This window comes from Pogoniulus pusillus, chromosome 33 (assembly GCF_015220805.1).
Source record: "Pogoniulus pusillus isolate bPogPus1 chromosome 33, bPogPus1.pri, whole genome shotgun sequence".
NCBI classification, from domain to species: Eukaryota; Metazoa; Chordata; class Aves; order Piciformes; family Lybiidae; genus Pogoniulus; species Pogoniulus pusillus.
The window spans coordinates 9,733,706-9,877,884 of record NC_087296.1 but is presented as its reverse complement, the minus strand read 5'-3'; the positions used below and the strand labels follow the sequence as shown (position 1 = coordinate 9,877,884).

The 144,179-nt window shown below is 44.4% G+C and overlaps 1 protein-coding gene, 1 long non-coding RNA gene and 1 pseudogene across 2 annotated transcripts; 2 read left to right on the top strand and 1 right to left on the bottom strand.

Annotated features, from left to right (window-relative positions):
* Positions 1 to 25,494: 25,494 nt before the first annotated feature.
* On the bottom strand, positions 25,495 to 92,066 carry CLVS2 (clavesin 2). The gene is made up of 5 exons (XM_064170406.1): positions 90,721 to 92,066; positions 80,885 to 81,059; positions 40,969 to 41,079; positions 37,677 to 37,897; positions 25,495 to 32,630 (listed from the first exon to the last, which is right to left on the bottom strand). The coding sequence occupies exons 1-5, from the start codon at positions 91,107 to 91,109 to the stop codon at positions 32,543 to 32,545; spliced, it is 984 nt and encodes a 327-aa protein (XP_064026476.1). The 5' UTR covers positions 91,110 to 92,066; the 3' UTR covers positions 25,495 to 32,542.
* Positions 91,024 to 92,878, top strand: LOC135189731 (uncharacterized). Its single transcript, XR_010308245.1, has 2 exons — positions 91,024 to 91,100; positions 92,525 to 92,878. It is a non-coding gene; the product is annotated as an uncharacterized LOC135189731 (long non-coding RNA).
* Positions 92,879 to 127,442: 34,564 nt separating this feature from the next.
* LOC135189740 (U2 spliceosomal RNA) lies at positions 127,443 to 127,536 on the top strand (annotated as a pseudogene).
* Positions 127,537 to 144,179: the final 16,643 nt, after the last annotated feature.

Below are 144,179 nucleotides of genomic sequence, written 5' to 3'. Positions count from 1 at the left end.
AAGCACCACATTTTCACTCCTTAACACATCAGACCCAAGGCAAGGAACCAGTGGAGAGACAGAAACCCCTCTACTGTTGTGCCTACATCAAAGCACTTTCATACAAGCAGAAGGACAGGCTACTTAGTGCACCCCCTTCTCTGCACTGGTGGTTACATCTGGCTTTGTTTCACAAATAATCACAGGATAAAGAAATAGGTTTCACAATTTAAGCTCAGACCTTGCTCCACATTGCTAGCAAAAGGAAGAGTTCAGACAGTTTCCTTCAGGCATAGCAGTGATTTGGCAGTAGGAAACTAAGAGTGTCTGAACCTGGGCTGTTTGTAATGCTTCTGATGGTTTAATTGCCTTCTCATTGTCTTGTCTCTTCTGAGCTGAAATTCTGTAGGAAATTTCAGGGAAGGGGTTGTAAATCTTAAACTTGACTTCTGGCAGCTCTCTAGAAACCGTTTATGTTCTGTGTTCTTTGAAGGCTCTGCAGTTAGCCCAGTAGTGGGTGCTCTGTGTGCTGTAATGTCATCACGAAAGCTGCTGAGTGGCAAAATCTCAGCAGACTTCATTAACTCTGCTCAATGTTGTATCTTAAGCTGTGAGCTCAAAGTCACAGAATCACAGGGTTATTGAGGCTGGAATGGACTTCTGGACCATCAAGTACAGCCTATGACCTAACACCACCATATCAACTAGACCATGGCACTAAGTGCCACATCCAATCTTCCCTTAAACAGCTCCAGAGATGGAGACTCCATCAGCTCCCTGGGCAGCCCATTCCAGTGTCTAATTTCCTTTGTCATGAGGAATTGCTTCCTAACATTCAACCTAGACCTGCCCTGGCACAGCTTCAGGCCATGCCCTCTTATCATGCCAGAAGCTGCATGACCTCCACTTTACTACAACTTCCCTTCAGGTAGTTGTAGAGTATGTTAAGGTCCCCCCTAAGACTTCTCCAGGCTAACAAACCCCAGCTCTCTCAACCTCTCCTCATCAGCCTTTCCCTCCAGTCTCTTCCCCAGTCTCATCTCTCTCCTCTAGACCTTCTCTAGCACCTCAGTATGTTGATGTGAGTGGCCCAGAACTGCCTCACCGGTGAACCTCTAGATATTTTATAATCTCTGGGATCCAACATTACAACTTCTCATGGAAATTCCATCCCAAGCAACTCAGTTAGGAATCTTTAGCTAAGCAAAAATAGACTGGTTGGATCCAAACCATCATTTGTGCTGAAATGGATGTTTTCTCAATGAAGAGGATAGGACAGTAAAAGGGATGAGGCTGTAAAAGCTGTGATGAAGCAGTCAGGTGAAAAAGAAATACATTTCAGTGTTCAACTTCTGGAAACACTGAAATCTTGATACAGGCAACTGCTTCACACCTGTCCATGGGTAACTGAAAGGTGGCACTGCCCGTAACCTTAAACACAACTAGAACAAGGATCCAAGAGCCTTTCCAGGGGTCCTATTGTATGAGAGGAAAAAAAACCTCAGTTAGTTTTAAGACTGAATTGGATGTTTGTGGAAGGGGTTTTATGCTGCAGTTCTCCCTGTGTTATCAAAAGTCATTACCATGACATTCCTGCCCCACTGTTACAAAACTTCTGACACTCTTTATGCTTGGGTAAGGTCTATTTGAGCAAACACTTTGTCCTGACACTATGCTGAACCTTCTGAGGCTCTACTCATCCTCCAGGAGTTCTGAGAGGTGAGTGAATGTGCACCCCACATCTTCAGCATGGAAGAGTGGTTGTGCTTCATCTAACCTGTCCTTCACCCCACCCATGTCTGGAGGGCAGGGCTCTTGTCAAGCAGGCTGTGGACCACAGTGTCCTCTCTGGGCCACTGGGCTGTTTTGGAGCCAAGAATTGGAATGTGTCTCCTTCCAACCATGCAATGACAGAATGGCCCAAGGAGAGAGGAGATGCTTTAGCAAAGCTGGTCCCAGGCCAGCAAATCAAATAAACTCCTATTTAGTTCCTGCTGTGTAGAGGGTACAGATATAGAAGCATTAGTGTGTGCGCTACAGACAGATATGCTCTTAATGAGCAGAGACTCAAATTGTAACACTTTCAATCTCCAGATGGTTGTAAAATATAGCCTTTAGTTCCATTCATTGCAACGTTTGAGCTGGAAGTAAATAGCTACTAAATGCAGGACTTAAATGGGGCCAGCTTCATAGCTAAACAAGAGTGAAGGGCAAGGAAGGAAGCTAGATCCCCTCTTCTGCAGTAACTGGGATTTTTTAATGCAAATAGTGAGCTAACCTCCTTCCCACTTGCCTCTTCTCAGTCACAAGTGGCAATATTATCTTTGCCATCTGTTCCTGCTGTTTCCCATATCCAACACTTCAGTCCCTTTCAAATCAGACGTTAGCCAGTCAGCCTTATCTTGAGAACAGATGCAGTTGCTGTGGCTGGACTGGCTGCTTTTGGATGGATATAGATGAAGGTCAGAGGCTGGACCATTCACACCAGACTCATGGCCAGAGCAGACAAAGGAAAGCCTGTGTTATTGTTTTTAAAGAGAGCTGACAGAAATGAAGCTCTCAAATTGGAGAAAACCCATGGAATTATGTTTGGAGAGATACAGACAAGAAATTACAGAAGCAGATACAACAGCCACGGTGAACCCCCTTGGACAAGGGGACACAGGCTCAAGCTGTGCTGGGGGAGGTCTACACTGGATGTTAGGAGGAAGTTCTTGCCAGGGAGAGTGATTGGCACTGGAATGGGCTGCCCAGGGAGGTGATGGAGTTGCCATCCCTGGAGATGTTCAAGCAAATCCTGGATATGAGGCACTTAGTGCCATGGTCTGGTTGATTGGCTAGGGCTGGGTGCTAGGTTGGACTGGATGATCTTGGAGGTCTCTTCCAACCTGGTTGATTCTATGGCTCTATGAATTTTTCCCCAGCCCAAAACTAAGTCTCTAACCCCCAGTGCTCCAATCCTCCTCCCCCCATGCCTCTGCCATCCATAGGCCTAAACACAAGCCTCTGCAGACCCCAAAAGAAGCCTACTCCTTACATGTTTGTCCCAGTAAAGTGGCTCCCACTCAACACAGGGCAGGAGGAGGAGGAAAGGAGAGCAAGCTGGCCTTGCCATGAGTTTATAAAGAGGTAGTAGAATTAATGGGATTGAGTAACAGTCTTCTAGTGTTCAGAGGATTTTTGACCCTATAGTTCTTCACCTGGGACACCCAGCCATTGGAATGGGTTGGCCAGGGAGATTGTGCAGTCACCATCCCTGGAGGTGTCCAAGAAAAGCCTGGATGGGGCACTTAGTGCCATGGTCTGGTTGATTGGCTAGGGCTGGGTGCTAGGTTGGACTGTATGAGCTTGGAGGTCTCTTCCAACCTGCTTGATTCTAGAATACACCTCAGTCACAGAACTGGAAAGTGCATCCTGTCCCTGCAGCTCTCCTCAAGCTAAATACAAGGGAGATACATAAAGATGGCAGCTTTGAGAATAAGAAGCACTTCCCACAGTTGCTACAAAATATGTATTTGATAGAGAATTTTTCAGTTACATATCTGTAGAACAGGCTAAAATATTAGAAGAACAATACCTGGCTTTTACCAAACTAGTCAAAACTAACAGAGGAGATGCATTCTAACAAAAGCCTTCTGGTTTTTCTGCTTTGAAACCCCTTTGCATTTCAATTGAGCTAAATGCAGTCAAAGTAAGCACAGTCAATTTAAACACAATCAAGTTTTTTAGGTGCCAGTGGGAAAAACCCAAATCTTTACAGAACTAATGTCCAATTGATTTTATTTGAATTAAAGCCATTTTGAACTTTCATTTTGCAAAGCTTTAGATTTCTTTTATTTATTTATGATTATTATCTCTTAGAAATGTTTAGGAAGAAGATTGGTTAGGGCTGGGTGCTAGGTTGGACTGGATGAGCTTGGAGGTCTCTTCCAACCTGGTTGATTCTATGATTCCATGACTCTAAGGAGTTCTACATGGAAAGAGTGATTGCCCATTGGAATGGGCTGCCCAGGAAGGTGGTGGAGTCACCATCCCTGGAGGTGTTTAAGGGGAGGCTGGATGAGGCACTTAGTGCCATGGTTTAGTTAATTAGAAGGGTTAGGTGATAGGTTGGACTTGATGATCCTAGAGGTCTTTTCCAACTTGGCTGATCTGTGATTCTGTGATTATCTTTCATTTAAAATAGATTGTATTTAATTATTACTTTATTATTTCTTATTACTTTTATTCTTATTTAGGAAATGCATTTTCAAGCAAAACAAGAGAAGCTTTCTTCCTCATTTCTTCCCCAGGTTGTCCTTGCAGCTGCAATTTGGCAGTTGGGTATAAAACAGCATCTCCATTTGTGTATTATTCAGTTTATGGCTGCTGGGACAACCTCGTTTCAGTTTCCCAGTTACTGAAAGATGTATTCTTTTATTACCCAGTCAGGGACCTTTACTGAGATGCAGACTTCAGTTTCTTTTCAGTCTTTCAGAGAAGCTTCTGCACTGTGTACAAAGCTGGCAGAAAACAAACAGCACAGCATCAAAATAAATCCCACTCAGCTGAAAAAAGGCCAACTAAAGGTTAATCCAATTACTTAATGGTTGTCTCCTTTTGCCTCTTCCTTCAGGCAGCTGTGCTTTTAGATCCTCTGCTTCCCTCTCCTAACATGACTTTTTGAGTTCTTGCCTTCACAAAGGGAAAATTCTTCATCATGCTCCCTAAATAAAACCTTTCTCCATTATGGAAGGATAGAAATGTTGTGTGGAAAATGCTTACAGCAAATACTTAGTTTTCATTTACAGTGAACAGGTCATTGCTCTTAAATTTGTTTGACTTATTCTGGAGGTCAAATTGAATATATAGTGGGCATGGCAGTGAGAAATTGATCAATAACATCAATTGATTGGATCGATAACATTAATTCTTGGCTCAAGTAAATACATGGAGAAAAAAAGGGATAAATGGAAGTAGGAGACAAATAAATATGCTTAATAGAACTCTAATGAGAGCAACACTTAATGAACTTCATATATATGTTTTCAATATTCCTGCTTCAGGGAAATTGAATGTGTTAATTCCTGCTGGCATTCTCCCTCTGGCACTCCAATGCAGCAGCAGTAAGCTGCATGAAATGGTGTCTGACCTACAAGGAGGGAGTGCAGCAAGGGAACAGTGAAGGAGATGGCTGGGGCAATTTATCTCTACATCCACTTGCATTTAGAACATGCCAAAATGTTCATATCTACAGTCAGTTCATAGAATCAACCAGGTTAGAAGAGACCTCCAAGATCATCCAGTCCAACCTAGCACCCAGCCCTAGCCAATCAACCAGATCATGGCACTAAGTGCCTCATCCAGGCTTTGTTTGAACACCACCAGGGACTACGACTCCATCACCTCCATGGGCAGCCCATTCCAATGCCAATCACTCTCTCTGCCAACCCCTCCCTCCTCTCAACTAGAGCCATACAGTATATGAACTGTGTGCAGGAGTGTATTTTATTTGACCCATTTCCTTGCAAAAGGGATGAATAATATACCAGAAATCTTTCTGCAAACTCTTCCTGAGAGAAAATTCCTTAATCTGCACAGACTTTGCTGCCAAGGAGAAAATCTTTGCTGGCAGGGCATGTTTCAAAGAACAGATCTGTAACCTGCCATAACAGGGTTTAAAGATAACTCATGGGCTGTGCAGGTGAGTTTGGAGAGCCAGCAGGAGGCTGGAAGAAGAGATTAGCCTGGCTAAATGGATATCTTTACTGCAAGTCAGCGCAGGATCCCTTCCCATGGATGGAGAACCTGTCTGCATTGCCAAAGAATGGCTGTCATGTCCAAAGGAAGAAAAGACCTGAACTGTGGTTTGCCTCACTGCATGCTTTGCACTGAGTAGCTCAGGCACAGCCTTACCCTCTCTCTGTGGCCTCACTTCCAGCATATCTCAGAAGTGATTCTGGTAAATAGTGCAATTGAAGTTTTCTCTCTGATTGCTCTCTTATTTGCCTGTGTCTTTTTTTCACACATCCTCACACTGCAGATCAGTGGCTGAGGAAACTACAGCTCACGTAGAGTTGCTAAAATCTAGCTGAGGTGGAACTAAGCAGTTGGCAGCTATCTAATGCCCTTTCTCTCTGATGTTGCCCTCTGCTGCTGTCAGTTTGCAGCTGAGCTTTTCTCTTGCTCTCTGTCTCTCCCAAGAGACAAGCCAGCTTTCTTGAAATGGAAGGCAAAGACATTGCCAGGCAAGATTGAGCAGGTGGTTGCATCAGTAGTAATCCAAAGTGAAAAAGAGAAGTCATGGAAAGGTCTAACCTTTTAAGGCAAGAAAGTGTCTCAACATACAAACACCTCCATGACCTTTTCACAATCAGCTTCTTTAGAGACTGTTGAAAATGTCTTTCTGCTGCTGTCTACACAGACATCCTCACAAAGGTGTACCTACCTGGGTGAAACACTCAACAGTTATTTTATCAGCAGATAAATAGAGAGAGATTCTTCATTTCTCAGATCTGAAATTAAGAACTCTGGAGAGAGTTTTTCTTCCTATCAGTGACTTCCACTTTTGATGCACAGAAACAGATTCCATCTGTCCTTTGATAGCAAAACTGTCATTTGAGCATTTCAGATGGGACAGATATTGTAGTGTTCACATGGAAAGGACCATTGAAGGAAGTTTCAGTCACAGAACTCTTAGATTTGTTGGGTTTAGATGCTTCAGACAGATTTTTGTTTTCCTTCCTAGTATAGACAATTCTCCCAAGTAACAGGTGATGAGAGAAAATGGCCTCAAGTTGCACCAGGGGAGGTTTAGGGTGGATATTAGGATTTTTTTTTCCTGCAAGAGTGGTCAGGCATTAGAACAGGCTCCTGAGAGGGGTGGTGGGGTCACCATCCCTGGAGGTATTCAGAGAACATGTAGACAGGGCACTTCAGGACATGCTTTAACTATAGAGAAAGCACAACACTGAACAAATGTCATTTTTGCTAAGATCAATCTTCAAATGTAGTTTGCTGTCCAGCCTTTGATGGCAGCTGTGTTTCACACCCATTTCCTACCTTAAACCAGAAGCCAGAAAAGAACCCCAGATCACCAATAAACATCCAAAAATCCTCTCACTTTAAATCTTAGCATTATGTTTTCTAGTCCTGGCCTTCTAACAGGATTACATTAGATGACCAGAGCAAAGTCTCACAAATTCCTGCTGCTAGAGAGACTTTGGGGTTTATTCTGTCACATGAAATCACAACAGGGAAATCAAAGAGATATTTGAATGAGTGTCCTTCAGCAATATTAACTTTGAGTAATTTTCTGAGTTATTACTGGGTCTTTAAAGTTACCATTTCTAAATATTTATTTAGCTCATGTTGGAAATGAATATTTCATGTATGTGCTTCAGATTAATGCAGTATTTTGTCTGATTAGTTTCCAAAAGCAGAATTCTACACATAAAATATTTTAGAAGTTATTTACATTGACTAACCTGCAGTTAGGTTATTGGATTCCAATGACCAAAGCATTGTCTCCTACCAGAAGCTTATTATAGAATCACAGAAGATGTAGCTGATGCAATAATGTTATGCAGCTGAAAATCTGTTTGTGCATGCTTAACAAAAAGTAGAAATCATAGAATCAGCTAGGTTGGAAGAGTCTTCCAAGATCATCCAGTTCAACCTAGCACCCAGCCCTAGCCAGTCATCTAGACCATGGCACTAAGTGCCTCTGCCAGGCTTTGCTTCAGCACCTCCAGGGATGGCAACTCCACCACCTCCCTGGGCAGCCCATTCCAATGCCAATCACTCTCTCTGCCAACAACTTCCTCCTAACATCCAGCCTAGACCTGCCCTGGCACAACTTGAGACTGTGTCCCCTTGTTCTGTTGCTGGTTGCCTGGCAGAAGAGCCCAACCCCAACTACCCTTCAGGTAGTTGCAGACAGCAATGAGGTCACCCCTGAGCCTCCTCTTCTCCAGACTAAACATCCTCAGCTTCCCCAGCCTCTTCTCATAGGATTTCTGTTCCAGGTCTCTCACCAGCTTTGTCACCCTTCTCTGGAATGATGGAAGATTCTACATATCTAAATATAGATTTTAAGGAATTATCAGTTGAAAATGAAGGCATTCTACCAAGAACCAGTATCAGCTTATTTTGTCTTCTCCTGAGAGCAGGTGGCATAAACACATAGAAGCATATTTCCAAACCACCTCCTGATATCAACACATCCATCCAAGCAGTGATTAAATTCTTAATCAGACCTGCAGGACATCTGTTATCAGCTCTGCAATAATTTATTTTATGTGCCTTGGAAAAAAAACAGATGTTGTTTTATCAAGTCCAAAGAGAGATATGTTGGTTTACCAGAACAGCTTCACATCGTTGAGATTAAAGTGAAAGAGTGGAGTCACGTTCCTGGCAGAGCCACTTGTTCAAGGCACCTGGTGACAACGTTTGCATGATGCTAGATGACAGAGTTATTTGTTAGAAAACACAGGTTTTAGGACCTGACAACTTCAGCAGCTCAAAAACAATGAGGCAGGCTGCAATGCCACTTGTGTTCCTTTCCCATTACATGCTCCCAGCTTTCAGGTCTCTGGCTCAGAGAGCCAAAAGGAGTTCCCCTCAGCAGTGCTGCCTACGAGTCTAAGGGGTTTGTGCCATTTCTGCAGTTACCTCCCAGAAATACCCAGTGTGAAGTCAGGGTAAGAAGTGACAAGAAATAGACTAAAAATCAAACTCATTTTGTTCCTGGGAAACTTGTGGATTATCCAGCAGTGACAGCCATGACTGCTTGGGTTAGCTAAGCTTTCAGAGGCATAAAGCTTCTGTGACTGTTGCTTTCTTGAGCACAGTCTCTCCTCAAGGGTCTTTCCAAAGAGACAGGCTGTGCTGCTTTGGAGCTAATTGGAATAATCTAATGAAAGAAATTAGATCATTGATTGGAAAAAGAAAATAATGATAAAGTCTGTATCGCTCACTGGTTTGCTAAAAGGCATAAAAAGTCAAAGTATAAACAATTTGTTCTTTGCCTCAGAAAGCTGGCTCCCTTCAGACCTTTTCTATCACTTCCACTAACCCTGGCTAACATTTGCAGATAACATGAGCTTTGTTGATTGTTTTTTGCCTTCCCTTCCCTTCTCTTCCCTTCCCTTCCCTTCCCTTCCCTTCCCTTCCCTTCCCTTCCCTTCCCTTCCCTTCCCTTCCCTTCCCTTCCCTTCCCTTCCCTTCCCTTCCCTTCCCTTCCCTTCCCTTCCCTTCCCTTCCCTTCCCTTCCCTTCCCTTCCCTTCCCTTCCCTTCCCTTCCCTTCCCTTCCCTTCCCTTCCCTTCCCTTCCCTTCCCTTCCCTTCCCTTCCCTTCCCTTCCCTTCCCTTCCCTTCCCTTCCCTTCCCTTCCCTTCCCTTCCCTTCCCTTCCCTTCCCTTCCTATCCCTTCCCTCTCCTCTCCTCCCCTCCCTTCCCTTTCCCTTTCCCTTTCCCTTTCCCTTTCCCTTTCCCTTTCCCTTTCCCTTTCCCTTTCCCTTTCCCTTTCCCATCTGGGACAGACCCAGGGTGACTCTGAGCCCCTTCTGGGCAGTTTCTTTGTCCAGAAGGGAAGTTTGGATTTCTGTATTACTTCTAAATTGTATCTAATAGTAAATGTGGTGTACATATACACCTGTAAACTTACCTTTGCTGCAAATATAGCTTTATCTTACCTCCAAGCCCTCTGAGCTAGTCTAGTAAATTCCAGTAGTGGGTGGGGGAAGTTCCTTAACACACAAGCACACAATGGCATGAAGGCATTATTTGCCTGGAAACACGCCCTAAGTCCTAGTATCATAGAATCATGTAATCAGCCAGGTTGGAAGAGACCTCCAAGCTCATCCAGTCCAACCTAGCACCCAGCCCTGTCCAGTCAACTAGACCATGGCACTCAGTGCCTCATCCAGTCTTTTCTTGAAGACCCCCAGGGACGGTGCCTCCACCACCTCCCTGGGCAGCCCATTCATAGTATCACAGAATTGGAAAAGGCCTCTAAGATCATCAAGTCCAACCATCAACCTGACACCATGATGCCCACTAAATCATGTCCTGAGAGAGATATAGAAAGAGGTCAGAGGAAGAGCAGGACCCATAGGTAGCTGTGAACCCCTGCACTGCTGGGTTATCACAGATCCTCAATTCTAGTTTTGTGAAAGCCTAAGCAATTACTAAACCCACATCATTTAAAATCCAGCCATAAAAGATCAGAATTACATAAAGAACAGTTGGGAGCAACCCTGGGAACATCAGTTAGCCTGTCTCTAGCGGGAGCAATTCTCCCCTGTGTCGTTCAGGAAAGACATATGGCCAAACTGCTTTTAATATCTCCAGCAATTAAGATTTTACAACCACTGCAGATGTCTGCTCATGCAGTGCAAAGCTGCATTTTTGACTAGAGCTGTCACTTCTCCTGATAAGTAGGAAGTGTTTCCTAATCTCTAACTTGATCTTTTCTTGCTGAAAACGAAGCCTGTAACTGTTTCTTTATCTACCACAGGCTTGGGAAATAGTTTATCCTCTAAGTTTCTTTGGAGCAGAATTGTGTACACCTAAAGTCTGTTACCTTGTCCCAACAATTTCCTGTTCTGTGTCTTATTCAGATCCATATTTTTTGCAGTGTCTCCCCAAAGGCTCTTTTCTAGACATTCTCTCAGACTCTCTCTCGTATCTTTCTCAAAGTGTGATGACCACAGCAATCCAGCTTGACCACACAGGTCTGAGAGGAACAGCAATGCTGTGGGCTGCATTTCTGAGTATACACTTCAGACATGATGGCCATGGCTGTACAACCTTATTAATTCCTGTTCAGCTTGGAGTCCACCCTAAGTCCCACATCCCAGCTCAAAGACCTGATATTTCATCCTCTTTCTGTTTCACCAGTTATTCCTATCTCTGCTAGCCTTAAGCTTCACTTGGGTTTTTTAGACCAAAATGCCAAGATCTGTCTGAATGCTTCCACTCTTTCCTCCTTGTTCTTTTTGACTATAAACCAGGAACTTTGGGCACACACTTGACACTTCCAGCCAGCAAGTGATTGCATTATCTTGTGTATACAAGGTAATCGTTTTGGCTGTCTTCCTTGTTTGTCCTGCTTGGGCACTCCATATCAATGTATGTTCCTCTTCTAGACACAGGAGTATCCCATCTCTGCTGTGCTAATTACTTCACAACAAATGAATTTTCCTGTGCTAATACATAGAATCATAAAATCATAGGACTGTCAGGGTTGGAAGAGACCTTTTTATGACACTCCTCTGCTCTAGCAGCCGAGTGTGGTCATAGATGCCTATGGTATGTAGCATAGAAACTCTTGGTGGGCTGACAAGCTATTCCCACTTTTATTCCTTCTAAAAACCATCTTTTTATTCCTTCTAAAAACCATCTTTGTGGCTTAGTGGCTACTAAGACCAATTTTCTTGTATCTATATCCTTATTGCTTATGTTTAGCTAGGAGTTTGTGACCTGTTACAGCTGATCCAGGCTGGTAGCACAGAATTACAGGATAACTGGGGTTGGAAGGGATCTCTGGAGATTATCTAGCCCAGCTCTGTTGCCAGAGCAGATTCACCTAAAGCAGTATCTGTCCTTCCTAGGTCAGCAAGAGAACATTTTAACATAATCTAAGTTGGCAAGGTAATGGTTCATTTTTGTGAGGTGAACTCTGTTTTGTCAGCAGATCATAGAACTTCTTTTCCTGGGAAAGGACCGAAGTTCATGCCCTTGATGAACCTTAAGGTAGTTGAAACTCGAGTTTCAGTTACAAAGAAAGCAATTACACATGCAAAACCACCACTGATTTCTGGAAATTATAGGTTACATGACTACTTGCTCACTTGCATGCACAATTACCTAACTGAGTAAGAAACCACGACAAATGTAATGTGCCAACTGGGGGTGCAGTCAGGCATTCAGCTAACTCACACCTAATTGGGCACACCTCATTTTGAAACTGAGTTTCCTGGTTGTCTCCTTGCTTTTAACATTTTGGGTGAAGGCTCTATAATAGTTCTTTCATTGCTCTAAAACTGAGCAAGAGCAAATGACATTGTTCCCAAGCAACATGCAGAGTAGCACTGCCTGGGAGTCTTATTCTATTTTCACAGCTCAGCCTTGTCTGAAAACTGCTCAGGGCAGTTGTGGAGTCTCCCTCTCTGGAGATATTCAAGACCTGCCTGGACGCGTTTCTGTGTGATCTGCTCTAGGTGATCCTGCTCTGGTAGGGGAGGGTTGGACTGGATGAGCTTTCAAGGTCCCTTCCAGCCCCTGACATTCTGTGGCTTTCCTAAGCATGCCAGAAACAGACATGAGTCTAGGTGAATCTTTGACCTTACTCCATAAGACTATACATCTATTTCTGTTTCTATTTCTAATTCCAATACAACTCTTAATCCTTTCCTTGGGCCCCATCCTCTTTAACATCTTCATAGATGATCTGGATGAGGGCATGGAGTCAGTCATCAGCAAGTTTGCAGATGACACCAAGCTGGGGGCAGATGTGGCTGGGTTGGAGGGCAGAAGGGCTCTGCAGCAGGACCTTGACCGCCTGCACAGATGGGCAGAGTCCAAGGGGATGGCTTCAATAGCTCCAAGTGCAGGGTGCTGCACTTTGGCCACAGCAACCCCATGCAGAGATACAGGCTGGAGTTGGAGTGGCTGAGAGCAGCCAAACAGAGAGGGATCTGGGGGTGCTGATTGATACCCACCTGAACATGAGCCAGCAGTGTGCCCAGGTGGCCAAGAGAGCCAGTGGCATCCTGGCCTGCATCAGGAATGGTGTGGCCAGCAGGAGCAGGGAGGTCATTCTGCCCCTGTACTCTGCACTGCTTAGACTACACCTTGAGTGCTGTGTTCAGTTCTGGGCCCCCCAGTTTAGGAGGGACATTGAGATGCTTGAGCGTGTCCAGAGAAGGGCGACGAGGCTGGGGAGAGGCCTTGAGCACAGCCCTACGAGGAGAGGCTGAGGGAGCTGGGATTGGTTAGCCTGGAGAAGAGGAGGCTCAGGGGTGACCTTATTGCTGTCTACAGCTACCTGAGGGGTGGTTGTGGCCAGGAGGAGGTTGCTCTCTTCTCTCAGGTGGCCAGCACCAGAACAAGAGGACACAGCCTCAGGCTGTGCCAGGGGAAATTTAGGCTGGAGGTGAGGAGAAAGTTCTTCCCTGAGAGAGTCATTGGACACTGGAATGGGCTGCCCGGGGAGGTGGTGGAGTCGCCGTCCCTGGAGCTGTTCAAGGCAGGACTGGACGTGGCACTTGGTGCCATGGTCTGGCCTTGAGCTCTGTGCTAAAGGGTTGGACTTGATGAGCTGTGAGGTCTCTTCCAACCTTGGTGATACTGTGATGCTGTGATACTGTGACTTCTTCCTAGCTGCCATTTTCCCTTGGTGACTTCTTCCTAGCTGCCTTTTTCCTGCCTGTCTGCTGCTCTTATTTTCACACAGTCTTTGCTCTCACTCCTGTTGAACTTGAGTCTACTTTTTTTTTTCAGACCATTTCTCCAGTTTGTCAGAATCATTGTGCTGAAATCCATTTCTTCACATCCTCTCAAGTAACAATGATTACCTGAAGGAATGGCTGATGAGAGTAACTCTAAATCTTTCAACACCTGCACAGTTCAATTACCCTAAAGCTCATAAAAATGACTGATGATTTACACAAGGAAATTAGGGTGTTTCAAAATTGTGATGTAGATGTCTAGATAGATCTGGAAAGACAGAATAGTTTGGTTCCCTAAAGTCTCTATGATTATTCTTGCAGGCTGTTACTTTGCCTAATACCATTATCAGTATGGAACATCCTGAGAGGTTTTTTTCTGACCTATTAATAAGATTGGTGCAGCTACTCTTTTGTCTGTAAGCACCTGTTGAAGTAAGACAAAAAAGTTTAATGTGGTATTAGTTTGAATGATCTCATATTACACTTTCAAGTGAGATTTTTCCATTGCCAAATACTAATACTTAGAGCCACAAAAGCACTGATGAACTGAAGCCTGGCCTCCTGCTGAAAGCCCTGGAGTTTATCATTTTCACTTCTGGCAGTAGGGCTGGAAAAGGAAAGGGCTGCTAAGTGCAGGATAATGTTGTTCCCTCTGAGGAGAAATAGTGTATTGGCTGTAGCAGTGCCATGCCCAGATGTCATCTTCTCCAGTGGAGAACTATGCTTAGTAGGCTTAGACTGAAGCACAGCCCATGCCTATCAGTAGGCAGCAGTCTGCACATAATCCTTTCAGGTACCTAAAACTGGTTGCACAAGGCTGAGTTGGGAGACATCTAAACTAATCGTTCTGAAACAGAGAATGGAAGGAAGGAGAGGAGGGAGGAATCTGGGCACTTTATCCTGTGCTACACCTCTTTCCATTAGGAAAGTGAATTATTTTCTCCTGAAGCTACCAGCTGCTTTTCAGAAGATAAGGTGGAGCCCATGCTTTTTAAAAGGTATGTCTGGAGCAGAGGGTCTGCAGTGCCACCCAAGCCCCCCCACTCCTGTGGTCCAGTTGTACAATATACTAAGACTTCTCTCACAGTCTGTCCTAAAACAGTAAGGTATTCAGGGAGAAACCTGCAAGAGAGAAGCAAGAAGAGGTATCTTCATCCCCTTCCTCTAAAGATGCTGATGCTAATTTCATGAGCTCACCTGAAAGTAGACTGCACCTGCCTTACATTGCAGGGCCCCACTTCTAACGTCTTTCAGTGGATTAACCCCAAAGGCATATTTAAGTTCTTTACTCTTTAGAAATGCTTTGATTCACACTCTGTAACCCAGCCCCCAGTATGTCTGTATCTTGGGTTTTCTTCTATGAGATCACTAACTTGTTTGACAAAAATAATTGGTGCTATTTCCCTTTCATAAGGTGTTTGATTTAGCACCATGTGTGAGTCTTATTGTAAAATCAGACTCTTATAAAACAGTTGCAAAGACACTAAATGAATTAATAACTCATTAATTGGAAGATGCCCAAATGCAGTTGTCGATGCAGAGTCATACTGAATGGAGGAAAATGGTAAGAGGATGATCCCCTTGCAGGGATTAATTCAGTAATGTTTTATTAATGCTCTCAAATAACACACAGTATCACTGCTGATAAAACTTGTAGGTGACACATAGACTGCCAGAATAGCAGACAATAACGATGAAGACATCTAACTTGTCAGTCTGGGTCTACTCATACAAAAGGTCCTTCTAAATGCCAAGTACCTCCATGCCAAAGCATCTGGACCATGCCTGTGAAAGTAAACACTGCCCATGAAACAAGGAGTCACTAAGAACCACACAGGATCACAGAATCACAGAATGGCAAGGCTTGGAATGGACTTCAGAAGCTCATCCAGTGCAACCCCCCCTGCCAGAGCAGGATCACCCAGAGCAGATCACACAGGAACACATCCAGGAAGGTTTCAAATATCTCCAGAGTGGGAGGCTCCACAATCCCCCTGGGCAGCCTGTTCCAGTGCTCTGTCACCCCCACAGGGAAAAATTCCTCCCCATGTTTACATGAAACTTCCTATGCCACAACTTCCACCCACTGCCCCTTGTCCTGTTATAGGGCATCACCCAGCAGAGCCTGGCTCCATCCCCCTGGCACTCACCCTGCACATATTTCTAACCATTGGTGAGGTCACCTCTCAGTCTCCTCTTCTCCAAGCAGCAGAGCCCCAGCTCCCTCAGTATCTCCTCATAAGAGAAGTGTTCCATTCCCTTAATCATCTTTGTGGCTCTGGACTGGACTCTTTCAAGCAGTTAACATCATTCTATGTTGAAGGGGAATTATTGTATGAACCTATTCTTGGTAACATCATTCTAGGATTCTATTCTAGGACAAGCAACTGAGTATGAGCTTCCAGAGTGATGGTGAGGTGAAAATGGGGCTAAAGAAGTGACTGCAAGTATGTAAATAGTGGAGCAGAAGTTAAGGACAGAGCACTTATCTACATGTGATACTGATGAGCCAGCACTTGGGTATTAGTGGTGAATTTTCCACTGATTGTCACTATCTTCACACACAAGCAGCAGCTTTGTTCACTGCCTGTCTCCCAGCACATCCTGCTCCACCTCTGTGTATCACCCATTGGATAAAGCACACGAGTTGTTTCGGGAGCAGGGAAGTGCCATAGCTACTGGGAAGCACAGCACAAGGGAGGGGCTGAAGCTGCAGTCTGAAACCACAAAATATCTAAAGCTGTGCTGTTATGAAATCTGTCTCCCCTTACATTGTAAATAAAGTGCTCAGTCCCCTAGTATGAAACCAGGCTACCTCCTAAAGATACCAAGTTTGCTCCCTGTAAGCCCTGAGGAAAACTGATTAATATACAATGTCTTTATGCAAGAATTTAAACACAGTGGGAGCACAGCTAATTAATGCCTTTTAGAGATGACAGCCATCCTAAATCATTGGTAAATACAAGTCCAGGAGAGCAGAATCCTGCAAAGCCTATCAGTGAGGTGCCATAGATTGCTATGATTAACAGTTTCTAACAGATTCCCAAGGAAGGGATGATTGATTTCCAATAAAGAAAACCCTAGACTCCCAATAGGGAAGCTACCACCTGCTTCTGTTTAAGAAGAAGTTCTGAAATGTATGAAGTAGTTTGTGTACAGCATTTTCTTTCCCTGCTGTTAATGCCTCGAATTATCTCTTAGCCACCACTGACACCATTTATTTCTTGTTCATTAGCCTTAGGTGGCCCCAACACAGAATTCTCATAACAAGCCAAGAAAATATTGTTCAGATCTTTACAGTAATCATTGTAACCACCCACTTCTCCACAGAAATGTAATAGGACATAATGACACAACAGGCACTCAGAAGCATAGACAGTTGGATGGTTGGAGCCAGAAAGTGGTACAGGAGTGTACAGGAGGGTAAGAGCTATTCGATGTGTTACAAGCTCAGGTGGTTCACAACCAGTCAGAGAGGAAGGTTGTTTCAAGTTATTTATAGCAGCAAACTGGCATTCTGAAATAAACCTGGACCTCAGAATGTCCTGATTCCTAATGAACTAGATATTGCCTGGCCATGCTCGATTTTCAGGCTCCCAAATCTGCCACTGCTACTCTGCCACTCTGAAAACCAGACAAATTCAGGTACCTCAGCAACAGGCAGGATTTGACTCTGGATATGCAGCCTGTTTCTTCTGCAGGAGAGCCATACACCTCTTGGTCCATCTCCAGCCTCCTGTGTCACAAAGCACAGCTAAGCAATGCCTGCAGTTGTTTCCAACATCCCATGGCAAAGAGAGACATGGCAAACAGACACTTTAAACGAGCACTTCCAACATTAGATAAAGCTCCAACTCACACACCAAAACAAGTATCCCAACTTCAATTGCTCTGCTCTCAACTCTTCTGTGCCTTCCCTTTCACTGTTTTGTCTCTTCCACAGCCTGTGGAAGGACTGGACGTGGCACTTGGTGCCATGGTCTGGCCTTGAGCTCTGTGGTAAAGGGTTGGACTTGATGATCTGTGAGGTCTCTTCCAACCTTGGTGATACCAAATGAACAGCTCCAGGGACGGCGACTCCACCACCTCCCCGGGCAGCCCATTCCAGTGTCCAATGACTCTCTCAGGGAAGAACTTTCTCCTCACCTCCAGCCTAAATTTCCCCTGGCCTAGCTTGAGGCTGTGTCCTCTTGTTCTGGTGCTGGCCACCTGAGAGAAGAGAGCAACCTCCTCCTGGCCACAACCACCCCTCAGGTAGTTGTAGACAGCAATAAGGTCACCCCTGAGCCTCCTCTTCTCCAGGCTAACCAATCCCAGCTCCCTCAGCCTCTCCTCATAGGGCTTTTAAATAATGGAACACCAAAAGAATGATTGTATCAAAATAAATATAATTAAACTTTTTACATTTTAACTTGAAAAATGTAGCTGAGGTTGAAATGTTTCAGTTTTTGCTATATTAAAAATCTTCAGTGAGAAAGATATTATATATATATATATAAATCTGTCTCACCTTGCTCAGGAGAACATGGAAAACAAAGCTTCATGATGGAAAAAATCCAAATGCTTAAAACAGTCCCACCCTGACTACTTCATCACAGAGATGCAGCAAGTTCCTGATGATTTCTGATCCTGAGCTACACTAAGGAATCCAAACAGGGTGACATTATTCATGGATGTGACTGGTTGTGGGTGTCATGGAGGCAATAAAGCTGAGGGATGAGTTGCCTACCTTTATAGAGCAGGGGCAAGAATTAACTAAACTTTTCATCAGACTAGTCTTACATCTGAAGATGGGAGTTAATGATCTGGCTATTTTTCTAGTTGGGTAAATCAGCAAGCAAGTGACTCATAGTGTCCTCTTCTCTTTAATCTGGAGTGATTCAGCAAAAGACACCAATATATATTTGCTATCTGTGACTTTATTTAGACAGAAGTCAAGCAGCAGAACAGCTTCAATCTGAGAGCTTCTCCTCCATGAGAAATTGTGGCAGTTTGGCATTTGGTTTTATCCTGTCCTGACCTGAGCCTTCCTTCAACATTTGTAATGTTAAACATTGAGCCTCGAGACATGGCTTTAACATTAATAATCAGAATAGTGGTATTGATTAAAAAAAAAAAAAATAAAAATACTTCAACCATTTTAGTTATATGTTAAAAACTGTCATAAAATCAATTTTAAATTCAAGGCCATTTGGAGAAGGAAAATCAAAGGCGAAGGAAAATCAAAGGCGAGTCATTGCAATCAAAATGCTCCCGCAAATAAAGACTGCAAACTGGAACATTAAAATCAATGCCAGCAATGCTACAAGCCTCTGGTAGCTTTCCTCACAAACTACAAAAGTCCCTTTGGGAAACTTTCAGCTCAGGGAAGCTGACAGTTGTATTCTCTGCCTTGACAAAATTGGTGCCTCTGACGAGACCAATACTTTTCTCCCTAGGGTGCAAGTGCTTTGTTCAGCAAGGCTGTGAGACATCCCACAGAAACCAAAATCCACCTAAAGCACCATTTAGAAAGAAGAGATTTTGGGTCTCTGCACTCCCAAACAAGGAGCTGTGTTTTATCCGGCCTCTATGAGCCCTCATTATTTAGTGCCTTCAACCAGCAACACTGAAATGGCCAAGAGGGCCAATGGCATCCTGGCCTGCATCAGGAATGGTGTGGCCAGCAGGAGCAGGGAGGTCATTCTGCCCCTGTACTCTGCACTGCTCAGACCACACCTTGAGTGCTGTGTTCAGTTCTGGGCCCCCCAGTTTAGGAGGGACATTGAGATGCTTGAGCGTGTCCAGAGAAGGGCAACGAGGCTGGGGAGAGGCCTTGAGCACAGCCCTATGAGGAGAGGCTGAGGGAGCTGGGATTGGTTAGCCTGGAGAAGAGGAGGCTCAGGGCAGACCTTATTGCTGTCTGCAACTACCTGAGGGGTGGTTGTGGCCAGGGGGAGGTTGCTCTCTTCTCTCAGGTGGCCAGCACCAGAACGAGAGGACACAGCCTCAAGCTGTGCCAGGGGAGATTTAGGCTGGAGGTGAGGAGAAAGTTCTTCCCTGAGAGAGTCATTGGACACTGGAATGGGCTGCCCGGGGAGGTGGTGAAGTCGCTGTCCCTGGAGCTGTTCAAGGCAGGATTGGACGTGGCACTTGGTGCCATGGTCTGGCCTTGAGCTCTGTGGTAACAGGTTGGACTTGATGATCTATGAGGTCTCTTCCAACCCTGATGACACTGTGATACTGTGAAATCTGAAACCCGCAAACATCACCGCACAAAGAAGCAGAGGCGAGAGGCAGCAGCAGGCAATTCTCGGTTGTGGGACATCCAGCAAATACCGAGCTCTCCCTGATAGGCATTTGTAATAGATAAATCTTTATCTGGCTTTTTAAAAGAAGGAAATAAATCAACAACCCCAAACAAAACAAGCTGTCATCTTCGAAGTGCATCATTCTTTCTTTATATATATATTTTTTTTTTGCCCAAGGGAAAATAACGAGAAGGTAAAACTAATTATTTCCAGGGGGAAATACTGAAGCTAAACCACACGGTTTGCTTTTTATTGTCTCCGCAGAGGTGTAAATTGCTGTCATCTAGGGCTTTCTATTGCACTGATAAGGTGCTTCTAGGAAAGGGAAACTAGGCAGAAAATTGGCATCATTATGCATTTCTGAGATGCTTAAACTTAATCATTACAAACAGCCGATCTTTGAATAATAAACGGGGAGGGATTAAGCAGTCAAAAATAAATGTCTGCAGCTGCGGGGTGATGAAAACAAAATTCGACGAATTGCCTTGAAATGGGAAAAAAAAGAGAGAATTTGGGCTTCCCAAAAGAAATTCCTAATACACAGCCCACCTGAGCACCAATAAAAGTAGAAGGCAGGGAGCTGGCAATAGAAGGAGACTGAAGGAGTTCTTGTAAAGCAGATTCACCTGCTTCCTTTTGTCATGCAGGGACGTTTGCAGAGACCTTCAAGAGTTTTAGAGAACTTAAAGAAGAGGAAAAGCAGTGGCAGCAGGTCACAGTCCTACTTTTTCAGCAAAAAGAAAAAAACTCTGCCCTAGCCACAAAACCAATAAGTGGCAGGGGATGGAATTATGGACTTGAGGTCAATCTCAGTTAATGACTGAATGTTAATTAATCCTCCCTGCCTCTGCATTTAACTAAAGCCATATAATGGGTCAGTTTTCTAGTGGTGAGAAATTAACAGGTGGCTAAATCCACTTTTTCATAGCATGATCTCTTATGACTTCAACCAGCTTAAATATATTACTAGCAGCTATATTAATTTCCCCTTTCCTTCAATTCTGGAGCATGAAGACCATCAGCTCCTACAGTGACTGCAAACCACAGCGCTTGAAACTGTGCACCTGAGGGGTGTCTTTGCAGGGGTTTTTTTCCCAAGCCCTCTCTTCAGTGCTGCATCTTTATTTCTTGATGGAGTTTAGTCTGTAATTTGATCTTTTCCTCCCAGTTCCATTCCAAGTGCAATGTTTTTAATGACCATATCACTCTGTAAGAAGCCATTGTGGTTTAGCACATCTCTTTGATGCACCACATAGGCTGAGATCCTTGGTTACAGATTTTTGAAAGAAGAACAGAAAGTCACATTTATGAGGAATCAAATCAAGAAAGAGAAGCATAAGCTGGGCCTTACCAGCTGCATAGAATCATAGAATCAAGCAGGTTGGAAGAGACCTCCAAGATCATCCAGCCCAACCTAGCACCCAGCCCTAGCCAACCAAAAAGACCATGGCACCAAGTGCCTCATCCAGGCTTTTTTTGAACACTTTGCAGGGACGGTGACTCCACCATCTCCCCGGGCAGCCCATTCCAATGCCAATCACTCTCTCTGGGAAGAACTTCGTCCTAACATCCAGTCTATACTTTCCCTGGCACAGATTGAGACTGTCCCCCCTTGTTCTGTTGCTGGTTCCCTGGGAAAAGAGGCCACCCCCCACCTGGCTACAATGCCCCTTCAGGTAGTTGTAGACAGCAATGAGGTTGCCCCTGAGCCTCCTCTTCTCCAGGCTAAACACCCTCAGCTCCCTCAGCCTCTCCTCATAGGGTTTATGCTCCAGGCCCCTCACCAGCTTTGTCGCCCTTCTCTGGACACCTTCCAGCACTTCAACATCTCTCTTGAATTGAGGGGCCTGTTGTTTTGGGGGTTTGGTTCTGGAAAAAAAAAATAGAAGGTACTTGAAGTTTTTTCTATAGGAATGTTAAAGGGATTTAATTTATAATAATTTAAAGCCTTGATGACAAATTTCTAGTTGATTGTATGGTGCACAGTTGGACCTCGTCCTTTTATTTGGAGCACTTTGAGATTTCAGGGTATTTTTGTGTTGGTTTTTAGTAGCTTGATCTGTACTGTGAAAGTTTCTGTGCATTTTAAAAGAATCACAGAATCACAGAATTTCTTAGATTGGAAAAGACCTTCAAACTCATCGAGCCCAATAGTGAGTTTCACACTGACAAGTCCTTGACTAAACCAAAGCCCTCAGCACAACAGCTAATCACTACAGTTGGAAATGACCACCAGGAGCATCCAGTCCAACCTTCATCCCAGCAGCCTTCATCACTAGACCATAGCCTCAAGCACCACATCCACTCTCCTTTTAAATATCTCCAGGGATGGTGACTCCACCACCTCCCTGGGCAGCCTGTTTCAGTGCCTGACCACCCACTCAGTTAACAACTTCCTCCTAACATCCAACCTAAACCTTCCCTGCTGCAACTTGAGGCCATTTCCTCTTGTCCTATCATTAGTAACTCAGAAGAAAGGCTGTAATTGTGAAGGTTTGGAATACGTTGTCATGTTCCACCACTGTGTTTATGTAGAAACTAACTGAAAGCCTCACAGTTCATATTCCAATGTTTAGTTTATACACCAAACTAAAAGAAACCTTGATTACTTTTTGCCTCATTAAAGACAGCATGTCAACTGCTTCTTCAATGGGGTTAGCCTTTATGTAGTGACTTGAAGAATTGGATATGGTAAGATCCCTCAGATTCTCATTTGGTTGCTTCATGAGGAAGAAATTACATGTCTGTTAACTATATATATTTATTTCACATATATATGTGCATAGAGAGATAGAGATAAATATAATTTATTTATTTCCAGAGACTGAAATATTGCTACCAAATGATAATTCTGTTTCCTCTAATGTTCCCACTGCTGGAAATAACATTTAAACAATTATATTTCATCACCTTTTTGGGGTTTTGTTTTTTATCCTGTAAGGTAATAAACTTTTCACAAGAGACAAAAGCTGAGAATTTGTAGCTCTGGATAGAATAATAGTGTGAAAAATGACATTGTCTCCATTTAGACCAGCGTGACACATTTTTGCTGCATATGCACTTTCTCAGCTGCTAACCTCCAGAGTTTTCAGCAGTTAAGTTGATGGATAAAGGGAAGAAATATTGCTTGATAAGCTGGCAATCTATCCAGAGGGGAAGGGACACTGTCAGTCAGGGTTCAGGTATTGCAAGGGCTTTTGGCCAGACAACCATCTGCACAGGTCTAGAAGGCCAAGTGCTACTTTTGCCTACTAGTCAGCTCATGACAGTGAAACCAGCACTGTCAAGGAGCACACAAGCAAAGAGGGAAAAAAAACACTTTATTGTCTAATGTCATAGAGAGCTTTCAGCTTTTGAACCCCTACTGTGTTTATATAGACACAGAGCTGTGTGAACAGCACCAGTGCTAATCAAATCAGTATCACATTCTGCTGACTCTGCCTTCATGTCATCAGGACTTAAAACTGACACTCTCCTTTTGACTGGACTCTGTGCATGACCTCTGCCTGTAAGAGAAGAATGGAACCTGACAGCAAAGGCTCACTCTGGTCACCACAAGGGAGCAAAAAGCATTGCTCGAGCACCTGTTTTTATGGTACTACACAACTAAACCTTTTGTGTGGCCCTTGTGTAGGTCTTCATTGCACCCCAGTTCCCTCAGACCAAAGGTTAACCTGGCACTCCTCCCTCATCTTCAAGCCCCATGGTTTGGTCTCTGATGGAAACCAAAGGTGTTGAGTCACAGGTGAGCTGCAGCATGCTTCAGCCATCTTCCACACGAGGACCATGCAATCTGGCCATATCACACTGTGATGTCAGAGGTGACTTTTGAGGCCTCTGAATATTTTTTCCCCCATGATAAGTGACTGCAAGCTGGGAGGCAGGGAGAACAAGAAGCAGTGTACACAAACACCCACACCCACATTGATGCAGGGGAAAGCAGACTGCCAATGTACAAATGGAGAGTGGTCATAACTCAAAGCACTGTGGTGAGGTACTGCAGCAAACTCCACCAGCTTACTAGGACTTCATTTCTTCTCAGTAAGAGGGATGTGAGTGAGGGATTCCAAAGGAAACAGAGAGCATTTTGACACCTATTTCATTCTAGCTGTAAAGATGAAATGCACCTCTGAGCAGCGATGGTTTGTGTACTGCACACACCATGGGAGCTGAAGGACCACATCCCACCACAGATGAGAAACTGTCAGTAGTTCTTCAGCACTGGGAAATCTGTACTTCTTGGCAAGCCTTATTTTGCAGCATGGGTGTAAGGAATACATCTGAATATCCCACTGAAATGATAAGTGAAACAGAAAGCAGCAGCAGCCTGGGTTGGGTTTGCTTTTTTAATCTCCCTAAATCACAGCTGAGGTTTGGAAAATGTGCAGAACTCTCCCTGTGCCTAAAGTAAGGAACACAATGTAGAATCATCACAGTATCACAGTATCATCAGGGTCACCCTTCTCTGGACACGCTCAAGCATCTCGATGCCCCTTCTAAACTGGGGGGCCCAGAACTGAACACAGGACTCAAGGTGTGGTCTAACCAGTGCAGAGTACAGGGGCAGAATGACCTCCCTGCTCCTGCTGGCCACACCATTCCTGATGCAGGCCAGGATGCCACTGGCTCTCTTGGCCACCTGGGCACACTGCTGGCTCATGTTCAGGTGGGTATCAATCAACACCCCCAGATCCCTTTCTGTCTGGCTGCTCTCCAGCCACTCCCACCCCAGCTTGTATCTCTGCATGGGGTTGTTGTGGCCAAAGTGCAGCACCCTGCACTTGGAGCTATTGAAGCCATCCCCTTGGACTCTGCCCATCTGTCCAGGTGGTCAAGGTCCCACTGCAGAGCCCTTCTGCCCTCCAACCCAGTCACATCTGCCCCCAGCTTAGTGTCATCTGCAAACTTGCTGATAACTGACTCCATGCCCTCATCCAGATCATCTATGAAGATGTTAAAGAATGGTTTAGGTTGGAAGGGACTGTGGTGGACTCTGACCCCAGCTTGTATCTCTGTAACACCTTCTGTAATATAATCTCAGAACCGCATACAAAGAACCTGTGTGGGATAGCTGTGTATAGTTTGGGGAAGGGGGGAGGGGGAATTCCTTGTGTATAGAATATTAAATTATTTAAACCCTTTTAAAATTTGGCCTCATATTTCTCTCCCCCAAGCCCAGACGAACCCCTTCACAACAGGGACCTCAAAGATCATCCAGTTCCAACCCCCTGCCATAGGCAGGGACACCTCTCACTAGAATGGGTCACTCAAGGCCTCATCCAACCTGGCCTTGAACACTTCCAGGGAGGTTGTGGGGCACAGAAGCACTGAATGTGATCGAAGAACAGTTGTGTGCAACCGGAGCTAGGTGAACCTGCTCTGGCAGGAGGGTTGGACTAGATGATCTCCAGAGGTCCCTATCATTCTGTGATCCTGTGATACCAGGAATGCAGCACAGCAGAAGAAGCAAGAGAGTAGGAAATGCCTTTGAGGGGCAAATGAGCTTTTCAGGCAGCTCTGCATGATCTTCATCTGTGAAGACATTCACAACCTGCAGACTTCCAAGAAGTGACAGCTCACAATAGCACTGTAAACGTGTCAGCTCTCTGAAAAATACTGCTGGGTGGAAAGAGTTCACTGGTACCAGAAACCACCTTAGATGCTGGTATACCACTCAGCTCCTCCTCCTTTTTCTTTCAAAACTTTGACCCAAATCAGTTAAACTACGACCTCCATGTGTGTTTCAGCACAAGCAAGCTAGACAAACACTGCCATCTACAAACACAAAAATATATATGTACTTTAATTTCCATTTGGTCATAGTTTATTTAACAGAAGGTCATTCTTCCTCAGTAACCAACAATGACTTAAAGTATAGTACTCTCCAAAACCAGCCCATTGAGCACAGAGAACTGATGATACTGAAATATACAATATAAAGAGTGACATGTTTCACAAAGCTGTTTCATCTTCAGGTTTTTTAGGTTGGAATACAACAGACCAAAAGTAAGCATCTTACTAGGTCCAAGACTAAACTGCAAACTCACAAGAAGTTGTGAAGAGAGTAGTTCTTGAAACTATACACAGTGAGAACGTGATGGGTAGAGTTGTCCTGGCTTTACAAATCTCAGACCTCCCCTGAGTCCTAACAGTACTAAACTGAGAAACAAACAAACAACTTTAATCCTGAGGATACAAGCACTGTCTGCAAATTGCTCCTGGAATTGCATGTTTGGGTTTTTGACACGGTGCTGCAGTATTTTCCTTAAGGCTCCAACAGCAGAGAGTTGCATGTGGAAAAAAAATATCATTTGGTGGTTACTGCTATGCAAGTACTACAGATGGTGAGAGCCTTAAGGCACAGCTTGCCAATCGAGCCATTTTAGGTGTTGCCATGAGTTAATCATTATCCTCATTACAGAGTTGTGTTAATAGATTGCATGAGTGCCTTTACGTTTGCATGAGCACAGAATCAACAGAGTTAGTGTTTGGCCCAAGTCTTCACTGAGACAGGAATACTTCCACCATCTGCTGTTGCTTAAGTGTTGAGGCAGAAGTCCCTACCTGAAGAGTGGTAACTAACAGGCAGGAGAAGGTAAGGTGTCACATCAGAGCTGTCTCTGATGACTGTCTAGCTACACCTCTGCAAACTCCTGACCAGAGCCTTTCTTGTGTTCCTCTACAATGAGCTCAGCTCTTCCTCTCATTTTCCATTTCATCCTGTTCCCAGAGATTTGTACAAGGGAAATATTTAAAACAGTGATCTTCAAGCTCTAGTCTTCAGATTATCAGGGTGTTGAGGCTGCTTACAGCTTTCTCCACTTATTCATAGAATAAAGTATATACAGAAGGGGGTAGGAGAAGAAAAGTTGAGGAAGTTTTGTAGGACACATTTCACACAACAGTCCATAGGCAGCTAGAGACCCAAGTGACTTAAAGTGACATTGTTGTCAAGACAAAGAAAACTGCAAAACAGTGGCTTATTTTTTTTAGTGTCAGGTATTCATATGTGCCCCTCTGAACATACTCACAGGTTTAGAATCACATTTTCTATGATTTAATTCCTTCTCTCTCTGATGCATGAAACATGCAAACAACCCTCAGGAAAAAAAAACCCCATATTTAAAGGAAAGTGTTTAGACACCAAGTCCCATCAAGGATACAATGCAACCAAACCCTGAAACTCTTTGAAGTTGTCATAATCTTAAGCCATATTCAAAGGAAAGTGTTTAGACACCAAGTCCCATCAAGGATACAGTATCACAGTATCACAATATCATCAGGGTTGGAAGAGACCTCACAGATCATCAAGTCCAACCCTTTACCACAGAGCACCAAACCCTGAAACTCTTTTAAGTTATCATAATCTTAAATCATATTTAGAGGAAAGTGTTTAGACACCAAGTCCCATCAAGGCTACAATGCAACCAAACCTTGAAACTCTTTGAAGTTGTCATAATCTTAAACCATATTTAAAGGAAAGTGTTTAGACACCAAGTCCCATCAAGGATACAATGCAAGCAAACCCTAAAACTCTTTTAAGTTATCATAATCTTAAACCATGTTTAAAGGAAATTGTTTAGGCACCAAGTCCCATCAAGGCTACAATGCAACCAAACCCTGAAACTCTTTTAAGTTGTCATAATCTTAAACCATATTTAAAGGAAAGTGTTTAGACATCAAGTCTCATCAAGGATACAATGCAACCAAACCCTGAAACTCTTTTAAGTTATCATAATCTTAAGCATTAATTGTAACAGTCACCAATTTAATATTTTTAGATGTTAAGTTGTCATGCTTGAAGTTGTCTGTTTCCTTTAAATCATCTCAACTCTGGGTGACTAGTGGCTACAATTAACATCACCAGCAGCACTGTTTAAAGACACAGGACATAGATCACCAGTCGCACACAGCTCGAAGGTTGCATCATTAGCACAAGACATTGAGGTGCACAGAGGGGATTCCCACACTGCTTACTCACAGCCTTCTACACAGAGTAAGCACTGATATTGACGGCAGGGCAGGGCAGGGCAGGCTTTCTTCTGACTCAGCAGCAGAGCTTTGCAGAATACATTCCTCCTTTCCCTTCCTATGGACAGGATGGTGAGCACTGGCTTTACAGGTGACTTTTTACCATGCCATGTGATACCCACAGCCTAAAAGCCACCGTGGAAACAGCAGCAGCAGCAGAAGTTGGTGCACACATCAGGTTTAAATACATCAAAATCAAATTTGTGTTAGAAAGACAGAAAGATGTTCTCTCTCATTTCTGACAGCAGATGTGTGGTGAGGTTTTAAATTCTCTCTTAATTACAGAGCAAGTGAAAGCCTCTCTTACCATTGCACTAAAGTCATGTCACTCTGACTCCCTGGTGCTGTTTTCTCCACAGGTCAGCTCTCCTTACAGGTCTGCAACTCCTGTTCTCTTCTTCCTGCATGACTTCTTCAGCCAGGCAAGGCATGGTATTCCACATATTCCATTTTTTGCCATGAATAAACACAATGTGAACATCTTCCACTGAGATTTTGATGTCTCTGACTGACTGTGTTTCTGGTTTGCTACCTGAGGAGCGAGATAAACTTGCTTTCCTGATTTTCCAGTCTGCTCCAAATTTCATGGACTGAAGTACTACATGTTCACAAGCTACTTGCAAGATTCCTGTCCTTAGAAGGACATGATGCAGCTAGCAGCTAGCAGCATAATTCTCTGAGATCTTTGCTCTTGCCTTTCACATTTGTATTCATCTTCCAAATTTGTCCTGGTACCCAGTGCTGAACATGCCCTAGAGGCAAATAAAGATTATCAAACTCAAACTCAGCACCCCCTTTACCCCCCAATCCTATTTTAACATTCTAAACAAAACCCTGAGGCCTGACTTTTTTCTCTCTTCCAGGCTCTTTCAAACTTGCCTCTTTCAAAACTCTTGATGAATAAATACATTGATAATAACAGAAACAACATCATGACAGGGACATGACCAAAGCTTATTGCAAAGTGTTTCCCAGGTCCTTCCAAACAGTAGCTGTTGTGACACGTGGCAAACATTTTAATTTCCCAAACAGAACAGGTAAATAAGAAAAGGCAGGGACAAAATATTGCCAGGTTACAATTTTGTTGGGCAATGTGCTTAGGCTTTGCTGTGACTGTGATTCAGGAATATAAAGAGCATTCCATGCAAGGTTCTGAGCTAACACAGTTCTTTAAGAGACATTAAAGCAAATCTGCTTTGCCATGTAGCAGGGTCCATTGTCCTCCTGATTTCTGGAATTCCATTTTAAGTTTATTTCTGTCTCTACAAAGACCTTCTGCAACTAGGCACAGCACATTTGCAGAGTGCAAAAACATCTTTTAAGATATGCTATACAGTAAATGTACAGTTCTGTAAAGACATCTTAAAGCTATTTTACAACTAACAACTATTAGGAGCCTGTGTGTTTGTTGGAGCTTAGTGGGACCTGTCTTTACAAAGCCAAGAGACTACTGACACCTCTGACTACAGGAGAAAGGCTTTGGGCACAGAAGTTTCCATAACTTTTCCATACATCTTTAAACATTTGCTTTGTGGAAGAGACATCACAGAAGGGGATATTTTTAGATATTGCCAAATGTCTTCTTCTCAATCTTCTTCTTTTTCTTCACTTAGTTACTTGGACAGGTGCATTCAGTTTTTTTTCCACTAAGTTCCTCACATTGCAGGATAATTGTGTTTAATATGCATATCAGCATGCATAATTACAACAAGGTTTATGCTACCCAGTATAAAACAAAGGTAAGAAATTCAGAGGAATTCCTCCCAAGCATTGGAAATTTATTTTTAGCACTTCAGTTCTGCTATAAAAATTAGGCATCAGTTCTCAGGATAATAAAGATTGGAAAAAGTATTCAGTTCAAATGTAATCTATTAAAAATCGACCTACCTATAAAGAGTTCCTACAAGAGACAAGAGAAAGGTGGGAACCCTTTATGTGACCTGATGTGTAAAAGAGAAATGCTTTCAAAGAATACTGAGAGCATGTCAAGGATAATTACTTTTCTTACTCATTTTCCTAGTCTTATCCAATGTCACAACTGCAGCTACCACTGCCAGAATTTCCTTCAGCTCAATAAGCACTGCAGCCAAGACCTTCTGCCCAACTCTTTAATAGTGAGGATCTTAATGAGAAACTAGTTTTGTTCTTGGTGAAAGATGAGGTCCCAGTTACATAAAATTATAATGTATCCTACTTTCACTCTCTGGAAAGAATACATTAATAGTCCTTAACATGAAGCTGAAATCAGGCATCAGAAGACATTGCATAAATTACACAAACAAAGGATCTACAAACGAAACAAACTTATCAGCTTCAAACCAAACGTTAAGCAGATACATTGTCTTACAAAGATGTCCTGTGGCAATGTCAGAGGCAGTTGCATTTTCTGACCAGACAGCTGATATACTCCAAAATCAGCATTGTGCTGGTTTACAGCAGGGTTTGGCCCAGGCAAGCAGCCATGAAGGTTTTGATCACCACTGTGTTTGCATACATACGAAATACTGAGTGAATTCCAAAGCCCTTGCAAGGAGACAATTGTTACTGATGTTAGTTTTATCTGACAAGGGTATAAAAATCAGACTGACAGCAATCTGCTATTCCACTAAGCCTAAGTGTGGGCATATGTAAGATACATTCAGGTATGGCACGTATGCAAACTCTAGAGACACACCTCACCTATCCAGCGTGATGTTACAAGGGAGGTGGAAAGCAGAAGTGAGTAAAAGCCTGTCTAAGAATTCATCAGTCCTTCAAGGCTCTCAAATCAGAGAAGTAGGATCCTAACAGTTTCTACTACTGAAAACTCGTAGGACAGACTGAAAAGGTGTCAGGCTCTGTGTCTTTTCTGTGTATTTCACAACACATATCATGAAAACAGGAGAGCAGAAAGCTTGTTCAGACAAGTTCCTGCAATGTGGTGGCACGTTGGGGTACACACCATTTATCTGCATCGCTAAGGAACTGAGAAGCAGGAGAGCTTTATCTGTGTGCTGCCTGGGCTAATCAAGGGTGATGCTGGAAGAGACAGGGTTGTCTCAGCCCTGAGAAATGCCAAAGCTCCCACCAGACAAGTCACAGCTAAACTCTGAGATGACATGCTTCCAAGATTTCACTCTCTGCTCTCCTTTAGCTCAATCATGCAGTTTACAAGGAGGAGAGCTGATCTACACGGTGATGACTTTGAAACTTCAGTGATCATTGAAGTGCTGGAAGAAATTCTTTAAACTCTGGTGCTTGGGAGGTGGAGTTGCTGTGAGCCATCTCCTCCCCTGTGGTCAGTATATTCTCACCTAATACCTGCATTACCCAGACATGCTCTTACAATATCTGTAACTAGCCCGATATCTTGGTGGGCACACTGTGTCTTCTCACTCTGATTGCAGACTTAAGTCCTAAAAGAAATGACATTATTGACCCAGCATACCACAGGCTGCACACAAATCAGTCAGCACACAAAGATGACACAGCCCCTAGGTTTCAGCTGATTTACCCAATCCCTAGCAAAACCTGTTATCCCTTTGAGGTAAAATGTGTTTCTCTATTATGGCACATAGTCAATACATACAGTTACACTACAACCAAAACAAAAGTGTCCTAAACACATAGGCTGAGATGTTTGGCTACAACTGATTAATATTAATCCTTGCTTGGATTGGGATGCTGCTGTTCTATGGAAAGTTTGACTATACTAATAATGATATTGTCTCAATATACAATCTATAATATAGCTAAGTACACTGAATAGGTGTGATTTCTTGTATAAACCTTCAATTAAATACATTGGTCTGACAATGTCACCTTGTGTGCTAGTCAGAAATTGGTAAAAATATATATATGTATCCAGACTCCCAGTGCACAGGATTCAGCAATTAACTTTTAACCTCTGCTGCCAGGATTTACCTTCAAAATCCAGTTATTATGCTGTGTTTAGAGGGCTGTTTTCCCATTCCAAGGGAGAACAGAGTTCTCAAAACAATTCTTGACATGCACCCAAACTGCAAGAGAAGGAACTCCAATGTGTTCCACATTGCAACACCCAGATCAGGGTAACAAGCCAGGTTACTTGCAAACTGCAAATGAAAAGTTAAGGAAGAAACCTCACAGATCCACACAGCCAAACAACAAAGCTGCCAAAGAGTTGGTTCCAGTTCATCTGAGATCTTTCATCACACATGATGGTTTATGCCAAATCACAATCCTAATTCCCAGTTAGGAAACATTCAACCAATGACAGGATCTCCATGACCTTAGGTTCCTTCTTTATCCTTCCACACTGCATGAGTACTGCAGAGAGAAAACAAACCAGCAGTCAGCATGCTAGCTGCAATATGGCTTCCTAGGAGAAGGACAATGTTTTCATTGGCTTTGATATTTTCCTCTGTCCAGTGTCTGCCTCTGTGTGTGAGAGTGTGCACACATTTTCTTCTCTCTTTTATGGTGCATTTCACTGACATATTGAACAGTCTCTGATTTCCATAGCATCTGTTTCCCATAACTTACAAAGTCAAACTGGAGGATTATATTGTATTTACAAACAAGTTGGCACTTACAGAATAAATTATTGATTCCTCTTTAGGTTTTTTTTTTTTTTAACTTCATTTTTATTTTCCTCTTTTATTTTTCTCTCTCTTCTTCTTTTTCACCCAAGGGCATCCAGCATTCTGGTGGAATAGTGAAGCCTGCTGCCATTATGCTACATTGACATGAGTAAATAGGATTCCAGCTGGCACACTCTTTGCCAATAGTCTGCTTGATGCTGAGAGGCAGTGCCTTCCACCTCAGTTCATGTCCAGTGCTCAGGACCTGTTAGTCAAGTGAAAGCAAAGGCTGCATGTTCTCTTCCTCATTCTTATCCATGCGTTTCAGCACCCCAGGATCCACAACCGACTGAGACCTGCAGAGGGACAGCATGTTTATTTGACATTTCTAGATCAAGGCAAATGCTGCTAAACCTCAGCTTTCCCACGTTTATTTCCATTCCTCACAGGGATTAAAAATAAAAGTGCAGCATTCCTCAAGCGTCTGATCACTGCAAATAGTCAGAAAATACCTCCAGGGAATGACTAGATGGCTTTGAAAGGCTTACTGTTGGTTCCTGGATACAGGAGAAACAGGAGGAATGAGCTGCCCAGGTTGAGACACTGAGTCTGGATGTGTTTAGGGGTCATTTGGATGTGGTGCTTAGGGATATGGTTTAAGGTGAATCTTGTAGAGTAGGTTAGATTTGGTGATCTTGAGGGGCTTTTCCAGCCTGGATGTTTCTGTGATTCTGTGGAATAAAGTAGGATCTTCAGTGAAATGGTGAACAGGCTGCATCCTCAGCACACAACACAGAGTAAACTAAGCTGTCTTTTGTGCTGACTTAAGCACTGATCCTCTCTAGCAGAAGTTATATGGCACTGGGCTGTTAAGGTACAATTCAGCCACACAGCTGACTAAAGACACACTGCTATCAGTGGCATGTGTCAGCTGAAAGCACATTTGAATGCAAGTGTGAGATCCTAGGGAATCCTGTCATGCCCAGCAGGATTTCTGGAGCAAAGGACATATCTATCAAACTCATTCATCAGCAAATCTAAACAGAGCAGAGAAGGATGGTAAGGGCAAATTCAGTGATGGTGGTAAAAGTCTGTCCAGGTTCTCTGAGCCATCAGAGAAATGCAACACTAGCATTGGTAACCTGCAACAGACCTGTGTGAGGGAAAGAAGAGAACCCCAAAGTCAGGCTTGCTGGGGCTCTGAGCAACCTGATTTAGCTAGGGATGTCCCTGCTTACTGCAGGGGGGTTGGATTAGACACCTTTAAAGGTCTCTTCCAACCCAGTGCATTCTGATATTCTATTCTATGCTTCTCCAGCACTATCAAGATGCTCCATTAAGAACAAAGTTCAAAGTGTTACCATGGGGTCTTACATCACCTGTGTCTCAGCTTGTCAAACAGCAGTCACTTCTGGGGTATGGTAAAAGCAGCTAATGTTAGATGCTTCTTTAGTGAGATTAATCTCAAGCTAGAAATGCCTACTTCTCTTTCCTTCTGCAAAGGAAATTCAAGATGACTAGGGCAGGTGTGCAGGACTGGATGATCTTGCAGGTCTCTTCCAACCTGGTTGATTCTATGACCCTATGATTTCGATTCAGTGGTAGCACACTGTGACTGCAGCATTGCTACAGATTTGTCACTGTGGAGGGCTACAGCACAAGCAAAAATCTTCCTGAGTTCTATCCTAGGAAACCATACAGAGTCAGTCACCCACTCAGAAACTATCATCACCCAATGAAATCAGTGAATGAGGCTGATAGCAGAAGGCAATTTGGTCTTTCTCAAGAAAACCTAAAGAAAAAAACATCTGAATTAAAGCCCAGGTGAAAATTATTAAACTCAAGGACACTTTGTAATACTACTTACCCCATTCCCTTACCAGTGCTAAACCCAAGAAAATTAGCTTTCAATTTCTGATGGTCACCCTTGTGATAAACATCATTTACAAAGATTAATTAAAAGTGTACAATAACCCTCATCAGGAATGCTGGTCAGTTCCTCAGGCATTCAACTGAGCCACTGCATCCCAAATGCTTTTCAAAAATCTTTACCATGCACTGTGCCAATGCAAAGCTGATTGAAAACTTGCTGGTGGGAAGCTGTATTCCCAGAAAATCCAGTTCATCAAGATAAAAAGTGCTGTGGAAGTGTAATAACTTCAAAGGTTTCCCAGTTGAATGCAAGTACTAATAGAAAACTGAGCCTCTTCCTCAGCTGCCAATGTTTGAGCAGCCAAAGTTTCTAGTTCTCATGTGGGGAAGTGAAGGGGAGGTGGAAAGGCTGCAAACCTGGCTTCAAATTCCCCATGAAGCAGTACTGGCCATAAATTCCAAGGGCCTCCAAAATCCTTGATGCCAAGGCAGATGTTAAAATGGAGCTGCATGAATCCTGAGCTATGGCTTGCAAGCTCAGGAGCCTGAATGCCTTGAAGGAGGAGAAACAGTTCTCATTCAGCTTTAAATCAACATTTAGTGCCATGTTTCTTTCCATTCAGCAGCGACTCATGAATGAAGGCATGTCAAAGGAAAACCATTTGTCTAAGTCTGTACCTACTTCTTCCAAATAAGTTTACAGATATCATTGAATAAATTCTCACAACAGAACAAAATGAAACAAAAAGCCACAAACAAACAAAAAACAATAGAACAGAGTTGTATCACGAATCCTCACTGCAGAGGAAAAGAACCAAAGCTGCACACAGATACTCAGCAAAGTTTATCAACCCAGACATCCTCCCTGCAGGGTTAGATGAGAAGAGGGTGCAGGTCTCCAGCTGGATGCTTCAGCCAGGAGAGCTATGGCTGGACACTGTGAAAAGCAAAAGATGACTCCTGAGACAGCTGAAATGGTGCCACCTGACTTGCACATGTCTCCCCAAAGGTCTGTGCTACAGAAGGGATCAGCTCCTCATCTCCACCACCCTGCTCACCTTCAAGTATAGGTCACCCAATTCACCAAATCATAGAATCATAGAATCAACCAGGTTGGAAGAGACCTCCAAGATCATCCAGTCCAACCTAGCACCCAGCCCTATCCAATCAACCAGACCATGGCACTAAGAGCCTCGTCCAGGCTTTTCTTGAACACCCCCAGTGATGGTGACTCCACCACCTCCCCGGGCAGCCCATTCCAATGCCAATCACTCTCTCTATGAAGAGAGATCCATAGGATCAAGGAGATTAATAGGAACATCAGCAGTTCAAAAACAGTCAACAAAGACATGAATTCTCAGCAGGATTTTGGTTTAAGAAAGGTATTCTTTCAGAGCAATAAACTGATTTTAAAATGGCAAGCCAAATTACATAAGATAATGGTTGGAGGTCTGCAAAACTCTCCAAGAAGTTAAGCACTTTTCATTGACTTACTGTCATGGGGGTTTACACATGAAAGTTCTTCTGCACTAAGATTCCAATCTGAGTGTGGTTTTAAACTGAGATAAAGAATCCATCAGGTGCAGAATTTAAGTTGAATTTAACTTTTCATGAAGTAAGATCTTATCTGTTTTGTCTTCACCTTTCTATTTCTGTTCTAACACAGTCTGGGCACTTAATACATCAAAGTCTAGGACTTTTTGTCCATCTTGCTACCACTCCCTTCTACTTGGTACTAGCACAGTAAGTCTACTGAGTACTTTTTATATCCAACAGCAAGGCAGGAGGATTCCAGCAGGTGCTGTAGACAAGGTAACTGAAAAACAATGCAAAGAAGATGAGGAAATTTCAGCTCAATATCATGTAGAAACATATTTTCTGCAATACATCTCATACTGTGTCAGCTAATCCAGACAAAGAATGTCAATTTGAAGCTTTCACTGGAGTGTAATTCTACACGAAGGATTTTTTTTCGAGCACAATTTGAATGAGAATAAAAATGCTGCAGAAAAGGATGAAGAATTCTGGTCAATCTACTGCTTTTCCATTTAATAATGTGCTTGCCAAGGACAGCCTGGAAAAGTCTTCTCCAAAGGGTCTTGTAGCAGGTCTTCTCATGAGTTTTTTGTTGCATCTTTGGAGGAAACTATTTCCTTTCATGTCTTTATTTTTGCAATAGTAAGACTTCTGCATTTCAACTCCTAATTTCCACCTGTCCTAGCAAGACAGCTTCTCTGCTGTCTCATAACTATTGACTTAGGTAAAAAACCATATATAAATGTATTGTTCACTTTCCCCTCCTCCTGGCTACTCCCACTGCTTGTGCTAATTGTGCCTTTGTCCTCAGCATCTTTTTAGCTTTGCCTTATCCTAGTTCACCGCCATCCAATTTCTTGACATTTCCCCTTTCAATGCACTGTAGATTTTTTCAACACAAAACCCTTAAATTTAATTGCCTTTTTTCTCCCCCTTCTATTCCTATGGTAATCTCCTTTCTGTTGTCTCCTCTCTGATTCCCAAAATAAATCTCCCCTTCAAACCTCAGTGTCCTCCCCAATCTATGTAATGTTTTCCAGCCAAAACTTCCTGGATGAGGAGTCTGAAAATATTTTATCCTGTTTGATCTGCTTCCAGAGCCTCTCTCTTTCAAATCAAATATCATCTCCTGAAACTGAGTTTTTAGCTTAGCATGTTTGGACTTAATGACTTTACATATTGGTTTCTGCCCTGTTAGTTTTCTCCTGATTCATTGCTAGGCTTACTCCTTATGAGTTGCTCTCTGAATTTTGTAGCCCTGCTCCACCTTTTCCATCACCTTGCTGTAATCTTCCCCCTTTCCCTTCTACTGCTCTGGCAAGATTGGACAAGGTTGGACCTCCCACGTGAATTATCTCACTGTTTTCATAGTTGCTGGAGAGGTAACTCTTTCAATTCTTCCCTTTATTTTAGAGTCTTTTTTACTTTGTCTTCTCAAAGAGAATTTCATAATGGTAGTGTGTTTACCAGACTGGAGTATAACATTTGACACTGATTTTTGCCCTGGTTCCCTTCATTACATTTTCTCCTATTGTGTGTAGTGACTGTGGCTGACAATTCAGATGCTGGAAACGGCTGACCATCTACAGACTGGTGAGTACCAGACACGGGGCTCTGAGAGGGAGGAAGGCAGAAGTTATTACAACCACGCAGCTGGGTAATAGCCCCTGGTTTATTCTCTGCACCAAGGCTCACTCCAGCCACCACTGTTTCTCTAAAAGAGAGGCTGGGGTGGGAAATCAGCTTGTCCACACACAGTCCTATATGCAATACCTATATGGTACTGCAGAAATCGTTGGCTGAGCTCAGCTCACAACTCACACATGCAATAATCAACACCACGGTCTATGGTCAAGTGCTCTTCTAGAGGTACTAATAAAAAATGGTCTTCCTATGTAACAAACTGAGAAAACAACCTGCAGCTTCATAGAAGAGGAGGAAAGCCAATGTTAACCTTGTGGCAACACTGGAAGACCACAATACCCTTAACCCACCTTTTCATGGATTTAGGAGAGAGATCCTTTTCTATATCCTTTGCTGAAGTGTTGTAGGAGTCCACATTGCATTCACTGTCATCATCATACTCATGGTCAAGCAGTGTTCTTGCCCACGTCCCCATGTCATAGGGGGGCAACATTCCTCCAAACTCTGAAGGCAGGATCTCAGGGTGTATTAGCTGATGCAGGCTGTTGAGGTTATTACCGTGCAGGAATATCTGTATGCACACATAAAGATTAAAAAAAACCTTGGTACCACAAAAATCATCAAAGCCTCAATTACATTCTCATTTATTAGAGCACAATATTCTGGTGACACTGGGCTAACAGAGATGGCCACCAAGGCACACACCACCTCTGCCTTAAGCATGGTCACACTACCTTCACAAACCTACAAAAGTGATTAAAGCATGACTGACTTAAGATGTTTGCAGGACAAAGGGCCTAAGGAGGGTAAGAAATGATGTCTGGTAACTAGGTGGCCTGAAGGTTAGAGAGACAGAATGCCTGTCTCTTGTTATTTGCTCTCCTTAATCCTGTGAATTAAATTAATAAATCAAGAGCATAAATAATAAATAACATTAATATTACTATACACACTGAGAAATATGTATTGACTTTCAGCATCCAGCCACGAGGTCTATAAAGAAGATAAATTGTGCAATGTGATGAAAACTCCACTGTAAAGATTTTCTTCCTTAATATGCTGGTCCTAGTAAATACCATCCATACTTGGCAACATATGAAGTAAGTAATAATAGCAAAACAACCTCTCTGACAACAATAAGAGAATAGCTGATGGACTATTGGATATTTTCTGTCAGAGCTGCAGTAGATTTATTTTCATAGATTATTTACAGTCTTATCTATCTCTTTCAATATGACATGTATATTTTAAATTATCTTTGTGTTTAACCTTACTGTTTCTCATCAGAGATATGGAATCTCTGACTGATGAGTACCAGAAATAGACCACCCCTGGACTGGGACAGTGTTTTCCTCCAGATCAGTTGGGCTTAATGGTCTTAGAGGTTGTTTCCAACCTTAACAATCCTATGACACTAGGGACTTTCTGACTTTCCACTGGGTGGAAATGCCTGCCCTTGGGTACATCTACACGAGCAACTCATGGCAAGTCTGTTCTAGAGTAGCAAGTAAGATGGGCCAGGATTTGCCCTTTGGGACTAGGGGCAAGTGCTACTGCACAGTTCACATCCATATGGTTAAAATCCTTTCATTTCCAGAACAAGCTCACCTCATCCATACTGCTCACTGGGCCATGCCATCCCCAGATTGTTCCTGGGCAATATCTAAGCACCAGCTGGTACCAGCCAGTGCCCTGCCAGAAAGTGTCTGTACAACTAAACAGTTGGAGTGGGCAGTGCCCAACTCTTTTTAATTGACTAGCACAGAAGCAGCCAAGAAGGCAAGGTGGGATGATGCCATCTAACAGCTGAATGCTGTGTGGCAGCACAGACAGATGCCAATTCACATTCCACTTCACCTTGCAGGGACCTCCCTGGACATCTATACCTCTAGCACTAGTTATCAAGAGTTAAATCCAAAAGAAAGACCAAATATATGCTTCTCTTGTACTGCCTGTTTAAGCCCATCTAGCTGTGGAGATGGGAAGCTTCACACGACCATGCAAACCCAGTGATGTTCTTCCATCTCACAAAGGGATCTATTCTTGTGTGAAAGAATAAATACATTAAAGTAATTGTTTTATGTTGGCTTTCCAACTGGCAATTGTGTTTATATATGCCTAGTGCTACATTTATCTGAACAAAGTTATCAGTTGCAGAGATACCAGATATATTAAGGGAAAAATAATAATAATAATTCAAGATAAACACAAGAGGTAAATAATAACAAACCTGATAAAACCCTGAGAAAATTCTGTGGAGTTTGAGTTTTTTTTCACCATTATTCATTCTACTTCTTATGCTTTTTCTTTAAAGTTTCTGTGCTGGGCATAACGCTCACATTTTGACACTTAAGTTTTGGACTTTAAATCCATATTTAAGCAGCTGACTGTTTTATAAGGATGTTCTGCAGTGCCAAAACAGCTGTAAAAAGCCAGGGTTTTGGAAAATATCTGTCAGTGGTTCAGATGCCTAAAAGAATGTACCTGTTTAGCTGACAAGTGCCCCTGTTCAACTGCCTTGTTGCTTATTTTCAACCTTGTAACACATCCATAAGCTATACTTTAGCTCCTGGTTATGCATACACAGCATTTGACTTTAAAAGGCCTCAAACATATCTGGCACTGCAATGTTCTTTGTTGAAGAACAGTAGTCAACAGAGTGCAGCCAAACCCTGAAAAATAGCTTTTCATCTGCATATTTATAACAGGGGTTACATAAAAGGCTTTGTGATCTATAGTTCAAAATCTGTGCATAGCAGAGGCCTCTGGAGCATAACCTGTCAGTGAAAAAACAGCTAAATGCCATGGATCATCACGGCCTCACAGGCTATGTTTGAGGAGAGAAAATGCAGAGTTGCTTAAAGAGCTGATCCCATTACACTTGAAAAATAACATCAAATCATCACATTCTTAGTAGTTGCTTTGCATGTGATGCTGCTGATAAAGTTCCTGCTACAGAAATAGTATTTAGTCTATGTCCTATCACCACTAAGCCCTAATTTAATATCAATTTATGTCCTATCACCACTAAGCTCTAATTTAATATCAGTCTATGTCCTATCCCCACTAAGCCCTAATTTAATATCAGTCTGTGTCCTATCACCACCATGCCCTAATTTAATTGCACTGATGCAAATGCTGTAAATTCAGCAACGCCTCAGAGACTGCTTGTGCTATGCACAAATACACACACAGAATTTTCCCTTCATTGGCTTTCATTCAAATCAGGATCTGCAAACTACTATATGCCAGCCATTTATTTTAGTTAATGTCAAGGAAATCACACTAGGAAAGGATTTTGTACTTGTTACCCTCATTCTTAAAAGACACAAATAATTTTAACTGAGACTAAATAGAATTAAATTGAATGGAGTCTCAGTAGAAACTGTAATGTTGGCAATATATTTTTTTATATAACCCATATGTTTGCATTTTAAAAGAGACTTAAGTGCACTGCTTGACTGTGTCCTTAAAGGATAATACTGTGTAAGTTGCTAAACCAGTTAAAGATGCTCTTTACATGTAGATGCATTTTAAATAGCTTCCATCAATAACAAGCTGAGATATTGTGTATAACTATTAGAGAATGAATCATCTGCTGACTACAACTGCCAGGGAATGGACAATTAAACTGCAGAATACCCTTTTTCGTGTCTTCTCCTTTAGAAAGGGCCTTATAACTGTGTAGAGGGCATGGATATACCACGGCTGATTGACGAAATGTATTCCTCCAAACCGGGCTGGGAAACTGTCCTGTGTGTCACAAAACAAAGAGATACAACATGAGTTGACTCTTAACACAAGTTGCACACACATCAAATAGATTATTATTATTATTATTATTATTATTATTATTATTATTATTATTGCTATTATTATTACTATTTTACAGTATCACAGTATCATCAGGGTTGGAAGAGACCTCACAGATCATCAAGTCCAACCCTTTACCACAGAGCTCAAGGCCAGACCATGGCACCAAGTGCCACGTCCAATCCTGCCTTGAACAGCTCCAGGGACGGCGACTCCACCACCTCCCCGGGCAGCCCATTCCAGTGTCCAATGACTCTCTCAGTGAAGAACTTTCTCCTCACCTCCAGCCTAAATCTCCCCTGGCACAGCTTGAGGCTGTGTCCTCTTGTTCTGGTGCTGGCCACCTGAGAGAAGAGAGCAACCTCCTCCTGGCCACAACCACCCCTCAGGTAGTTGTAGACAGCAATAAGGTCTGCCCTGAGCCTCCTCTTCTCCAGGCTAACCAATCCCAGCTCCCTCAGCCTCTCCTCGTAGGGCTGTGCTCAAGGCCTCTCACCAGCCTCGTCACCCTTCTCTGGACACACTCAAGCATCTCAATGTCCCTCCTAAACTGGGGGGCCCAGAACTGAACACAGCACTCAAGGTGTGGTCTAACCAGTGCAGAGTACAGGGGCAGAATGACCTCCCTGCTCCTGCTGGCCACACCATTCCTGATGCAGGCCAGGATGCCACTGGCTCTCTTGGCCACCTGGGCACACTGCTGGCTCATGTTCAGGTGGGTATCAATCAGCACCCCCAGATCCCTCTCTGTTTGGCTGCTCTCAGCCACTCCAACCCCAGCCTGTATCTCTGCATGGGGTTGCTGTGGCCAAAGTGCAGCACCCTGCACTTGGAGCTATTGAATGCCATCCCCTTGGAATCTGCCCATCTGTCCAGAGCTGAATTCTTTTAGCTTAATAATAAACCTGAAATAAGAAGAAACATTCTTCAAAACTCCATTCTCTCAGCTGACTTCCAACCTTCCACACCTGAGCAGCAACACAAGCTGGACAGAGTGATGAGGAAGTGTGCTGAGACAGCTACAATACTCAAGTAAAGGCATGGTATTTGAAACCTCCAGGAAAGCTTTGCCCAGAACCCCTCTATGTAATACCTTTTTCTTTTCCCCACTTCTACAGATTTTAGTCATCTCAACTCCTCTAGTGTTGCTGAAAAGCTCTAGAAATGTTCCTCTTGTTTCCACCCTAAAAAGAAAGTGTAAAGCTAAGCTACCATTGAAGACGTCTCCATTACCCATATTTCATAGAACTAAGAATGCATTAAACATTAAGCATAAACTGTAATGCAATATCCATGACAGTAATTCTTGTCACATAGTCAGGGACCCTCTGGGACCTTAAATGTAAGGACAGGATATCTGTATTGAAGCAATGACTTCTCTTTTCCAGTTGCTGGATAACAAAAGGGACAGGCAACTCACTAGGAAAGATTCTGATTTGCATTTTCAGTTTCTGAGTCAAGAGAATATGCCAGAAGGTTTGGCAGTATGAAGAGGACAGCCACTCTGTGCTGGAATACTATTGCCATAATCATCATGTGTCCTCATTTTGTCTTTGCCTTGTTGATGATACACACACAAACAACGCAATAAGCTGCTTCTGTCCCCAGCATCATAGTAACAACTGAGCAAGGAAGTAAGAGGTGCAAACAGGCTTGTAAATTGATGTGATCTGCATCAGTGGGATCAGAGGTTCAAAAGGTTAGTTGGGGCACTCTGGGTAAATGAACATTTTGCCTTCTCTACAGACAAGACAACAGGCCATAGAGAAGCATCCAGCAGACAGAGATATAATCTACAAAGCATCACTTGAAGGGTATTGATTTTAGGTCACACAGCACACAGTAAAACAACAGCTAAGAGAAAATCATAAGCTAAACCAACTAAGCCAGGACTGTCAAATAAGGAAGGCAGGAACTGTAGGAAGGAAATCTTTCATTAAATGCTTCAGACAGGAATACAGTTTGAGAAAGTGCACATGCCAAGAAGCCTCTGTAGTTCTGGGGACATCTACAGACCTGTAGTAATGATGAAGCCTGAAGAGGTCACTTGCTCCTTTCAAAACTACCATTCAAATACTGGCAGGCAGTCCTAATCAGGGAGGTCTTTGTATCAGAGGGCCACCTGCCTCCAAATCACAACTACCTGGTGGAATACTGGATGAGATACTTCCCATCCAGGAGGCAATACCTTAACAATAATCTACAGGGAAGATGACATCTACAACTCACCACTAATAACTGGCTGGCTACAGCCACTGCAACTGAGAGTCTAATCCACAGAGCTTCTCCAAACATCTGATTAACAACAGCCCTGAAATAAAACAATCCTGCTAAATTATTGTGCTGCAGCAACCTCATCTTGCTAAATTCCCAGTTTCTGTCAGCACTGCCTAAATGTCAGGCAGGATGGTTGATAATTTGACATGTAATTCACTCTGTTCAAAGTGGTAAATCCCCACACACCATTACGAGAACACAACCTCTGCCATACCAAAGGTAGTAAATTATGTCCTTCTCACAGCAATCCAATGGATCCATTAGGAAGCATAAATAACTGGGTGACACCTTAACCTTTAGTAGCAGGAGACACCATTCATCTACAGAGGTTTAGCCTAGCTGCATTTCTAGCTTTGTGCCATTCCCCCCAGTCTTATCACTACATGGCAGGCTAAACTTAGGAACCCCTGAAACTTGGACCCCGAGAAAGAAAGGGTGGTTTGGTCAGACTGCTCCTGCCTTCTGCACTGGAATGCAAAAAGCTGCTGGCTGCAGGTCCCAAACTGAGTCTCGACAGTACCTGCTGAGAACATTAAAAAGTGGAATAAGCAACTACAGCTGCTGGAGAAACAGGTGTCTGAAGGTTTGCTGGCTCTTCTCAGACATAGCTGAGTTCCACACGGGGATTTGCCAGGCAGATGGCCATCCCACACAAACAGCAGGTAGAAATCTCTTCCAACTCACTGATTCTTAGAGGGGTTTATGTAGATCGCACCACAAGCGTGGCAGCAGTCACAGCTGCCTCTGCAGGCAGAAAAGCCTCTAACCCAGCAATCACAGGAACTCTAAGTGAAAGGAATCCCATGCCAGAAAGCAGTAAGGAATGGAGATCAAGCACGAAGTGCATTGGACTGGAAAAGTACTAAATCTGACGGGGCTTACACATGACAATCAATGCTGGGGAGCCAGGGAAGAGGCAGAGCTCAGCACCGTCCCTGGAGGTGTTCAAGAAAAGCCTGGATGAGGCACTTAGTGCTATGGTCTAGTTGACTGGCCAGGGCTGGGGGATAGGTTGGACTGGATGATCCTGGAGGTCTCTTCCAACCTGGCTGATTCTATGATTCTATGATTCTATGACTGGGACACTACCAGTGCAAGGCACTAGCTGACCTCTCCTCCAACGTTCACAAGCCAGTGCTGGGCCATGTGCTGGTTTGAGGCTAATTGGGAAATTTTTATAAGAGAGATTAGATCATTGGCTGTGAAAAGAAAATAATGATGAAGTCTATCTCACTCACTGGTTTTGCCTAGGGATATAAAAACAAGAACACAAACAAAGATAGGTCAGTCCCTGGCTGCTGCTGCCTGCTTCAGTATCTCTGCCTGGACCTGCGTAACTCAAATTAATAATTTCTTTCTTCTAACCTCTTGCCCACCTTTTGCAGCTCTCCCTGCACACAAGGGAGATTCTGAGATAAGGGAGGGAATGGAATGAAGGCAGGAGGTTGGTTGGGAGCCCTCTTGGGCAGACTGGCTGCTCAGGAGGGGTTTATGTTTCTGTATTACTTTTAACTTGCACATTATTGTACATAGCTGTCAATATCTGTAGATATTGTAGATACAGGCTTGTGTGTGTGACATGCTGTAAATATAAAGCTTCTTTCCTTAAGTTCCAGATGGCTGAGTTAGGCTGGTGAATTCCTAGCCATGGGGGGGAGGGGGGGATAAGGGAAGGTGGGTAACTCCCAAACATGCACAGAGAATGATGCCAAGTAAACTACCTCACTGAGCTTACATCTCTGATGGCACAGTTCTGCTCACTCACAGCACAGTATTCTTTCCTCTCTGTCATACATGATTCATACAACCTGTTCCCTCAAGCTTTCTCTGCAGGGACCCAGTTGCTGTTGCCTGCTGCCACCCTTGGAACATGCTAAGAAGCCAAGGTTCTACTTAATGGGCATCACATCCCACCTGTGCTGGGCTTGGCCATCATTTGAGACAGGCTTCAGGGGTTTGTAGAGGGTTCTGCTCTCTGCTGTGGCCAGCAGAAATGCTTACAGCAGATGTAACAACAATAAAACCACTACCTGGCATTTTCCACAGTACCTAGAAAAGAAAAGTGCCCAATTCCTACTGAAAATCAGTGTAAGTCATCTTGGTGTCAGAACTGTCATTAGAAAGATAATCTACACGATCTGTGTTTATCATTGTTATCAATCATCAAAACCACCTTAACGTTCACAGCATTCTCCATCCCTTGGCTGTTGTGTTTACATTTAAACTTCTGAGGTCTTCTTCTAAATAATTAGGCCAACCACCTGAAATCAGTACTGGAGTCAAGATTGTTTGCACAGCTCTTTGAGGTGCAGTCTTAGAAGCTTCTGGGATCACAGTCTGCCCAAAGGTGCACTGGCAGCACAGCCACACCAGAGATCCCCTGTAAAGCTCCTGTCTGCATGTGCTTTGCCACATACTAACATTGCAAGAGTGTTTGGTCACATAGGCTCTGGGGGCTGGTTAGGGGTTTGTTCTGTCCTAATGGGCAGTGAAATTGGTTTTGTGGCCAGTCTAGAGGCATCCTAGACTGGTGGATGAATGGTGCCACATCCTGGTGGTGAATGGTGCCACATCCAGTTGGCAGCCAGTCACAAGTGGTGTTCCCCAAGGATCAGTGCTGGGCCCAGTCCTGTTCAATATCTTTATTGATGACCTGGACAAGGGGATTGAGTCCAGCATCAGTAAGTTTGCAGATGACACCAAGCTAGGAGCAGGTGTTGATCTTTTGGAAGGTAGGAGAGCCCTGCAGAGGGACCTGGACAGGCTGGATGGGTGGGCAGAGGCCAATGGGATGAGATTGAACAAGGCCAAGTGCAGGGTTCTGCATTTTGGCCACAACAACCCCAAGCAGCACTATAGGCTGGGGACTGAGTGGCTGGAGAGCAGCCAGGAGGAAAGGGACCTGGGGGTACTGATAGACAGTAAGCTGAAGATGAGCCAGCAGTGTGCCCAGGTGGCCAAGAGAGCCAATGGCATCCTGGCCTGCATCAGGAACAGTGTGGCCAGTAGGACAAGGGAGGTTATTCTGCCCCTGTACTCAGCACTGGTCAGGCCACACCTTGAGTGCTGTGTCCAGTTCTGGGCCCCTCAATTCAACACAGATGTTGAGGTGCTGGAACATGTCCAGAGAAGGGCAATGAAGCTGGTGAGGGGCCTGGAGCACAAATCCTATGAGGAGAAGTTGAGGGAGCTGGGCCTGTTTAGCCTGGAGAAGAGGAAGCTCAGGGGTGATCTTATTACTGTCTACAACCACCTGAAGGGGCATTGTAGCCAGGTGGGGGTGGCCTCTTCTCCCAGGCAACCAGCAATAGAACAAGGGGACACAGTCTCAAGTTGTGCCAGGGTAGGTATAGGCTGGATGTTAGGAAGAAGTTCTTCACAGAGAGAGTGATTGGCATTGGAATGGGCTGCCCAGGGAGGTGGTGGAGGCACCGTCCCTGGGGGTCTTCAAGAAAAGACTGGATAAGGCACTTAGTGCCATGGTCTGGTTGATTAGATAGGGCAGGGTGATAGGTTGGACTGGATGATCTTGGAGGTCTCTTCCAACCTGGTTGATTCTATGATTCTATGATCCTTCAGAGGACTGTGTAGTACTGTGTAGTCACAGTACTGTGATACTGTGATACTGTGACTGTGTAGACAAATATAGTGAAGACACTCACACACTTCACTTAAGGATGTGCTTCAACGCTGTGATGAGTTCAGGCTGTAGTATCTGAGGGCAACAAGAGGCTACAGAGCCAAAGATATGAAAACTGTACCTAACAAAAACTGCAAGTTCAAAGATAGCATGCTAAATTATTAACATCTGAAATGTGGCTTAAGAATGGTCCCTGTAGACCATAAATTCAGGCCTCCTCCAGCTATTCCAAAAAACCAAGCACTCAGGGACAAGAGAAAAAATCATTATGATGATGAATGAAAATAATGTTTTCCTGATGGAAAGCCCCACTAAAAAGACACTAAAACATTCTGTCTGATGCAAGAGGTAGCATGACTAGACCTATTTGTTTGTGAGCTAAAAAGGAAACTGTAGAAAATCACAGAAGGAAAAGGCTCTGATTAGAAGGAATATTTCACTTCCTTAGTACTCCAGGAGTTGAATTACCACAAAGGAACCTAGAGCCACTGCCTTCTACATCAGGAAAGCAAACCCAAGCCTTGCTCCAGACTGTGACCCTAGGACACCCACACAAATGAGAAGCTTACCATGAATATAGCAAAGCTAGGAGGTAGTAAACAGCTTTGAACCATTAGACCAGAAGTTTAGAGGGAAGTAATCAATGTAACCCATTTTGAGAGAAAGACTGCTAAATTACACAGATGCTATGTTTCAGGTTGCCTGTAACAACAGGAGACTTCACCTCTGTCCCTCTGTGTTAAAGCTCTTTGAAGCTGGGGGGGGGGGGGAGGAATAAGCAACTTAACTGATTTTGAGAGAAAGACTGCTAAATTATACAGATGCTATGACTCAGGTTCACAGGCTCACAGGCTCACAGGATGTTAGGGGTTGGAAGGGACCCAAGGAGATCATTGAGTCCAACCCCCACTGCCAGAGCAGGACAATCCTATCTAACACAGATCACAGAGGAACACATCCAGACAGGCCTTGAAAGTCTCCAGAGAAGGAGACTCCACAGCCTCTCTGGGGAGCCTGTGCCAGTGCTCTGGGACCCTCACAGTAAAGAAGTTCCTCCTTGTGTGGAGGTGGAACCTCTTTTGCTGCAATTTACCCCCATTGCTCCTTGTCCTATCCCAGGGAGCAGTGAGCAGAGCCTGTCCCCCCGATCCTGGCCAGCCCTCGGATACTTATAAACACTTATCAAATCCCCTCTAAGTCTTCTTTTCACCAGACTAAGCAGCCCCAGGTCCTTCAGCCTCTCCTCATCAGGCAGTGCCCTTCAGTCCCCTAGTCATCCTCGTAGCCCTCAGTTGGACCCTCTCCAGCAGATCCCTGTCCCTCTTCAACTGGGCAGCCCAAAACTGAAGGCAGTACTCAAGATGAGGTCTCAGCAGGGCAGAGTAGAGGGGGAGGAGAACCTCCCTTGATCTGCTGGACACACTCTGCTTAATGCCCCTCAGGATCCCATTGGCCTGCTTGGCCACAAGGGCACATTGCTGTGCCATGCACAACCTGTTGTCCACCAGGACCCCCAGGTCCCTCTCCACAGGGCTGCTTTCCAGCAGATCACCTCCCAGCCTGTACTGCTGCAGTTTGTTATTCTTCCCCAGATGCAGGTTGTCTATAACAACAGGAGACTTCCTTTCTGTCCTAACATCCAGTCTGAATTTATCCATTTCTAGCTTTGTTCCATTCCCCCTAGTCCTGTCACTACCTGACAGCCTAAAAAGTCCCTCCCCAGATTTCTTGTAGCCTCCTTCAGATACTTCAAGGCCACAATAGGGTCTCCTTGGATCCTTCTCTTCTCCAGACTGACCAACCCCATATCTCTCAATCTGCCTCCACAGGAGAGGAGCTGACAGAGGCAGAAAAACAGCTCTTCTATACAGCTTTCTTTTCTTGTGGTGAAAATGATTCTTTCCAACAGGCAATTATCAGAGGGTGATTTCTTCTGTGGAAATTCCCATACAGGGGGGAATATAAAACCTGTTTTCTAGGCAGCCTGTGAATGTCTCACTAGATTAAGATTACAGAAAAATGGAGCAAACAGTGTACTGCAAACTGCTGTGCATAAATAGAGTAATGATACTTCCATCGTGTTGGTGGGATAAAAATAACACAAGAAATTCATTGAAGTGCCATTCTCAAATTCCCAAAGGCAGGAAGTCTTCAGCCAAGGTGGAGACGAAGTGCCACACCAGCATCTCCAGCTCTGCTTGCACCACCTTCGTCCTGATGTCACCTGCGTTTAGTCAGTGAGGCTGTTCTCATGCCCAAACAGCCCTTGGTCTCTGCTGAAACCACCGACCACACGATTGCTGTCACCATGCTTTACATCACGCAGAAAGCCTCCCAGAGCCTTGGGGCCATTGCAAAGAGGAGCATCAGCAGCTATCAGATAGCACTTCCCACTCCTCTTGTGCCAGACCACTTTCAAATGTGAGTCAGCTAAATAGCACCTTATCTAGAGTTGCCTTAGGGGAGCTACACTTATTTGTTCTGGTTTATTCAGCCAAAATGTGATCTCTTGTGCTACCTCATAGCAGAAGGAAGGAAGGGAAACCTTAGGATAATGTTAAGACAAAGACTGAAAGAAAGAGTGACAAAGCAAAAGCCACAGAAACAAGATAGAAATGAGGAGCAGAGGGAAACAGGAGACTAAAGTTAATTCAAGGAGGGATATGGAGGAGTTACTATAATATGCCAGAGAACAACATAATCATTATGCTCCTTGTCTAGCCCCTCTTCAAATCTTGTACAGAAGGCAAGGGAAAGAGAAATGCAAAATGTGATCATGGAGGTCTCTTCCAATCTGCTTGTTTCTATGGTTCTATGACTCTATTCCCACATGGAGGATCCACCTTCGACAGCCACAAACCAAGCGTGGTTTAGCAGACCTAAACTCCAAGAGGGCAAATAAATACCTAATCTGATGCCTGCCATACAATTCCTGCAGAACATCCCAGCTGACAATTTCCCAGAAGAATCAGAGCCAGCCTATGAATTTTTAAGTCTGGATTGGCTTCTGCTAAAACCTGCAAGAAGCCACATAGAATCATAGAATCAACCTGGTTGGAAGAGATCTCCAAGCTCATCCAGTCCAACCTAGCACCCAGCCCTAGCCAGTCAACCAGACCATGGCACTGAGTGCCTCAACCAGGCTTTGCTTGAACACCTCCAGACACAGCAATTCCACCACCTCCCTGGGCAGCCCACTCTAATGCCAATCACTCTCTTTGTCAGGAACTTCCTCCTAACATCCAGCCCATACTTCCCCTGGCACAACTTGACCCTGTGTCCCCTTGTTCTGTTGATGGTTATCTGGGAGAAGAGACCAACCCCACTTGGCTACAACCTCCCTTCAGGTAGTTGTAGACAGCAATGAGGTCACCCCTGAGCCTCCTCTTCTCTGGGCTAAATGTGAAGTGATTATCCCTAGTGGTGTATCAGTATGTCCAGCCAAGGCACAGAGGTCTGCAAGCAGACCAGGTGAGCAGACACTGCACAGAGGCAAAACTCCCAGTTTCTCTGTCGTGGCAGCTTTCCCACAGCACCATGTAGCTCTGCAGTGACAACAAAGCATTGTGTTAAAAGAGACCAATTCTCCAACCAGAATATTCACTTTTCCCCCTCTGGAAATGGAGAACTTCTGAACCATTGCCTACATTTTTATTAGCCAAAAGTCTCTCAAAAATGCAGCTCTTGGTTTCAGACAGGATGCATGAAAAATGGATTGCTGTTTGGTCTGTTTCAACGATAACAATACAATAGAATGAAAACTGTAGTGATTCAAGTTCTTTCATGAGCCATGTTTCCTCATACTATGAGAAATCAATCTCCATCACTGCAGTAAGCACTAAGAGCAATAATAGTTTTAGCCATCCAATTTTAATCTGTCAGTCCATGCAAATGAGAGTCCTGAGAATCCAAATGAACTGTAAAATTGGTGGGATAGTGATTTAAGAAGAAATCAGCTGAGGACAGCCACTGAGATCTAGAATGCAGCACAATTAAGCCTGAAATTACTGGGGAAATGGAATGACTGAGTTGAGATCCATTAATAAGTATTATATTTTATTAAAAGTAGAGGTATCATGAACTATGTCACATGCAAGTTTTCAAAAGGTCAGCTCCCAGCAGCACAAAACTATTTCTAGCTCCGAAAAGCATTCAAATGTCTTTGTCACAGCACAGAATGGAGATTCATTTCAGCCCTTTGGCTTCAGGAAAGCTTCAGTCTGAATTGCTCAGCTCCACTTTATCTCTACAGAGGTGCTTGTATAGATACGGTTTCCTAAGAGGTAATTCCACCTTCACTTCTCTCTTCTGCACTCCTGAATGGCTTCTGGTAGTATGAACAGAGACAATTCTCCTGGGAGCCCAGGGAATTTCAATATTGTTTGAGGGAGAATTTATCATTCTGGTTATTACTCTGGGAGGATCGTAAATCACTGTTGCTGAATTCTAACTCAGACATCAGTCCCCCGTCTTTTTAAAGCCACATAAACAGGCTTTTCTCTCTGTCAGTTGCCACAGAGGAAACCCTGCCAGTTAAAAAACAGCAATTCACAACAGCTGGGCAAATAAATAGTTGTTTATCATACTTATCTTGGGCAAAGCTGTGGTGGCTCTGGGTGTCACCTCCCCCCACGCCCCCCCAAGGATTCATCCAGACTAAACTCAGCAGGCTGGAAGTTAAGGAGTGAAGCTTTATACATTTACTGCTTAGCACAATTTACAAGCAGATATATGCAATGTGTTACAGATATTTACAACAATACACAGTAATATACAAGTTGAAAGTAATACAGAAACACAAGAACCCTCCCAGCAGTCAGAGTGCCCTGGAAGGGTTCCCAACCACCCTTCCACCCCCTCCCTTATCTCAGAATCTCCCTTACGTGCAAGGTGATCTGGAAAGGTCAGTAAGGGGTGTTAGAAGCAGAATGATTGGTTGGAAATGTGCAGGTTCAGGCAGAAGAGTTAATATGGCAAAATCCAGGCAGATACTGTCTTAATCTTATGTTTGCATCGTTGCTTTTATACGTCCCAGCAGAACAAATGGGTAGCACAGACATCATCTTATTTTCTTTTCACAGCAGATAATCTAATTTCTCTCATTAAAAGATTCCAATTAGCCTCAAACCAGCACAAAAGCCTATTTATTGATTGTGCTATCAGAGTGTACAAGTAATGAAGACATGTTGTGGTAGTGTCTATTCTAAAATCACACTTTGGGAACTCTTGAAAATTCATATCCAAAGAGTTGGAAGATCAAAATCAGAAATGCAGATCCCTTCTTGGTAAGATGAAAGTGGAACCAATGTGAATCTCTTCTCAGCAAGAGAAACTGTAGCCACAGTCCACATTACATTGATACTCATAGAGAACTGGACTCCGAAACTATTGGACTACTGGGTTCAGTGCTCTGCTCATTGGACAGGGAGTAGACAAGGAGCATGCCCAGAAAAAAGCCATGAAGATGGCTAAGAAGCCAAGAGCATCTCGCACATGACTAGAAGCCAAGAGATGTGAGAAGGCTCAGGGGGGATCTTATAAATGCATAGAAACATCCGAAGGGAGGGTGTAAGCCCCAGTTACAAGAGGGATATGGATGTGCTGGAAGGTGTCCAGAGAAGGGCCACAAGAATGATCAGAAGGTTGCTCTGCTATGAAGACAGACTGAGGGAGTTGGGGCTGTTCAGTCTGGAGAGGAGAATGCTCCAATATGACATTATTGTTACCTTTCAGTATCTTAAGAGGGCCTCCAAGAAAGGTGGGGATGGACTTTTTAGGATGTCAGGTAGTTGATAGGACTGGGGGGAATGGAACAAAGCTAGAAATGGAGAGATTTAAGACTGGATGTTAGGAAGAAATTCTTCAGCATGAGGGTGGTGACACCTTGGAACGGGTTGCCCAGGGAGGTGGTGGAAGCCTTATCTCTGGAGGTCTTTAAGGCCAGGGTGGATGAGGTTCTAGACAACCTGATCTAGTGTGAGGTGTCCCTGCCCACGGCAGGGGGATTGGAACTAGATGGCTGTCCCTTGAAACAGTTCTCTGCACCACACCTTCCAGCACACACATGCTATTAGTGACACAGCTGTGCAGCCACCATCCACTCATCATTCATGCTTCAGCTGCAAACGCCCCTGCTGTGGCCACCCTGCGTACCTCACGAGGAGCCTGAAAATGCAGAGCTCCACACTTCAGGGAGGCTGTCATTAAACCTTAGAAAAAGCTTCTACCCTTGCTTGACTGAACAGTCTAAAGTCATTCCTCAGCCACAAAGAAAAGTGATGTGTGACAAGTGAAGCAAAAGGAGAGGCAGCGTTAATGTGAGCAGACATGGCCTTTTCCAACCTGTCCACTTACAAAGGGATGCAGCTGTTGAGGGTATATGCAGAGCATGTCACAAAGCTCTCACACCTCTAGGAAGAAAAATAGCTTAAGCAAGTAAAATCTGTCAGGTACTAACAGGTGTGGGGTCACAGCAAAAGACAAATACAGATGCAGGGTGGACAACATTTGCTAGACATTGCTGCCAATCAACAGAACTGCACCAAAAGAATACAAACCAGCATCAAACAGAGTGCATGTGTCTGTACCTAAAAATCATTAAGCTCCAAATGTGAAATTAATCTCTTAAATAATTTATTACCATGGATAATTTGTCAGTTTCCAGCAGTCTATTCACTTTCATTTAAAACAGATTTAAGAACTCAGACTATCCACATAGGACCCCCCAAAAAAAAATAAGGAAGCCATTTCCAATCCAGGAACCAGAATAAATTCTTTGTCTCCTACTGGTAGATCAATTATCTATTAGAGCTGCTGCTGCTTGACTTTTAATCCACATTAGTTCATAGACTTTGAGCAAATTTGCTGTTACCATATGAAAAAGGGAAAGCACTAGAATAAGCTACACAAAAAAGAAAGTGTGTGGGGGGGGTAGGGTGGAAAGGAAAACAAATCAAGCAAGGGCCCAATTAATCAGCCAAATGTTGACAACAGAAAGATAGGCTGCCTACTGCCAGCACACAGGGAGATGTGAATTACACAGATAATTCATTTAAATTCCCTTAAATGTAATAAATCCCACTTGCAATAACTCTAAGATCAGCTTTCATACATTCATTGTTACCTTTCTTTTCTTGGCAATTCAGGCAAAGAACTCTGCTGCTGTGTACATTATGTGAACACTGTAGTGCTACAGATCTGCAATACCTATTCTCAGCATGAATGAACATTGCCAGCCACACTCAAGATCATAGGATCATAGAATCAACCAGGTTGAAAGAGATCTCCAAGCTCAGCCAGTCCAACCTAGCACCAAGCCCTACCCAATCAACCAGACCATGGCACTAAGTGCCTCAGCCAGGCTTTGCTTCAACACCTCCAGGGATGGTGACTCCACCACCTCCCTGGGCAGCCCATTCCAATGTCAGACCCCAGCTGTATGCTCAGCCATTGAAACATCCTGGCTGTGTATTTACTGAAACAGATGATTTAAAGCAGACTCCAGTAAGCTTTTTGCTCATTTTGGAACCTGGCTGATAAACCTTCACGCGCAGCTGAAGCATTAAAAAAAAACCCCATCTTCCATTTTCTGAACTCAAATTCCTGCATGATCATACCCACTACAGCCCTTCAGCACTAAAATTAAAAGCAGCATGAATATCTAAGTGTTTTGTGATAAGAATGCAGCTGCTAAATCTGCCAGTATACAAAAAAAGCAAAAGCAGCCTTAAAATTGGAGTCCACTGTAATACAGGAAGGAGGGGAGGAAGATGTAAAAATAAAAGGGGGAAATTACCTCCAAATGCTTGCTAGCTATTTCTACTGCCCTAGGAGCTGTAGTTTGAGTGCTCTAAGGTTCCATTTCCTTACAAAGGCAATGTTGTTTGCCTGAAATATTTTTTTCTGCATTACACAGCAGTCTCTCCTGGAGACAGGAACAAATACAGCCCAGAAGTAAACGAAGACGTGAGGTGTCTGAATGCTCCACTCAACACTGGCAGCCTACCCCAAATGAAACATTTGATACTTGCCTATGGAAAGAAAAGAAGCCTCTAGAAGCCAGACACTTCACATCAGCATTTTCATTTAGTCTTGATGAGAAATGTGTGAATCTTCTTAGAAAGGTTGTAGTGCTAAAGGTTATAATGTTTCTGCCTACATATTTTAAGCAGCTACAGTGCCCTTGGGTTTGTGCCTATGAATGCAGCAGCTTGGAGCTGTACTGACAGATTCCACTCTCATATTTGCTGTGGTCATACAAAATGCAAGCTAACACCAGCACCAGAAATTGAATTTCATGCAGATCTGATGCAGAGAATTATGTGATGACATAAATCACAGCCAAGCACTATCTGTGCGTCCCAAGACACCCTCAGTATTCAAACAGATTGCTTTGTTATTCTGAGCTGTTACACTGCTGGAAACTTCATCACCCAGTTCTGTGCCTGTGACAGACCTCACCTGTCAAGTGAGGCCATGCAGATTAATCTCCAGGTGGAAGATTCAGTGCAGCACAGTGGCTGGCGCTTCAGTAACTGATTCCACTCTTTAGACTCAACTCTGCCCCAAAAGTTCAGTGCAGCTGAACAGGATTGGTGTGCTTGCTGGATCTGCTTTCAGCAGGAAAAAAAAGCAGCACAGGTCTTGACCACATTTGGTTTTAAAAAGTCCTGTGGTAGCATTGCAGAAGTGGAAGCATTAACCCCTGTGTCTTGGTTAAATAACAGCTTGGTTAATCCCGTTCTGCCCATCTGCATGCTCTCCATACCTCCAGCTGAGCCCAGCATTTTTACTGCAGCATTCAGCTGCCTAGAAGTGTCATCATGCATTGAAAAACACTATACTTGACAATTGAGTCAATGTGAGACATGATCAAGTCATCACTACACTTAGAATCATAGAATCAGTAAGGTTGGAAAAAAACCCTCTAAGATCATCAAGTCCAACTGTCAACTCAACATCACCATGTACACTAAACTGTGTCCTGCTATGTCATGTCTACGTGTTTAACACCAAGAAGATCCAGTAAGTTCATAGCAAATGAATCTGCTGAGCTCAACTCTGTGACATTCCAGTCCTGCTCTACCAGCCTGCAAAGGATGAGTGCAAAGTTCTCCAACATGTTCTTCATATACAGCTCGCTCACTTGAACTGACTGTGGACTTGCTGTAGTTTGACTGCATCAGGTGAACTCTGCAACCTCTGACTACAGAAACAGGCCTTGCCCTACTAAAACCAACCATAAAAACCACATGCACAAAATAATGTTTTACAAAAGCAGGGCAGAATCTTTACTGCACACTTACTGGCACCCAGAAGAATTGATGGAGGAGAAACTCAGTTATCTATACTGTGAAACTGTTAAATGGAGTCAAAGCCACCTTGCACTTTCCTGAGCAATTTGCAGGGTAAGTAGAAATCAGGCACTGTTCCCAAAAGGCTGTTTGGATGTAGCTATCTGTTTAGGTTAACAAAACCCTTGAATAGCCATGAGGCTGGGGACTGATCTGTTGGAAGACAGGAAAAGGATCTGTGGGTCCCAGCTGATGGGAGGTTGGCCATGAGCCAGCAATGTGCTCTTTTGGCCAGGAGGGACAATGCCATTTGGGGGCAGATTACAAAGGCTGTGGCTAGTAGGTCGAGAGAGGTTCTCCTGCCCCTCTACTTTGCCCTGGTGAGGCTGCATCTGGAGTACTGTGCCCACTTCTGGGCCTCCCAGTTCAAGAGGGACATAGAACTGCTTGGAGAGTCCAGTGCAGAGCCACAAAGATGCTGAAGGGAATGGAACATCTCTGTTACAAGGAGAGCCTGAGGGAGCTGGGGCTGTGCTGCTTGGAGAAGAGGAGTCTGAGAGGTGACCTCATTCATGCTTATAACTATGTAAAGGTGAGAGCCAGGAGGCTGGAGCCAGGCTCTGCTGGGTGATGCCCAATGACAGGACAAGGGGCAATGGGTGGAAGCTGAGGCATAGGAAGTTTCATTTAAACACGAGGAGGATTTTTTTCCCTGTGAGGGTGACAGAACGCTGGAACAGGCTGCCTAGGAGGGCTGTGGGGTATCCCTCTCTGGAGGTATTCAAAACCCACCTGGACATGTTCCTGTGTGATCTGGTATAGGTGATCTTGCTCTGGCAAGGTGGTTAGACTGGATGAGCTTTGGGGGTCCCTTCCAGCCCCTGAGATTCTGTGATCCTGTTGATTCTGTCCATAGGGAGCTGCGCTGGGTTTGTCCAGTTTGAAAGTACAGACACTTAAGAGACACTCTCCACTGGCTGCTGCCCATTATAAAAGAGCCAGAAACCCATGAAAATCTGAAGCAATTTTAAAAGATCATGGCTCATACAAAGCAAATAAATTCACTTTCAAATGCAAGCTATGGACCTTCTAAATTCTAGGGGTTACACAGATTAAACTTTCCACGTATCAGTAATTGAACAGAGCGGCTGCTCAAGCACTATAAGGTCTATTGTGTAGACACCCATTAAGGAGTTCTGGGAGCTGTTTCTGTCCACTGTAGTAACTTGTACTGAAAAGCTTTATTTCTTTTTGTTTTACAAACTTAGTATCACATGAATGCTTCTGTTCAGAGCAGCTGTTGTTCAAGCTTCTGTTGTCCACATCCTGTACAGTCTGAAATGGAGGATAGAAATGTCTGCAGGACACAAATGATTCTCCAAGCAAAATATTTGCAATTTTTACTTCCTTGTCACAGAATCACAGAATCACAGAATTTCTTAGATTGGAAAAGCCCTTCAAGCTCCTCAAGTCCAATCATTAGTTTCACACTGACAAGTCCTTGACTAAACCAAAGCCCTCAGCACAACAGCTAATCACTAGGAATTGCTATGGTTGGAAAGGACCACCAGGAGCATCCAGTCCAACCTTCATCCCAGCAGCCTTCATCACTAGACCATAGCCTCAAGTGCCACAGACACTCTCCTTTTAAACACCTCCAGGCATGGCAGCTCCACCACCTCCCTGGGCAGCCTGTTCCAGTGCCTGACCACCCGCTCAGTTAACAACTTTCTCACAAAATCCAACCTAAACTTCCCCTGATGCAACTTGAGGCCATTTCCTCTTGTCCTTTTATTAGTAATCTGGGAGAAGAGACCAGCTCCAGCCTCACTACAACCTCCTTTTATGTAGTTGTAGAGGGTAGTAAGGTCCCCTCTCAGCCTTCCCTTGTCCAGACTAAACAACCCCAGCTCCCTCAGCTGCACCTCATAGGTCATGTTTGCCTCTCCCCAGCCTCGTCATCCTCGTTGTCCATCAGATCTTCAGTATTCCAGTTTTCTACAGCACTGAGCAAGGTACTGTCACTTATATTTAAGGCAAGTGTGAAGTTACTAAGTTCTGTCTATATTCCCATTAACTCAGCAGGTAATGCAAAGGTTTCAAGCTTAAAAGACTGGGATCAATACCAAAATTGGTACTTGGGAAAAGCAAAGGAGCAGAAAGAGCTCAGCTCTGAACAACAGCTGCAAGTGAGGGATACCAGAGCTTAGTGACCAGCAGCTCTGGTGAAAGCACACAAGAGATGTGGAGAACCTCAGCTATAACAACATAACTGCGTCTGAGGAGCTGAACTCTGCACCAGGCAAGAATCTGGCCCGGTCTGATTACACATTAAGAAGGCAAAACCAAATAATAATCCATGTGTGGGGCTGCAGATGGTGACACCAAGACTTACTTCTGATGGTCTTGAAGAGTAAATCATCCAGGCTGTGAGGCTCTCCTCTTTCAAACCAACACATCTGTCTGGAAACAATTCTTCACTCTGGAGTACCTAATAATTTTTATGTTGTTTTTTTTTCTACATAAGATGCTTCATAAACATAACCACAAAACCAATTTATTCCCTACCATCACCAAGGTGAACAGCATGGCCCCAACAGGAGTAGGAGCTAGGCTAAGAGAGAAGATGAATTTGTAATAAGCAAACACTGTGACCAAGACCTTTTCATGGCTTTGTATTTCACAAGGAAGAAAAAAAAAAACTTACAGGTATTTTATCTGGGGGAAATAAATCTCTGCCTAGGGTTTGATTTTTTTTCCACACAAAAGTAAATATAGATGTAGATGTGTTCAGAAAAAAAACAGGTTATCTTGTCTAAAGTGCTGTTGATAAACAGGTGGTGACAGATGAATACAAAGCAGCACCAGTGCAAAAAGCTGACTATGTGCCCTCCACTAGAGCAGGAAGTTTACAAGATGAGAGCATTGTGGCATGATTAGCAGGCTGCATCTACTGGTATAAAGTCCACATAAAACATGAGCCTTCTCTGATCCTTATCCATCACACTGAGGTGTGTTTTCCACAAAGCAGCCAAAAGTACAGATGAAGCTTTTGATCAAAGCGTGTGCACAAGTAAGTGCATCCTCTACCACTGCTGTGGATAACAAGTGCTCCCAGTGAAGATCATCCTGCACTGCCCTGGACATGGCTCCCAGCCAGGTAAAGAAGAGATTTTTTCCTTCTGATGTTGCATCTGAAATAATGCCTGAAGCAAGAATCAAAGCAGAAGCCGAAATTCAAGCAAGTCCACATCAAACTGATACCAGCTTGGGTGATTTCCACGGTCAGGCAATCACTGCCAGCTCTCCCAAGCTGCAGAGCTTCAGGAGCCAGCACCAGAGCTCACAGGAGCCTGCAGATGGGCACAGGGTAAGAGAAAATGTGAAGACACAAAGGCAGCAGCATTGTGGGCAGGAAAGTTCAAACGTCCTGCACTGGAGCATCTTGTCTAGCTCAAGAGGATGGAAAAGGGTGGCAGAGGTCTGAATCAGCTTTGGTGAAAGGCATCTGCACACTCACTGCAAACTCTGAGTCCTTTCTACAGGGGTGGAGAGCAGCATTCACTACCTGAAAAGTGTTAACTGGAAATGTGATTGTTAAAATTAATTAAAGATGTTTAAAAGCTGGATTTGACTCATTCTTATGTAATGCTAAGGGAAATGAGATCTATTTGAGGACTCTGAAAATGAGGGCAAAATAAATGGCACACACAAACATCTCATCCAGGCAAGGTCTGGACCTTGCCTGTCCCCAACACACTCACCTGTTACCTCAGAAACAACCTGGAGATTTTACTTTTCAGCACCAACTCCTCAATTGTACCCCTGGTGACATTTCTAATTGTATCCCTGGTGACATTTCTTTTGCAGTGACAGCTCCTATTTTCACCCCTCTTTCTCCTTTTCTCTAGCATATAAACACATTATAGTACTTTTCACAGCAAAATAACTCGCTGTTAACCCACCCCTGGTTTACTGGTTATGCTTAGCCAACAAGATATCTCCAGCTGTTGCATTACCTATTTTCTCTGCCTCCTTCCCAGTCTCCCTGTTCCATGCAAACTGTCCTCCCCAGCTTTCAGTGCCATAGGTCACCTTCCACCATCCCAAAGGCTTCAGTCCTTATTCCATGTGCTCTGCCCATTGAACATCACCTCTGGAGAAGTTGCTTTGCGTAAGTGCACTTCACTGCGCACATCTCTGTACTCCACTCATGTCTTCCACAGCCAATCCTCTAAGATCACCAAGCCCAGCCATCAAAGCAACACCACCATGCCCACCAAATCATGCCCCAGAATGCCATGTTTTGTCAACACCTCCAGGGATGGCGACACCACCACCTCCATGGACAGCCTGTTCCAGTGCCTGACCTCTGTTGTCAGTTAAGACATTTTTCCTCTTACCCTATCAACTGCTGCTAGAGAAAAAAGACCAACCCCCACCTCACTGTGACCTTCTTTCAGGTAGTGGTAGAGACCAATAAGGTCTCCCCTCCCATCATATTACTTGTCTGAAAGCTCACCAACAGCACTAAGCTCATATTCTTTCAGCTTTTATTTTCCATAGTGTTGCAGTGACCCTCACAAAGCACTCAGCTATTAACTTCATGTCCTTAACATTATCTGTATAGTCCTGTTCTCCTCTAGAACCACTTCCACTGCAAGAGCAATACCTGACCCTGTCTTCCCACACACAGTGCTGTGGGGAACCTGACCCCTTGATTTTTACTAGCTGACTTCCATGCATATTGTTGTCTAACAATTACTCAGTTTAAGGCTTGGGCTTTTTTGATCAATTTGCTAAGTCCAAGGCTATGAATTTCACTTCACATTGGAAGGATTGCACCTAAGAGAGAAAGGAATTCACACATCTTCCACCATTACATTAGAGAAGGAAACCAGACTGACACTATATGGGTGACCAGAACTGTGGTCTGTGTGAATCCTGACTGAATCTGACTGAATTATGGAATTATAGAATGGCATAAAGATGACCTTCAAGATCATCTAGTTCCAACCCCCTTGCCATGCGCAAGGCTGTGTCCTTGCTCCTGTCAGCAGGAGCAGGGAGGTCATTCTGCCCCTGTACTCTGCACTGGTTAGACCACACCTTGAGTCCTGTGTTCAGTTCTGGGCCCCCCAGTTTAGGAGGGACATTGAGATGCTTGAGTGTGTCCAGAGAAGGGCGACAAGGCTGGGGAGAGGCCTTGAGCACAAGCCCTACGAGGAGAGGCTGAGGGAGCTGGGATTGGTTAGCCTGGAGAAGAGGAGGCTCAGGGGTGACCTTATTGCTGTCTACAACTACCTGAGGGGTGGTTGTGGCCAGGAGGAGGTTGCTCTCTTCTCTCAGGTGGCCAGCACCAGAACAAGAGGACACAGCCTCAAGCTACACCAGGGGAGATTTAGGCTGGAGGTGAGGAGAAAGTTCTTCCCTGAGAGAGTCATTGGACACTGGAATGGGCTGCCCGGGGAGGTGGTGGAGTCGCCGTCCCTGGAGCTGTTCAAGGCAAGGTTGGACGTGGCACTTGGTGCCATGGTCTGGCCTTGAGCTCTGTGGTAAAGGGTTGGACTTGATGATCTGTGAGGTCTCTTCCAACCCTGATGATACTGTGATACTGTGATACTGTGACACCTCATACTAGACCAAGTTGTTTAAACCCTCATCCAGCCTGGTCTTAATCACTCTCAGGGATGAGGCTAGTGGTGGGACTAGGGGGAATGGAGCAGGGCTAGAAATGGGTAGATTAAGTCTGGGTGTTAGGAAGAAGTTCTTCACCATGAGTGTGGTGAGATCCTGCAACGGGTTGCCCAGGGAGGTAGTGGAAGCCTCATCCCTGGAGGTGTTTAAGGCCAGGCTAGTGTGAGGTGTCCCTGCCCATGGCAGGGGGTTTGGAACTGGATGATCCTTGTGGTCCCTTCCAACTCTGACTGATTCTATCATTCTGTGATTCTATGAGGAGTCCACAACCTCTCTGGGCAATCTGTTCCAGTGTCTCACCAACCTCATAGTAAAGAACTTTTTTCTAATGTCCAATCCAAATCTCCTCTGCTCTAGTTTCAAACCACTGCCTCTTGTCCTGCCTCCTTTTTTTAGTTTTTATTGTGTGTTCAAAAGAAAATCAAGTTTCTCAGAGTGGAAGGGTGAGAGGCAAGGAACACCTAGGCCAATGTGATACACTTGTAGGAAAAAACAATCACTGTGAATTCATCTGCTTTGCAGCAAAAGATGTCTCCTGCAGTACAATATGTGAAACAAAGCAGATTATGCCTGAGGTCTGCTGCAGAACATGGAACGAAAATAAGCAATCCTAAGCCAGCCTCCCCATCAGCCTGTGACTGATGCAAGCTCAAGAATGCCAAATATAAGGCTGAACAGAATGCCAGGGCTCCACTCACTCCATCCAGCCTTACCTCAGGAAGAGGGACAGATGGTTCCAGTGACTCAGAAGGATGCCAAAAGGCTCCTGTCTCGCAGCAGTAACCTATGTCCCAGCCCTGTGACAGTCACTCATCCATGCAAATAACATTTTTCAAGGGCATAACTGTGAACTCGGTGCTGGTAGGACTACATGACAGAGTGCTCTCAGGGACAGCATCTCTTTTTGTGACCTGACCAAAGGTAATTCTATTCTGCAGCTTCACCAGTGTGGGCCTGCATGTGAGAAGGCATAGCCTTGGGAAAAAAAATGCTTGGCAACATAAATTGCAGCTCAGTGCACTACTTTGACTAACTTAATATTGTCAAAAAACCTTTCTAGGAAAGAGAAGCCTTAGGGAATGCATAAAAGCTTTGTGAGCAAGACTTCATGACTCTAAAAGAAATCTGTCTCAACTTTAAAATCTGGAGATTTTTTGTTGGGTGAGTTTGGATTTCCTTTTTAAAATGACAAAACATTCTGATTCTGCTTTTCTATTTTCTGGGGTTTGTTTTTTGTTGTTGTTGTTTTCAATTAATATACTTGCAAAATAAAACAAAGCAGTTGTAGCTCTGTTCCCTACTGCCTCTTTAAAATATATTCCATTTCCAAAGTGTAGAGTTGTGGCTTTTGGACTTCTAGTGTAAGAAAATTGCAGTTGTACTTCTGTTCCCAAAAAGTGGCCACACCACTGAGTGATCAAACACATGGAAGCACATCTGGTTCCAGCCACCAGCCAGGACTGACTTAGGATAAAGGAACAGGGCATAGAGCTTTAGTAGATCAAGACCTGGGCAGAAATGAAGCACTGAGAAGACCTGTGCCAGTAACAGCTACAGTGATGCTAAGGATGCTGGGATGAAGGTTAGGCTGGATGCTCCTGGTGGTCCTTTCCAACCATAGAGATCCACAGTGATTAGATGTTGTGCTGAGGGCTTTGGTTTAGTCAAGGACTTGTCAGTGTGAAACTAATGATTGGACTTGAGGAGCTTGCAGGGCTTTTCCAATCTAAGAAATTCTGTGCTTCTGTGATTGGGTGATGGCATTCTTTGAGCTGCAATGCTGTAAGCATGTTAAGGCTCATGGGGAAGAAGAATTTTATCCTATTAGGAAAAATAGCACCTCTGTGCTGAGCTACAGATTGACCCAAATGGCTATTTTGGGTGGTTGGTGCACAATGAAAGATTTAGATGACACCTTTATGTCTCTTCATAGTGGCACAGGTACTCCTTCCAATCTCAGGTCAGCACACCAAACACTCAGGGGCTTGTCAGTCACAATCCAGTTTCCATTTGCCCTCCCAACCTGAAGCTGTTTCTCAAAAGACTCTCCTAATCCATCCTGCTTCACACAGGGCCCTCAGTCTCTTTCTCTTCTCCTCAGGTGTGTCAGCCTGAGTGTGAGCTCAAACATTATCTCTGTGCAGGTACCTTGTACAGAGACTTCTTCAGTGCCCTTCTGTACAATAACTTTAAACTGCAGCTTGTTGCTCTGAAAGATATCCTGCTAAGCCTAATGCAGCTAGAAGAAGAGCTGCTAAACTTGCCACCCCTTATCTCCATTCTCAGGCCCTGCAGAGCAGAGCTGAGCCATTCATTACTTTTAGGCCCTAGTGTCAGCTTTGATTTTGAACTCTCTCAGGCCCCATTCATCACATCTCTGTTTACCTCCTGGAAGTTTTTCTTTCATGGTGTTGCTTAGCAAATAACAGTAGGTGGAAAATTGTGCTCATCAATCCACCAAATTATCTTTCTTTCCAAAACCACAGATGTAAGCCCTTTCTTTTTTGACCACAGAAGGCATCAGTGCTGCACATGATCTGAGTCTTCATGTCTGCTCTCCTCGTCTGTGATTTAATGAAAGATTCAAGACTGGCTTATGAAAGCTCACCACGGCAACTGCTGATGTCATTGGGAACTTGGATTCCCAGCTGAGGCTCCAAGAAAGATGAGGACCACATCAATAATTGACAACACTGCTGACATCATTCACCTAGCTAATGAAGCCAGAACTTACACAGCCCACTATATGTGCTCAAAACTGAAAGAGCTGAAAAAGCAGCACCGTTACTATGCTTAGCTATTGGTGTTACACAAGTTTATCCCAGAGAAATGAACTGTTCAGGGAAGACACAGATTGTTTGGGGCTTCCCCATTCAGCAGCATAAAGCCCAGAATTATTCCTGCAGCTGCTTCATGATGCCATGCCTTTGATTATTCAAGTGAAAGAAGTATGTGCATTCTTCCTCAGAAAATGAACCCAAGCACCACATCCCACATGCCATAAAGCACAGCAAAGTTTGTGTCCACTTAATTGCAAGCACAAGTGTTGAAGGAAAAAGACACAGGTTACTAACTTGGACAGCTTTGTAAGGCACAAGCAGTGATTCTCCACCTCCCTGTGCTTGCCCTTTTTTTTAAGAAGAGGTAAAACTTTTGTGGGTGCACAAACAAAAAGCACATTTAAATCCAGCAAAATATACAAGCATTCCCCTTGTGCCTCTTTCTGAGGCAAGGTTCTGCTCAAAAGCCTTTATCACAGGATCACAGGGTGCTAGGGGTTGGGACTGCCACAGATCATCGAGTCATAGAACCATTGAACCAACCAGGTTGGAAGAGACCTCCAAGATCATCCAGTCCAACCTAGCACCCAGCCCTAGCCAAGCAACCAGACCATGGCACTAAGTGCCTCATCCAGGCTTTTCATGAACATCTCCAGGGACACCAACTCCACCACCTCCCTGGGCAGCCCATTCCAATGCTCTCTCTGGTAACAACTTCCTCCTAACATCCAGCCTAGACCTCCCCCAGCACAGCTTGAGACTGTGTCCCCTTGTTCTGTTGCTGCTTGCCTGGCAGAAGACACCAACCCCACCTGGCTACAGCCTCCCTTCAGGGAGCTGCAGGCAGCAATGAGCTCTGCCCTGAGCCTCCTCTTCTACAGGCTGCACACCCCCAGCTCCCTCAGCCTCTCCTCACAGGGCTGTGCTCCAGGCCTCTCACCAGCTTCAGTGCCCATTCCAGTACCTCAACATCTCTCTCGAATCGAGGGGCCGAGAACTGAGTTCAATCCTCCTGCCAGAGCAGGATCATAAAATCTAGAGCAGGTCACACAGGGATGCATCCAGACAGGTCTTGAAAGCCCCCATAGGAGACCCCACAACCTCTCTGGGGAGGCTGCTATTGCAGTTTGTTCTTACTCTACCCTCCCACAGCAACCCAAATGCTGTCTACTGAAGGCAGTCTGCCCCATGGCATGGACGTACCTACACCTGCCACAAAAGCAAAGCTTTCAGGGATGGAGCATGAGAGGTTGCTCCAGACAACCTTGAGGAAAAAATGCAATTATAGGAAAAAGCAAAGATCCATTAGACAGCTTTGAGAAACAAAGAAATGAGTACAAAGAGTTATGCTTTGTGCAGCTGCTGTGATTACAAGCATTGGGATGACAGGAATGAGAACAGAGCCAGACAGATCATCTTCTCCCTGCACTTAAGTGAAAGCCCTGAGACCTGGCACTGTTCCTGAGTCCTGGACACACAGCCAAGAGGCTGTGCAGTTTCTGGCTGCCATCCTCAGGGAGAGACATCAGAGCTGATTACACCAAAGCATGAAGTTGTCAAAGAGGACTTCTTAAAAGATGACTTTGCAGTCCCCATATGAACGTAGAACAATTCATCAAGATTTAATGGGACAGAATGTCAAGAGGATGGCGAAGAAAATATACAGTGTGGTTCACCTTGCAAGTAGATGCTGCTCAGCTTGCTTTCATTCCTACAATGTAAAGCAAGAACAGGCATGGTCCAAGCTCTTTCCATGGATCATCAAATGGATGCGTTCTGAATTGGTTTTCCATGCAGGTCTCTTTAAAGGCTGCTTTCATTTGGTACTGCATTGATTCTCTCTGAAATCTCCTCCTATCACGGCTACCCTGATCAATTAGTGTGCTATAAATAAAGCGGTCAGATTCCTTTCACTGGTCTCATTAAATTGCACCCCTGCTGAATTTCTGTGGAGAACAGAAGTGGATCATACCCATAGCAATGGGATGAAGATGCCATCAGGTTTTCCAGAGAAAATCAATTGCTCAATATTCCTGACAAAACCCTTTGAAAAGCATGACTCAGTGGAACTCAGCTAATACCCAAAACATACAGCAACCTTTGCTTGTAGTTCTGCACCATTAAAACCCCAGAGGGGAAAAAAAAAGATGGGGAAATGAGTGGCAAAGGGGCTCAGCCAGTTCCTTGCTGATACATAACCCCTCAGACATCCTAACTGTTTCATTATATCCCCTCATAACTGCCCCCCCGGTACTCAGCACTGGTGAGGCTACACATTGAGGCACTGGAGCTGGTTCAGAGAAGCTGATGAGGAGTCTGGAGAACAGATCTGTTGTGAAGCAACTTAGGGAACAGGAGCTGTTTAGTCTGAGGGAAAGGAGGCTGAGGGGAGACCTTCTCACTCTTTCAACCTCCCAAAGGAGTCTGGAGCCAGGTGGGGGTTGGTTTCTTCTCCCAATTATCACAGTCTCACAGTATCATCAGGGTTGGAAGAGACCTCACAGATCATCAAGTCCAACCCTTTACCACAGAGCTCAAGGCCAGACCATGGCACCAAGTGCCACATCCAATCCTGCCTTGAACAGCTCCAGGGACGGCGACTCCACCACCTCCCCGGGCAGCCCATTCCAGTGTCCAATGACTCTCTCAGTGAAGAACTTTCTCCTCACCTCCAGCCTAAATCTCCCCTGGCACAGCCTGAGGCTGTGTCCTCTTGTTCTGGTGCTGGCCACCTGAGAGAAGAGAGCAACCTCCTCCTGGCCACAACCACCCCTCAGGTAGTTGCAGACAGCAATAAGGTCTCCCCTGAGCCTCCTCTTCTCCAGGCTAACCAATCCCAGCTCCCTCAGCCTCTCCTCGTAGGGCTGTGCTCAAGGCCTCTCCCCAGCCTCGTCGCCCTTCTCTGGACACGCTCAAGCATCTCAATGTCCCTCCTAAACTGGGGGGCCCAGAACTGAACACAGGACTCAAGGTGTGGTCTAACCAATGCAGAGTACAGGGGCAGAATGACCTCCCTGCTCCTGCTGGCCACACCATTCCTGATGCAGTAACGAGGGACAGAACACAAGGAAATGGCCTCAAGTTGCACCAAGGGAGGTTTAGGTTGGATATGGGAAGAAACTTCTTTTCTGAAAGGGTTCTCAACCACTGCAATAGGCTGCCCTTGGAGGTGGCTGAATCCCCATCCATGGAGGTGTTTCAAAGAGCCAGAGACTGGTGCTGAGTGATGCAGTTTAGCACTAGACCTGGTAGAGTTAGAGAATGGTTTGGCTCAATGATCTTAAAGGTCTTTTTCAGCCAAAACAACTTTATGATTCCACAACCCTCTGCAGACCTCAGGGGACTGCCTGTACCTTGTAAAGACTTTATGAGAAGAGTGCTGGAGAGCTACCAGTACTCAGTGATTTAGTCTAGATTCTTCACAATTAGCACAGAGGCTTTCAGCCAGAAGATGCAGTGCTCTAAATGATGTTTTCTCTCAAAGACTTTAGTACAGGATGAAGGCATCTCCCAGCCAACTGAGAAGATTCTGTGGGTAGTAAGACACATTCAGTGCAATACCAGGTAAGAATTAGTGACAACTCTAGTTATAATCATAGAATCAGTCAGGGTTGGAAGGGACCACAAGGATCATCTACTTCCAACCTCTCTGCCATGCCCAGGGACACTCTACCCTAGAGCAGACTGGCCAGAGCCTCATCCAGCCTGGCCTTAAACACCTCCAGGGATGGGACCTCAACCACCTCCCTGGGCAACCCATTCCAGCCTCTCACCACTCTCACGTTGAAAAACTTCCTCCTCACCTCCAGTCTCAACCTGCCTATCTCCAGCTTTGCTCCATTCCCCTCAGTCCTCTCACTCCCTGACAGCCTAAAAAGTCCCTCCCCTGCTTTTTTGTAGGCCACTTCAGATCCTGGAAGGCCACAAGAAGGTCACCTCAGAGCCTCCTCTTCTTCAGACTGCACAGCCCCAACTCTTTCAGTCTGTGCTCACAGCAGAGCTGCTGCAGCCCTCTGAGCATCCTCCTGGCCCTGCTCTGGACACGCTCCAGCATCTCCACATCCTTCTGGTAATGGGGGCTGCAGAACTGGATGCAGTACTGGATGCAGTGCAGTTTAAACATAGCTTTAAGGATGTCCCCTCCTGTATCACAGCAGAACCACTTTCTCCTTCTACAAAATGTTTTCATCAGGCCACTGAAATCTAGTTCTTCTCAGGCAGAAAGCCCTCCCCAGAATGACTCTAAAAGATGTAACAGATTCCTAAGATCCAGCTTAAAAGAACAAGAAATCACAAACACATTTGAAAATACAATCTCTGACCACTTTTTAAAGACTGCATTTTCCAGTGCCACATTCAGCCCTGTAAATAAGAGCTGAATACACATTTTATAGCCAGAACTCAAGAGATATGCTCTGAGGGATTATACTATACTGTCCCTATGCTTTGAGGCACAGCATTAAATGCAACCCATGAGAATACAGAAAGAACTCTTCTGAGTGAGATGCTGATGTGAGAATCTCTCAGTGCCAGGCACTGGAGTTACAGTCAGCTTTTTGGACAGAATGGACCTCTCAATTTCTGCCAACAGGATATGTGCAGCCACCTCAGATTTCAGCACATAGCTCTGTTTAGGTATTCATTATGTAGAGATAAAACCTTAGTGCTTGATCCTTTTTATTACAGAAGCCCCTGCAAAAGATTACAAGCAACTGTGTTCCCAGTCCACATTATAAGAACATTGGAAATGACTTTTAAGAACTTATTCTGATTAAAAAAAAACGCAGGAAATTACTGGAGAGCTACTTTAAATCAGCAGAGTAGCCCTTACAGAATTGAATTGTCTTCATTTTTCTTATGGTTATGAAAGATGAAATGAGAGAAGTCATCATCAGGCACATAATTTCACATTTATATGGTGCTTTCTCTTTCAATGTTAGTGCAATCCAGCACAGAACCATGAAGATGATCAAGGGAATGGAGCATCTCTCTTATGAGGAGAGCCTAAAGGAGCTGGGGCTCTGCTGTTTGGAGGAGACTGAAAGGTGACCTCATGAATGGTTATAAATATGCAAAGGGTGAGTGCCAGGAGGCTGGAGCCAGGCTCTGCTGGGTGATGCCCAGTAAGTGGACAAGGGGCAATGGTGGAAGCTGAGGCATAGGAAGTTTCACGTAAACATGAGAAGATTTTTTTTCCCTGTGAGGATGACAGAACACTGGAACAGGCTGCCCAGGGGGGTTCTGGAGTCTCCCTCTCTGGAGATACTCAAAACCCACCTGATGTGTTCCTGTGTGATCTGGTCTAGGTGACCCTGCTCTAGCAGGAGGGTTGTACTGGATGAGCTTTCGAGGTCATTTCCAGCCCCTGTCATTCTGTGATTCTGTGAAATATCATAGCAGCGTTTTTTCAGCACTTATAACTGAAGTCAAAAGTCTGTTTTTAACCAAAGTCATATTGGATTTGTAAAAATAATCATCATAAGAGCTGAACACTCACTTAAGAAATATAAAGAAAACACCCCAAAAAAAATTACACTGAATTGTTGTGGAGAATGGGCTCAGCTGATGTGACAGGCACTGTGTGCAAAGGCAGTTTGTGCTGAAGACAATAACAGAAAGCCACAAGAAAGCAGAGCCTAAGATGATCACAGAGAATTTATCAGCATTGCAGAAAACAAAGACCAGATTGAGCTCGCAGAATAATCCCCCAAGTGACCCAACGTGTCCCTCTTGAGGTAAATTTGAAAGATGTGCCTATAAAATCACACAGATGATTTGGTTAGGATCATAAAAAGTAAATTTAAACTCCCCAGATCAAGAGAATCCCTCTGATTTTCACATCTCACCATCCCCAGCAGCAAACAAGACAGGAAGAATGCCCCCAGTCTGGATTCCAAATAATTGTTGTTGTAGTAGATAGATCCATCAAACAATTCCTTTCTTTGAGTTACTGGGAGTAACACATCAATTCCTGCTCAGGAGCCAGGTGAAATAGCAGAAGGCTTTATAGGAGGTGACATTTTGAAATAGAAAATTTAGGATTGATGATGGGAGAAAATGTGAAGAGCAAGAAGTCACAAAACATTTCCAGGGAATGTGCCAAACCTGCCTTCAAAACATTACATTAAACCTTGTGAAACACTAGAGAATATAATGCAGGAGATAATCCTGCTTAGCAGGAAGGTGAACTATGCCCTTCAAGCATGACTTTTGTCTTTGACATCAGCATGGAACTGTCAAAAGAGTTGGGGCTGGGCCAGCCACTAAACGAGTGACAGATGCTCTCTACTAGCTCCTCTTCCTTGGTCAGCACTTAGCAGAAGCTTGTGGAAGAGACAGTCTGCATGTAAAAGAAGAATCTCCTCTATTTTCCTTCCCTCAAGCTGCAATAATCTTAATTGGATATCTTTCTGTATTGACAGAACTGATGTAAAATGTTAACTAGCAGCATTTTCATTGGCTTCTACATTAATCAGGGCTATTTGGTAGAAATAGAACAAAACTTCAGCTACAAACCAAATCTCCTCTTCCCAGATCATGCCATGTTATTCCACTACACCCCTAGTAGGTCGCAGCATCTCCTGCCCAGCCCTATGAACCAAGCAGGTCAGTTCCAGTCTTAGGAAACACAAGGTCTGTTTTCTTAACAGCCTATTGGTTAGACTCATTGGATGCATGGTCAGGAGTCAATGTGATGGTTTGGGTGTTACCTGCCCCCACACACACACATGTGAAAATCACCCAGACTAGATTCAGCAGAGCTGGAAATTGAATGAAGCTTTATATTTACAGCTTAGCACAATATACAAGCAGAGATTTACAATAAATACAGAAATACACAAGTTAAAAATGTAATACAGAAGCACATCAGAAACCTGAGTCCCCAGGAGGGGCTCCCAACCACCCTTCCACCTTCTTCCCACTCCTCTACCTTACCCCAGACTTTGCCTTTTGTTCAAGGTGAGTTTGGAGGATTGGTCAGGCAGACTAGGAAGCAGAAGGATTAGACAGATGGCAGGTTAGAGAGAGAAGTGCAGCCCAAAGCCAGACAGAAAACTCTGTTGTTTATGTTCTTGTTCTTACACATCTCAGCAAGCCTATGAGTGAAGTAGCCATCACCACTGTTTCCTTTTCACAGCCTATCATCTAATTCTTCTCACTGGAATATCCCAGCTAGGCTCAAACTAGTACAGTCTAATACAAAGGGCAATGGGAACACTGTTTCAGAGGAGATTTGAACCTGATTAGATGTCATTAGGAGTCACCGTCCCTGGAGGTGTTCAAGAAGAGACTGGATGAGGCACTTAGTGCCATGGTCTGGTTGACTGGCTAGGGCTGGGGGACAGGTTGGACTGGATGAGCTTGGAGGTCTCTTCCAACCTGGCTGATTCTATTATTAGAACATTTGAACAGTGAAACCACAAACGTCTGAGATCTACAGAGTCTAAGATGAATTTAGCATGCGATGCAATCACTCACATTGACAGGTTTTGGAGCATGGCATCAGAACTCTGAGACAAAAAATACCCCAACACATCAGTGAAGATGGTGCACAGTAAGGCAATGTCAACAGGAGTGGAATGGGAGACAGGGGAAGCAGTAGGACTGGAGCAAAGGCTGCTCAGAGGGAAAAGGGCAGGAGGAACAGGCAGAAAACTGTGCCAGATAGATCAAAGCAGTTGAACAACAGCCAAGAGCCCCACAGCTAATGACGCTTTGCTTGCAGCAAGTATCTGCAAAACACTGGCAAAGTGCCCACTCTCTTCCTCATGCCTGTTCACGTGGCGGAGGACAACCTACTGCAGGCAGTGACTCCTCTAGTGGCAGTGTTTGGGTGATGGATTTTTAACTCCATTAAGCATCCCTGCAGTTTTCAGTCAGGTGCCACACAGCAGAGTTTCTGAGGGTGAAAGGGGAGCTTAGGTTACTGCTTCTTGCCATTTGTTTTAAAGAGGTAGAATCCCAAATGATTCGTGTTCTCAAAGGGCATCTGATGAGGAGCAACAAATTCAAGCCATTCTAGAATTCAACCTTCTGGCTTCAGGGTTCAGGATCAAGACTTCAGAAGTCTTAAATTCTCCTGATCAAAAATAAACAGTAGCTGGATTCATAGAATCATAGAATCAGTCAGGGTTGGAAGGGACCACAAGGATCATCTAGTTCCAAGCCCCCTGCCATGCCCAGGGACACCCTACCCTAGAGCAGGATTCCAAACACATAAAAGGTGACTGAAAAAATCAGACCTGTCACAGTGGACACCTCAAATTAGCAGACACTTTAAAGAGTAATCTTCCAGTGGAAACAAACAAACAAAAAAAGAAATAATAGTGTCCTCTCATCTTAAAAGCACATTTGTGAGAATAAATAAATTATCATTTGAAAGGCATCCAACATTTTTTTTTTTTAATTGATGAGCAGCATAAAAGAATCTGGCAAGGAAATTAATTATTCTGCCTTCAGATAACAGCTGGGACCACACTGAACAAAGGCTGTGTCTATGCAGCCATGCCTGTAAGCAGATGAACTCCAGCCTCTCTCAGCTGGCAGGTTAAGTCCATCCAGACAACAGATGAGACTCTAAAGCTAGCAGTCATTTCCAGTCCACCCTATTTCCACAGTAAACTGCTGGCAAGCCCTTCTCTGACTACCTTTTAAAATGTAGAGAAGAACAAATACAAACAGAACAAATGCAAACTCCTGTAAAGTAACAGATTTTCCTCTTAGAAAAAATATCCCACTCCATTTGCTGCTACAGAGCAGGAGTTGCACTGGTGAGAAACTGTGCTGCTTATAAGCACATTCACTCAAATACAGCCACATTGTAAAACCTTTGTATGGTGGGACTCGAAAGAGGAACAACTTCAGGTGGGGACCTGAACAACAAGCAGCCTTTGATCAGATAAAGCAGGACGTAGTTCATGCAATGGGTTTGGGACCTGTTTGAACAGGTCCAGACATTAAGAACACTCTGTACACAGCTGCAAGTGTCCACCCTGGTGCCTATGGCAAGGGGCCCCAGGAGAAACACATAGCAGGAATCCGTGGCAGAAGTAATGATGGTGCCTCCTTCTTAGTTCTGGCAGGGAGCTATGAAGAGGGCTGGTCTTGGGCTCAGGATACTCTCGCAGTTAGAAACAGATTAATTTGTTGATAAAAACCAGAATGAAAGCAGCTACAGGATTTCCCAGCCCTCCTGAAAGCAGAAGATGCTCCCATTAAAAGCTTGAACCTGCTACCTCCCAAGCACTATGCGAAATGTCAGGAGCCTGATCTCAAGCACTAGTGGAAAACTCCAGGGTTGAATAAATGAGCTTTATAGTTTTAAGTTTGGAAGCAAAAATATTTACATTCCTTTCTTATTTCTTTTTTCTCCTCTCTATGGTTTGCTGCCCACTGATACTCATTGCTAGTACTAACTATTCCTTAAGCTCATTATTAACAATCTTATGCACTGCTCAGAGTGTGTGACCATGTAATTATATGAAGCCAAAATATTGTTTTCAGTAGCACCTTTACTTCTGGAAGCTTCTGACTTACAAGTTCTTGACACTACAACCTGCTGATTGTATAGATGCAATCCAGATCTATGTGGCAAAAGCAAAGTGCTGCCTGTGAATGTCTAAATAAAAAAGTGAACCAACCATGATGTTAATAAAACCCAGAATAACTCTTTCCTGAAAGAATGGTCAGGCATTGGAACAGGGACTAACCTATCTAGGGTAGGGTGTCCCTGCCCAAGGTAGGGGGGGTTGGAACTAGATGATCCTTGTGGTCCCTTCCAACCCTGACTGATTCTGTGATTCTATGATTCTAACCAAACATGTAGACATGGCACTTGGGGCATGGTTTAGTGGGCATGGTGGTTGGACTTGATCTTAGAAGTCTTTTCCAACCTTATTGATTCCATGAATCAGGTAAGGTTCCCTGTAAGATGCTGATGATGCTCATGCTTAAAGAAGATGGGAACCCGTGCATGATGCTGCATGTTCTAGTCTACTTCAACCTTACACTGCTACAGCAAATCTGATTTAGGATATTGTCCTTACAACCCCTGAGAACAGCTGTTTGAAAGATGCTTTGGATAGCAATAGTAGCTGCAAGCATTGCTGTCTTCATGCTCTTTCTGGCTTGCTTTTACATTCACAGTGACAAGTTTGTTCTAGCTGATGAAGCCTTTCTTTGTTGCAAAAAAAAGAAGTCACAGTGAGTTGAAAGCCCTGCCCTGTCCCCCACAACACTATGGCTCTGTCTTCCTGTGAACACCTCCAGTCAAAAGCAAATCTTCTGTCCTCTGAAGCAATGCTGACTGTCCACATATGTTCAGCTCCCAGTCTGAATGTGCAACATTTCTTTTCTCCCAGCATTAGAGGAAAAGCTTCAATATGGAGCCACCAATAACTCCCTGCTTCCACTAGGTGACCAGTTTTACTAGAGTGACAACATGCCAAACAAATCTGGCTTGTATGCAAATACTATTATGAGCTAAATAGAAATCAAGGATTTAAGAAGGATTTAGTGTTCCAGGCTTTGGAATCCTAAATATCAATTAATCAGTTAAAGTCTGTTATGCATACTCACAACTTTGCTTTTTGCAATGCTCACTTGTAATTATATCCAAAGCAGCCTGTCAGAGTTAATAATAAACTTTCAAGATCATTTTCAAATGGAATTTTTGGGTTTTGATGCTGTTTTAGCCTTCTTTGTGAAAATAGTGCTCTCCTGATGCTCAGAAAACTGTTTGCACAGGTGGCTACAAAAGGACTATCACAAAGAATCATACACAGAAGCGTGGTGCTCAGGCAGAAGTGGCTGGGGGGGTGCCAGGAGCAGAAGAATGAAAGGAAGGTTATAAAAAGGGGAGAAAGGGACGGGAGGTGTGTGTTGGAAAAGACCTTTAAGAACATCAAGTCCAATTGTTAACCTAGCACTGTCAAGTTCAGCATTAAAGCATGTCCCTAGGCACCCCTGACTTAATTAAATTAAGTCAATTAAGATGAACCTGCTCTGGCAGGGAAGTTGGACTAGATGACCTCCAACCCATCACTCTGAGATTCTGTGAAGTCCTACCAGAAGTACCATTTTACCCCACAGCCTGTCCCTAAGGGAGGCCAGTAAATGCAAGCCTAGAGCAGATGCAATGTGGGCAGCAGATCTGATAATTCTATTCAGCATTCACCTCATCTCTACCTAGGCATAACCCAAGGAATTCTGAACCTCCCTGGAGGTGTTCAAGGCCAGGCTGGATAAGCCTTTAGTGACCTGTTCTAGTGGGATGTGTCCTTGCCTATGGTAGGGGATTGGAACTGGATGACCTTCAAGGTCCCTTCCAACCTAAACCATTCTATGATTCTATGACAGACTCTTCTCAGAATATAAAGGGTACATTTGCTGATGCTCTTGCTCTTCACTACAGAAGGCATAAGAGCTCTAAGTGCAAATCTTTCTTCCCACTGAAGAGGAGCAACATAAAAGCTGTAGCTGCCAGCATCCACAGGGAATAGCATTGCTCCTTTTTTCCCAATAGCACAAGGCCAGTCTATGGGCTGGGACCGAAGTATAAAACTCCCAGCCAAGTGTCCCAGCATCCACAGATGCCTTTTGCCTCTTGACCTAAACATCACCACTGACCTACACTGCACCCATTGGTTGGTACAGCGCTGTTGGAGTGGATACACTGGCAATTCACATCAATTTACAGGTAATCCCTGTCCCTTAAGCTTAAAACTTCCATGGCCAAAAAGCTCTTTTCTTGAAAATAACCACCTAGAAGGTTTTTCTCATGCACACAAATCAATTAGGAGTATGCTTCTTTTCATGCTCCCATTTAATATGTATGTATATGTGCAGACATAGCATACAGCAGAACTTCTCTTCAGCAGAAGCCTGTATCTATTTGCTTATATTACTTTCAAAAGCAATTTCCTCAAAAAGAAGCAGTTGTGAAGACCCCAGAAATGCCACAGCCTTTAACCAACTCTCTTTGGTACCTACCATATTAAACATTCTGCTCACTCAGGAAGCTAAGCAAATACAATGCAAATTTAGTAGATTTCGTTCAGGAGGCAAAAGGATTTGGCTAACATCAAACTCAGTGGTCACTAATCCTGCTTTCCTTGTCCCTTTCTGCCGAAGCAACACAAACATTTAAATTCCCCAGATGGTAAAGTTCAGCATCTTCAGCCCTGCTAAATCTCATAAGCCGAAATAAATTCCATTTCTCTGATTAAACAAAGACTACTTACAAAGACCATACACAAACAGTGTACACGACTTGTTCCTCTTCACACCACCTGACTATGCACTTTTTGCTTTGACATCATTCAGAATGATGTTTCTGCTAGGCATTTTTGTCCAAAAGAAAAGAAAAGTCAGTCCCCTGTTGATGCTAATGAAATGTAACATTTTCAGACGTGAAATCTTGCAAGAAGGTGCAAATAAATCTGTGCCATCCCCAAGGTCTCTCTCTGTACCATCTTTCCATCATGTTTCCCTCTTTTTTCCTTTCTGATCACAATTACTTTTGAAGTGAGGTTCTCCCTCTAAGATTCTCAGTACATTTTTTTTTGCCACTGATTCTAATGTATATAGAGAAAAAAATATATAGATATATGTCTATAGGTAGTATATATTTATATTTTACTCTATAGAATATATTTATATATAATATATAGTGTTATATGTATAATATCACAGTATCAACAAGGTTGGAAGAGACCTCATAGATCATCAAGTCCAACCCTTTACCACAATTCTCAAGGCTAGACCATGGCACCAATAGAATATATAATATTATATATTATAAAATATATTTATATTATATATGATGAAATATATTTATAGTGTATATTATGAAATATATTTATATATATATAAATATATATATATAAAAATATCTGAATAAAAGAAAAAAGATTAAATTAAAATAGAAATAAAATCAAATAAATTAAATAGAAGCAAATCTCTCAGTAGAGTAACTAAGACAAATATCACTGGAGAGTCAGTCAGTTTTACTAGTGTAAGAATTGTAGCCCTCATTTCCAGAGTGGTTCTTCACAGAAAATTAATCACTGTATTATGAGTGCTCAACTGATTCATTCCTTCAAGACACTTGTGGTAAAAGGCCTTGCAAAAGTTGCTATAACAATACCTGGCACAGATCAGGACAGAGCCATTGAGTGTTGAGAGAGTTTTAGCCTTTATTTGCCATTCCAGTGCCTTCTCATTCCTGCTTCTGATGCATTTCATGCCCAGTTTTAGATCTCTGGAGTCAACAGGACTGACAACAACGGGCATAAAATGATGCCCTGGATGCTGGGCATCTTGGGATACTTGAATACAAAGCTGGTGGCAGGGGTAAATTAAGCCCATAGACTTCACTTTAGCTTAATAATGAACCAACCAGTGGCAGGAGAGCAAAGAGTCTCAGAGCCCACCTGAGGTTTGCTAGGTCATTGATCGTATTTTCAGATGCGATTATCCACTGCAGCTGTCCTCAAAATAATTGCCTCTGATTAAGGTCCAAGAACAAACATCATCATTTAAGAACTGAGGCTACTAAAGCATTTCTTCATTCTCTAAACAAGAAAACAATGGCTGGCTCTGAAAGACAGCACACGAAAGGGAAACCACTTTGGAAAGGAATAAAGGAAAGCAATAAAAGGAACTGTAGAACCGTTAAGAGCACAGATCTCAGTGCTGCCTTCTGATGTAGTTCTGCAGCCCACGGAATCACACCATTGCTTAAGGAAAGACAACAAAACGAAATCTGAGATCTTTGTCTTCTGACTGTCACTACCCTTCCGTGGGCAGCAGCAGGCTGAAGAAGCCATTCCAAGATTTAAATCAAAGCTCCATACTACTCCATACCAGTTTCTTCAAAAATAGCAATATCAAAGCGAAGCAAGTTCACAGATAAGGCTCTTGTTTTGTTTGAGGAGCAATAAAAGTGTATAAATTACAAACCCCACACAGACTAAGAGAATATATGTCCTTGTAAAACCAAAGCACACCACCACAGGAGCGAATTACTGACGTTTTAAGATAGCAACTTCAGTTCACTCTGCAAACAACTGTTTTACAGATCCCAGTTTTTCACTTTCATTGAAGATCACAGGAAACAGCCAAGAGTTGTGTAGTGTCCTTCCCACCAACCTGCCTGCATTTACAATGAGCAAAAGGAAGTTTACAGCACTGTATACTCAGCCACAGAAGATGCTGATCAAATTAATCCTGGCCCTACAGAAGAGCCCAGCACATCACAGTATCACAGTATTATTAGGATTGGAAGAGACCTCACAGATCATCAAGTCCAACCCTTTACCACAGAGCTCAAGGCTAGACCATGGCACCAAGTGCCACGTCCAATCCTGCCCTGAACAGCTCCAGGGACGGCGACTCCACCACCTCCCCGGGCAGCCCATTCCAGTGTCCAATGACTCTCTCAGGGAAGAACTTTCTCCTCACCTCCAGCCTAAATCTCCCCTGGTGCAGCCTGAGGCTGTGTCCTCTTGTTCTGGTGCTGGCCACCTGAGAGAAGAGAGCAACCTCCTCCTGGCCACAACCTCCCCTCAGGTAATTGTAGACAGCAATAAGGTCACCCCTGAGCCTCCTCTTCTCCAGGCTAACCAATCCCAGCTCCCTCAGCCTCTCCTCGTAGGGCTGTGCTCAAGGCCTCTCCCCAGCCTCGTCGCCCTTCTCTGGACACGCTCAAGCATCTCAATGTCCCTCCTAAACTGGGGGGCCCAGAACTGAACACAGGACTCAAGGTGTGGTCTAACCAGTGCAGAGTACAGGGGCAGAATGACCTCCCTGCTCCTGCTGGCCACACCATTCCTGATGCAGGCCAGGATGCCACTGGCTCTCTTGGCCACCTGGGCACACTGCTGGCTCATGTTCAGGTGGGTATCAATCAGCACCCCCAGATCCCTTTCTGTCTGGCTGCTCTCCAGCCACTCCGACCGCAGCCTGTATCTCTGCATGGGGTTGCTGTGGCCAAAGTGCAGCACCCTGCACTTGGAGCTATTGAAGCCATCCCCTTGGACTCTGCCCATCTGTCCAGGAGGTCAAGGTCCTGCTGCAGAGCCCTTCTGCCCTCCATGCTGAGTTTTGACCAAAGAGGTCCAGCTAACTATCTAACCAGAGTGCCCCACACTTTTCAGGGCAAGTGATGTAGAGCCTGTCTCCAATGGAATCAATAACAAAAACCCAACTTGGCGTGGCAGGAGCAAAACCCTATTTCACTGGCCCTGTGCAAAATGACAAGACAAACTGATTACTTCTAACTTGCTGCTGCAGAAGCTACAGACTGAATTTATGAGAAGCCAGTCCCTTTGGAATAAAGACAGAAAAGTTACTTGTTAATTTTAGCCAAGAAGGAGTCTATACACCAGGAGTTACTGCAGTTAGCTGACCATGCTCAGTGGTTAGCCTGCACCACTGTAGCTTGCCTGGTCACCTACACCTTAAGCTGCTAGCCTTGCTGTTCACAGGTTCATAGATTTTTGGTCTATCTGAGTTTTCTAGCCACATAGAATCATAGAATCAAGCAGGTTGGAAGAGACCTCCAAGATCATCCAGTCCAACCTAGCACCCAGCCCTAGCCAGTCAACCAGACCATGGCACTAAGTGCCTCATCCAGGCTTTTCTTGAAGACCTCCCTGGGCAGCCCATTCCAATGCCAATCACTCTCTCTGCCATCAACTTCCTCCTAACATCCAGCCTATACCTACCCTGGCACAACTTGAGACTGTGTCCCCTTGTTCTATTGCTGGTTGCCTGGGAGAAGAGGCCACCCCCCATCTGGCTACAATGCCCCTTCAGGTAGCTGTAGACAGTAATAAGAGCACCCCTGAGCCTCCTCTTCTCCAGGATAAACAGCCCCAGCTCCTTCAGCCTCTCCTCATAGGGTTTGTGTTCCAGGCCCCTCACCAGCTTTGTTGCCCTTCTCTGGACATGTTCCAGCACCTCAACATCTTTCTTGAATTGAGGGGCCCAGAACATAGATTTGCAATGAAACACAAAACAAAGAAGGATCAACAAAAGAAAGAAAAGACCATTACCTGAAGGCCCTCTATGGCTAACCTAAGCATGCTTGGTGTGAGCTTGGAGGCCTGCTTGAAGGTGAAGTTGCTCCAGTCTATAATCAAAACAAATCCATTCACTTGAAGCTCAGGATCTTCTATCATGGCTTCTAAAGAGAGAAGTATGGCACGCAGAATATCCACCAGTGTGTACCTGCAAATGGCAAGGGGAGATTAGGTTAGGAAAGGACCAGAAGTTCTCAGTGTTCTTGCTCTGCCCTGCTTGTCAAAAGTTTAATTCAAAGAAGTCCAAACACATCCTCAGAAGCCATGGGTATGTATAGCTGGGAAACTCTCACAAGCCCAGCATGCTGAACTCATCCTCTGGAGCGGGGTTATGCGCACCTAGACTGTGAGCTAGTCAGAACAAACAGCAGCAATATAAAACACCAGAGGTAAACTTGCATTTCCCTGCAGATTCCTAATTCCTTGACTATCTGTGCCACTTATTAAATGTCTCTGCAAAGGTAATCTGTACAAACTGTATTTTTCTAAAACCATAATGATGCCAAAAGCTGAGTCTAATGCTAGAAGCCTGGAGTCAAGCTTTCCTCCTGAATGATTCCAAGGGATTGAAATAATGGCTTAGGAATCTTATGAAGAAGTTATTCAGTATGAGGGTGGTGAGACTCTGGAACAGGCTGCCCAGGGAGGTTGTAGGTGCCTCCTCCCTGGAGGTGTTCAAAGCCAGACTGGATGAGGTCCTGGGCAACCAAGTCTAGCTGAAAGGTGTCCCTATTCATGTCAGGGAGGTTGGAGTAGATGATCTTTGATGCCCTTCCAACCTGAAGGGGCATTGTAACCAGGTGGAGAGTGGCCTCTTCTCCCAGGCAACCAGCAATAGAACAAGGGGACACAGTCTCAAGTTGTGCCAGGGTAGGTATAGGCTGGATATTAGGAAGAAGTTCTTCACAGAGAGAGTGATTTTCCATTGGAATGGGCTGCCCAGGGAGGTGGTGGAGGCACCGTCCCTGGAGGTCTTCAAGAAAAGACTGGATGAGGCACTTAGTGCCATGGTCTAGTGGATTGGATAGGGCTGGGTGCTAGGTTGGACTGGCTGATCTTGGAGGTCTCTTCCAACCTGCTTGATTCTATGATTCTATGATTCTATGATTCTACAAAATGATCAGCTAGAACAGGGATTTCCACATGCTGTGCTTGTCTCTGCCTGGGCAATGCTTTCTCTTAGATGTACAAAGGCTAATACAGAAGCCTGATTGCTCAAGGATCTGGAAAGCACAAAGTAACACATTATAGCTTTGAGGCATTTCTAGTTAAGAGCAATACCAACCTTTTAAGTGTTACTTAATCACCTTCTGAGTATTGAGTACTTTGCATCCCCAATTTATGTGGTTTCAGAAGGCTGAAACACTGTACTTGTTTATAGCATTTTCTATGCTAAATATTTGGTTACAAAGGTGCCATGTACAATATGTAATTATGTGTTGTGGTTTACATGCATGCACATAAGCTTCTCTTAGATCAATGATCTTGATAAAGACATAATTCCATATTACCCAAGCACTGCTGAGTGTAGTCTTCCTATTTTTTTTAAGCTAAAGCACCTAATACAGCAGCTGAATAGCTTAAATATATACAGCAATGTCATCTTTTGGAGATTTACTTATGTAAGACAAAAGGTTGTCCTCCTGATGAAAATAAGTTGTGAAGAACACAAGCCCAGCTAAAAGCAAGCAAGAACACCTTCTGCCAGAGGAAGATATCTGAAGTAGTCTCTAAGTCTAAAACGGCACATCTGGATTAAGTATGCAAAGACATCTCATTACCAACCAAGCTTCCCACCTCAAATACCCTTCAGGGCAATTAGCTGAAAATAGGAGCTATCCTTCATCCTGCAATGGACACCTCCTCCTGCTATCTTACTTAAGTACAGCACAGCAAACCAAAGAAAGGCATATCTATTAGGGGATATTTAAAGCAGCTTTTACGCTGGACATATGCTGCGACAAGCCAAAACCATACACTTAGTGTGATAGATGAACTCGTAGGTGGTGCAAATGGCAAGCTGAGTTTTGGAAGTATCAGCTGAGCAGCCCAAGCAAATGAAACATGGTTAAAGAAGCTGCACTGAAGCTTTCACACTGCACAAGGCTGTCTGCATTAAGACTCATTTTCAATGCACTCCAGCCCCATGTTGTCTAACATTTCACCTCACTGCTACTGCTGTTCATTTAGTTCCAGGATGCACAAGCTCTGCCACAAAATATGCTCCATCTTTGGCTGGACTTCAGGGAAATTAATATCCTACACAAAAAGAATGTGGGAAATATTACCCTGGATTGTGTTGCTGACACTTTTATTCCACGCTGATGTTACTTTCCAGATAAGTAGAGAAATCTAACCAATGAAAAGTGAGAAAAAACAGGATAAACTGGGGAGAGGAAGAGGGAAAGGGAAAGGGAGAGGGGGAGGGAGAGGACCAACATGGTAGCTTTTGATTTTAAGAGACCATGGTGTTGAGTCTGAGGGAAAGATGGTGCTGTTTTATTCTTATCAACCTCTGGTAAGTAACCTTCTGTATTTAGGGGACCACAAGCTGCTCATTTTACCTCAGCCCCCCTTTACAATGACTCCTCCAGTGCTGGCAGGTACATCAAGGTGTCCTGGGCTTGATTTGCTGCAGAGCATTTTCTATAGTAGCCTGCAGTTAATCAGAAATAAGCCCTTATTTATTTATGGCTAAATTCAGTTGTTTTAAGAGACTCTTATGGGATATAAGGCAGCAAGCAAGGAATTACTAATTGCTAAGATAATCGAGAACTCATGGCTAATTTAAACATGTTTAATGCCCTCTATTTATAGAGCCATGCTTAATTCAACAGAGAGCTTAGACAACTTTCTCAGCCCAGTTTTTAAGGTGAACAACAAATGGTGGAAAGGTAGTGTCACAAATACAACACACTCTTAAAGTGCTTCTCCTGTGTGAGTCCCAGCTTGAGCTCAAATAAGGTGGGGATTGGTGTGCAGACACACTCTGCTGCCTCTTGGAATTTTTCATTCAGGTTGACTTTAAAGCCTGGGAAGGCTTGACAAGATAATAGCCACGCTGACAGTGATGCTTTCAAACGCTTCAGGATGGCTACCAGTCCTACTGTGACAGCAGCAGACCTTTCCAGGGAGATACCTCACTGAGGTCTTGATTTGTGAAGAGCAGAACAGTTCAAACTGCTAACTGAGGGGGGAATGGACATGCCTTAAAATATGTTTTGAAGGGAAAAGTTTAAACCCTGGATCTTTAAAACAGTTAGCACAATGAGCATCCTACTTACTTGCAATTTAACAATGGCAACAAGTCCCCCTTTACAGAATACTTCTTTAAGAGGTTTTTTTGTGTGTGGTTGTGAATAGATTCAAAGTATTTCCAGGAATTTCTGGGAAAAACAACCTAGCAGACACTGCTATCAACTCTTGGAAGCACTTCACCAGAATTTTTCACTTTTACCTTAGATGGCTGTTAATGCCTGCATCTAGAGACAGGAATTTGTCTTGGTGAGCTCCATGGTTTTCAGTCAAGAGTTTCAGCAACCACTAACCTTTATTATAATCACTTGAACTAATGTTACCCACGCACTGGGGAACTGGGAGTAACTTGAGAGAGTGATTTGCCATTGGGATGGGCTGCCCAAGGAGGTGGTGGAGTCACCATCCCTGGAGGTGTTCAAACAAAGCTTGGATGGGGCACTTAGTGCCATGGTCTGATTGATTGGCTAGGGCTGGGTGCTAGGTTGGACTGGATGATCTTGGAGGTCTCTTCCAACCTGGATGATTCTATCATTCTATCATTCTATTCTATTGTTATGTGGTCTATAAATCCCCTTCATTCCCAGAGGCCATTGTAATTTCCACCAGGTCAACAGAAAGCAAAGAGACAGGAAGAATGCAGGGTAGAGATGTCTCATGTCAAATCCAGCTGTGTCAGCCCTTTGCAGTATTTGATGCTCTTGATGATGGGTGGCACCCACCATAAATTTATTTAACCAGATTCTGGTTCAAACTGGTTCACTTTTGCACTGAATAGCAGATAATCTGATTAGGCAGAGTTGCCCTTCTATCTCCATCGCTATTTGCTATCTCCCCTATAATAACAAGGAATTTCAAGTCATTTTGAGAATTAAAACAGAGTGCTACGAGTCTGCCTCTCTGGATGCAAACTGTCAACTAGAAGGGATCATAGAATCATAAAATGGTTTAGGGTGGAAGGGACCTCAAAGCTCAACCAGTTCCAATCCCCCGCCATAGGCAGGGACACCTCCCACTAGAACAGGTTGCTCAAGACCTCATCCAGCCTGCCCTTGAACACCTCCAGGGAAGGAGCAGCCACAACCTCCCTGGGCCACCTGTGCCAGTGTCTCACCACCCTCACTGCAAACAACCCTTTCCTAACATCTAGTTTGAATTTCTCCTCTGCCAGTTTAAACCCGTTTCTCCTCATCCTGTCATTACCAGACCTTGTCAATAGTCCCTCCCAGCCCTCCTGTAGCCCCCTTCAGCTACTGGAAGGCCACTCCAAGGTCTCCTTGAAGCCTTCTCTTCTTCAGGCCGCAGAGCCCCAGATCTTGTAGCCTGTCCTCATAGCAGAACTGCTGCAGCCCTCTGAGCATCCTCATGGCCTCCTCTGGACTGGCTCTAACAGTTCCATGTCCTGCTTGTGTTGGGGGCTCCAGAACTGCACACAGTCCTCCAGGTGGGGTCTGAGGAGAGCAGAGCAAAGGGGCAGAATCCCCTCCCTTGCCCTGCTGCCCACACTGCTCTTGCTGCAGCCCAGCACAGGGTTGCTGTCTGGCTCATGTTGAGCTTTTCATCACCCCAGACTCCCAGGTCCTTTCCCTCAGGGCTGCTCTCAGCCATTCACCACCCATCCTGTGCTTGGGAGAGGTATTACCTCTCTGCTCAAATGTAAGCCAATGTCTCCTGAATGTCTCAAACACATAATGAATACAGAAGCTGTATTTCAGGCTCATGACCATTTGCACAAGTCAAGGTTTCTATCAAATGAGCTCCTGTGCCATTGTGGTTTATAAGAGAAAGCTGGTCAAGTCTCCAAGCCATCATCCCATTTCTGCCTTAATAGTTTTTAGAATTTCAGTAAAATGAGAGTTCTCAAGATACAGAAAGGAGTACCTAGAAATGATGCTTCAACCCTCCTTAGTTTGTCAGCTTAGGTATAAATCTGAATGCTGAAGAGATGAGGGATAAAAACTTCTGTTAGAGTTAATCTGCTTAAATAGTGGCTGCAAGCCCTGAGAGTCCATGTTCTAAAACCAAAAAGTCTCACCACTGTTACAAAAATGCATAGAGAAAGAGAAACTACTGCAAATACTTCAACAAATGATCTTTTAGATTCAGATTTCATATCAGCCATCACTCCTTATGGCAGCCCAGTGGCTAACAGTCACAACCACGGATGGAGATTCAGCTGATCTAAATTCTACATAGCCACTGGCCAAACAGATCCCTAGCAAAGCCACTCACAGTCTAAGCACAAATGAAAATAGGAAGACAGGGATAGCTTGGTGGAAAGCTGGGAAACAATGAAACAGCCTCAGTCACCAGGAGAAACTGTATGGGAAGAGGAGAGTGTTTGCACTGGTAAATAATTCTTATTTGAAAGATACTACTTCCAAACAGAAGTTGACTCTTCAGCAGGTATTTTGTTGTTGCTGATGGGTTGTTGTTATTGCTAGCATTGCTATTTGTTTTGTCATGTTGCCTCTCTCAGAGCTTGAAAAATCCCCTGCCAACTTGCCCGTGTTTAACAGCGAGACAAGGAGCACACCAGCCCCATGATAGCTACAGAGCTTACATTTCCATTGAATGGGAGGGAAAGGAAAGTGTCTAACACTTCTGCACAGGAAAGCACAGTTCTGAAAGCAAACCAGTGGGCTCCATCTTTGCCCTGCTTTAAATCATCTGATGCAACAGCAGAGCAGCAGAGCTAACGGCAATGAGGGCAGTGGATTTCCTCATTCCCTGGGGATGGTGGAAGCTGACTGGGTCACTGTGACACAGATAGAAAGTAGGTATCACTGCACTCTTCTACTGCACTTTTCTATGGCACTTTCTAGGGGAGGGAGGGAAGCTGAGATAATTAATGCCAGGAAATATCTCAAATAAATAGCATTAAAATGGGGACTGATTCTCCTGGGGAATTTGTGTACAGGTGCCACAAAGCATACAGATGAACTTGCATGGTGACAAAAGATCCCTTGTCACTTAGAGTTGAAGTTAATTGCATCATTTATTGGTGGGGGTAAAAAAAAGAAAAAGGAAAAAGCAAAAGGAAAAGGAAATGGAAAAAGGACAAGGAAAAGAAGAAAAAGAAAAAAGGAAGAAGAAAAAGGGAAAAATAGGCAAAGGGGGAGTAAAAAAAGAAAAAGAATAAATGAAAAGGAAAAGGAACAACGAAAAGGAAAAGAAGAAAAAGAAAAAATGGAGAAGAAAAAGGGAAAAAAGAGGCAAAAGGGGGGAGGAAGAGGGAAGAGGGGGAAAAAGAGGGAAAAGAAGAGGGAAAAGAAGAGGGGAAAGAAGAGGGAAAAGAAGAGGGAAAAGAAGAGGGAAGGAAGAGGGAAAAGAAGAGAGAAAGAAGAGGGAAAAGAAGAAGAAGGAAGAAGAAGAAGAAAGAAAAGAAGAAAAGAGAAAAGGGGAAAAGGAAAAAGGAGAAAGGAAAAGGGAAAAGGGAAAAGGAAAAAGGAAAAGAAACAAAGCTAACCAGCTGCACACACTGAGAAAAAGGGAATCTTCCAATGCACATAGACACCTACAAGCCAAATGTAGTTCTGAATCAACAATTTGGAAGCTGCTAGGGAAGGCTGATCCCCTCCCCAGGGCTATCCAGCATGCCTCCCATCTTCACTTTCCCCTTAGAAACAAGAGCGTGCGTTAGGCAGGGTCCCATTGAAAAGCTGCTGGGCTGTTTGATGCATTCTCCTTCACCTTTCCTGGGTTTGTTTGTTTGTTTTAAATCCGTGTCTGAGTCAGCTGCTCAGATGGTAGGACATCTGGTACAGTTTTCAGGCCCTGGATTAATTTAATGATTTAACATGTAGTACAGAGGCTTGTTTTACCATAGGACTGACTCTCGTGCCTCCCACGCCTGTCTTTTTAATTGGAACTATGTAAATCACAGGCTGCTGGTGCTCTATAAATCATCTATAGTGTGTCTGCTACTCATTTAAATAACAAATTGGAACTTTTTATGTCTAATTGTTACATGCTGGCCGTAATAAGTCACGCACACAAGATAAATCTGCAGGCTTGCTGGGCTCTATTAACTTACTTTATGAAGCATATGAAGAGATCCTAACAAGACAGACTACAAAAAGCAATCCTCTCAGTGTTGCTGTAAAAGGACTGATTTGTGGACTGTAAGATTTCAAGTCAGCTAAGATAAGCCTGAGACACGTTACTAGCAGCTCTAGCATGTGTTTCATACACAATGCTCCCCAGGTTCAGCTGCTGAATATCAGAGAATGAAAGACACTAAATTAATTAGAAAATAGAGTGACCCAGCTCCATTCCCAGATCTGTCACAGACCTGTCATGTGCCTTGGAGCAAGCCACTCCCCACAGCTGGGCTCCAGCTCTCTCCTCTTTGTCTGAGTGGTCTCTCTGAAAACAAATCCCTTGCTCTGGAGCAGAGGCAGTGCTGAAGAGCAATAGGGACCCAACTGCAAACACAACCATTAGGTACCCCTGCCGACCCCAGTCACTTCCTTATTATATCAGAACTAACAACTTTACCAGCAGTACTTCTTTCTAAAGATCACAGTAAATTTACTGTTGTGTCAGATGATCTCCAAATCTCAGCATATCCAAAATCTGAGAAGAAAATAAGCCTATTCTTTTCACATGGCAATCATTATTGTTAAATGCTACTTCATCTCCAAATTGGACTTCTTGATGGTTTTTGGGTTTTTTTTTGCTAGGAACTAATGTTCTGAAAAGCATCACATAAAGCTTTGAGGTTTCTCTCTCATCAATTAGAAATACTGTATCAAGTAAGCCACACTGCCTTAACTAAGGGAACTTCTTCAAGGTAGATGCATGACTTAAAAAAAAGCCTAAATATATTTTTTTTTCTCCCCCCCCCTTTTTTTTTTCCTTTGGTTCAAGGATTTGTAAGAGTTTATGGAGCTGTTTCTAAAATAAAAAGTTGACCTGGTTCTTATGGGAGAAATTAAGCACACGCAGAGAGTCCTTAGCCTCATCACCACTGCTTCCTCACTCAGCTGCTTTGGCTCCATCTGCCAGAACACTGAAGCAGGAAAACAATGCTGGCCCCAGCTCTCTGTATGGTCACCCAAACTTTCTAGTTGCTACCCTGTTTGTGAACAGTTTTGATCTGTGCCAAACAGCTTTCTTCCAGTCCGTGGGTATGTTCCACTGGTCAGCAGGAGCCAGGAAACTATCCACACAGGCAGTGTGGTTGTGGCTAATGTGACTGCAAAGAAAAACCATGGTGGGCCAGCAGCTCTTGGGGCAGAGACCGATCCTTAGCTGTAACATCAGCTGCTGGAGAGCTGTGGGTTCTGCGATGGCTGTCAGCACAGCCTACGTGAGGACATCTACACAAACACTTAAAGGGCAGGCTTATGTATGACAACCCCTCAGATTTCATCCTTTCTAGGATAGCTGATAGCTGTTCAGTCCTCTCCTGTTTCAAAACAGCTCAGCTTGGGAAATCTGCACTGAGCATTCAGCACTGCCAGTACTCAGCTTGCATCGGCTGCACAAAAGAGTCTGTGGGTTCATGTGAAGGCAACTGGCAAGACTTTATGTTTTCTCACTCAGTAGTGCTTCAGATCCTAAGCCTGCTCTCAGGTTGGGAGACCAGAGAAATGATGCAGTGCTCACAGGAGCAGGCTTCAGAACTCACTGTTAGTGGGGTTTATTCATTCACATGTACTGCAAATCAAGCAGGTTTTTTTGTGGCTGTAATTTTCGGACTGCAGGAGAAACTGGGCATGACACCAAATGAGGTATTCAGAAAAATCAAATAATGCCACATAGTACCAAGGCCATTGCTAAAAGACAAGGTCCTGATGGCAGACAGCTCTCGGCTCAGCTCATTAAGTCATCCTCTGGCTAGAGTGGCTCCAAAAAGGAGCAGAAATTGTTCTAAGGAGTGTGCTAGCCTCCTTCAATGTGCTACCAAACCTTTTCGTGCTTGAGTCTTACTGTGCAGAAGTTGACACTTAGAGCAGTGTGCCTGGGGAAGCAAAGCGGTTGCTGTAACTTCCATCATAGCATTTCCAGGTAGATCAGGAAGAGATTTTTAGCTGAAGGAAAGGATCTGGAGCCTTAGCTTTCTGCTCAGGCGAACTTTTCAGTTCAAAAGCCATGATGGATATTCCTGTTTTGCACACAGAATCTCCCACTTTCCCCTATGGCACCTGAGCAACCCTGTGTGAGCTGAAGTGGAAAGACGAGCAGAGAGATTGTCAAAAGCCTTTGTCAGGGGGGTGAGGACATCATCCACCACGCCAGCTCACTTTGGCTAGAGACAGAAGACTACAGATCTCACATATGCCAAATAAAAAGAGTAACCAAGGTAGTTCCTACTTCTCTCCTAAAATCCAGAGCCCGAAGAATGAGAAGGTTGAAAAGGCCCTAAGGCACAAAACACATTGCTTCTTCCTCTTCTCCCTCTGCCTCCCAGGCTGCTGCCCAGCCCTCCGTGGGCAGAGCCGGGTGTGTCCCTGATGCCCACCCACCCTCTCTGCTCTGGCACAGCTTTTCCTTGCCGTTGCCCGGGAAAAGAAGGGGTTAAGGCTGGCGGGTGGTTCTGCATTTACCTGCTCTGGTCCCAGTTGGCAGCAAAAAGGACGAGGATCTTCCTGCCGTAGTGGTCCAGGTTGGCCAGCCCGCCGGGGAAGCCATCCTTCAGCGCCTGCTTGATGCCCGGGTCGGTGGCCTTGAAGCTCTTGAACATGTCCAGGTTCTGCTGGCGATATTCGAAGTACTGCGCCAGGAGACGAAACGCTTCGAAGTGCTGAAACTTCCTGGCCCGCAGGAACCGCAGGATGAAGGCATCGTCGGTGCGGAGGAAGCCGATGTCCGGCCGAGTGATCACCATGTCCCGCACCTCCTGGATGTCCTGGTGCAAGGTGTCTGGGTTCTCGTTCAGCTCCAGCCGGGCTTTCTCCAGAGTCTCCGGGGAGAGACCTGCCTGCAAGTGAGTCATGGCGCTGCCCTCCTCCTCCTCCTCCTGCTGCCTGCCTCTGCCGCCTGCGCTCCTCAGCCGCCCCAGCGCTTGCCCCCCGGAGGCGGGGTGCCCCGGCTCGGCCGCCCGCCGCTCCCCCGCCCCGCCGGGCCTCGCCCCGCCGCTCGCCGGCTCCGCCGCCGCTGCCAGTCCGGCCGCCGAGAAGCGAGCGGCTGCCAGGCAGCCAGGTCCTGGGGGAAGGGGATTGGCACCGAGACTACCCCCGGGCTGTTGGCGGAGCCGCGTTATCTCTCTGACATAGAGCCCTCCCCGCCGCGGGCTCCAACGCGCCGCAGCATCCCCGCAGCCGGTCCGCGGAGGAGACGAAACCCGCCGGGGATGGGGATGCGGGCTGCCGGCTGCCGCTCGCCCCCTCCGGTGCCGGTATGGATCTCAGGCCGGGCTGCAACGGCAGCGAGGGGCAGGGCGAGGGGTGCCTGGGGGCGCGCCCCCGGCCCGGGACTGGCAGAGTGGCTGCTCTCCCCGGAGCAGCACCATTTACGTAAGATCAGCACTCGCCCTGCTTCAGAAGCTTCTCCTGGGTTTCGGGGCGGGGGGGGGGGGGGAAGTGTCGAGAAAAAAAAAATCGAGAAAAAGAAAAAATAAAAACCAACAACGAAAAAAAGGGAGTGGGCAAAAAAAGACACAAACAAAAAAAAAAAAAAAAAGAGAGGAAAAAAAAAAAAAAAGCGAGGAGGATGGAAGTCGATTCGCAGGTACTTCGCCGGTACCGGCACCGAAGAGCCTCCCGCTCGCCGGAGAGACAACCGGAGCCTCGGCCCTGAGGATGCTCGGCTCCCTCCTCCGCTCCCCGCCCCGGCTCCCAGATGGCACCAGCCGGCGCGGAGCTGCCTGCTGCGGGGCTCCGCCTTGCGCACACGCACGGAGACAGGCGCGCCCCCGTCCAGGCGCGCCCCGGCACCTGCTCCCGCAACGCAGCTCCGGAAAGCGGAGCCGCCTCCCAGGCGAGAGGAGGCTGGGGGGGGTGTTGGGGGTGTAGTGGTAGCGCGGGTGCGGCCGTGCCCCGCTCCCCCCTGCGCAGCGCCGGGGCTGCGCCCAAAAAATGGTGGCAGCTGTGGAGGGGCTGTGGACACCCCCGGGTGAGCTCCCCGCCCGGGATTCGTAACCCGCGGGGTCGAGGCAGTGTCAGGACGCTGTCTGTCGAGCGCTGGCTTTGCTTGGCACTGCTCGCCTTTGGCTGAATTTCTTCACCTGAAACGCTGAGAGCTTAAAAAGCTGGGAATTAAACAAAGCAGCTCTCCCTTTTATGTTTTTCTTCTTCTTCTCTTTTTTCCTTCATATTGGTCCTAGCTTGTGTTTTATTGCAAAGGGCTAAAAATATCTTGCTTCTGTGCACTGGGTCTTTGAGCGAGGCGAGATGCCTTTTCCTCATGCAGGGAAGTTTGATGCTGCAGTCGGCTTTCAGAAGTTTCCACTGAAGAACATTTGACCTTTGTCGGAGGGGCTGGACCTTTCCGATGCAAATCTGACTGAAAACGAAGCTTGCACGACAGATAGAGCAAATACAGGAGAAGACAGCATGCACCTCCTCCTGCTCCTCCTTCTAAGAGGAAGCACAGTGCATGGCTACTGCATTGGGCTCCTCTCCCAAGATGACACAGCCAGAGCACACAGACTGAATTATTGAAAAGGCGCTGAGCTCACTGGTCTGTGGAGAGAGTGTATGTGGGGAGTGCACCAGTGTGAGTGCTCCCTGTCTTCTCAGGCAAATAAAGATGCTCATGAAAACATTTAAATGACACCTCGCGTTTTCTGCAGGCCATCATCAGGTGAAACTGATGACTTCGGCAGCAGGAGGGAGCCCTCAGCTATGAGGATGTTCTGAATGTGAGTCTATGCAGCGAGGGACATAGAACTGCTTGAGAGAGTCCAGCACAGAGCCACAAAGATGATTAAGGGAATGGAGCATCTGTTTTATGAGGAGAGACTGAGGGAGCTAGGGCTCTTTAGCTTGGAGGAGACTGAGAGGTCACCTCATTAATGTTTATAAATATGTGAAGGGTGCCAGGAGGCTGGAGCCAGGCTCTGCTGGGTGATGCCCAATGGCAGGACAAGGGGCAATGAGTGGAAGCTGAGGCATAGGAGGTTTTATGTAAACACGAGGAAATTTTTTTTCCCTGTGAGGGTGACAGAGCACTGGAACAGGCTGCCCAGGGGGGCTGTGAAGTCTCCCTCTCTGGAGATATTCAAAACCCACCTGCACGTGTTCCTGTGTGTTCTGCTCTAGGTGACCCTGCTCTGGTAGGGTAGTTGGACTGGATGACCTTTTGAGGTCATTTCCAGCCCCTAACATTCTGTGATTCTCTGTGATTCATCTGTGTTGATAACTTTCTCTTTGAGCAGTTGTTGCTCCAGAAATTGAGTCAAAGCTGTTGAGTCACCTTTCCTGGAGGTATTGAAAAGAAATGTAGATGTGGCACTTAGGGACACCATTTAGTAGTGGACTTCACAGTATCACAGTATCACAGTATCACAGTATCACCAAGGTTGGAAGAGACCTCATAGATCATCAAGTCCAGTACCACTGGATCAATGTTTGGAGTTGATCTTAAAGGGCTTTTCTAACCTAAACATTTCTATAATACTATTAAATAAGTTGTGCTTTGTGTATTGTTATTTTCTTCTATTCTTACATCTTTATTTACTTCTTCTGTCTTCCTCTGTATTACTCAGCAGAGAGCCTTTGAGGATAGCTGTTTCCTATGAAACCAAGAACCAGACTTTTCCTGCCATCATTTTCCATTTCCGATGCTACTCCTCTGCCTTTTCCACTGCAATTAAGCTATGAAAAGAGTAGGCCATGTGACAAGTGCCTTAAATCCACTCAGAGCAAGGCAGGCGAGCTGCAGGCACTCAGTGTCTTGCAAAATCAAATCCATAATATATCCTGTCTGTGACCTCCAGTAACACATTGCTTAATTTGCCTATTTTTTTTCTTTGCAAACAGAAACATACTCATGTATTAGATTTTTTTTTTTTATTCCAGTGAAGAAATACACTGAACAGAGAAAAATGAGCAGGCCAAAGTTAAAATCTATGAATTCTAAAATCTACTTAATTTTAAAGGTTCTTAATTTTTTTAAACAAATCAGATTTTTGTTTTAAAACTTGCAGTGTTGTTCTATTTATTTTTTTGTTTCATTTTCCCCATTTTGGTCCTATCTAAGCCATTCTTCTTCTTACCCTTTTAAAAATAGAAAAGCACAGGAAAAAAAAAACACAAGAAAAAAAAAGGAAGGGGAGAGGATTTTTAAAAAGAGAAAAAAAGAAAGCCAAATATATTAATTGGTTTAATTAATGCAATGGACTTCTGTATGAATCATAGAATCATAGAATCAACCAGGCTGGAAGAGACCTCCAAGATCATCCAGTCCAACCTAGCACCCAGCCCTATCCAGTCAACCAGACCATGGCACTAAGTGCCTCATCCAGGCTTTTCTTGAAGACCTCCAGGGACAGCAACTCCACCACCTCCCTGGGCAGCCCATTCCAATGCCAATCACTCTCTCTGCCAACAACTTCCTCCTAACATCCAGCCTAGACCTCCCCTGGCACAACTTGAGACTGTGTCCCCTTGTTCTGTTACTGATTTCCTGGGAGAAGAGGCCAACCCCACCTGGCTACAATGTCCCTTTAGATAGTTGTAGAGAGCAATGAGCTCTGCCCTGAGCCTCCTCTTCTGCAGGCTAAACACCCCCAGCTCACTCAGCCTCTCCTCATAGGGTTTGTGTTCCAGGCCCCTCACCAGCTTTGTTGCCCCTCTCTGGACACCTTCCAGCACCTCAACATCTCTCTTGAATTGAGGGGCCCAGAACTGGACACAGTGCTGAGTAGAGGGGAAGAATAACCTCCCTTATCCTACTGGCTACACTGTTCCTCATCCAGGCCAGGATGCCATTGGCTCTCTTGGCCACCTGGGCACACTGCTGGCTCATCTTCAGCCTACTATGCTTCCTTTTTAAAGCACAGTTCAGTTACTGTAAGAATGGACTTAATTTAGCAATTTCTAACCAGCACTTTACCATCTGAACATGAAATTCTCTGACTATTAGCAGCATGTGAAAGCACCAATTTTGCAATGAATTGTTGAAACATAGATCAGAGAATCACAGAATGGTTTGGGCTGGAAGAGACTTTCAAGCTCATCTAGTTCCAACTGCACAGCATAAGCACAGAGACCTTCCACTAGAACAGGTTGGACAAAGTCCCATCCAACCTGGCCTTGAACAGTGCCAGGAAAAGGTCATCCATAACCTTCCTAGGCAACCTGTGCCAGTGTCTTATCACCCTTCCAAAGGAGAAATCTAATCTAAACCTGCCCTATTCCAGTTTAAAGCCATTAACCCTTGTCCTATCACTGTATGTCCTTTGGGAAAGTCCTTCTGCAGCTTTCTTGTAGGCTCCATTTAGGTACTGGAAGGATCAAAATGGCCTCATGATGAAGGAGCTTGTTCACACAGCTCTTCCCTGAGCAGAGTAGATTTCAATGTGCACTGCAAAAAGCACACACAGCAAAGCAGCCTGAAGGTACTTGGTACTTCTCTCAAGTTGCACTGGGGGGGTATAGGTTGGACATCAGAAGAAACTTCTTCACTGAAAAGTATCACACACAGTATCACAGTATTATCAGGGTTGGAAGAGACCTCACAGATCATCAAGTCCAACCCTTTAGCACAGAGCTCAAGGCCAGACCATGGCACCAAGTGCCACGTCCAGTCCTGCCTTGAACAGCTCCAGGGACGGCGACTCCACCACCTCCCCGGGCAGCCCATTCCAGTGTCCAATGACTCTCTCAGGGAAGAACTTTCTCCTCACCTCCAGCCTAAATCTCCCCTGGCGCAGCCTGAGGCTGTGTCCTCTTGTTCTGGTGCTGGCCACCTGAGAGAAGAGAGCAACCTCCTCCTGGCCACAACCACCCTTCAGGTAGTTGCAGACAGCAATGAGGTCTGCCCTGAGCCTCCTCTTCTCCAGGCTAACCAATCCCAGCTCAAAGAGGCAGAAATGTGATGCTGAGGGACACGATTGAGCCCCAGCCTTAGTAGACTTAGAGAGTGGTTGGACGCAATGATCTTAGAGGCCTTTTCCAACAGGAATGATTCCATGATTCTAGTGCAGATCAAAGAAGAAGGTTTTGCCCATGTTCTACCCAAGCCACAGAGGAGCCTTATGACAATATATTTTTTCCCAGTGTCATAAGATCTTGTGTGTAAACACAGGAAGGATTTGGCTCAAATATAAATAACTTGGTAGAAGTGATGCCAAATGTTTCTGCCATCTATAAGCAGATTTATCAAACCCTTTAAACAGTATAATGAAGAAATATATGTTTCCCAATATGTCATCCTACCCAAGACATGAGGGGGAAAAATGGAGCCACTAATGCAGTTAGATGCAACACACTGATGGCATAATGTAATTTATTTATTGTGCACATGCACTTTTCCCTCCATAAAGCAGTAGGGGTGTCTGACTACATCCATTATGTAAATCTCAACATCTTTCCACTTACTTTTACAAACTATTATTTTTCTTTGATGCTTTTATAGTCACTTTTGCCTGAACTTCCTACAATTATAATCCCAGCTCCCCGTGATCCTATAAGCACTGCAATTAGGCACCTGATTTGAAATAAAAATAAACCACAAGTAAGACACAGAGGTGTTTGTGTAGGTATTTGATAGCAGAGATGCTAATTCACATTCAGAATGAAACTGTTTAAAAGCAGCAACAGATCAGGGTGTTCAGGGACAAAAATGGAACACAGGAATTAAACTATACTGAATAAATTCTAGCTAAGGAATAAGGATAAGGAAATAAGAGTATTAAGACCAGTGCTGGTACCTCTCTTTCTCTGGAGTGGTTTAAGACTTAAGACAGCTCTTCTTGTTGTCTTTAACTTTCAGTTACATTGACCTAAGCATCCTGTGCTGGACAGCAGTGTGAATAGGATCAAATTTTCAAGAGAGTTTATTTAGCTGTGCTATAGCTAAAGAGATGAGAATATATATGTATATTCGTGTCCAGTTCTGGGCTCCTCGATTCAAGAGAGATGTTGAGATACTGGAACATGTCCAGAGGAGGGCAACAAAGCTGGTGGGAGGCCTGGAGCACAGCCCTGTGAGAAGAGGCTGAGGGAGCTGGGGGTGTGCAGCCTGCAGAAGAGGAGGCTCAGGGCAGAGCTCATTGCTGTCTGCAACTACCTAAAGGGAGGCTGTAGCCAGGTGGGGTTGGTCTCTTCTCCAGGCAGCCAGCAACAGAACAAGGGGACACAGTCTCAAGTTGTGTCAGGGGAGGTCTAGGCTGGATGTTAGGAGGAAGTTGTTGGCAGAGAGAGTGATTGGCATTGGAATGGGCTGCCCAGGGAGGTGCTGGAGTTGCCATCCCTGGAGGTGTTGAAGCAAAGCCTGGCTGAGGCACTTAGTGCCATGGCCTAGTTGATTGGCTAGGGCTGAGTGCTAGGTTGGACTGGATGATCTTGGAGGTCTCTTCCAACCTGCTTGATTCTATGATTCTCTAACAACCTAAGGATCAACAGCCTTACCGTTGGCAAGGGCCAGCAGCAGACCCTAATCAGAGAAATAGTTCAGCCTGGCAAGTCTACTCACAGAATCATAAACAATACAACTGGAGGAGACTTTAAGAGATTGCCTGGTTTATCTATTCTCCATCTTGATGGATATTTGTTTGAGTGGTATTTTAAATCCTCCAGCAGCAGATACTCCACAGCTTTTCTGGACAGCCTGTCCCAGACCCTCAGCATCCATGCAGTACGTTTTCCCCAGTGTCTGGCCTATCTATCCTGGTTCTTTATCTTATCTACTGCAGACTGACAGAATAATTTATTTCTTTATTGGGAGACTGGTATAAAGTTTCAGATAAAATCTTTCTTCCTCCCCCCCCCCCCCCTTTTTTTTTGTCTGCACAACAACTCTCTGGCATTTAAAACACTTTGAGATGTAACAGGATGAAGGGATGGGTGTAAGCAGGGACAGAATCTTGATGGGCTTTCAACTTCTGTCTGGGTCAAGTCTTTACCATTGAAACAAACAGAGAGAGAGGTGAAATTCTAAGCAGAAATAATTTACTTATGATTTAGTAAAGGCAGCATCTCACAGACAAATGATGCACAAAAGTTTCACCCAACGTTAGTGCCAACATGAAGCATCCTAACAGCTCTATTAATTTGGGGAAATAAAGCCCAAACCAAGCCAACAACCAAATTCAAACTTAGGCAACTGCAGGACTCCATCAAGCAAGTTCAATTTAGTGTAAGTAAAAAGGTATCTGGAAATGTAATGAAGTTCATTGTTATAATAATACTGCATTAACTGGGAGCAAAGCAGTCAGACATATTTCACTGCTATAATGATTTGCATATCAGAGATAGGTAGGAAATAAAAGATAATGAATTCATGACTGAGCCAATAGTTTCAGTAAGCTTAGTCAAGTGATGAATTAGGACATTAAGCATCCCAAAAATTCAGCACAGAATAACAGAGAATGCTAAATTTGGAAGGAATGTTGCTCATTTTATTAAAAATCTATGAATTCAGTCATGGAACAAAAATACTCATTAAGTCATTTTCAGTGCAGCTATGAGAAAGACATGTATGTCTGAGAAGCTCCCTCTGATGATCTTGAAGTCAATGTCAAATCTTACATATCTAAGTGGGAAGTGATCAGTTTTGTCCTTGATCACATAGCAGCACGTGCAGCTGATGGTTGGAAGTCACAGCTAGGTACAATGCAGAGTGACAGATCTTGGTTGTTTTGTGGTGCTGCCATTACTTGTGCTGGAGTAACTGCTAACTCCATGGCACTGGAAACCAGGTACTCCTAGGTTGGCTGCTTGGTGCAAAGCTGCTTGTGACTTCAGCCAATCATAGAATCATGGAATCAGTCAGGGTTGGAGGGGACCACAAGGATCATCCAGTTCCAACCCCCCTGCCATGGGCACAGACACCTCACACTAGATCAGGCTGTCCAGAGCCTCATCCAGCCTGGCCTTAAGCACCTCCAGGCTTCCACCACGTCCCTGGGCAACCCCTTCCACAGTCTCACCACTCTCATGGTGAAGAACTTCTTCCTAATACTCAGTCTGAATCTATCCATTTCTAGCTTTGTTCCATTTCCCCCCAGTCTTATCATTACCTGACATCTTAAAAGCCCCTCCCCAGCTTTCTTGTAGGCCCCCTTAAGATACTGAAAGGCCACAATAAGGTCACCTCCGAGGCACTTTCTCTCCAGACTGAACAACCCCAACTCCCTCAGTCTCTCCTCATAGGAGAGGTGCTCCTACCCTCTTATCATCCTTGCAGCCCTTCTCTGGACACCTTCCAGAACATCCATATCCCTCTTGTAACAGGGACACAGTAGTCCAGGTAGGGTCTCACCAGTGCAGAGTAGAGGGGGAGAATCACTTCCCTCACCCTCTTGGCCACACTTCTCTTGATGCAGCCCAGGATCTGGTTGCTCTCTGGGCTGCAAGAGCTCACTGACATCTCTCATTGAGCTTCTTGTCCACCAGCACCCATAAGTCCCTCTCCCCAGGGCTGTTCTCCAGCCAGTCACTGCCCAGCCTGGATTTGTGCTTGGGATTGCCTCGACCCAGATGCAGGACCAGTGAGTCTCATTCAGTTTATGGTTCAGGAAGCTGAGCATCACCCCAGCCAGTATCAGCTGTCTTCTGCTGGGAGGGATGCTGTAGAATGACTTTGCTACTGTGAAGGTACATCTGAAACACCTTTGTCAAATCTGGGGACAAGTTCCCATCCTTTTAAGAGCAATGTTCAGGGACTTCAGTATCTCCAGCTTTAAATTCTCTTGGTGCATTTGCTCTTAAAATAAGTTGCAGCTTTCATCTGACTAGAAAGGCTGCAGTACCTTGTTTCTTAGAGAATGGTCTTCTGGTTTTGAAAATCCACTCTTTGCAAAGTCTTCTGTGGCTTACTGCTCTCCCTGACATATCTTTCTGCCTGTCTGTTTATCCATCTTAGAGTTCATTTTGTACCAAGCAAGTAAACATGTCCTATTGGAACTATTATATCTGGAACTATTATATATGTGATGTGATTCTATGATTGTCTTCGAGCTCTCATTTCCTGATATGTGTTTATATATGTATTTTTTAAGTCCTACTTTGGCCACAGGGCTGTGTGACTCTATACTTCTTCACTGGAAGTTTGTTTTACTCGTGTGGCATGGATTCCTGCTGGCACATTCAGCATCAACAGTTTATCTCTAGACGTGGCATTTTGCACCACATCATTTCTCTTGATAAGCCACCTAGGAATGCTTTCTCTTTAAGACATCATCTCCTTTAGCATATTTTCCCATGATATTTGGTTTCATAAATAGCTTCACAGGTAGCTTTTAGTGCAGTATTACTCAGTGTTCTCTGGGAATGCCTAATTCAAACCATGCCCACTGCAATAATGATATATGTGTCTCTGCCAGCTGAAAGCTGGATGCGGTGTCTGATATTAATCCTACAATATCACCACACTGTTTCTGGCACTGTTTGGTCCCCACATCTAGACACAATAACAAATCTTTCATTGTTGACTTGGTTCCAGTCACTGATCAGGTTAGCTGGCACAACATGTAGCCAGATTCTTCATGAACATTCATGTCACCTTCCAAACACAGCAGGCATCTCTCACCTGCTCTCTGCAATGAGGTCACCCCTGAGCCTCTGCTTCTTGTTTAGCCTGGAGAAGAGGAGGCTCAGGGCAGACCTCATTCCTCTCTACAACTACCTGAAGGGAGGTTGTAGCCAGGTGGGCTTGGTCTCTTCTTCCAGGCAGACAGCAACAGAACAAGGGGCCACCGGCTCAAGTTGTGTCAGGGGAAGTATAGGTTGGATGTTAGGAGGAAGTTGTTGCCAGAGAAAGTGATTGGCATTGGAATGGGCTGCCCAGGGAGGTGGTGGAGTCACCATCCCTGGAGGTGTTCTAGAAAAGCCTGGATGAGGCACTTAGTGCCATGGCCTAGTTGACTGGCTAGGGCTGGGTGCTAGGTTGGACTGGATGAGCTTGGAGGTCTCTTCCAACCTGCTTGATTCTATGATTCATTTATTTCCATCTACCCTAACTACATAGTAACTGTTTAGTACTTCCCTGAAATTATCCCAGAAAGATCCATTCTGATCTTTAAGGTCCTAATTTCTATCAGTTTGAATCACTGACTTTATGGATTTGGCTTGATTCAGTCAGTCACTTTGAAATACCAGAAACTGCCTAAAAGCAAAGCAATTGAATAAAGCTGAAGTCAGCCTATTCCATCTGAGGCAGCATTTTCAGCTTGATCAGCAAAATGGACTTGTACTCCATCACAGCACAAACACTTAAGTGGCAAGATAATGGAACTAACACGAGGCTATGTAGAAGTGACATAAATTCATTAGGATTTTCCCATTTTCATTGAAAACTTGGCACATCATCCATGTATTTTGTGATTTTCTTTTCAGAGCAAATCATGAAGTGTGAAGATTCATTCTGGCCTCTTAAATTTGCCTTTAGCCTCTTTCCTTCCTTCCTTCCTTCCTTCCTTCCTTCCTTCCTTCCTTCCTTCCTTCCTTCCTTCCTTCCTTCCTTCCTTCCTTCCTTCCTTCCTCCCTTCCTCCCTTCCTCCCTTCCTCCCTCCCTCCCTTCCTCCCTCCCTCCCTCCCTCTCTCCCTCCCTTCCTTCCTTCCTTCCTTCCTTCCTTCCTTCCTTCCTTCCTTCCTTCCTTCCTTCCTTCCTTCCTTCCTTCCTTCCTTCCTTCCTTCCTTCCTTCCTTCCTTCCTTTCTTTCTTTCTTTCTTTCTTTCTTTCTTTCTTTCTTTCTTTCTTTCTTTCTTTCCTCTCTTTTCTCTTGCTTTCTATCTTTCTTGCTTTCTTGCTTTCTTTTCTTCCTTTCTTTCCTTCCTTTCCTTCTCTCTCTTTCTTTCTTTCTTTCTTTCTTTCTTTCTTTCTTTCTTTCTTTCTTTCTTTCTTTCTTTCTTTCTTTCTTTCTTTCCTTTCTCTTTCTTTCTTTCTTTCTTTCTTCCTTTCTTTCTTCCTTTCTTTCTTCCTTTCTTTCTTCCTTTCTTTCTCTTTCTCTTTCTCTTTCTTTCTTTCTTTCTTTCTTTCTTTCTTTCTTTCTTTCTTTCTTTCTTCCTTTCTTCCTTTCTTCCTTTCTTCCTTTCTTCCTTTCTTCCTTTCTTCCTTTCTTCCTTTCTTCCTTCCTTTCTCTCTTTCTCTCTTTCTCTCTTTCTCTCTTTCTCTCTTTCTCTCTTTCTCTCTTTCTCTCTTCTTTTTAATTTTTTCAGTTGAAGAATTCAGGCTGGCTGAAAGCTTCATCTATTTACTACATCAAAACCAGATTGCAACCCAAAAGCTATCGAGTAGCAAAATTGCCTTATGCTGTAACTTGTTTCAAAATAAATGGTGCCATTGAAAGCCATTAAAGTGGAATGGGCAGAAAGGTGGCCTTTATTTGCTAAACTTACAGACACAGAAAGCTTGTTGTCATGGCATTTCACAGGCAGTAAGGGTAGCAGGCAACAGAAATGCAGTTTTCTTTACAGCAGTGATGGAAACAGCACAATGCTAACAGATGCAGACACATTTGGGTTTTGAAATGAAGTTAATCCTGACACTGCTGCAGGCGATTTGATTTGAGCACCTTAAAAATGCTAAGTTTAAACTTCACTCAATCACTTAGGATTCAATTCAGCTGAAAGCACAGTCTTCTGAGATGCCTTCAGTAATCACACCTGGTCTTCAGCAGCTGCTCTGGAAGGCTTGGGCTGCCCATAGCTCTTGTGTTCCACCTGCCAGCCCTACGCAGGTGGCATGGGTGCCTCAGGGAATGTCACATAGTGCCAGACACCTGCCTTTGCAAGGAGAAATTAAGCCCTGTTAAATGGCAGCAGTGTAGTTGTGCACATTTACTTTCAGTTCAGCTTAAGGATTTAGTTGTCTTTTGGCTGTTACACTGTTTGTGGAGCTGATACAGTGGGGGGGGGGAAAAGGACACCTACACTTGATCTGTTATGGAGACAAGCAACCACTTCTAATTGTACCTGTCTTAGGTCCATTTATCAACAAAATTTCAAAGAGAGAAAAGTGCAAAATAGGAGAGCTGTTGAACACTTCTCATAAACTTTCCTGAGATCTTTCCAGACGCTGTAATTCACACTGGATGCTAAACAATCACTAAAGAATCATAGCTTGCCTTCTCCTGTGGCAGGAGCGAAGAAGACCTGAGGCATGCACCAAGGCACACAAAGTGTTGCAGCAACAGAGGGCACCCTGCTTGTTGAACCTGGCCAACTCAAAGAGGAAACCCCAGCATGTGTGTGATGGTTTGGGTGTTACCTGCCCCCCCCCCCCCCCTTATGAAATCACCCAGACTAGACTCAACCGAGCTGGAAATTAGAATGGAGTCGCCATCCCTGGGGGTGTTCAAAAAAAACCTGGATGAGGCACTTAGTGCCATGGTCTATTTAATTGGCTAGGGCTGGGTGCTAGGTCAGACTGGATGATCTTGGAGGTCTCTTCCAACCTGATTAATTCTATGATTCTATGAATTTAAAGCATCAGGACCACATGAAATGAGTCCAGATTAAGTCTGTGCCTCTTCTAAGAGAACTCTGTGAAGTGAGTTCTGAAAGCACATTTAGCATTAGCAGCTCCTCTTATTTTCAGCATGTGGCTTCATGGTCTGTGGCATAGAGGTAAATTTCAGTTCATCAGGAAAGGATTCAGCTTCTTAACTGCCACAAATGTTAATGAGAATCTGTTGGCTAAACCTCATCCCACAAATGTGAAAGTTTACATTTAAAGGTCAGAGGGTTCCCGTGACATTTGAAGACAATGAAATCTATTCTCAGGGCACTATTTCTTCTGCCTCAAATAAAGAAAATGAAACCCAAACCCAAAAACCTTCAGTTGTTGAGACTCAAAAGTCATAGAATCATAGAATCAACCAGGTTGGAGGAGACTTTCAGGATCATCCAGTCCAACCTAGCACCCAGCCCTAGCCAGTCAACCAGACCATGGCACTAATGCCTCAGCCAGGCTTTTCTTGAACACCTTCAGGGATGGCAACTCCACCACCTCCCTGGACAGCCCATTCCAATGCCAATCACTCTCTCTGCCAACAACTTCCTCCTGACATCCAGCCTAGACCTCCCCTGCCACAACTTGAGACTGTGTCCCCTTGTTCTGTTGCTGCTTGCCTGGCAGAAGAGACCAACCCCACCTGGCTACAGCCTCCCTTCAGGTAGTTGCAGACAGCAATGAGGTCTGCCCTGAGCCTCCTCTTCTGCAGGCTGCACACCCCCAGCTCCCTCAGCCTCTCCTCACAGGGCTGTGCTCCAGGCCCCTCGCCAGCTTCGTTGCCCTTCTCTGCACACATTCCAGTACCTCAACATCTCCCTTGAATTGAGGAGCCCAGAACTGGACTCAAGGTGTGGGGTGACCAGTGTTGAGTACAGGGGAAGAATAACCACCCTTGTCCTCCCAGTTTCCTTTATTATGATTTACATAAGGAACAGAAAACTACACTGACTGTTAAAACAGCAAGAAATCAGCCAGATTCTCCTGCACTTTACACTGGAAATAACCACAAAAGCAAATGAGTGATTCAGAAGTACTTCCTAGCTTCCACTCTTGGCTGAGATACGTCTGTGGTTTTTAACATGTTTCAACCTGCCAAGTTTGTTTCTACTACGAAGCCATGGCAAAACCAATGCAACCTGCCAAGAAACCCATGCACACATTAATGGTACTGAATACAAGTGGAAAAGGAAGGAAGGAAGGAAGGAAGGAAGGAAGGAAGGAAGGAAGGAAGGAAGGAAGGAAGGAAGGAAGGAAGGAAGGAAGGAAGGAAGGAAGGAAGGAAGGAAGGAAGGAAGGAAGGAAGGAAGGGAGAGAGAGAGAAAGGAAGAAAGAAAGGAAGGAAGGGAGGAAGGAAGGAAGGGAGGGAGGGAGAGAGAGAGAAAGGAAGGAAGGAAGGAAGGAAGGAAGGAAGGAAGGAAGGAAGGAAGGAAGGAAGGAAGGAAGGAAGAAAGAAAGAAAGAAAGAAAGAAAGAAAGAAAGAAAGAAAGAAAGAAAGAAGGAAAGAAAGAAAGAAAGAAAGAGAGAGAGAAAGAAAGGGAGAAAGAAAGGGAGAAAGAAAGGGAGAAAGAAAGGGAGAAAGAAAGGGAGAAAGGGAGAAAGAAAGGGAGAAAGAAAGGGAGAAAGAAAGGGAGAAAGAAAGGGAGAAAGAAAGGGAGAAAGAAAGGGAGAAAGAAAGGGAGAAAGAAAGGGAGAAAGAAAGGGAGAAAGAAAGGGAGAAAGAAAGGGAGAAAGAAAGGGAGAAAGAAAGAAAGAAAGAAAGAAAGAAAGAAAGAAAGAAAGAAAGAAAGAAAGAAAGAAAGAAAGAAAGAAAGAAAGAAAGAAAGAAAGGGAGAGAAAGAATATGTGGACACCACCTATGTGGGTTTGAGATTTTGGGATGTGTCTTTGCAAAAAAACAGAACAAAACAAAATAAACCAAAACAAAACCCCACTGGTTTATCCTCCAAAAGAGTCTGAAATCTACTGTTCATAGAATCAGAGAATCGTTTTGGTTGGAAAGGATCTTTAAGACCATTGAGCCCAACTCTGCCATGGCTGGTGCTAAATCAACCATGGCCCTCAGCAACACATCTCCACCTCTTTTAAACATTTGCATGGATGGATATTCAACCACCTTCCTGGGCAGCCTGTTCCAGTGTTTGAGAACCCTTTCAGTGAAGAAGTTTCTTCTAATACCCATCCTAAACCTCCCCTGGCCTTTTCCTCACCTCCTCTCCCTTGTTTCCTACTTGTCGCAGAGAGAAGTGGTGACTCACAAACCTCTGTGCTCTCAGGAGCTGAATGCCTCCTGTCACTCAAAACTTTATGGCCTTCACAGTTCTGAAGGACTGCTGAAAATGGGCTTCAGAAGAGGTGTGAGAGGCATGTCATAATTTAATCTTCAGGGAAAATGATTTTATGGCAGGCATTTGCCTCCTAGGATGCACTGGCTCATCCAAAAGGATTGGAAGGAGAAATGCAGGAGAATGTTCTCTATGAATTGTTCACATTGCCTACAGAATCTACCCAGACATAGATTTAGTCTTGTTTTCTTCAGCTAGCTGCAGCAGCAAATTGGTGCTGTCTTTGACAACTGCAATGAAAAACAGGGACCAAAATATCATTGCTCTTAAAAGGCACCACACCAACATCTGTATTGTACGGCCAAATGCCACAGGAGAAATTGAAACATTTCCTGAAGCAGCAAGAAATAAAAGCAGATAATTGGATTTTCTTCTGCTTGTCAGGAACACACCACTCAACACCAGGCAGTGAATGCAAGAGATACCACTGCTTAGCAAGTCATGGTAATTGGACAGCTGACCTAAAAGGCCATTTGACTGTGAACAATAGGTATCTGTTAAGGATTTATCACTGCTCCTGATTATATTACCAAAGCTTTGCTTAGAAAAAGTCACAAAGGCTTAACAGGAGCTAGCACCTCCTTCTGTTACCTTAATTTACATCCATGTAGCTTCACTGGCCCTAGAAGAATTATTCCTGATTTATAGCAGTGATAAGAAACAAGCCAATGATTTCTTGTTTAAAAGCAGATATTTGCCTCATTTATTTCATGGGGCTATTTCAAACACAATGTAAGAGAACCCACTAAATTCTGTTTGGGCATAAACAGAAGTCCAGGACATGTCCTTGTTGAGAACTGATACAAGGGAAGATAAGGTGTTTAGCTGAAGGTCTGAAATAATGAATGGTGGACAGTGCTGAAAATTATTCCCTCCTTAGCCAGACAAAGCACAAGTAGAACTCCTACTCTATCCACTGCTACTCTTGTTCGAAAGGAGCAGATCCTTTTGTTAAATTTTGGGTATATACACAGATTTCCAGGGCAAAAGCAAAGTCTGTTCTCCAGTAAACTTGCACTAAAGATGAAGATTAAAGACTTTCAATGGACTTTTTTTTCCCCTTGTTATTTGCATTCTGCTGATATAAGAATAGGCAAAACTTGCATCTTTGTGTTTTGGTATCAGAGGGCTGATTTTAAAATGTACTGCTTTCTTCTTTCCTATTTCCTTTCATTTCCCCTCATATTTTTACCCTCATACTTCTTTCTTGTCTGTGTCACTGCCTCTCACCCCATTTATTCATCTCCCACCTTGGTACTACCACTTCTTCCCCTGCAATGCTCCAGCCACTGGGGATCAGAGATTCACAGAATTGCTTTGGTTGGAAAAGCCCTCTAAGATCATCAAGTCCAAGCATTGACACAACAGCACCATGACCATTAAGCCACATCCCTAAGTGTCATGTCCACACATTCCCTGAACACATCCAGGCATCTCCAGGACTCCCCCATCTTCCTAGGCAGCCTGTTCCAATGTCCAACTGCTCCTGCAGCAAAGAATTTGTTCTTAATATCCAACCTAAACCTCCCCTGGCACAATTTCAGGCAATTTGCTCTTATCACCCAATACTAGGGGGAAGAGACAAGTCCCCACCTTAGTCCAACCTCCTGTCAGGGAGTTGTGGACAGCAATGAGGTCTTCCTTCAGCCTCCTCTAGTCTAAACAATCCCAGTTCCCTAAGCCACTCCTCAGCAGACCTATTCTCTAGACCCTTCACCAGCTTTGTTGTTCTTCTCTGGACAGGCTCCAGCCTCCTCCAATGTCCCTCTGGAGTGAGTGGCCCAAAACTGAACCCAGTATTCAAAGTGCAGCCTCCTCAGTGCTGAGTACAGGGGCACAATCATTTCCCTACTTCTGCTGGCCACACTATTCCAGATACAGGCAAGGATGCTGTTGGTCTTCTTAGGCACCTGGGCACACTGCAGTTATTTCTGGAAGCAGATAAAACACAATCTAGCTTAACAGAATAACATTAACTATTTTAACACAATGCTTACATTAAAAGGTGAATATTTATCATTGATTCTGTATTAGCATCCACTGTTATTTCACTTGCTCTGTGTGACATAACTGCATGGACAGCTGACATATCCACCTCAGCATTTGTTTCAAGTAGCAGTGAAGGCAAGTAAGCATGATGGGAGCATCGAGATGAGTGGATGCAGATGTACAATGTCAGCTTTCCATTTCTGAAGTGGAGAGTCTCTGATTTAAATCAAGAACTACTCAGAATGGCAAAAATTCAAAGAGATGAATTAACTAAATGCTGCAGTTGGATTTAGTTTTTTATCAAAGTCAGTGGTTTATCTTTGCACAGTTACCCTTCTTTTCTTTTTTTACAGCTTGCTTATCTATATTTGCTTTGAACATTGCTGCTTGGGCTTAATTGGCAATATAACTGAATGATCAGGGTTAGTAATGCCAGGGAAGATTTTCCTCAGAACTACATAAAGCAGTATTGGATCAGTGACTGTAGAAATAACATCAGCAGTAACAGCAAAAAGCTTCTTTTATTGTTATATATGAGCTCTTATGCTTCTAACCAGCTTTACTGAACTTGCACTACTGCAAAACTTCAGAGCATCCTTTCCTGCCTCATTTTTATGTGCTGGTGGAATAAGGGTTGTTATATTGATCCTTTACAAATGTGCATCAGAGGGCCAAGTTTATACAGAGTGCTCATGATGGAAAGCAGGGTCAACCTTCAGCCCACTGGAGAGGCTAAGTGATTTCAGTGGACACTGCATCCTATCTTAAACATAGATACCCCAAGCATAAATACAGGCTGGGCAGTGAGTGGCTGGATAGAAGCCCTGAGGAGAGGGACTTGGGGGTGCTGCTGGATGAGAAGCTCAACAGGAGCCAGCAGTGTGCACTTGCAGCCCAGAAAGCCAAGCAGAGCCTGGGCTGCATCAGGAGAAATGTGGTCAGCAGGTCAAGGGAGGTGATTCTCCCTCTGCTGTGCTCTGCTGAGACCCCACCTGGAGTACTGTGCCCAGTTCTGGAGCTCCTATTACAAGAAGGATGTGGAGATGCTGGAGCATGTCCAGAGAAGGGCCACGAGGATGCTCAGAGGGCTGCAGCAGCTCTGCTGTGAGGATAGACTAAAGGAGTTGGGGCTGTGCAGTCTGGACAAGAGTAGGTTCTGAGGTGCCCTTCTTGTGCCCCTCCAGTATCTGAAGTGGCCTACAAAAAAGCTGGGGAGAGACTTTTTAGACTATCAGGTAATGACAGGACTGGGGGGAATGGAGCAAAGCTGGAGGTGGGGAGATTCAGACTGGACGTGAGGAGGAGGTTGTTGAGCATGAGAGTGGTGAGAGGCTGGAATGGGTTGCCCAGGGAGGTGGTTGAGGCCCCATGGCTGGAGATGTTTAAGGCCAGGCTGGATGAGGCTGTGGGCAGCCTGATCCAGGGTTGAGTGTCTGTGCCCATGCCAGGAGGGTTGGAAGTAGATGATCCTTGTGGTCCCTTCCAACCCTGACTGATTCTATGATTCTATATCTCTCCAGTGTAGCTAGGAAAACACTTGGGAACCAAATTAGCCTATCTAGACTTAAGGAGCTAAGAGGCCACTTTCTCACAATTTCTATTTTCAGTTTATATAGTAGTGGGAGGTCATGGGACAGAGTTGACACTTAGCATTTTCTTTTCCTACTCTGTGTCTTTGCAGAATTCTGGCTGACAGCCTCAGGCTGTCGCTGAGGTGTGCGCAGAGGGCAGAGCAGAAGAGACGCGCAAGGGAAAAATGAAAGGCGATTCCGGCAGAAGAGAGACTCCTGTTAGGCTGTCAAAAGAATTTGTGCTCTAGGTATTTTTGCCACTGTTCTTGTCAACTTCAGGTTGGCATCTTGGAAGTTTACAGAAGTCCTTGTCAGAATAATACAAGTAGGATTCTAGAAAGAGGAACGAAGGAGACAACGCAAAAGGAGAGAGTTAAGTTTAATTGCAAAGCTGCGCTTTTCCATTTAGATGTTTTTCCTCCTAGCCAGTCTCAAGCTGACACTTGACTCTTGTAGGTGTCCTTTAGCACAGCTGGAAGTAGATGGAAAACTGAGGGAGGAGAATTTCAAATGCATAAGGAAGAGTTATCATAGAATCAAGCAGGTTGGAAGAGACCTCCAAGATCATCCACTCCAACCTAGCACCCAGCCCTAGCCAGTCAACCAGACCATGGCACTAAGTGCCTCATCCAGGCTTTGCTTGAACCCCCCCAGGGACAGCAACTCCACCACCTTCCTGGGCAGCCCATTCCAATGCCAATCACTCTCTCTGCCAACAACTTCCTCCTAACATCCAGCCTAGACTTCTCCCAGCACAACTTGAGACTGTGTCCCCTTGTTCTATTGCTGATTGTCCGGCAGAAGAGCCCAACCCCAGCTGGCTACAACCTCCCTTCAGGTAGTTGTAGACAGCAATGAGGTCACCCCCCCAGAAGAATACAAGTTAGTTAGGACTTAACTGTTTCTTTCCAGTTCTCCAAGCAAGTCTGGGAAAGATCTTTGTCCTGCCACCAAGCATGTTGCTTTGTATGTTTAAAAATACAAATTATAGACATATGTTGCTCAGAGGTGGAAATCAACTGTAGGAACCCCAAAGATGTAAGTACTGCTGAGGAGGAAATAATTAGAAGGCTCTTAAAAAGAGCTGAAGAGATTTTTAGGACAGGAAAGGAAAAAAACTAGGCTGAGAGCCCAAGAAATGGTTCTGGGCACACAGTGAAACAGCAAGTCTAAAATTCTGCAGTCCTGGGCAAGATGGGGGGAAAAAAAACCCAGCCATTTTTCAATGGTATCAGTTTCTAGGACACATTTTGAAGGTGAGCTGGTTTGATTTTTTTTGTTGTGCTTCTCTAGAAGTATTTGACACTCTCTAATGCCTACACTCTCACGTGGGAAATCATTGTCCTCCTCTCTCCTCTGCACTTAAATAGCATCCACATATGAATTAGAACAATGGGCTCTGTGGAAATTATTGCCACTGAATTCATACATACAGGTTTCACCTATCTTCCTTCAAGCAGATCACGTAGAAAAAGGTAGAGCTGATAACCAGATGGTTCCCTGAAGACTACCAGCAGTTATTCTATTAATCATCAAGAGTCTTTGGATTATCTTTCAAAGACAACCAAGATCTGTGCTTCATTCACCTTTCATTTCTCTAGTTCTGGAGTTAAAAAGTACCTATTTGCCTCTTGGCACTGTGTGATATGATAGGAGCAAAGAAAATCACTAAGGAGAGCAACTGACCCTCCCCAGTAGTGGTTTTAATGAATCTCTTTCTATATCTATTGACAAAAGATTCTGTTTGTAGCAACCTCAACCCTCAGTTGTTATAGCAAGGCTTACAAACCATAATTGATACCAACCACGTTGAGATTTCAGCTTGTCTGGAAAAGAAAGTTAAAATGACACAAAGAACAATAGTTTCTTGGAGTTGCCACTTTCTCAAGTAGTAAAGAAAATGTTTACAAACTGGGTTTCTGGATTACCTATTTGGACCATGTCCTTTAAGGTCATAGAATCATAGAATCATAGAATCAATCAGGTTGGAAGAGACCTCCAAGATCACCCACTCCAACCTAGCACCCAGCCCCATCCAGTCAACCAGACCATGGCCCCATCCAGTCTTTTCTTGAACACCCCCAGGGATGGTGACTCCACCGCCTCCCTGGGCAGCCCATTCCAATGCCAATCACTCTCTCTGCCAACAACTTCCTCCTAACATCCAGCCTATACTTCCCCTGGCACGACTTGAGACTGTGTCCCCTTGTTCTGTTGCTGGTTGCCTGAGAGAAGAGCCCAACCCCCACCTGGCTACAGCCTCCCTTCAGGTAGTTGTAGACAGCAATGAGACCTTCCTCTCCTTTCATGTCAGCGCAGGTAGTTGCTTTAGAAGTCCCAGTAAGCAAACTGTGTAGGTTATCCTGACCACCAGAATGTTTGACAAGGAGCAGCTGTAGCATCCTTCATTTGTAGAGGATCCTTGAGCTTTTTCTCTCAGCACAGACTACTCCAAAGATAGTACACGTTGCAAGGGCAAAGGGCTGACACACTCCATAATCAAGATTCTTAACTCTGTTCTCAAGGTAAATGGGAGACAATAAACTTTCATATAACCAGAGAAGAAGGAATGCAGAGGATAATAGTGGTTGTAGCAACTCTTACCCACAGTCTTCCAAAGTTTTTGCTCAAACAAATCAATGGAGCTTTAAATTGGATTTATTTTTATCTTTTACTCTATTTTATTCTATCTTTTGCTCTATTTTATTCTGTGATTTTGATCAATCTAGGGCATATTTATCCATTTGTGGTTACAACACCTGAGGAAATGTACCATAATATATAACATTTTATATGCTCAGGGTAACTCAGGGATAACCATTCTAGACTGCATTGCAGTGCAACAACAGCAAGGATATAAGCCATACACAAGGAGATAGAATCATAAAGATAAGGTATATTGTATCAGGGCATGTGAGCATTTCATCTGGAATCAAATTCTTCTGGCAGTAGAGACTTGGGGTCCCTCTTACCTACTTCTTGTCAATATAGATCAGTTTAGCAGCATCTGTAAAACAGAAGAAGAGCTTCTTCAAATACATCAGTAGGAAAAGGAAGAGAAGGGAAGATGTGGGGCCATTGCTGAACAAGGAGGCAGCCTTGATAACTGAGGATGCAGAGAAGGCAGAGTTGCTGAATGCCTTCTTTGCTTCAGACTTTACACCTCAGTTTTGGGCTCCCCAGTTTAAGGGGGACAGGGATCTGCTGAAGACAGTCCAGCTATGAGGATGATGAGGAGACTGGAGGGCATAGCTTATGAGGACAGGCTGAGAGACTTGGGACTTTCTAGTCTGGAAGAGAACTCTTAGAGGGGATTTGACAAATGTTTATAGTTTATAAATATCTGAGGGCTGAGGATCAGGAGAGGGGGGACAGACTGTGCTCACTGCTCCCTGGGATAGGACAAGGAGCAATGGGTGTAAGTTGCAGCAAAAGAGGTTCCACCTCCACACAAGGAGGAACTTCATTACTGTAAGGGTCCCAGAGCACTGGCACAGGCTCCCCAGAGATGTTGTGGAGTCTCCTTCTCTGGAGACTTTCAAGGCCTGTCTGGATGTGTTCCTCTGTGGTCTGTGTTAGATAGGATTGTCCTGCTCTGGCAGGGGGGTTGGACTCGATGATTTCCTTGGGTCCCTTCCAACCCCTAACATCCTGTGAGCCTGTGATCAAGATACTGGCATCTCTGAAATAGTGGTGTTGGGCAGGAGGAAAGATGTTCTCTGAGGTATTTGGTGCTGCCAAGGGGCTGAGATAGATGATATCCAGAGGTCCCTTTCCAACCTCAATTATTCTGTGATTCCATGATTCTTGCTTTCAGATAACATTACTTCCCACAAGTTCTTTTTTTCCTAAACAAAATGTTCATTGTTCCATTCTTGCTTTGAAATTTGAAGGGATGATCCTCAGGGGTTATTTCACCTGGCTAAGCTTTATCTTTTCAATGACTGTTTCTCTCAGAGCTCTGTCAGAAAAGATGTAATCAAGTGTATTGTTTTAACAACGCCAATAGAAAACCTCTGCAAACCCAAACAGAAGCAGGTGAGAAAGTCAGACAGTAATCAGCCATTCCACAAGGTTGAAAGAAGTGAAGACATCCTCGAACCCAGTCCAAAATCTCATTATGGCAGGAAATCTCAGCAGATACTCAGCTGTCATTAAGAGCAAGACAGCTGATGTTCTCTCAGATTGTGCTCTTGCAGATACAGTTCATATTCCCCTTCATGTGATTCCAGCAGGGAAGTGGAATCTCTACCTATGATTATTTTCACATTGCCCAGAGACACTATTTTAGTGAGCACAATATTGGAAGCATTCTTTACATACTACTGAGAGAGCAAACTTTTATTAGTTCAGTCTTATTTCCCTCTAGGTTGCCCTCAGTCTGCATCCATCTCTCCACCTAGTGAGAGATTTAATATTCCAGCTCTTGCAACAGTGCCTAGAATGACATGACAATGACCCCCACACTCTTACAGCAACCTGGTGCATTCTTTTCTCTGAACTGATATTTGTCTCTAGAGGAAATGGAACTTGAACATCAACTTTCCTGGAGGCAAGTGCTTTTTTATACCATTTTTTAACTGATCACAAGAGGTTTTGTATTATTTACACATTCCAAGGATGTAATCACTATCCCCCTCTGAGAGTCATAGCTACTGTTTCCAAGAGAAAATGAAATATTAGCACAGACACCAGTGCTGCCCCTTCTCTCCTCAGTATTCCTGCTATCCAGGGAAGGGCATGGCAAGGCACTCCAGGCATCTCAAAGTCAATGCAACTTGGACTTTTGGATCAGTTGGATGCTTATAAAAGTCACATTGGAGAGCTCACAAGACTGGAGACAACAGAGTGCAGTGCCCGTGGCCCTCAAGATGGGAGTTCAGAAGTCCAGGACTAGTTTTCTATGGATTATAGATGCTCTTGGTTCAGGTGGAGCTTCTACCTCACCACTTCTCTCTCCAAATGTCTAATGTGCCTATGACACTGCTGAAGTCTTCAGAGAAGCTCTATGAAATATCAGTCACTCTTGAGCTATAAAATACTTCATTAACTGTAGGATGGGATATGATGAAGCTAAGCACCAGCTCTAAGGCATTTACCACACTGATGTCATGCATCCAGGGTCACAGGTGGCCCAGGCCCCCACACTGTAGCACAGACCAACAAGTGCTCCTGCCTGTGGGCAGGCACATCCCCCCTGGCCTCTAAGAGCTGGCATCCCCCAGGCAGCTTGCCAGTACTAGCTTGTTAGACTCCAGCTTTCTTCACTCCCCAGATACCCTCCCCACAGGAGACTATCTGCTTTCAGCTTAACTCTTTAGAAGACATAAACCCCACAAAAATGTAATCAGGCCTCACACAGTCTCCATCAGTCTTTGGGCTTTGTTATTTCTTTGTCTATTTGCCTTTCCAGGGGCTGCTAATAATTTCCAGCCATTACCCCATCCATCAACCAACTTTACAGTACTTTTTTCTCTCCCACTACCAAATCCAGAAGTGCATCACTTGCCTCTTTACCCAACTATCTGCCAGCGCACAAAAGTGTCTCTGATTTCACAAGCTTGCATCCCACATTCAGCTGCCTGCAACAAGACACCTCCCTACCCACACCACCTCTGCTGATTACCCTCTTGTAGCTCATGGTAAAACCCACTCTGAGTACTCCACAGCCAGCCTAAGAGAGAACCACACCTATTTAAAATAAGATAAATTGGAAAAAAAGTGAAAAAGAGAGAAAAAAACACTAAAATTTATGGGCTTTGCTGATGAAAGACAAAAAAAATACCCTGGGAATATTTTTGCTGTGATGTTTTGTACCATTTATATTGCTTGTAAATGCCTGAAGACTTCTGGAGTCATTGCAATTATTGGAGAAGATGACAGGATATAAAAATGTGTTGCCTAGAAAGAGCAATGTTTTCTTTACCTTTATGAATAAGCCTTCTGTATCTTTTGACACCTTTGAGCATAATTTGCTTGGTTCCACACATTGCACATATTTCATGCTCCTTGGTAAGGCTTTCTGCATGAAAATACACTCCATGAGCAAGCTAGGAGGATAAATGGGGTTAAACAACCAATATTATTATTTACTCCTCTATCACTTTAATTTGAAGGATTGATAAGAGGTAAGAACAGCTTGCAAATATTGTACAAGCAATTATCCAACCCAAATGCTTGGTGCAAAAGGTTATTATGCACACATAGCTAGGAAACACAGCAGAATACATTCTGCTGCTTAGGTAGAGAGCACAAGGCTCAACTTACTTCACTTTAACCAAATCAGAAAGTAAGTATCTTCATTAGTGAAGAAAAGTGAAAACAGAGGCAGCCCTAGGGGAATTCCCTCACTCTGTCCTGAGGTGGAGGTCTAAAGTGTGTAGGATAAATATCTGAAGTATGTAGGACAGATAACCCTTTGGAGCATGTTCTCTCTCTTGCTGCTTTTCTTGCTGATAAGGAGGAGGCCTGACAGCAAGCTTAGGTCAGATACTAGATTAGAATGGCAGGGACTGGAAGGGTCCTCTGGAGGTCATCTACTCCACCCTCCCTGACAAAGCAAGATCACTGGGGGCAGGAATGCACCCATGGGTGATTTGCAAGTCTCCAGAGAAGGAGACTCTACAGCCTCTCTGGGCAGGTTGGTCCAGGGCTCCAGCATCCTCACAGGAAGGAAGGTTTTCATCATGCTGAGTTGGACCTCCCTGTGTTCCAGTCTGTGCCCATCATCCCTTGTCCTATTGCAGCATACTACTGAAGAGAGCCTGGCCCTGTCTTCTTGACACCCACCCTTCAGTTAGTCATAAACATTATTAATACCTCCTCTCAATCTTGTCTTCTCCAAGCAGCCCCAGTTCTCTCAGTCTTTGTTCATAGGAGAGATGTTCAAGTCCCTTAATCATCTCTTAGGTACTCCCATGGACTTTCTCTAGCATTTCCCTGTCTCTCTTCAAGTGAGGAGCACAGAGCTGGACACAATACTTCAGATGCAGTCTCGCTAGGGCAGCATTAACTGAAATTAATCTCCCTTCCACGAGGTCTCACCTTTCCCAGTGTTTTCACATTGGTCTGTGTGCTGGTCATTCTGCACGTAAGTGCACCATGAAGGCCAAATGGGGCTCCTCTCCGAGTCCAACTTGGATTTCCATCACAGTCAGTGGGAAGAGGCTGCTGACTCAGAAATCAAACTGGTTATACTCCTAAGTCATTGTTCAGCTCTCCTGAGGATGGCAACTTTGGGCTCTGAGCCTTACCCTTGCACATCAATGAACTCTGAGGTTCCTTTTGCACCCTTCATCTCCCACAACTATCAAATTAGCTGCATGGATCTTTCCCTCCAGGGTATGCACGTTGCATAGTGCCTCATCAGTAGTGAGGCAAAAATATCACCAATTTCTAATCCTAATTGATCCTTTTAGGTATTGTGAAGGGTAATGATTTTTGTCTCTAGCAAGTGCACCTTTGATGACTTCAGGAGAAAAAATGTGGTGCATGTATTTATGGGCAAGTGAGCTCCCCTTACTGCAGAAAAACTGCTCCCCTCCCTCTTAGACAAAGGGAGCTGAGCTTTTTTGGCAGCAGAACTGATTGCTGCTCCCTGACACTGCAGCCAGAATACCACATATTAAGCCTAAGTGGATCTGCCCAGCCATGCTTGGGGTAGTCTTAGTCTTTGAGTGCTAATATTTAAACATGAGAAAGTCCTGGAAAGAACAAGCATCTCTTATTAGAGACACATGCTTTTTGTCACAGCTAGTACTTGTTAGTCCTGTAAGTTATGAAAGCAGACCCTCCAAGCTGGAGGGTGAGTTGGCTTGGCCAGCCTGCAGGTCATCTTCTGGTTTGAATTCCTCAGATTTCACTGAAAACTTAGCACATCCAACAGCTTGGCTTTAAAAGCAGTGCTCCGAGGGACTTCCCTTTAGCTCTTTCAGTCTGATCTGATACATTCACCAGAGTTGATCTTACTTCACTTTTGTGCTTCATTCATAAAGAAAGACATTGCTATTTCATTTGTCATCTTCAGTCAGGCTGAAGTTTTGAGCTTCTCCAAGACACTCAATATGTCAGCACAAAAAGCAAAGCCCTCAGACCCACCAGTGACTGAAGCATTTTTGCAGGCTTTGGTAAGCCACCCCTTGCAGAGGGGAGCCTAAAGAAGAACAATAAAAGTGCTTTGCAGACAGAGCCAGGAAAAGAATTAATCTTTAGAATCACAGAATCACAGAAACATGCAGGTTGGAAAAGCCCCCCAGGGTCACCAAGTCCAACCCTGCTCTACAAGATTCACCTTAAACCATCTCCCTAAGCACCACATCCAAACGACCCTTCAACTCATCCAGGATGGGCGACTCCACCATCAACCTGGGCAGCTCATTCCAGTCCCTGACCATGAAAAACTTTTTCCTAATATCCAATCTAAACCTCCCCAGTCTCACAGTATCACAGTATCATCAGGGCTGGAAGAGACCTCACAGACCATCAAGTCCAACCCTTTACCACAGAGCTCAAGGCTAGACCATGGCACCAAGTGCCACGTCCAATCCTGCCTTGAACAGCTCCAGGGACGGCGACTCCACCACCTCCCCGGGCAGCCCATTCCAGTGGGAAGTGTGGAATGTCTTTTTAGGGGAAGAGTTTAGGAGAAGAGACCATGCAGACCATGACTCTTCAGCCTGAAATAGAAGCAGCAAGTGAAATCAAGCCTGATTTCAAGGTCTGTACAACTGGAAAGATAATTATTGTATCTTTCAGCACAACAGTCAAGAGCACACAGCACACTCCACACGTAACTAATCTGGGAAAATCACTCCAAATGTCAAAGTTATTAATGGCCTTAAAACCAGTATATAATGGAAGGCTAATTTAACTTGTAGTTGTTACACCTAATGGTCTTAATAAAACCTCAAGCAAACCCTATGTCACAAACTGCTGGGAACTGAGAGAAGACCAAGGGAAGGAACACTGCACATTTGCTCAGCTTCGTGACATCTGCTTCATGGCATTGCAGGAAGCAGGATTCACAGCTGGATAGATCTTTGATCTAATGGAGCCAGGCAAATATTGCCCTCTTATTATAACCCATAACAGACAAAGTGCTTCTACTGAGACCTGTTTGAAGTCTAAACAGTATGTAAACCAGCCACCTGCTTCCCTTTTCACCATAATGGTTCTGGTGACAATTGGAAGGCTCAAAATGACCCAGATTATGTTTTATGCCTTTCCCCAGGGGGCCTTCCTTCTCAGTGCAATAGTCTCCTACAGCCTATTAAGATGTTCCCATCTGTCTTAGTTGCTCTGTAGCCAAGCTATTTGTTTTTAGCTCCTTAACCTTTCCTCATGAACCCATTTCTCTAACTTGGTAATCAAGACTGTCTGACAGGGAGGGGAATGTAAATCTTGGATTTGGAAACAGGGCTTCAGGCAGCAACTCCTGGGACAACAGATGTAGAAAATGTCTAGGTCTCTTTGTTTGGATCAGTGTATATGCTTACAGGGGGAAATAAAGATGCAAAAAGGGCTGACCATGTTTAGGAAAACAAGTGAGCACTAGATAGGAAAGACCTAAGAGCAAAAGGCAGGATTAAGGTGTGATAGTCTTTCATGGGTTGTGCTTGCTCATTTTGCCAAACCAACACATTTACTAGCAGCAGGCACATTTGACCAATTCATGGTGTCTCTGTCACCTCCACCAGAAAAGAAGGAATCCTCAAATTCCAAGGATTTCATCCCACCTCATAAAGGTTTCTCATCTTTTTGGAACAGGAAGAGCTTCTGACACTCTGAGATTAAAGAACATTTTATTCTTAAACCTTTTATTGTTCAAAGAAATGAAAGGGGTGTCTTGAATGACCAAGACATGAAATCTATGATGGAACTGGATGTGTCTGGGGCTGTGAAAAATGGGCTTTCTCCACAACATGCTGTGCTGAAGAGATTGTTGCTGTCTGCATATAAATCAGTTCTGCTACTGGTCTGTCCTGAATCGTAGAACCATAGAATCAACCAGGTTGGAAGAGACCTCCAGGATCAGCCAGTCCAACCTAGCACCCAGCCCTAGACAATCAAACAGACCATGGCACTAAGTGCCTCATCCAGGCTTTGTTTGAACACCTCCAGGGACGGCGACTCCACCACCTCCCTGGGCAGCCCATTCCAATGGCAAATCACTGTCTCTGTGAAGAACTTGCTCCTAGCACCCGGCTTTGCTGACAGTGTGGCAGTTGAAATGAGGGGACTGCCATCACCGCTGCCTCAGAAGCAGAAGAAATGGTGCCACAGCACTCGGCACCCCCTACGAACCTCTTGGGACTGGCTCCGGAGACTCGAGAGCATCTACGGATAGGATGTCCTTGTTTGATGTTCCTGATCTGCCTCTCGGGGGGCCGACACTTTTACCCCCCAACCCTCTGCTTCGATGTGGCTTGAGGATAGCGACTGTGCGCTTACTCAGCCATGCACAGAGCCGGCTCCCAGCCGGTGCCTCCGCCTGGCCGCGGGAGCCGCAGCGCTGCGGACTTGCCGGTCGGAAATGGGCTGCGGCAGCGCTTGCCGAAGCCGAGCCGGGCGGCGAGGAGCGGCTGGAAGCGTCAGGTGGGCTGCGTATTTCCATGGAGATGAAGGTGGCTCTGGTAGCCATGCCCACAACTGCTCACTTCTCTTCTGATAGCGTGGTCACTGCCATGGCCTTGGCAACGCAACTTAGCGGTATAGCTGGTTCCTTATTGCAAAGCACGAATGGGTAAATGAGTAGCTGTTAGTATGTGTGTGCTGTGGACAAGTGATTTGGCTTGCTGCAGCCTTCCTGAAATGTGTTTTCTCTCTGTTTCATGTCACATAAACTGCTCAGTAGCTGAAAATCGTTTTGTTTTAATATTGGGACATCTTCCCCTTAAAAATAAGTAAGTCTGATGAGAAGAAAAGATGGTCAGAAGTGATATAGAGTGATATTATCTCAATGAGAAAAACAGAAGTAAAATAGTAATATCACAGGATCAGTCAGGGTTGGAAGGGACTACAAGGATCATCTAGTTCTAAACCCCCTGCCATGCCCAGGGACACCCTACCCTACATCAGGCTGCCCACAGCCTCAGCCAGCCTGGTCTTAAACACTTACAGCCATGGGGCCTCAACCACCTCCCTGGACAACCCATTCCAGCCTCTCACCACTCTCATGCTCAACAACTTCCTCCTCACCTCCAGCCTGAATCTCCCCACCTCCAGCTTTGCTCCATTCCCCCCAGTCCTGCCACTACCTGACAGCCTAAAAAGTCCCTCCCCAGCTTTTTTCTAGGCTCCTTTCAGTTACTGAACAGCCATAAGAAGGTCACCTCAGAACCTACTCTTGTCCAGACTGCACAGCCCCAACTCTTTCAGTCTGCCCTCACAGCACAGCTGCTGCAGCCCTCTGAGCATCCTCGTGGCCCTTCTCTGGACACGCTCCAGCATCTCCACATCCCACCTGGCCATGGACCCATTGACAGCCACTCTTTGGGTGCGGCTATCAAGCCAGTTCTTTATCCATCCAGTGCTCCACTCATCAAACCATCTTGGAGACCAGGATGTGGTGCAGGACAGTGTCAAAGGCCATGCTCAGGGCCAGGAAAATGCCATCAGTTGCTCACCCCTCATCTATTAATGAACTTTGTAATGAACTTTGATTACACTTCCTACGTAACAAAGGAGGAGGAAAATGTGGATTGCAACCCAATACACAAGGGAGTGGATGAAATGATAATGAATATGGCTTTATAAAACAACATTTTAGTAATCCAACTTGTGACAAATTACAGCTTTAAAAACTCTCTTAATATTCTGCCACACTTGCATTATTTAAGCTTTACCTTTGCCACCGAGCAAACAATACTGTACTAATGGACACATAAATCATGCTTCAGAATTATTTCAAGACAAAAGGATTGGAAAAATCATTAAATATTTGATGACAGTTGCAATATCTGCCTGATTTAGGAGCAGATCCATGCCCAGGAAAATACAGAGAGAATGATAAAAAGAAGATCAATAAAAGTCTGCTTACATCACTTGAAGGTAATAAATTGAAGATGCAGTAGGTGCAATGGATTCCTAAATGAAACTGCAGCTGGAATATAATTTGTTTGTTTCCCTCATATTTTTCTTCCACTGAAAGAACAAAACCAAAACAAATTAATTGAAATTTTTACCCCACTGAAGTCCAAGGGCATTTTATCACAACCTTCATCCAGGATGGATCATCAGTTATGCTTGGCTCTTCCTACAGCAGAACCTTTATCTCTGAGGATGTAAAGAAAAAGATGTTGACACAATATAATTCACCTATAGATCTCTCAACACACTTTTCAATCACTTGGCTCATGCTCAGAATATGGAGCACTGTAGACATATTCCACCTGCTTTACAGGCCCATAGCCACAGTTGGTGGAATCATAGAATCATAGAAACTTCACTTAGCTGCTTAAAGAAATCTAATGTAATGATGTTCCAGCAGTGGCTGTGAAAGTGGGAGGCTCTATCAGTTCCCCACTTTCTCTGTGTTTGATCAGATTTTTGTTTTTCTAGAGAAAATTTTGAGCTATGTACTTGGGAAAACCCAGTTTTGATTTCACAAGGCAGAATCATGCCCATTCCAATGCCAATTACTCACTCTGGCAAGAACCTCCTCCTAACATCCAGCCTAGACCTCCCCTGGCACAACTTGAGACTGTGTCCCCTTGTTCTGTTGCTGGTTGTCTGAAAGAAGAGCCCAACCCCACCTGGCTACAGCCTCCCTTCAGGTAGTTGCAGGCAGCAATGAGCTCTGCCCTGAGCCTCCTCTGCTGCAGGCTGCACACCCCCAGCTCCCTCAGCCTCTCCTCACAGGGCTGTGCTCCAGGCCACTCACCAGCTTCAGCGCCCTCCTGTGGACACCTTCCAGTACTGCAACCTCTCTCTTGAATGGAGGAGCCCAGAACTGGACACAGCACTCATGGTGTGGCCTGAGCAGTGCTGTGCACAGGGGCAGAATAACCTCCCTTGTCCTGCTAGTCACACTGCTCCTGAGCCAGACTAGGATGCCATTGGCTCTCCTGGCCACCTGGGCACACTGCTGGCTCATGTTCAGCGACTATCTACCAGCATCCCCAGGTCCCTCTCTGCCTGGCTGCTCTCAGCCACTCTGTCCCCAGTCTGTACTGCTGCTTGAGGTTGTTGTGGACAAAGTGCAGGACTCTGCTCTTGGCCTTGTTCAACCTCATCCCATTGGCCTCTGCCCACCCATTCAGCTTGTCCAGGTCCCTCTGCAGGGCTCTCCTACCATCCAACAGATCCACACCTGCTCCTAGCTTGGTGTCATCTGCAAACTTACTGATGCTGGATTCAATCCCCTTGTCCAGAGCATCACTAAAGATATTGAACAGGACTGGGCCCAGCACTGGTCCCTGGGGGCCACCACTAGTGAAGCTGCAGTATGGATAGGATGAAGACATATCTGTTGTTGTTACACCTCATTCTAGGTGAGATTACAATTAATTCAGTCAGAGGTGCATGTGCTTCAAATCTAGCAATAATAAGCCTTTCACATTATTTATTCCAGTTGGACTCAGAGTAAACTGTGAGGTAGGCAAGCAGAGTGGCACGGAGAGCTGGGGAAGATTCATAAGTTTATGCATTCACAGGTTACATTGGGTTGGAAGGAACTGGCAAGGATGAATTTGTCCAGCAACCCTGCAGTCAGCAGGGGTGTCCCTGCTCCAACTAGATCAGGCTGCCCAGGGCAATGTCAAGTCTGATCTTGAATGTCTGCAGGGACAGGGCCTCCACCACACCCACCCTGGGCAAACTGTTCTGTCATTCTCATAGTAAAGAGCTTCCTCCTGATGTGCAACCTAAACCTACCCTGCTCAGGTTTCAAACCAGTGTCCTTTGTCCTATCACTCCAAGCCCTTCTAAGCAGGCTTTTCTCAACCTTTCTGCAGGTCCCCTTCAGATCCTGAAATGCACTTCTAAGGTCTCCCCAGAGTCTTCTCTTCCTCAGGCTGAACAGCTCCAATTCTTTCAGCCTATCTTCTTAGGAGAGATGCTCCAGTCCTCTGATCATTTTTGTGTCTCCTTCTTGTGTTGGGAGCCCAAGAGCTGGACACAGTAATCCAGGTTTCTTTATGCCAACCCAAACTACCCATCCTTCAGGCCTCAAGACCTCAAGATACCTTTTCAGCATGGTGTTGGTTTGTAACAGGGCTTGGTTTTTTGCACAAGGAAACATGCTTGTAGTGCATGGCGTGAAATGCTGTACAAGAATTGGCCTATAAAGAGTTTCAGTTGCACATTTTCTTGCTCTCTGCCTCTATTTCTCTTCACTGACCCTTCTTCAACATAACATCTGAGAATCTTATGAATAACAAGACCCATAGAATAAATCTGTTTCCTCTGCCTTAAAAATAGCGAGATTCTCTTCTTTCTTAAGGATACAAGCAATCTAATTTCTTTTTTATCAAGCTCAGAGCAATTTCATTTGACTGCCTTGGTTCTCAGATAATTCATAATTGCCTTGGAAAAAAATCAAACTCAGCTTGGATCTAATCCATATCACAGGAAGCAAAATCACAGCTGACACTCTTGTTAGCGCAGTCAGCAGAGAAACCCAAAGCCTGCTCCTATAAACATTATTCAAGCAGAACTCCTGTTCTGAGGAATTTATTGTTAAGCAGTTTTCTAGCAGAGGGTACTGGAGACTGAGACATCCCTCCCTCCCTCGAATGAGACTGGATCTGTTCCTAGCAGCTTAACAAAAAGAGTACATTTTAAACAGTTTTTGTTCAGTGCTTATGTAGGAGTTGTTTAGTTTGGGGTTTTGGGTGTTTTTCAAGTTGAAGTTTGGCTTACTTAGAAATAAACAGAATCTGAATGTTTGAACTCACCTGCTTTCCAGCTGACTAACCTGCAGTCCAACTGACTTTCCAGTAGTCACAGCTGTTGTACTGATTTTAATTCAGTTGAAGATGAGAGCAACTCAGCAGGGTAAGCTAAGGCAGGACAGCACTCAGCAAGAAGGGTTAATTCTGCCAGGAAAGGATGGTGCCTGGCCTTACCTCTAAGTTCTCATTAGGTTTACTTAACCTGAAGAAGGTTGTAGCCAGGTGGGGATCAGTCTCTTCTCCCTGGCAACCAGCAACAAAACTAAGGGACAGTCTCAAGTTGTGCCAGGAGAGGTCTAGGCTGGATGTTAGGAGGAAGTTGCTGGCAGAGAGAGTGATTGGCATTGGAATGGGCTGCCCAGGGAGGTGGTGGAGGCACCGTCGCTGGAGGTGTTCAAGCAAAGCCTGGCTGAGGCACTTAGTGCCATGGTCTGGTTGATTGGCTAGGGCTGGGTGCTAGGTTGGACTGGCTGAGCTTGGAGGTCACTTCCAACCTGCTTAATTCTATGATTCTATGACAAACTGAAAGGGCAGAGTTTGTGGTGTGGCCAGCTGATGACTTGCCTGCTTGCATTTTCCTCTCTGGTGCCTGGGTCTGTGAATTACACAAGCTCAGCTCCATCAGCTGTCACAGGAGCACATGCGCAGCACCAATTGGTGCTAATGCAGCTGGCTTAAGCTCCTTATCTCCCTTCCATCCCTAACCTTAAACCCATGCTGAATTTTTTATCAGTCATGTTCACTCCTTAAAAAAAAAAAATAGAATAAAATAGCTTTTTTTCCCTGGTAATATTCCTCCTTTCTTCCTTCTCATTTTGGTTTTAGTACTATCTTTTAATTGCTGTCTTTCAGTGAAGGCTTCCAGGCTTCATCACACCAGTAAATAATTATCATTTCTACTTGCAAATAGTCTGTTCACAACTGCCAATAGCTTTGTATTTGTGTGACTCCTAAAAGGGCCTCAGTCTGCAAAACTTAATTAATATTTACTAAGGAATAGAAAATTGTGTGGAAGAAAACATTTCTCTCTGGCATATATAATGTATACCTGCTCCTTCTGCTCTCCCTTTTTCTCTGTTCTTTACCCATATTTGAAGAGGTTGGTCATGACTGCCTTTTCTGAAGGCCTGCCACATGTAGACCCCTTGTTTCCTTGTAGATACCACTGAGCAGGCAACCTACTGCAAGCTTTGAGTATACTGGTGGGATACTGGTGGGATACTGGTGGGATACTGGTGGTACTGGCTTCCCACAGGTCTCAAAGTTCATTGTATGATAGAATCATAGAATCAGTCAGGGTTGGAAGGGACCTCAAGGATCATCTAGTTCTAACCTCCCTGCCTTGTCCAGGGACACCTTACCCTAGAGCAGGCTGCCCACAGCCTCATCCAGCCTGTCCTTAAACACCTCCAGGGATGGAGCCTCACCATCTCTCTGGTCAACCCATTCCAGCCTCTCACCACTCTCATGCTCAACAACTTCCTCCTCATGTCCAATCTGAATCTCCCCACCTCCAGCTTTGCTCCATTCCCCCCAGTCCTGTCACTCCCTGATAGCCTAAAAAGTCCCTCCCCAGCTTTTTTCTAGGCCCCCTTCAAACACTGAAAGGCCACAAGGAGTTCACCTGGGAGCCTCCTCTTCTTCAGACTGAACAGCCCCAACTCTTTTCAGTCTGTCCTCACAGCAGAGCTGCTCCAGCCCTCTGATCAACCCAGTGGCCCTTCTCTGGACACACTCCAGCATCTCCACATCCTTCTTGTGAAAAGCAAGACTGTCTGTGAGCAGACCTGAAGAGCCATGGCCCAAGCTTCATTCCTGTACTGGCCATGCTGGTCCCACAGTTGTATGTTTGAGGAGCTCATTCTGTAGAGCAAGGTTAGTAGTTAAGAACCAAGCTCTGGTTCATTACAAGAAGAAGTCGTTCTCTGGTGTTTCAGGCAATTTGAGGCTGGTAATTCCACCTCTAATTCACTGTGGCAGATTCTTTTTCTTTTCCCCTGGTGGTGGACAGTAACCAACCTAACACCACAGAGATACAGGGTAGGTGGACTGCATCCCATGGCATAAATGCATCCATCACTGATCAATATGCACCCTACCACTCAGCTGAGATTCCTCCCACCTGCATAGTCTCTCTGGTTGGCCCCTGGCAGCTGGAAACTCAGCCTGTCCCCACTCCTACCTCCCTAAATCTAATCCTGTTAGGACAAATTCTTTCAACATTCAACACAGAAGTGATGCAGCTGAGCCTTCAATAATTTGGCACTAATTTAATACCAACTCTCTTTGTTAGAGGCATCTGGAATTTGTTGTGATAAGAGCTTTCCCGGGCTGAACTTTGTTCTCCTGCCAGGTTTTTTGTTTGATTTTCCTTTTTGAGAGTGGCTTATCCAGAAGAATTGAGATGTGCAGACATCTACTCTGCTCTTTCAGCAGCAGAATTTGCCTACATGAGTGATAAAATTCAGTGACCACCATTCAGTTTCCAGCAGCAGTACTACCTTGGCTGCGAGTTGTGGAGGAGCAGCCTGCAGGAGGACGTTCTCACTGTTATCACTTTAAACAAATAAGTAAATAAATAGATAAATAAATAAGGAAAAAGGGAAAATAAAGCATTTAAGAAATTCATCAAAGGTTTCCTTTCTGCAGCATGCTCTAATAAAATGAGTTTGCAGAGACAGAATCCTCCAAATACAAAATGGGAGCAACTGGCTCCCTGGAGCCAAGTCTTTGAGACCAATTTGCTGCTACCAGCAGAGATTTCTTTGGGGCAGAGATGGAGAAAATAAGAGGGGAGTCTGCTGTGTTGAGATAGGGAACCTGCAAGCACTTATGCAGAAATGAAGGCCTTTCTGTGGGTTTCAAAGTTGAATTTGGTATACATAAGGAAAACACAAATGGTAAACATAATGAAAATAGCTTCTTGGCCTTTTGGCTAAGATCAAGTGTAGCATCTGTTCTTACCAGTTTAATGTCTGATTTTATATTAAATGACTCTGCTCACTGCTCCCTGGGATAGGACAAGGAGCAATGGGGGTAAGTTGCAGCAAAAGAGGTTCTGCCTCAACACAAGGGGCAACTTCTTTACTGTAAGGGTCCCAGAGCACTGGAATAGGCTCCCCAGAGAGGTTGTGGAGTCTCCTTCTCTGGAGACTTTCAAGGCCTGTCTGGATGTGTTCCTCTGTGATCTGTGTTAGATAGGATTGTTCTGCTCTGGCTGGGGGGGTTGGACTCCATGATCTCCTTGGGTCCTTTCCAACCCCTGACATCCTGTGAGCCTGTGAAAATGCAAACATTTCTACTGAGGCAAGTTAATGCCTTTGTCCATTGGAATATGTTTTTAACTTTGGAAAGAACAACCTCTATTAACAAAAGAATTCATTATTTTAGTGTTTAAAGATTTCATTCTCTTTATTGTCTTGTTTAAGAATCATAGAATCATAGAATCAACCAGGTTTCAGTCTGAAGCACTGAGAAGTCAACCAAAAAATATATAGTCTAAAATGGACCTTTTTTTTTTTTAAGTGAGTGTTTGCAATAAGAGTTTACATCTTTTCTTGAAGACTAAATTTTAATGGCACCCTTAAGCAAAGGAAATAATATCAGGTGAATGTCAGGGAGGAGGAAAAGCTACAGAGAAAGCAGCTGCTGAAATAGAAGGGAAACTGATTCAAACTGGGCTTTGCAAGTCACTAGTCAGTCTGGTTGTCTGGACTCCCTGTGTGTGGAAAGAACACCCAGAAGGCAATCCATCTCCATTAACTTGGATACCTCTCTTGGACTGGGATGTAATAAATGTGTTCTGAAAGTATCCTTGCTCTCCAGTAACTACAGGGGCACATAAACACCTACTTTAGACTGGACATTTAGCTCTTAGCACAGTTAGATGCAGAGTAAAAACAGGAGCAACATCAGCAGCTGAGAAATAAAAGGGAAGTGAACTGCAAAGGCCTTAGGGGTACAGGAAGGAATATGGAAAAAGGGAACAAACATTCTTAGGTATAGAATCATAGAATCAGCAAGGTTGGAAGAGACCTCCAAGATCATCCAGTCCAACCTATCACCCATCCCTAGCCAGTCAACTAGACCATGGCACTAAGTGCCTCATCCAGGCTTTTCTTGAACACCTCCAGGGACGGTGCCTCCACCACCTCCCTGGGCAGCCCATTCCAATGCCAATCACTCTCTCTGACAACAACTTCCTCCTAACATCCAGCCTATACTTCCCCCAGCACAACTTGAGACTGTGTCCCCTTGTTCTGTTGCTGCTTGCCTGGGAGAAGAGACCAATCCCACCTGGCTACAGCCTCCCTTCAGACAGTTGCAGTGATCCTTGTGGTCCCTTCAAACCTTGACTGATTCTATGATTCTATGTGGTCAAAGATCACATTCTGTGATTTTGTGATCCACAACCTCCCTGGAGGTGTTCAAGGCCAGGTTGGATGAGGTTTTGAGCAACCTGTTCTAGTGAGAGGTGTCCCTGCCTATGGCAGGCAGTTGGATGATCTTTGAGGTCCCTTCCAACCTAAACCATTCTATGATTGCATGACTAAGGAAGAGCAGAAGATTTGATTCAACCAAATCTTCATTATCAGCTGACAATGCTGAGTGCCTGCCATGGTTTCCAAGGTTGGCTCACTGAGATGTTTGGGGAAATCATGCTGAAGTCTATCATAAAAGCCTCTCCTGATCATCAATACCTTGTGTTGTTTGAAACTAGTCACAGGATAATTGGAGGGCACTAATTACCGAAACAAATTACTGTTGTGTGACTCTTCTTTGACTACAGCTTTTTTTCTGCTTTTCTTGCCCATGCTCCAGGTCAGAATCTGAGCTGTACTCCCTGTGCTTCTCTTGGAATTCATCTAGAATTCCTGCTTTTCTCTGGTGCTGTTTTGACTGTGTTAGAAGCATAAATATTACGAATCTTTTCCTGTCAACTTTTGATTTACCAAGCATTTGGCCAAGTCAATGAACAGATTAAGCTCACTACATAAAACCAGATGGCTTTATGGTTTTGTGTCCTCTCCTGGGCAAGTCCTGCTGTCATTTCTGAGCATCTGCACGGAGCCAAGAGGGATGTGTGCACTTTTCATTCATTCAGCTGGGGAAAGGAGGTGTCAGACAAGAAAATTTGTTCTGGCTTCTGTTAGCACACTGACATGTCAATCATTCACTCTGGAGGCTGCCAGGCCCAATTTAGAACAAAAGTAACTGCTGGGCTGAGCACACCACAAAAGGAGATGAGATTTCTTTGTGTTAACCAGTCCCTTTACAGGGTGGAAATGTAATTAGAGTCATCCTCACAAGCAATAACATATGAAACCCAGTGATTAGCATGGACCTGCTCTGAGATAAAGTCGCTGACCTCAATCACATTATGAATGATGCTGCCTCCATCGTGGCCTCAAGATGAAATTGTATTTAGAGCACCTCATAGGAAAGGAGTCCAGTGCAGCACAGGGAAAGATTCCATATGTTAAGTTCCCTGCAACGTCTTACACGACAGCTTTGATCACTCATAAAAGGTACCGTTGTTTGCCAAATGAATGTAGTCACCTTTAAAAGAAAAGCCAGCAGAAGCAGATTAATCCTCAATCTCTTTGATCCCAGTGCAATCTCCCAGCAGCTGCATGCGTTAGCAGCCTCTTAGTGCTCTCTACTGGACTCCCTAAGGAATGCCTCCTGCTTCCATGGAGAAAGGTGAGGGCGGTGGCAAAGCCCAAACAGGCTGATCTGCTAGGTCTGGGAAAGAGGAATTCCTGTTCCATCATATCTTCGACCTTTTCTTGCTACATTGTGATTCATTTCAGCACCTGGAGTGAATCAAAACAAGTGTAAGCCTTGCAAGAGGAGCATTTGGTATCACAGCTCATAGCTGGTTAACCACCAAGGGGCAAAAGTCTCATTTTGCTCCTGCAGGCAGCTTCTCCCTCAACAGTCAGGCTAAAGTAGGACTGCCATTATAACAGCAAACCCAAACCTCTCAGACAGCAGTATCTAAACGTTAAAGAGAGCTCCTCCTGTGGCATAAGCTGAGCCAACATCCAGGCTGCAAATATTCTTAAGGAAGGTTAAATATTTATGTTATTGATCAGCTCCTTCTCTGTGTGTAAAATCTCCTACTACCCAGTGATAATCAAAGAAACATTTCCTCAGGACAAGCCACATAGAAAGCAGTAAATCTCTCTCAGAATCAATAGGCAGACACCTTTCTACACCAGCTGAGGAACTGGTTCGTTTAGATTTAATATGAGGTTATCAAATATGTGTTTGCTTCTCTTGTGCTTCAAGCTGTCTGCTGGTTAGTACAGGTGACACAAGTGATTTGTCCAGCACTTCTGTCTCGGTCAGAAGGTTAGAAACCTTGCACTTCAAGCATAAAACACAGTCATAGTTTCATAAACTTCTCTCCTTAGGAAGAGAAAAGCAAAAGGTATTTCAACATCCTTAGCTCCCTTACTTCCTTTAGCTCCACTGCCTGTGTCTGACTGCATCATGAAGGATATATTCTAACTTTGGCCTGGTTTTGTAATGAAGTTTTATGGCCAGTTAAATTTAACCCAAACTGTGACCCTCACATCTCTATTTCAGGTCCTGCAGAGCAAGCACGTAACATCAACAGACAAAGGTGGCAGTTAAACTGCAGGAGTAAGAGACATTAAAAGAGGGAAATAATAACCCACTTCATTTTTAGCTCTCATAGGGATGGTCTACTAATGCTGTTTAGTGACAAATTTAATTGAACTTTGGCCTGAAGTATCTGGCAACATCAGTGGAACAAATGTCATGGCTGAAGAACAAGTTGCAGAGGAGATTTTGGGCTCTCTCACAGCCCAGCATCCTTTCTGAGGCTGTCTCCTCCAAGTTATGCAAGGGGCCAAGAAGCAGATGCTCAACTTTTCTTAAAGCAAAATGCTATCCCTGTGATATTGCAGAAAAAAAAACACCATTGCACAAAGGAACTCTGTACAGCTTAAGTCATTCTTAAGCCAACCTTCCCCACCACCTGTCACGACCCAAATAAATGGAGGGTAAGTACAGCACCACTCTGGTTAAACACTAGTACTGAGAAGGTAACCCATTTGCATGGTAGCTCCAAGTGCAGTTATGTCAGGATGTGTCAAAAGTATGCTACAGATATCTGCATGTGCAGATAGTTTATGAGAGAGGAAGAACAAATCAGCAGTAATAGAATCACAGAATTAACCAGGTTGGAAAACACCTTCGGATCATCAAGTCCAACCTATTACTCAACACTAATCAACTAAACCATGGCACCATGTGCCTCATCCAGTCTCCTTTTAAACACTTCCAGCAATGGTGACTCCACCACCTCCCTGGGCAGTCTATTCCAATGCCAATCACTCTCTCTGTGATTTTTTTTTTTCCTAACATCCAGCCTAAACCTGCCCTGGCACAGCTTGAGGCTGCACCCTCCTGTTCTGTCACTGGATGCCTGAAAGAAGAGACCAACCCCACTTGGCCACAATCTCCTTTCAGGTAGTTGTAGAGAGCAGTGAGGTCTGCCCTGCGTGTTCTTTCCTCCAGGCTGCACACCCCCAGCTCCCTCAGCCTCTCCTCACAGGGCTGTGCTCCAGGCTCCTCACCAGCTTTGTTGCCCTTCTCTGGACATGTTCCAGCACCTCAACATCTTTCTTAAATTGAGGAGTGCAGAAAAGGTAGGTTCAATTCTTTGCTCAAGTTCAATTGCTAGCTCAACAGAGATTTGCTGTGTGATCTCTTCAGTTCCTCTCCTCTAAAACTGGGGTGTCTGTGGCTTGGAGGATTTGTTTCATTTGGCTGTTGGGGTTTTTGTGAGTTTGCTGGCTTCTTCTTGTTGTTGAATTGGTCTGGGACTTCATTGTTTGGATTTGGGGTGGGGGTGGTTTAGACATTAAAGAGGTGTGAGATCCTTAGAAACACTGCTCCTAATATTGGTATAAGTATTATCAATAGATTGATTGAGGTGAGGGGGGCTAAACTGAAACAGGTTTTGCACAAGGAATGCTGCAGTTTCAGCATAAGGATGCTCCAGTTTTCAGCAAACTGACTGTTTCAATTAGCAGGGTTGTGCATTCTTGCCCTTGTTTCCAGCAGCATGTATTTTTACATAAGATGCAACTGGCCCCTCTGTAATTCATCTGAGCTGCATTTCCATAAATAATTTTGTCAACTCAGAGACAAATGGTTTGAAAAGGCTGTCTGCTTCCATTTGCAGCATCCTTCATGTGCTCTCCACGCTGAGGTATGTTATGTTCAGCAGCTGCTTAAATAATAATCCCCAAACTGAGTTATCCCTTACTTTAAAGAAGGGTGAGGTCTCTTTTTGTTGTGAAACAGAGTGTTTCAGTACAGGAGAGTGGCATATATACATAAGGTGGGGAGGGGATGAGTTTTCATTGCTGCTCACTCTAAGGTTTAGGGAGTTACTGTCACATTTAAAGAAACTGCACATGTAAAGTGTGTCAGAGAAGTGAAATAATCAAAATTTCAAGCTCAATTTTAAAGAATGGATTCTTAGCCCAGAAACTCACATCAAAGCTTCTGAGAGAGTTTGCAGCAGTTATTTGATCTTGAAGACAGGTTTAAGAAAGCATCCAATGGGGATTTCTCAGACACCAAACAGAGCTTATGCTGAAAAAGTAAGGAAATAAAGTTAAAGTCAGACAATAAATTGATTGTCAGTGGACAACAAGCCAAATAAACCCCTATATTACAACAACATTGAAAATAAAGTACTTCCTGTTGCTGACATCAGTTGAAAGTCATCACTTGGACTGACTAAAATAAACCCACACTGAAAGAAGCTCTAAGAGAAAGCTGTCTCTGAGAAGGTTGTAACTCTTGATTTTGATTAAAGGCAGTCACAGCAATCTGCATCTTCATAATGCCCAGGGAGGATTAATACTCCTCATTGTACTGCCTAATGCAGATGCTGAGATTAAAAAGAGCTTCAGCTGATGCAAATCCCAGAAATCTCTCTTGGTGGTACTAGCCAACAAGAACATGACCCCCTAACACTCTGCTGTGTAGCACAACTCCAAAGCAAAAGTCAAAAGAAGCCAAGTGGCCTTCTGTGGCACAGGGCTGAGCTCTCTGGTGAGCTTTCTCAGCAGATGGTCTAACAGCCCCTTGCTGGAAGAGGCATTCATCACGTTGGCAGAATTAGAGGCTCTATTCACAAAGAGATTTGCAATTGGAAGTTCCCCCCAGGTTCTTAAGTCACTGGACTTAAGCACCACCAGCACTCACATCTGTGGCTGACAGTAGAGCCCAGCTCACTAGCCTCCCAAGAATACTCTCCTGTAATGCTGCTGAAAGACTCCTTGGGCTGTTTGCTGTAAAGCAAACCTCACCTCCTGGGGAATTGCTCCAAAATCTCTGCTTTCTGTCCACTCCATCCCATCTCCCAGGAGACTATGGATCACTGGGTTTCCACATTTATACCTGCTGTATGATCAATGCTTGTTCCATGTAGCTTTGCTTGCTACATGGAATGTGTAGCTGTGATGTGTAAAGGAGACTCTCCCTTTGAACATTCAGTGCAGCACAGGCCATCGTGATGCCAAGAGGAGTTGAGCTTCTCTACCATCTCCTTCCAAAGTGGCTCAAATGCCCTCATGTGTTGCTAAAATCTCTTTCTCATGCAAGATGTAGTTTATGTAGCATTTCAATGAAATACAATTTCTTACAATGAAATATATGTTCAATATATATAATGATATTTTCAAATGCAATGACAGATAGCCTGGCTTAGATCTGTATCAATATAAATAATATTGATCTTGCAGGTCTCTTCCAACCTGGTTGATTCTATGATTCCATGAATAAATCAGTATAAATAATTTTAAGCCCTTGTTAACTTCTGTTGCTTTAACCTGTCAGGTAGGTGGGCTGCTTTTGCCTCAGTAATGCAACATCTACTAATGCAGCATTAACACAATGAAAAAATAGAATCATAGAATCATAGAATCAACCAGGTTGGAAGAGACCTCCAAGATCATCCAGTCCAACCTATCACCCAGCCCTATCCAGTCAACTAGACCATGGCACTAAGTGCCTCATCCAGGCTTTTCTTGAAGACCCCCAAGGACCATGCCTCCACCACCTCCCTGGGCAGCCCATTCCAATGGGAAATAACTCTCTCTGTGAAGAACTTCTTCCTAATATCCAGCCTATGCCTACCCTGGCACAACTTGAGACTGTGTCCCCTTGTTGTATTGCTGGTTGCCTGGGAGAAGAGGCCACCCCCCGCCTGGCTACAATGCCCCTTTCACAGTGCTGCATCTAACTCTGGCATGTTTCTTGACACTACACACAGTCACAGAATGGTAGGAGTTAGAAGGGACCTCTGGAGATCATCAAAACAACCCCTCTGCCAGAGCAGGTTCACCCAGAACAGGCTGCACAGGAACACATGCAGGCAAGTTTTGAATGCCTCCAGAGATGGAGACTCCACCACCTCTTTGGGCAGCCCTATCTAGTGCTCCATCATCCTCAAGGTAAAGATGTTTCTCCTCATGTTTAGAAGGAACTTTCTACAATCAAGTTTGTGCTGATTACTTCTTGTCCCATCACTGAACACAATATATTCAGGTTCTTTCTCAGAAGAGATGAGTTAGTGGACATAAACCACAATTTATATTTAATCCAAGGTGTAGCTACCTAACACACCACCAGAAGTGAAATTTAGTTTGATAAACTGTTGGATCAGTGAGTCAATTCACTCCAATGCTATTTTCTTTTATATATATATATATATATATATGCACACATAATAATTAATCATGTTTTTATTTATTTATATATATAAAAATATATAGTTATATATATAATATATATTTATAGTTATATGTGATTATTATTGTTATAATTAAACATGCTATTATTATATGTAGTCATATATATAGTTATATATAGTTATTATTATTATTAAACATGCTGCAAATATAAACAGTTGTCATTAAACATGTTATTATTGTATAGTTATATATGTAGTTATATATATAGTTATAATTATTAAACATGCTGAAAAAATATATGGTTGTTATTATTATTAAACATGTTGTTATTATATATATAGTCACATATAGTTATTATTATTAATAATCATACTGCAAATATATATAATTATTATAATTAAATGTGTTGTTATTATCATATATATAGTTTTATATGGTGTTATTTTTATTAAACATGCTGCAAATATATATTGTCATTATCATTAAATGTGTTATAATATATTTCGTTTTATATGTAGTTATTATTATTAAACATGCTGCAAATATATATAGTCATTATAATTAAATGTGTTATTATAATATATATAGTTTTATATGTAGTTAGTATTATTAAACATGCTGCAGATAAATATAGTGATTATAATTAAATGTGCTGTTATTATTATATATATAGTTTTATGTGTAGTTATAATTACTAAACATGCTCCAAATATATATAGTTATTCTATTTCAATGTGTTATTATTATATATAGTTTTATATGCAGTTATTACTATTAAACATGCTGCAGATATATATAGTGATTATAATTAAATGTACTGTTATTATTATATATATAGTTTTATGTGTAGTTATAATTACTAAACATGCTCCACATATATATAGTTATTCTATTTCAATGTGTTATTATTATATATAGTGTTATATGTAGTTGTTATTATTAAACAAGCTGCATATATATATATATATATATATATATATATATATATATATATATATATTCTGTTGAAGTAAATTCTTTTTTGCAGCATGTTTAATTTTCATTTGGAAAGATTGGATTACTTTATCATTCCCAGCATGCTAGAGAAAAAAAAACAAACCACAGCAAAAAAAAAACCCAACCAATCCCTTGATATGGGATTTGAAATAAATGAAGAACCAGTAGTTTGGAGGTGGGGATTCTGTGCATACCACTGAGTAAATAATAGCCCAGTTCAAAGGCTGCAATGTGGAGCTGCTTATTTGACTTTTTTTTCCAGTCTGTGTTTATGTTGTTAAATACTCACATTGTCAATAGCACAGGACAAGCAGCAGTGCCAGCTGGAAAAGGGCTTTCGTTCCCAGAAGAACAAAGCTGAAGCAGGGTTCATGGCATTGAAGCAGAGTTCGTGGCATTAAGCTCTGTGTCTTTGTGAGGAAGAGCAGTTGGGTAGTTTCAGCTGAAGGAAGAAGTGATGGATAGGAAATAGGCTGAATTTAAGGGCAAGCCTTGATCTGAATGTCATTGGAGATCTTTAGGGGCTACCTGAAGGGAAGATGTAGACAGGTGGGGCAGTCAGTCTCTTCTTCCAGGGGGACACAGTCTCAAGTTGTGCCAGGGGAGGTCTAGGCTGGATATTAGGAGGAAGTTGTTGGCAGAGAGAGTGATTGGCATTGGAATGGGCTGCCCAGGGAGGTGGTGGAGTCACCATCCCTGGAGGTGTTCAAGCAAATCCTGGATGAGGCACTTAGTGCCATGGTCTGGTTGACTGGATAGGGTTGGGTGCCAGGCTGGACTGGGTGATCTTGGAGATCTCTTCCAACCTGGCTGATCCTGTGATTTATGATTCTGCTTTGTGAAACCAAGACTGTTTTTGCCCAAGTGCATGGCTCAAAATTAATGCCTTCTTCTCTAGACAAACAAAATTCTGATCAAAAGACAGAAACTGGGCAACTGATAGAGCCTTCCACTTTCACAGCCACTGCTGGAATACCATTACATTAGATTTCTTTAAGCAGATGAGTGAAGTTTCCTGGCTTCAAGCTGCAGCCCAACAAGGCAAAAGCACTTCTTGCCAGAAAAGAAAGTAAAGCTGTATTTTAGCAATAGCAATTAGCTAAGATTCAAACACCTGTTCCTGCTAAAAGTTCAAAGATTGTAGAAGTGAGTTAACCTGTCCAAGAATCCTACAGTTAGAAAAATGCCTTGCTCCCAGTAGAACTGAGGAATCTAATTTGTAAGTCATAACAGGGAGATATTTGCACACTCAGAAACCTACAGTATTTTCTACACAGCTTTAGAATGCACTGCAGTCATCTGCTGGGGGATTTGTGTTAATCCTTCCCACTTTCAGCTGGAATTGGAAAGTATAATAGTGGTGATGTTGATTTCTGTGTGCTGAATCTCCAGTGAGGCACAGGCAGCAGATTGGTTTGCTGCTTGCTGCCCACTCAGTCTGTGGTACAGAAGCTCAGTCCAGCTCAGGAATGAACACTCTAATACTGTGCAGTTCCTCATGTTTCATGATGCATGCAGCATTACAACCAATCTCCCTTTCTGTGTTGGGAGTTCCCCCTCTACCCCACCCCCACCCTGAGATTCAACAGACTAACTCAACCAGCTGGAAGTAAAATGAAGCTGCATTTTACAGCCTAGCACAAATTTGCAATCACATGTACACAATATTTACAGCTACCTACAATTATACACAAGTTAGAAGTCATACAGAAATCCCAAATCCCTCCCAAACAGCCAGACTGGTCCAGGAAGGCTCAGAAGGCACCCCTGAAAGCTCAGAAATAACCAGATAAAGGTGCCTATAGCTCAGATCTGCAGAGACGTGAGATGAGATGTTAAAAGGAAATGGTTAGATCAGGTTACATAGGTTTCATGCAGAGGAGTTAAGGCAAGGTGCAGCCAAGCACACAGACTGAAGAAAAAGTGAGAGCCTTTGTTATCATTGTGGCTATCATATATCTCTCAGCAGAACCAATGGGTAATACAGACATCACTATTATTTTTCTTTTCCCAGCCAATCATCTATTTTTCTCTCATTAAAATATTCCAACTAGCCTCAAACCAGCACAGTTTCAAAGAAAGGATGTTCCCTCTTGCTCTCCTGAGCAGGTAGCCAAGAGTGTGAGTTGTTTCAAATGCAGGAGAAACCAGCAATGTGCAGCATATCTTTGGGTATCAAGTAGTTTAGTGCAAAAAGTGCTCAAAATCACCTTTCAAAGAAAGGATGTTACCTCTTGCTCTCCTGAGCAGGTAGCCAAGAGTGTGAGTTGTTTCAAATGCAGGAGAAACCAGCAATGTGCAGCATATCTTTGGGTATCAAGTAGTTTAGTACAAAAAGTGCTCAAAATCACCTTTTGTGAATACAAGAGAAATTAAACAGCAAGGGCAGGTTTCTTAGCACACAGGTCAACATCTCTTCTGAACCACACTTAGGCCAAAAAGTTCTCTCTTCATTTTCACCCATGCCTGCTTCTAATTACCTCTTGAAACTTGTTTCAGCTGTTTGAATCATTCTGTATCCCTGAGACCTGAAAGCCATCATATAGCCAAACCCACTCAAGCTGCGTCTCTCTTGTAGACAGAAGCTGTTTTCACTGCAGCCCTCTGAATACCTGCAGAAACATAATCATTTCTTACATTTATCCCTCACAAAGACCTATTGTTAAACCTTTCTAATGACATTTAGCCAACATTTGGGTTTTGAACGCTTAGCAACAGCTACCAAATTTCTCATTGCTGCGAGCAGCAGCCGCATGTGGCCCCATGTCCCAACATTTATCTTCAGCAAAAGGCAGGGAAAGATAAATTATTCTGGTCTTTGAAGATAAAGAAGCAGCAGCATAATAGTTACACAGTTGTGCAGTTCAGCTTCCCAGTGGTGCAGTGATAAAAAAGGAATTGACTTGGGATGGCCATGAGCAGACAACAGGACGAGACAGCACAGATGCTGGAAGAAGCTGAGCTCACTAGTGTGGGCTGTTTGGTAATAAACCATACAAGAAATAACAGTATTGATTCACACTTAGCAAAAGCTTGAAAGGTTATGCTACTTCTCTTTCACTGTACATTGTTGGAGTACTCTGTTCTGAAGTCAAATCTGTCTTTTCTAATCAGCCCTCTCTGAGAAGGCAACCCATTCTTCCTTCTGAGCAGACAGATGTCTGGCAGATAGATGTCTGGAAGGCTGGGTAAGGACTGTTTATAAGGGCTTGTAGCAAGAAGATGAGGGGCAATGGTTTGGAACTGGAGCAGGGCAGATTTAGGTTGGACAACAGGAGGAATTTTGTTACTACGAAAGTGGTGAAATGTTGGAACAGGTTGCCCAGGGATGCAATTAAGATCCCATCCCTGAAACATTCAAGATCAGACTTGTGGCCCTGGGCAACCTGGTCTATTTGGAGGTGTCCCTGCTGAGTGCAGGGGTGTTGGACAAGATGACTATTGAAGGTCCCTTCCAGCTTAGATTATAGAATCATAAAATCAACCAAGTTGGAAGAGACCTCCAAGATCATCCACTCCAACCTAGCACCCAGCCCTAGCCAATCAACCAGACCATGGCACTAAGTGCCTCATCCAGGCTTTTCTTGAACACCTCCAGGGACAGTGACTCCACCACCTCCCTGGGCAGCCCATTCCAATGCTAATCACTCTCTCTGCCAACAACTTCCTCCTAACATCCAGCCTAGACCTCTCCCGGCACAACTTGAGGCTGTGTGCCCTTGTTCTGTTGCTGGTTGTCTGGCAGAAGAGACTGACCCCTACCTGGCTATACCCTCCCCTGTGGTAGTTGTAGACAGCAAACTTAAAGCAATCTGAATCTGTGAAATATCAAGAAGCCCCAATCTTGAAGTGAACTCTGCACAGATTAACCTGTAGAGATGGTCACCATACATTCAATGCCAAAATATGAATAGTGCCAAACCAGAAACTAACTCCTGGTTGTTTTCATTACCTCAGGTAAGGTTTGGAAGGGACCTCTGGAGATCCAGTCCAGATGATATCCTGACAAATGCTGCAGATTTTCAGCTCAGACTTGGCACAGGCAGTCCAAACACTTGGAAACAGAATATTTTCAAATCACCACCTGAAAACCTTCACTGCCAGTAGCCAGCAAACAACCTAGGCACTTTGGTTGTTAGGTAGGTCATTTACAAAGATGTTTGGAACTATAAAATCAACTCCATGAAGCATTTTGGAGCAGTGTCTGCAATCGATTTGGATAAGCTCAGCTTTTAGGATTACTGCTTCTTTTAGAATAACTGGATTATCTGAAGGATGAAGAAATCTTTGACCTATATATTCTAGTTACTGTCTTTCTTCCATTTAGTTGTCTTTAAAGCATATTAAGACAAGCTAACCCATATAAATGCCTTGTGGGATAGAAGATGCAATTTTAGTCATGCAAAGAGTACCTGTACACCGAAGGAAGACAGATGGACAGAGTCTTATTTTAGCACACACTGCATGGCAGAAGGAAACCATTGGAAAGCACAACTTAGATTTCTTTCTAGTCCAGAAAATTACAATTATAGATTACCCCAGAAAATTATAATGAAAGAGGATGTAGTGACAAAAAAAGATAATAAACATAAAAAAAAGCCACAAAACAAAAAGACAAAATAAAACCAACTTTCATTCTGCTTATATTGATGCTAGTGTTGGGTACAATGCTCAAAGCTATGAGCTCAACATTATCAAGGAGGAAGGACAGGCGAGAATGTGGCAGCTAAATTTATCAGTGAATTCCACTTCTTGTAAGGAGGAGGTGACAAATTGACCAGGAAAACACAGGGGAAATGCTCTTTACTAGGAAGGAAATGGAGTGGATGTTGGTGAAGGTAGATATGACAAAAGCATCTTTTGATACCAAGGACCACAGCTTGCTCAGATAACATCTCCCCACAGTCTGAGGAAATCTGAGTCATTTGACTATGCATCAGAGCCCCTGCATGGGACTGGCATGCAGTGAGGCTGGAAGGATATGGTCCCAGGGCAGACAAGACAATGGACATGGTGCCCTGGTTGTCCACAGCACCTGTAAAGCTACCTTAAAGTGATAATGAGCGTCCTGCACCTGCAAACACAACAGCTGCTTTGCTTCAAGCTCCTAGATCTTACCTCCACCATCCTTAACATCTCTCCTTCTTTGATTGATGTGTCAACTTAGCACATCCATCCTGCCAGCTATGTGCCCAGGTGGCCAAGAGAGCCAGTGGCATCCTGGCCTGCATCAGGAATGGTGTGGTCAGCAGGAGCAGGGAGGTCATTCTGCCCCTGTACTCTGCACTGCTCAGACCACACCTTGAGTCCTGTGTTCAGTTCTGGGCCCCCCAGTTTAGGAGGGACATTGAGATGCTTGAGCGTGTCCAGAGAAGGGCGACGAGGCTGGGGAGAGGCCTTGAGCACAGCCCTACGAGGAGAGGCTGAGGGAGCTGGGATTGGTTAGCCTGGAGAAGAGTAGACTCAGGGGTGACCTTATTGCTGTCTACAACTACCTGAGGGGAGGTTGTGGCCAGGAGGAGGTTGCTCTCTTCTCTCAGGTGGCCAGCACCAGAACGAGAGGACACAGCCTCAGGCTGTGCCAGGGGAGATTTAGGCTGGAGGTGAGGAGAAAGTTCTTCCCTGAGAGAGTCATTGGACACTGGAATGGGCTGCCCGGGGAGGTGGTGGAGTCGCCGTCCCTGGGGCTGTTCAAGGCAAGGTTGGATGTGGCACTTGGTGCCATGGTCTGGCCTTGAGCTCTGTGCTAAAGGGTTGGACTTGATGATCTGTGAGGTCTCTTCCAACCCTGATGATACTGTGGTACTGTGATACTGTGAAGTGCATCCCATGCTCAGTGCCAAGTGACTCAGCCGAAGGAATAACTGGCTGGCCCGGTGAGTGCCGAGCTCTCCTTGTTAACCCTGTGCTCTTCACTGCCCCTTGCCTCTCCGGTGTACTTCACTGAGCGGTCACCATCGGCATCACCACTGCAAAACAATATGCAAGCCACAAAGACAGAGCGTGCACACTTTGGGGTTTTTACTGCAGCAAAACGCCCCCTTCCCCACTTGAGATAGACACTGGGTTTGGAGAGAAAGCAGTCGACAGTAACATTTCGTGTTAGGAAGAAAGCCTCAGCGCTCTTCTGCCAAGCACAGGCAGCTGCCCGGCCAGACGCAGCCAGTTCCGCGCTGGGCCAGGGGAGGGCACTCAAGAGTTACACAAGCATCCGAAAGCGCAGAACTGCTTTGTCCGACATGTGGATTGGCTTTGCAATCATCTCAGCTCATCAGGCACACTTCTGCTATGAAAAAGGAGCTGCTTTTAGCCGCCTGAGCCACTTCCTTAATCTCTGGGGAAAGCTGCTGGGGCCAAGCCTTGCTTTTCTGTTTTCTCATCTCTTTCACATGTGTAAGGAGAGACACATCATAGAATCATAGAATCATAGAATCATAGAATCAGCCAGGTTGGAAGAGACCTCCAAGCTCAGCCAGTCCAACCTAGCACCCAGCCCTATCCAATCAACCAGACCATGGCACCAAGTGCCTCACCCAGGCTTTGTTTTAACACCTCCAGGGACAGCAACTCCACCACCTCCCTGGGCAGCCCATTCCAATGCCAATCTCTCTCTCTGACAACAACTTCCTCCTAACATCCAGCCTAGACCTCCCCTGGCACAACTTGAGACTGTGTCCCCTTGTGCTGTTGCTGCTTGCCTGGCAGAAGAGACCAACCCCACCTGGCTACAGCCTCCCTTCAGGCAGCTGCAGGCAGCAATGAGCTCTGCCCTGAGCCTCCTCTTCTGCAGGCTGCACACCCCCAGCTCCCTCAGCCTCTCCTCACAGGGCTGTGCTCCAGGCTCCTCACCAGCTTCAGCGCCCTCCTGTGGACACCTTCCAGTACTGCAACCTCTCTATTGAATTGGAAGAGCCCAGAACTGGACACAGCACTCAAAGTGTGACCTGAGCAGTGCTGAGCACAGGGGCAGAATAACCTCCCTTGTCCTGCTGGCCACACTGCTCCTGATCCAGGCCAGGATGCCATTGGCTCTCCTGGCCACCTGAGCACACTGCTGCCTCGTGTTCAGCTACTATCTACCAGCACCCCCAGGCCCCTTTCTGCCTGGATGCTCTCCAGCCACTCTGTTCTCAGTCTGTAGTGCTGCTTGGGGTTGTTGTGGACAAAGTGTAGGACTCTGGTCTTGGCCTTGTTCAGTCTCATCCCATTAGCATCTGCCCACCCATCCAGCCTGTCCAGGTCCCTTTGCAGGGCTCTCCTACCCTCCCATGGATTGACACTTGCTCCTAGCTTGGTGGCATCTGCAAACCTACTGATGCTGGACTCAATCCCCTTGTCCAGATCATCACTAACAATATTGAACAGGACTGGGCCCAGCACTGATCCCTGGGGCACACCTCTAGTGCCAGCTGGCAGCTGGATGTGGCACCATTCACCACCACTCTCTGGGCCCAGCCCTCCAGCCAGTTCTTGACCCATTTCAGAGTGAATCTGTCCAAGCCACAAGCTGCCAGCTTTGCCAGGAGCTTGTTGTGGCAGATGATGTCAAAGGCTTTGCTGAAGTCCAGGGAGACTACATCCACAGACTGTCCCAGTTCACCAGGCAGGTAACCTGACTCTAAAAGGAGATGAGGTTGGGCAGGCAGGACCTGCCCTTCCTAAACCCATGCTGGCTGGACCTGGTCCCTTGGCCATCCTGTAGGTGCACCCTTGTTGATGGTTTCCCAAGAGCATGCTGGTGTCTGACAGAACTCACACCATGGTGTGAACCAGCAGTATTTTTAGGCATTAGTATTATTTCTCCCTAGCCAGTCAAATTAAGTTTCAGGGTAAAAGAAGAGGCTCTGTGCCCCTTGCTGTAACTTGGCTAATACCACTGACACGTTTAAATAATAGACTGCAACCCTCAGT

Coding starts and splice junctions, on each gene's coding strand:
- CLVS2 (XM_064170406.1), bottom strand. CDS start 91,109: ATGACTCACTTGCAGGCAGGTCTCTCCCCGGAGACTCTGGAGAAAGCC. Junction 41,080..80,884: donor TAGCCATAGAGGGCCTTCAG/GTAATGGTCTTT, acceptor TGTGACACACAG/GACAGTTTCCCAGCCCGGTT. Junction 32,631..37,676: donor TCTCCTAAATCCATGAAAAG/GTGGGTTAAGGG, acceptor GTCCCTCTGCAG/GTCTCAGTCGGTTGTGGATC.